Consider the following 124,184-nt stretch of genomic DNA (forward strand, 5'->3'; position numbering starts at 1 on the left):
TGAAAGACATGGTCATGGTGGCTTTATGCTAGCCAGTGACTCTCACATGCCAGGGGACTCCTCAGCTAGGGGCTGAGAGTCTACAGAAGAAACTAGCTGTGAGTGTAGAAAATAAACTGGCCAATGCATATAGAAGGATCTAAACCAAATGTTGGATCCAGGTTTGAAGAAAGCTGAGATTTGGATCTGAATTTTATGCCTCAACTCCACCACTAACTCTACAAAGCAGCTCTCATAGCACAAACCCACAGAAATGATAATTTCAAGAACACACAATTCATTTTAGATTTTGATTCAATTTTTTTAATAATAAATTGTGCCAGTAGAAGCTTTCAAAGGCAATGATATATCAATAAATAACAGTTAAATTGAGTTCCTGAGAAAGAACCTACCACATGAAAGAATGTCAGATGTAAATAACAAACAAACAAAAAAGCAGTAATACTGAATCTTACATGGACTGTCACAACACAAGCACTGCATACCTCATAGCACTCCTTTCATACAAATGTAAACAAATACACAATCATTTTTGTTTCGTCCAAACTGATTAATTTATGTGTGTTGTTGCTTAGATATCTAAACAATGGATAGGATAGGATATGCTAAAAACATTAAGGAATAATATGTGGAGTAATATATGGAAAATTTCTGAAGCTCCAGATTTAAAATAAAATAATAATAATAATAATAATAATAAAGCAAAGACACACTGAAGGAGTGTTTTCCTCAATGTTATTATGTCAATCACTTAAATAGGACTATTACACTAATCTGAATTAAGATTTTTTTTGTTTATCTATTTAGTTATATATAATAAAAGTAAATATGTATGGCTTAATTATCTTTAGTATTCCAATATCACTTTGAATAATTCGCACATCTATATAGAGAAGAAAAATACATATTTTAACAAAGTTAAGATTTCATATTTCAAAGTATGCCTATCATTTGATAGGAATGAGGGACTGTTGTGTTCCATCACGGCAATATTTCCATTGAAGAGACAACAGGACAGAATAACTTTCTAACAGTGCTAACATTTCCAAACCTTAGTGCTAAAGTTAGGTTCCCAAATCCTTAGTCAGACAACAAAATAATAAGTGGCCTGAATTTTTAGAAGTGCTGAGCACCGCCAAATCCCACTGATGTCAATGTGAGTTGTAGGTGCTCAGTACCTTTTATAAAGTGAGTCAATTTTTATTTATGACCCTAAATATGGATTTAGGCACCTAGCTTTAGGCATTTAGGTTTGAAAATGTGCACCTAGATAGCCTGGATACTATGTGTTATGGATAGGGAGTGTTAAATGGTTACGTTTTAACTACTGATCACTGTGCTTTGTGTGCTACATGAATGAGCTAGATTTAGACTGTTGCTGCAAGAAAACTGTAAATAATGGCTTGCAATTTACTCTTCTTAGGGAGATCTGTGTGCAGATGATACGTTTACTAAAATTGACCTCTTACATCAAGACCACAAAAATCACTAATCAGTTTTAGCTTTGCAATTTGTCCAAAATTAATATTGGATACAATCATAAAAGAGAAAATCATCCACACAATACATTATCAACACAGGTTTAAAATGGTCTAATTTTAGACCCTCAGTAAAAATGGATTCACAGGACCTGCCTGTGAATGGCAAGAAACGGCCATTTCATATAGAAAAACACTGCTCATGCAACATTCTTCACACACCAGACACTGAAAATCACACTCAAATTGTCACTTACTCACACTTTCTATTACACCCCAACAAGCGGAAAAAAATAAAGCAGCTTTAAGGTTATGTCACAACTTTGAAATGTGGAAAATACAAATTAAACAAAATTCACGGTGTGAATAAAATGGCATCTGTAAATTTAGAAAATCAGAGAGCAGTTTTTCTTTTAGTTTTTTTAACATTATTGCACAGAGACCTTTCATCACATGTTCTTCAGCTTTATGCATTTTTCCTAAATGTGAAATAAGTGCCATGGATAAAATAAAAAACATAGAAAAGAATAACAGCAGCATGATTTGTCAAAGTTAATCCCTATAATTTAGTAGGAAAAAAAAACTGCTATAAACAAAATAAGTGCTCTTTACTCATTTAAAAAATAACATTGTGTAAGTCTGTAAATGCTGATCGGAGTAGGGGATGTTGACTTCAAACAAAACTAGGCCTGGCAAGGATAGGCTGCTGGCCTTGCAGATTTTGGTAAAGACGGGGAATTCAAGTGTCATTATCAACATAGCTATTTACAATGAAACTGACCTGAACTTAGAATGCTCATCTAGGACCTGGTCCTGCAATTGTTTGACTCCCCGACTCACAATGGCCTCAACTGGTGCTATGCCTGCATAAGAACTGCAAGACCGGGTCCTAAATGGTCAGCTAAAGGCCCTCTTCTACTTGTAAATAAGATTATCTGGAGTACTCAGTACAATAATTTACACATATACAGGTTGACAGGCTCCAGTCTGATCCACCACATCTTTGTTTTCTGCATCTGACATCTCAGACTGGCTAGATTCAATTCCAGAAGGCTTTGGGTATCTAAATGGATATCCATTGTCATCAAAAAACCTTCGGAAAGTAAACTCATAGAAGGCATGCTCTGTGTGTTTACTGTTTGAAGAGGCTAGGGGGTCCCATGTCCTCGTACTGTCCCCACTAGTGTCATTCCAAGGACTTTCTTCTTCAACTGGGTCAAAATTTGAGGTGTCCATTGGATGGCTGATCTTTGGAACATAGGGAGCTGTCTGTCTGCGGATATCAGTGGAGAAGTCTATTGAGTTAAAGAAAGGATGGGCCTTAATATCATCTGCTCCACTTCTTCCAAGTCTCTCCTCAGCAGCACAGCAGAGTTTTGTGATAAGATCACTTGCCTCGGGGCTTAGCTTGATCTGCAAGGGAATGTGCAGTGTGCTCTCCCAGTTTATCACCTGAAGAGGAGAAAGATAGTCAACATCATCTTTTAATCTTTTGAACAAAAGCTCTTCATATGTCAATGCTGTTTGAGCTAAAGGTCAGCTTACACCCACAATTTTTACTTTTGAAAGGCAAGAATCCAGTGGTCTGATGACTTTGCAAATACACTGCTCAGTGTGAGCAGTACAAGAAAAATTGTGAGGAATGGACATGAAAACAATAATAAAGATTTGATCCCGTTTCCTATACAAATATTAGAGAACAGCTGCAAAGCTAAAAGGAAAACAGATTTTAGCTCTGAAATGTGTATGCTGAATACTTCTCATAGGCCAGACTGTAGAGGGAATTCTAAGCAGAAAAAGAAGAGAAAGGGTAAATTTAACTTGTTTTTAAAAATGGCTATTCCTGTTCTGCCCCCCCTTCCCACTCTGTGAAATTGTTTCTGGTTCACTAAAATATTCCCAGAATACAACACGTGCAACCTATGGTATTATTGCAGTCATAGAACTGTGTCTTCTGGGATGTATTTAGTGAACAAGGAAATACCACTGCATTACAGACAGGAGAAAAAAGAAATTTAACCAGTGTAAGTTCGAATTTATTCCTTGCTGAATGCCCCCATGGCCAAGTTTGAATAGATATGCAGCACAGACATTTCTAGGCTAAATTCAATATTAATTTAGTTTTGCAATTTGCCTTTAAAGAAATGGAGGGAGAGATACCTCCTTCTAATAAAAAGAATTGCAACCACTGCTTAACTTTGGAATATTGAAATTGCAAACTGTGACGTTATAATTAACATATGATTTTCAATAGCAAAATCCATGGTGAACAATTTAAGAGAAGGTTGCTGTGTAGTACTTTATGTGTAGTACTTGAAAACAATGTTCCCATGCAGATTACCAGGTTGCTGAATAAAAATCCAGAAACATTCACCCAAGAGTTGTGCAGTCACAATGTAAAGGAAAGTAAATATTTGAATTAGGACCTGTCCCATGGAGAGAGAGGAATCCTCCTCCTTCCCCCACCCCATTTTAAACAGGGAAAATGTAAGCATTTTAGAAAGGAGTTGCTAAAATGTGATATTCAGCCCCTGGGAGGCTGGAAGGATGAACTTATGGTTAAGGTACTGGAATGGTATACAGGGGTTTCATTCCCAGCTCCACAAGTCAGTTACAGCCTGGTGGTTTTTTTTAGCTGCCATTGACTTGGAGGAGATTTGTGATTGCTCAACATCTTTGAAAGTCAGGCCTTTAATCTCTCTTTGCCCTCTCTGTACAATGGGGATAACACTTCCCTATCCCACAGCAGTGGGTCGAGGATAAATGAACATCTGTGACGTGCTCAGATACAGGGGAGCAGATAAATAAAAATAAGGTCTATTTGGAATTCTGCTTTAACTTACCTTTAGTTGGGTTTCTGTGGGAGTGGGGGCCAGAAAGGGAGGCTGCCCCACTAACATCTCAAAGAGAATCACCCCAACGCTCCACCAGTCACAGAGCTGAGTGTATCCTGAAAAGCAGGCAAAAGACAGTGTCCCATGACCAATAAGAATTTGAGTACAGACATTGTTTCCTCTTCCAATTTAAATAATACTGAAAAAAACAGCCTACGTTTTCATCTTCTCTCACACCTTTTCATTCTCAGTAGTCTGATTTGTGACCTAAAATTAAGTTACTCAAAATCCATATTCCTGTGTGCCTTCTTCTGGCTGACCCAAATTCTATTCCTGAAAGCAGAGAAATCCTAATCCTGGCAGCTAGAGATCATTCTCCATATTTTGAAGCATGACACTGGTGACTGAGGGCTGACAGGGAACACGTAACTGGACAGAGCAAGGATTTTGTCATGCATCGTTCTGGCCCTATCCTGCCCCATAGCACATACTGTTCCTCAGAGGAAAATAAAACACTGGATGACTGATCTACTGCCAAGATTATATAGAGGTGAATTTTAAAATACAGCTCAGGGACACAGCAGGGCTCAGGGGATAGATGAAAGGATACAATCTTTTACTGGATTCCATGCAAACAGGAGCAATTTAAATCAGTCATTTCCTGAGACTACACAGTAAGGTACAAGTTTGAGATTTTAAACCTACATCCTCTAGTGCGTGATGTAAAGTCTATTGAAGCTAATGGAAAGGTGCCCATGGACTCCAATGGACATACGATCAGGCCTCCAGTGAACTTGAAAATCTCAGTTCATAACTATTCAATTTAGAGCTCACGTCAGCACTGCATGGGCATCCACAAAGCATTAGCTTAAGTCCCCAAGCCATGACCTGATGTTCAATGTAGAACATGAAAGGTTTTTCTTCTTTGGCTGCCCAAAATCCTGGCCAGGAAGAGATATCCCTAGGACATTATAATTTCCATGCCACAGTCAGCAGTCTGAATTAGTCAGTAGATACTCTGTTGCTGCTCATTGCCCTACGTGAATTAGCTAGTGATTTCAGTCCCATTCCTAGTGCCCAGCTTGGTTATCAGTCTCACAGTAAAACAATATCATTGCTGACACCTTTATTAGCTGCCTCAGTAGAAAAGTCAAGGACTGAATGGCCATGGAGGCAGAAGTGCTATCTCAACCCTCAAGGTGAATAGTACTGAGGCACATTGGTCTGGCACATGAAGAAATTTGCACTCGTCAAACAGGTGACTTAATGTCCAGGGCTGTCAAACTGACACCCTTCCCCAAAATTATATTTAATTAAATGAATGCTGATTTTTTTTTTTAACAGAAAGAAAACGAAATAGAGCTCATCTACCTTTGCGAAGCAGCACTTCAGGAGCTATGTAATTAGGGGTCCCAACCAATGAGTGGGCTAAACATCTCTGATGCTGCTTTTTGGCTCTTTGCTCCAAGGTTTTCAACCTATCGCCACATCTACAGTTGGACACATCATCCCAAAGATCACTGGGCTCCATGCTGTCTTGTCTGCTATGGCTCCCTTTCAAACAGAAAAAGGAGGAAATAAAAAAAAAGTTTATTTTAATAGATTTATAAAACAATTGTCAACTAGAGAGAAAAACAGATTACTAAATGGCTTCTTGTGCCATCCAGTATTTTCCCCTCTCTCTCGAGCAAAGAATAGGTTTAATCTGAAAAATTCTTCATTTTTCGCTAATTTTCCATAATGAGCCCCACTTCTCAGTCCCTTACTAAACCCTTCAGAAACACATCTCCAAGTAAAGACCAGATGGGTGTAATAAGTTTGGGGTATCTGTACACATTGCCCTATGTCCACTGATCAGGAATGAACAATGCCTGAACAATGGCAGATCACTGGGGCCAGGAATACATCAAATGAGATTCTTTTATGATTAGCTCCTTTTGCCACCAGTAGGGATCCCCCCTTGAAGCCAGCAAGAACTGGATATTTATTGTTATCGCAGCAGTTTAAGCGACTGATGGGGACTTAAACTAGCAGTAGTTGAAAGCAAAGGACTGACACACCAAGGGTTATGTCTTCTCATGGCAAAACAAAATAACTGTGGCAGCAAGTCTCAGAATCCTGGTCTACAGATCTGAGCTTGCAGGGCTTGTGCTACGGCACTAAAAAAAAAAGAGTAGTTTAGACACGCAGGCTTGGGCTGGAGCTTAGACTGTGAAGCCCACCCTTTCCCCAGGCTTCAGAGCCTGAGCCTGAATGAATACATGGCTAGTTTTAGCACCGTAGTGTCAGCCCAAACCTGAACATCAGGGTTCTGAAACTTTTGCTGCCATGGGATTGGGGTGTTTTGTTTTGTTTTTTTTTGCTGTGTAGACATCTCCTTAAATACAGCAAATTTAGCATGAGAGTCACCAAGCCACTGGCTTAGGCCTCTTCACCTTTGTCATGTATAAAATGTTCCGTATACTCTAAGCTAGCACATTTGCAGAGACCACTATTTATTTCAAGGTGAAATAATACAACATGCATCACAAATAGTACACATAAGAACACTACCTTTCTGATAGTACTTTGAATTGTGAGTCCATCTGAATCCAGTACAGAGCCCAAAATCAGTCAGTTTGATATGCCCATCAAGGTCTATCAAAATGTTGTCAGGCTTGATATCTCTATGGATAAATCCCATTTTGTGTACGCTCTCTATGGCCAAAGTGAGCTCTGCAATATAAAAACGAGCTAGATGTTCTGGAAAGACCTCCATCCGTATCAGCAGACTCATCATGTCCCCACCAGGGATGTAGTCCATCACAAAGTACAAATTTTCTTTATCTTGAAAAGAGTAATAGAGTTTTACCACCCATTCATTGTCTGCCTCAGCAAGTATATCCCTTTCTGCTTTGACGTGAGCCACCTGGTTACGATTCAGTACATCCTTCTTTCTCAAGGTTTTCATGGCATAGAGGGCATGGGTATCCACTTTGCAGGCAAGGCACACTTCCCCAAAAGCACCAATACCTAGGGTCTTGATTTTTACAAACATAGATTTATCCATTTTGGCCCTCTTCAATCTGTTGTAGTTGGACTCCTTTTGGTAGAGAATTTTCCTCATTTGCTCCTGCTCTGCTTCACAAAGGCCGGCCTTTATAAGAAAAAACAAATCAGAACAGCCAGTATAATTACATTCACAGCCAGAGACTAATCAAACTAGCATTTTGAAAGCATGTGGTTGGGAGAAATTAACCAGGAACTAGAAGAGACACACATGAATTTGTTTGCGCTCAGTCTGTAGATATATTTTTGAAACTCTTGCAATTTCACTGCATCCTGGCCTATCACCTCAATTTTCTGTAAATCTTTGACCATTGCACTGAATCCAGTGTCTCCAGAGTGACTGACAGGAGGAGTTTATTTTAAAAAGACAAGTCTGAACAGGAAATTGTGATTGTTTCTTTCAGACGTGGACCTTGCTACTGTGATCCATGCCTTTGTCATCTTGAGACTGTATTACTACTCTACACGCCACATGGAATTACACCTTAAATCTATCCAGAAACTTAAGCTGGTGCAAGATGCAGCAGTCCACTTATTAAGTGGTGCTTCTCGGTGGTAGCATGTGTTATCAGCGCTCTGTTATCTGCAATGAATTTCTGTTAGTTTCTGAGAGGAGTTTAAGGTGTTGATTCCGACCTAGGACTCTAAATGACCTGCCCGCTGAAGAGACTATCTTTCTCCCTGTGCCATGTTGCCACAGATGAATCAAGCTCAAGGGCCTCTGCTGATCACCTTTATTATACAAGGGAGGGAGCTGCTGGTACAGCATTCTCTATAAAGATCCCTTTATTTTGGAATGCTCTGCCCCCAAGGTCCTGAATTCATTGGCTTTCTGGGCACTCTGCAAAACCCATCTGTTTAATCAGGCATTGGCTGAAGGCTGAGCCAACAGAGTGGGATTTCTGTCTGATGGGAAAGTGCAATGCAGAGGTGCTAAGTTGTAGTGTTCAGAACACTGGAGGTCAAATATGGCATAGAGTGGGAGGAAAGGGTGTTGCTGTCGCTTTGGTTGATATTTATTTTGCATCTTGTGTGCCCTGGTGTTTTTAAAACATATGTCAAAGGCTCGCAAAGCTTTGATGTGGAGTCTGTATAGAAGTGAAATCTACAAATAAATAAAAAGAAGAGAAGGGGAGATTAAGGGAAACCTGCAGGACAGGTAGGATGAATTGCCAGATTCAAGCCAAAAAAACCCTAGTAATAACATTTTTAAAAGTGAGCAGAGGTACATATGTATGTGAAATACAAAGGCAGCATCTACTATTTTCATGTGAAACGATTCTTGCAGTTTTAGAGGTTCCTGGGAGTCTGCACACTGCTGGTGGTTCAATCTAGGGGGAAATCTTTTGATATTCAAGATGGAGAATGTCACAGTACATCACTGTATCTACCAATTTGTTTTAATGGGCAGTTGGTGAAGTTGGGTTGGCTGGTGGTGTGTGTATGTGGTTTTTGTTTTGGTGCAAACTCCTTTTCAATAAAGTGAAGGGAAACACGAGAGATTGAAAAAAGAGAAACTAATGCAACCTGCTTCCTTACAAGACTAGGGCTTTATTAAATACCTATTACAGAAGGCCACACTTAGAATTTTTTTTAACTAAATATAAAAAGATACTAGACATATCAGACTATCACTTGGGGTGTGTATCAGTTTCTACTCTGATCTCCAGTTTTCAGTTGCTGAAATTTTCAAAAGTTTCACTTGGCAGAAATATTTCATGCTTGATTTCTTCCTGAAAGTGATATTTTTTTTAAAGTTTAAGCGAGCAGTTCATCTGTTCTTTAATGCAAGGAGAGTGTGCGTATGCATGTGTGTGTAGGGAGGGGAGGAACACTTCCACAGTTTTTTTTAAACACACACACACACACACACACACACACAAATGTGGCCCGGACTTAAGAGGTGCTGAGCACCTGAAGCTCCCATGGGATCCTAACTTTAGGCACCTTGGTTTTATTTTATTCTTTTCAGTTGATTAATGTTATTCCTATACCAATCTGACCATGATTCATTTGTATTAAAGCAAAAGAAAAAATTACTTTGGCCATTTCTTGCTCCAGCTGTAACCTTCTGTTGATTTTTTGCTGGTAGGTCTTTAGGACATTCTCCACATGTTGTTCCATGTAGAACTTGAAGGCAAATGGTGAGTAACTCTTAATTCGGGATTCTCTTTTTTCCTCATCTTTACCATTTTTTCGCACTGGCACAGGAGATGTCTGGATCTGCTTTTTATCCTTGCTTGTTTTTTCAACTTTAGCATTTTTGCTGCTTTTGTCATTTCTTTCACTATTTTCCTCAGCTTTATTGCACGTTGAATTGGGGACTCCCCGGAGGGTCTGTTCTACACCCAGGCACAAACAGTTTATATCAAATTGCTCAGAGCTACCAGGAAGTAACAGATGCTTAGGATATGGTGGTGGAGGACACCTGGGCTCCTGATTACTGTAATCAACATCTAGTTGGTAGGCATTAGCTCCTCCAACAGGAAGTGGGTGCTGTTCAATGATCTCTAGGCTGTCCACAGGTGGGGCTTGTGCAGGTAGCCAGCCAGGGTGGGAAGGCCCCACAGCTGTTTGAGGCTCAGGTCTCATCACTCTCATGCTCTTCACTGGTTGGAGAATATGAGCAGATGTGACTGCTGTGATGGTATTTGGAGATGTAATTGAAGGATCAGGTTTTCCTGGAGGAACCTGTCTTATAGATACCGGCACTTGCTGCTGCTGCTGGTGGTTGTTAAAGGAGTTAGTTCTGCTTGGCACTGAGGCGTCTGGTCTGAAGGATACATGTTGCCGTGGGGATGTTTCTATCCCTGGGTTTTGTAAAGAATCACGGTGTGATGGTGCTGCCGTTTGCCACTGCTGAACTTGAGGATTATTCATGTCATACAGGTCCATGTTCAAGCTATTTCTAGATGGAGCTATTAGATTCTGTGGTTGGCTGTCTGAAAAGTCATTAGCAAATGCTGGACCTCTGGCTATCACATGCATCTGGTGAGGGGAAGGGCTTGTTTGTTTGTGATGAGTATGTATATACAGACTGGCTGGTGCCTGCTGAAATGCATGACCAGAGTTATTTTGAACGGTCCCTTTATTTGGAAGATTTGCATATCCTCCCTCCTGCTGCATTTTATTTTGGAAAGATGGACTTCGCTGAACACCATACCCCATAGGTTCCCCCTGCACCATCATATGCTGCCTGCTGTAATGCGGGCTGTTTGAGCCATGAGTGGCCTGCAGCTGTAAAGCTTGGCTATTGTGATTAGTCACTGGATAATTAATCACAGGAGAGTCCATATTTGCAGAATATGTTTTTTGTTGATGGCTCCCAGGTGTGCTGTGAGAGCCTACTCCCGAAGGTCTTTGTACTGCAGCATTCATGGCCGCAGACTGCGAAGCAGAGAGTAAATAGTCCATGTATGTCCTCGGAACGTCACTAAGCATATTTGCACCTTCTGTTCCAAAGTTTGTCCCTTCATAGGCTGTATTACTGATCTGATGATAGGACGGAAAAGACTCATTTGATCCTTCAAAGCTTGGCCTGCGGGCTACGTTATTTGGCACAATACCCTTTCCTTTATAAAAAGACAAAAGAATGTTAGGAAACAATTCATCTGAACAAATTATATTAGATAATCCATTCATCTATACACAAACAAATATTTTTGTATTGCATCTGTGTTACCAAAATCAAACCACACTAGATTAAGCTCTCTGACCATCTGAAGTACTAAGTATTATTATTAATAATCAACTGCAGTTCTATAGCACTTTTCACCACATGAATCACCAGTAGTTTTACCAAATCATGAAAATAGAAGCTCAAATATTTTAGTTATGATATCATCAGCTTGGATTTAAAAGCTGAAACAGTATCAGAGTCATGAATCACAAAGAGCTGGGAGCAGCAGATCTGAGGTCTGGAGAACTTCAAATGCTGCTGTCTAGGGGTGCTGCACCAAAGGGAAAAGAGAATAGTAACAGGCAAGCAGAACATCAAACATTACTACCATTACTTATCTGTATTACAACATGGTCCAAATTGTGCTAGGTGCAACACACACGAATGTGTGTGTATAGATGTACATCTATATGCATACAACACATATGAAGAAGCAGCCTCTACCCCATAGCGCTTACATTCAAAACAGTGCACTACCTAATAAAACTGGCCAACATTTCATTATTTTATAAAATTAAGTCTCCTATTACATGCAGCTGGGTTGGGTTTTTTTTGGGGGGGGGGGGGGGGTATTAAAATGCAGGGCCAGATTCATCAAGGATTTACTGTGGCTTATGTCAGTGCCAGTTATTATGCCTGAGAGCATTCTGCGCAAATAAATAAATAAATTCTGCAAACAATATTTTAAAATTCTGCAAATTTTATTTGTCAAATAAATGTGGAGGCTCCAGCCTGGCATTGGGGAGCACAGGCCACCGGCTGCACAGAGGTGGGAGATCACCCTGCAGCCTCCCCACCCTCCACCCCGGGACACAGACTCAGCGATGAGGCTGCACTCAACCCTGACACAGTGCAAGGATAGGACCTGCCCCAGAAACACCCCAGGGACCTGCCCCTCTGTGACAGGTGCACCAGGTGTGGGCAGGCAGGCTCAGCAAGGCAGGATCCAGGCTTAGTGTGGGAGGATCCAGGTGTGGGTTGAGAGGGTTCTGTGTGGGGCAATGTGGGTGCAGGGGGGATCTGGATGCACAGGGGCTTGTTTGGGGGTTCTGTGGGCAACCATAATGGGACTCTGCAGGGGGTCCAGGTGAAGGTGACTGGGGCTCAGTGGTCTGGGTGTGGGGAGGATAGAGCTCGGCAGGGGGTCGGGGGGGGGGGGGGAGACTAAGCAGAGGGGTCCAGATGCTGGGTGAGTGGGGCGGGGATCCAGGTGTGGGTGGCTCATCAGGCCAGTCCAGGTGTAGGGGGAGTGGGGCTCGCCAGGGAGGGTTCTGGGTGGGAGGCTCGGTGGGAGGGTCTGGGTATGAGGGGGTCTGGATGCACAGGGGTTGGGCGGATGGGAGAGTGGTCTCCTGTACAGTGATCCCTCCCCCTGCAGCTGAGGAGTGATGGGTGCAGGAAGCGTGGGGGAGGGACGGGGAGGGAAGAGTTTGCAGAGCTTCCTACAGCCAGGGGAGAAATCTGGGGGTGGGTCTGACATGGCCCTGGATGCAGTGCAGGGGACGAGGAAGTCTGGTCCTCTCCAGCCCAGCAGGGACTAGCTGCTGAGCCCAGCACAGGGTAGGAGCCACTAGCTGGGTCTTCCCCAGTGCCATCCCCTGCCCCACAGTGATTTACCACTCTGCTGGCTGCCCTGGGCACCGGAAACATACTGCTGGGGAGGGTCACATGACCACTCTTGTGGCTTTCCTGTCAGAAAGTCATTTCTCTGAAGGGAGGCAAAGAAATCTGCGGGGTACATAAAATTCTGCACATGCGCAGTGGCACAGAATTCCCTCAGGAGTAAACAATTATCCCTTGGAGAAGGTCCACAGGGATACATATGGATGTGGAAGCAGAAATCTCCCATGTAGAAGTGGGGTCGTGTTGGGGCAGCACAGCCAGAAGAGTGGCTGGCACTGGTCTGGAAGGGGATGTGGCTTGCAGAGGCATTGATGCAGTATATCCACTCAGCATCTCTGCTGGCACGGCACATAGGGAGCATTGGCTGCAAACTGAAGCTGCTTCCCCATCAGGAACCCTGAAGAAAAGTAACAGTGTGAACATTACTGTCGTCCTTTGGAGTTGTGCATGGGGACTTGCTGGTACAGAGATGTAATTTACATTACCTGGGACAGTGAATCTGATCAGACTGAGAAGTGTTTGGATCTGTGGAGGTACATGACTCACCAGAAATTATTTTTGCCCACATCGTCCTATCTAGCAAGGTAAAATTTGAGGCTGCATCTCTTTCATCTGGAAGGGTTTACATCTTAGTGTATTTTGTAGTGTCCACTGACTACGGCCATAGAGAACACTGATTCTTTCAGTCTCATCCACAGCTGATGTCAGATAGGCTCCATTTGGCTCTCAGTTGAATGCTAAAAATGTGCTATCAATTTTAATATTAAAAGGTAAAACCATATGAAGAAAGGAAAAGGATTTGAAAACGTACACGCCATAGATTGTAACTGGAAATCTCTGAAGCAAGGGTTTAAACGCTCACACTGGGAATCTAAATGCTTCCAGCAAAGCTTGTATGCCATCTAATCAATTGCAGGAGGCCTACACAACCTAGCATAAGCACTCTAATACCAAACAAATCAAAATGTTTTTCTGGCATGTCAAACAGACACACGCCAATCACAAGCCACCTGAGTTTGGCTTTTTTGAGGATAACAAAGTGAAGGCTTAAACAGAACTTAAAAGAAAAGGGCTTTAAATAGTTGCAGTAGTGATTTGATCCTGAAATCTTCATAGTCTGGCATTCTGTTTAAATGAGACCAGGATGTGATCAGGAAGTAAAAGCAAAAGAAAATGAAAAACAGCTGGATAACTAGAACCTTTAGGCAGGAAAGACTGCAAGAACTGGGTTTCAAAAATGTGAACTGACCTACCAAAGGGAATATGTGCATTCAGGGGATAAGGATTTTAATATATTTAAAAGAAAAAAACCCACCCTACACATAAGGAAAACATGGTTATTAAATAATTCTGTCAATATTATTTTAAATTCTTCCTAATGCTTATCTGAGGCCCTGTCTACACATGCCTTATGCCCAAGTCCAAAAAAGGAGAGAGGAACCCTGGCAGTTACCATTCTGTTTGCCAGATTATCATCTCCCATACAAAACACCTGGAAGGGGGCCTGGGCTACGAAATCTCTGCAAGTACTCTACTTCCCCGTCACTCCCCTACACTGTCCCACTGAAAGCGCAGGATTTGTAGAAAAGGCAGCATGGCCCATCCCCACACATGGCAGAACCCAGAGCCATATGTCACCACACAAGCAGCTCCTCCTTACTCCACTCCCTCATAGTGGCTACCAGGGACTGCACTCTGTAACCCCAACAGGAGAACTGGCTTTGTCCCCAGCTTTTGCAAGTAACCTCCATGGGCCTTTCCCTTCCTCCAGCTTTCCCTCTTCCCAGCCACTCCTCATTAGACTTGCCAAGGCTTAACTCCCTCCCCAGCACAGACCCTGGACCAGCAGAGTGCCCTTATTGGGATCTGGAGCGGGGAGAGATGGTGAGGGAAGTTACTGCATTAAGCTAACTCAGTTTAAATGCATCTACATTAGGGGGTTGTGCCACCGTAACTAAACTGATTTTAAATTGATTTTGTTAATTAGTTAGGTACAAGTTTTCCAATACAGACAAGACTGTAGAACGTTACCAGTTACCCGTAACATAAAAACCCACCTCTGGCCAGAGGAGTGGCCATCCCAAGGTTGCTATTAAGCCCATCCCACTTCTCTTCCCCCATCCCGGTAATGACAATGCTATCTGATCCCATAGGTCGAGCTACTTAGATCAGTGGTTCTCAATCTTTCCAGACTCCTGTACCCCTGTCGGGAGTCAGATTTGTCTTGAGTACCTCCACGTTTCACCTCACTTAAAAACTACTTGCTTACAAAATCGAACATAAAAACACAAAAGCGTCACAGCACACAATTACTGAACAATTACTTACTTTTCATTTTGTCTGTATGAAATGTTAGTTTGTACTGACTTTGCTAGTGCTTTTTATGTAGCCTGTTGTAAAACTAGGCAACTATCTAGATCAGTTGGTATGCTCCCTGGAAGACCTCTGTGTACCCCCAGGGCTACACGTACCCCTGGTTGAGAACCACTGAACTAGAGGATGGCTATTCATTTTCTACCAGGCTATTGGTTACTCTGGGGTGGGTGGGTCTCTCTCTCTCTGACCAGAAATTCCATCCCGGACCTGAGAAATCCTCCCAATTAAAGTTTTGTTGAAACTAGCACATTACTGCAAAAAAGTTTGTTTCAACGAATTGGAATCTTCCAACAAAAAAATATTTTGTCAAAAAAATTCCCAACCAGCTCCAGCAGAGAGGAAATGGATTTCTTGGTAGTTGGGCCCATTCAAATAAAATGCACTTAAATGAAGCCATCTGCAGCGTTATACATCTAGGAACAAGGAACGCAGGCCATATTCGCAGAATGGGGACTGTGTTCTGCAAAGAAGGGGCTCTGAAAAGAATGTAGGGATCATAGCGGAGAAGCAACTCAGAATGAGCTCCCAATGCGATGCTGTGGCAAAAAGGGCTAATGCAGTCCTTGGAAATGTAAACAGGAGTGAGTAGCCTTGTGGACACTACAGAGTCTTTGCTGGTATAGCTATGCTGGCAGAGCCCGCTAGTGAGCCCATAGGAGTTCTGCTGGCATAGCTACCCTACCTCCCTGAATGACATTAGCTATGCCTACCAAAGCACTCTTCTGGTGGCACAGGTGTTGTTACACCAGGGGTTTGCCAACATAACTACGTGTCTGCTGCAGGGGTGATTTTTTTCACACTGCTAGCCAACATAGCTAGGCCGGCAAAACTCTGTCGAGTAGAGTAAGCCTAGGAGTAGGAGGTGATTTTACCTCTGTAAATTAGGCATAGATTTTTAACAGTGAGAGTGATTAATCACTGGAATAAACTACCAGGAGAGGTGATTCTATCTCTCTTGATGTCTTCAAATTAAGACTGGATGCCTTTCTAGAAGATGTGCTTTAGTCAAACACAAGTTATAATTTAGTCAAACAAGTTACTGTGAAAGTTAATGGCCTGTGATATACAGGTGGTCTGAGCAGATGATCTAATGGTCCCTTCTGGCCTTCAATTCTATTGAATCCATGAAGTTGCTGGGCATTTCCTGTCTGTGAGACCAGACTCCTGTTGAATCTAGGGACCTTGCCACAGAAAGTATGTCCAGTTTGGCCTTGCCCTCTTTCTCCTTAAAGTGGACTACATAGTTGAGGCACACTGGCAGCGCTGAGTGGAGACGCTGGTGTTGCTGTTCCTGTGAACAGAAAACTCCTGCTCACTACTATCAATTCAGCTCTTTTCACCAGCAACATATTCACTTTAAAAATAAATATATTGCAAGAAAGAGGGGTATAATTTAAAGGAAATTATGCTTACCTGGCGAGGTCTGTTTAATCACACGTACTATCTGTTCATTTCTAGGATCCAGATAGCCCATCTTACTAATGTACTCCAAAGCTGCTTCAATGCTTCTGCTGCCTGTCTGCTTCAGAGCTCGTACAGCCATCTCCTAAATAAAATTAAAAGCAGAGTAAGAGGTAAAGCATACAGTCAGACAAAAATCAAGAATGATCTCTTCGTCTAGGGATCAACAGGACTTTTTATATTTAAAACAATATATTATATAATTCATACCAAATCAGGGCTGATTACGACCAATTGGACTTGTATGCTTTAAAAATATTTATGTGAGTTAAGTGACTTTTGTTTTGTTTTTTTAGATACTCAAATTCTGGCAAGGTATTTGATACTCCACTCCCGAAATGGACTGCACTGTTCTGTGGTATGCCAAATGACAGCTAGAAATTCTGGTAGCTACAGTTTTTTAATATTATTTTCTCATTTGCTATAGTTCTACATTAGTGTAAATTTTTAAAAAACAATTCAAATGTTGCTGCTATAAATAAACTCGTATAAACAACATAGACTAAGAAAACAAGAATCATACACATATCCTAGGAAAATTCAAGTAAAACTCATCATACATGTTGGCACAGATACTGTTTCAATGGCAAACCCTGCTAAAAAGCCAGGAGGTTCATTTAGTATAAACATTGTCCAGCCACCATATCCTGTAAGCTTCCCCCCATGTCTCTTCTCCCCCCTGCAAGACAACAAGAAATTAGGTCTCTTTAGAACAGGGGTTCTCAGGACAAATTTTTTGGTGGCCTCAGAGTGTGGCCACCAACTCTTGTGGGGGGTGGGAGTGGGAGGGGGACAGAGCCTGAAGGTCCGTGACTGGGGGATGGGAATGGAGCCCAAAGCTGCGCAGCCAGAGCCCGGGGCCTGCTGCTGTGCAGCCAGAGCCTGAAGCCCTACAGCTGGAACCTGCCACCCCAGGGGTGAAGCCCAAAGCCTGAGCGCAACCTCCTCTGGGAAGGTGGGGAACTCACCGGCTGCCTGCTCCTCCAGCTTTCTGCCCCAGTGGTCTCCAGAGTGGGGACAGGGCCCAACCCTTGCTTGCAGTCCCAGCAGCCAACACCAAGGCAGTGCATCCAGGAACAACAGGGAAGGGGAGGGGCTGCTGCTTTGCACCCCCTGCCTCATATCACAGCCCAGGAGGCTGTGGCCACAAGAAAAGCTGCTTACCTAGGAGGACTGCTGTACATTTGCAGTAGCCAAGAGAGTAGCGTTCGAAGCAAGCAGCTGGGAGTTGGAGTTTAATACTATACGTACTTTGACAAACTCAGGATTCCTGGGTTCTAATCTCAACTCTGCACTTAAATTGGGGCAAATCTGCACCTAAAATGCTGCATCAGCACAGCTGCACTTGCACTGCTGTAGCACTAAAGCAGCGCTAAGACGACAGGAGAGAACTCTCCTGTTGGCACAGTTAATCCACCTTCTCAAGAGGCGGTAGCTATGTCAGTGGGAGAAGCTCTCCCACCAACGTAGCACTGTCTACATGGGAGGTGGTGGGCGTCAATATAACAAATTGGTTCTCGGCCAATGGGAGCTGCAGAGCTGACGCTAGGGGCGGGGGCAGCATGCAGAATCCCCTGGTTGCCCCTATGTGTAGGAGCCGGAGAGGGGACATGCCGCTGCTTCCAGGAACCGCATGGAACCATGGCATACGCAGACTGGGGCAAACCCCAGACCCCACTCCCCAGCGGTAGTTTGAGGGTCGGATTGAAAGGTCGGGTGGGCTGGACACGGCTTGCGGGCTGTAGTTTGCCCACCCCTCATCTATCATGTTGATTCATGAAACTATAGCATGTCTATGCAAATGGAGGCCACATCTCAGGGACTTGCAGCACAGATAATAAAGCTCAATTCTTTTTTGTGGGAGCGATAGATTACATGCTACCATAGAGTAGAGAGGTTCTCGGAAAATAACAGAACAGTTCTTGGAGCTAAACTGATTTACAACTCCTGAGGATCTACTCCCTCTTTTAAAAATCAAAATAACCACTGAGTTATGTGGTCCTCAGGCAAGTATTTTTATAAACAGAAAAGGCAGAAATGAGGCAAAAAAATCTGCCTGGTGCAGTAACCAATGGTAATTTCAGGGCCAAAACATTCTTTTAGAAAGAGGAATCAATCCAGCTCCCGCCGAGGCCAACAAAAAGATTCCCACTGAGTGCAATGGGAGTTGGATCAGGCCCTTAGCTGCTGATTATTTTCTTTTCACTGAGCCAAATACTTTAAGTTGCATTATGGTTTTAGCTTAAAACACAATCATCAGCTAGATGTCTAACATTACAGCCAGCGGCCAGACTTTAATAAGAAACACAAGCTCGGGGCAGTGTGCACAGAAGTCACAAGGGAACAGATCAGTCCCAGCCGCACATCATTCTTTACATTCTATGTATTCTCTTTTGAGAATTCAAACACTCTCAGTGCAGCGCACCTTTTCTTTAGCATTGGCTATGGCTGAAAAAAAAAAAATACAAGGGGCAAAAACCTGCTTTTAAAAATACTGTTACCTGTTAAAACATTGAGCAAGGAGATTTAAGTGGTCAGCTACATACCTGTGACATTCAATGTTTCTAATGTAAAAACTAAGGCAGTCAAGCAGCCACCAGGTCAGCATCTTATGTAAAGTATGGACTCAATATGAGGGGGTGGGGAAGTTGTCTTCCATGTCTGGTGGTGTACAGAGAGGAATAGGTGTTTGTGTACTTTCCAGCCTCCACAGCTACAAGCAGTGACAGTGGATTGCATAACCAGACAATGGTAATCACCAGATCTATTTCTCACTCCCACTATCCAGGGTTGCTGGAACAATTTATATAGCGCGCGTGCTGTAAACCAGGGGTCGGCAACCCTTCAGAAGTGGTGTGCCGAGTCTTCATTTATTCACGCTAATTTAAGGTTCCGCGTTCCAGTAATACATTTTAACATTTTTAGAAGGTCTCTTTCTATAAGTCTTTAATATATAACTAAACTATTGTTGTATGTAAAGTAAATAAAGTTTTTAAAATGTTTAAGAAGCTTCATTTAAAATTAAATTAAAATGCAGAGCCCCCCAGACTGGTGGCCAGGACCCGGGCAGTGTGAGTGCCACTGAAAATCAGCTCATGTGCCGCCTTCGGCACATGTGCCATAGGTTGCCTACCCCTGCTGTAAACCCTATATATAATGGAAACCACTTCAAGTCAGGGAGTGTGACAGCACTCCTAGTTCCATCCCTATGCCATTACCACAAGCCCTGAGCTGGTAGATAGCTGCTCTACAATAAGCAACAAGACTTTGCCACAAGGAAAGCCACCTCTAAGCTCTGATGCCCAACAGGGAATATCTGTGTTTGACAGTAAACAGATAAGTGTATATACTTTATCTTAGTGTATGCAGCGAAGGCTTTCCCCATTTTAGCCTCCTGCCTGGCTGGAGGCCATCATTGGCAGAGCCTAGCATTCTTGCTGTACTACGGGGTTGTCCAGCAACATTTTTCATTCAAAAAGCTCCGAGTCACCAAAACATATTTATCATTGAATTGAAGATTGCTCAAGAGGTAAGTAATACTTTTTCTGAGAATACTGCGTCTGAAGGAGACAATAGGTCCTCCAAGATTTGGCAAGGATAATTAATTGCTAACAACAACAACAACAACAACAAAATGAATTACTTGATTCTCCATTCACAAATAAGGATGGGTGACAGATGCAGGAAATGGATACAAATTCCCTAAGAAAAGGAGATCAAGATTGTGCCAGAACAGATGATCAAGACATGAGAATTAGCCTTTCACGCCTAGCCCATATTATATATAAACATATATAATATACACACACATATATAAATAAAAATAAGCCTGGGGACTAACAAGCTTTAAAGAATGAACAAAAAGAGGCTATTGCCAAGAAACAACTAGAATTTAGAACACTTTTCAAGGCACTAGTAAATACCTAATCAAGAAGATAAAAGTCGTGGAACCGACATGATATTTGCTGCCATCATATTGTTCACTGTGCTTGCGTGTTATAGCCCTTCCCTCACCCTGTGCCTGTCTTGTCTATTTAGATGGTAAGCTCTTTGGGGTGGGATAGTCTACTCCTACCCTGTGTTTGTAGACTGCTTAGCACAATGGGCTCCATTCTTGGATGGTCATTAGGCACTACTGTAAAAAACATGATTAAGATCAGTATGTCCGGTACGGTGACAGGGGGTCAAGCTGTTTGAGTGGATGAAGCACTGGTTTAGATAGCAAAAACAACAGACGGTGCACATTTCATAATAAGATGATCAGTGGTCGGAAATTCATGTCAGAAATGGCTTTACTCAATATTCAAATTAATGACCTGAAAAATAAATAATTTTCTTTTGTCTGGAACATTGAGAGGATTAAAGTTGAGGTGGGAAGGAGAAGATGGGGTGGGGAGGAATGGGACAGGACAGACAGACACTTCAGTCGCTAAAGGATTTCCTCCCTTATTTCTTACAGCAAGGTTGCAATAGCATCATTCAGTACTACCCGTGGAGTGCTCACTACGAGGAAGCATATAATGATTTGGCCCTTAGATAGTAACCTGTCTGCAGGAAGAGTTGATCATCTTTGAATGTCTGTCCATTCCCCAGCACAGTACTAAACTAATAAATAAAAACCTGGTATGGAGGCAATGTTATGCAGTACCAAAGTGCACACCAAAGTTTCATAACCCTATTCTTTTTGTCTTATGACCCAAGCAGGTGGAAGCAGGGAGGACTTGTAGCTGCAATGCTTTCAGCTCCCAGGCCAGAAAGGGGATTACTACTAGCACCATTAACAGAAGTCTAAAGGAAGCTTATTTTAGTCCTCCCAGACAGAGAATAGCCATGGTAACATGTGTATCAGGAGAGAATAGAGTAATGCAAAGTAAAACTAAGACAGAGGCTTGATTTCCATTTCAGATGCCCAGAATCAGAGTTGCCAAAACATTTTAAATGTCAATTTTTTAGCAAAAATTTTCATTCAAAAATTGCTTTTGATAATAAAATAATTTTCAAACTATTTATCAGGTTTTTATAAACTATCTAGCTGGTCAAACTTCTCTGATTTTCAAAAAATTTAATCAATTTCACAAAAGCCAGTAAAAATTTAAAAAAGACTGGCATGAAGTTTATTTTCTGATTCTCTCAGCCAGCTACTACTCAGGATCAGGAATTCATACACCAGGTAAATTTCCCCAGCAGGGAGAAACTCCAGCCTCTGGAGTTGGGAGGCAGGTATATTTATACCTACTCAGAGTGAGCATCATGCCAGCTGCACGGAACTGACATAGAAAGGGGCCGATGAAAATAATCAGAAAATGACAAAATTACCTAGAAAACTTCACAAGTGATACAAACCATTTTAAAATACTTTAATGCAACACATTTGTATTACAGTAATAAACTGCACATAGTGGTTTGTTCTCTATTCGGAGATACTCCAAGCTCATCATTTCCAAACAAATGCTTGTAAGATGCAGTGATGACTTATAACAAGGCATTTCTAGACAGAGATTGTAGATGTAAACATTTCATTCAAGAGATGTTGCATGTTTAAAAAAAAATTACACAAGGCTTTCAAACCCAGGAAGAATTAATTACATAACTCCTGTTAAAGTCAATATCTGAGTGTCTATGTATATATGTATACATACACTTTTGTTGAAATGGGTTTAATTGTAATAGGCCTAGAAATTCCTTGAGGGCAACACATGAAAAAAGCCCCATGCATTCTCTCATGAAACAAACAAACAAAAAACCCCCCCTGTTCCTATATGTATTTTAGGCCAAACATGAAGATGCACTCTCTTGTTAAGATATGCAAGTCTGTAATGTAGACATGCCGTAAGTTGACCTATGGTCAAAGTCGACGTGTAGGAAGGACATGGAGTGGGGGATCGAGTGCCCCCCCCATTGGCCTGCCAGCATGGGGAGGGAGAGGAGTTCTGTCTTCCTTTCCCTGCGCCTCTCCCCTACCTCCTCCGCACGTTTGGCTGTTCTCCCTGCTAGCAAGGTGGGGAGCAGGACGGAGCCGCTTCTGCCTGAGAGTGCCTGGCTGGATCCCCCTCTCACACCCTGGACTCCTCATTTCTGGCTCCCTGCCCGAGCTTGGCTGCCAGGGACAGGGGCTGAGCATTCCGGGGAGGACAGGGGTTCCGACTCGTTCAGCCTCTATCCCCAGCTGCAGGGCCTGGGCGGCTGCCACTCAGTTATTGGGGACAGGAGCCAAGCGAGCCAGAAACATGGCAGGAGGGAGGGGGGTTCCCGCTTGCTCAGCCCCTGTCCCCGGCAGCTGAGCCCAGGCAGGGAGCAGGACACCACTGTCTCTCAGCCAGGCAAACGGCTCCGTCCTGCTTTCCGCCCGGCTGCCAGGGAGAGCGGCCAAAAGTAATAACGTGTCGCAGGGAGAGCGCAGGGGCTCAGGGCGGGGGTCACTGGGCAGAGGACACATGGGACAAATCACATGTTCTCCCCTTTAGATTGCGGGGCCCCCCCTCAGTATAGGGAGACACCGCTTGTCTATGCATATGGTGGTTCATGTGCACACTACCCTCCTTCTGGTGGTGGTGTGTCTCTTTATCAGGAGCGCTTCCACTGACTTGAGAGGGGCAGTGTGGGGGGCTGAGAGTCCACTCTGAGCTCCACACACAGCTCCCTGCTGAGAGCCTGGCCGCCCCACAGGCTCTTGGCTCAGCGCTCCCCCCTGTCTGCTGAGAGCCCGGGTGGCTGCCAGACTCCCAGTGCGGAGCAGGGAACCTTGGCACAGCTTGGCTCCAAGCAAGGCAGGCACAGCCCAGCTGGGAGAAGGGAGCCTGGGGGCAGCCAGGCTCTAGCTGGAGCTCCCCACCCATCCCAGGGTGACAGCCCAAGCTGTGAGCAGTTTTCTTGTTAGTGTCACAGCTCCAGCCATGAAACTGACAAGAATGACAGCCAACAGCTGATGTAAGTAACCTGCAGTGTCTACATGGACATGGCATCACCCTAACTACACTGACATAAGCCCTACGCCTCTCATGGAGATGAAGTTATTATGTCGGTGCAGTAGGGCACTTACATCGGCGGGAGCAAGGTTGTGGTGTGTATGCTGACGTAAGCTGTCTTACGTTGACCTAACTCTGTAGCATAGACTAGGGCTTAATTTACTGTTGTACTACAAGTATCAGAGGGGAGCTGTGTTAGTCTGGATCTGTAAAAGCAGCAAAGAGTCCTGTGGTACCTTATAGACTAACAGACGTATTGGAGCATGAGCTTTCGTGGGTGAATACATGCATCCGACGAAGTGGGTATGCACCCACGAAAGCTCATGCTCCAGTACGTTTGTTAGTCTACAAGGTGCCACAGGACTCTGCTGTTGTACTACAATAGTTCCTGGATGCATATTAGGTATTTATCTCAGAGTGAAATGAACTGCACAGGGCCCTGCCCCGAAGAGCTTACACTCCAAGTTAACAAATGGTGCAGTGAAAGAACAATAAAAATAATGCAACAAGGAAAAGAGTGGCCAGCGCATTCAGAGATGAGGATGCTGACAACCAAAATGGGAATGAGACTTCCCAACTTATAATAAATAATAATTATAGTAATTGGAGATATACCTATCTCCTAGACTGAAAGGTCATTGAGTCCAGCCCCCTGCCTTCACTAGCAGAACTAAGTATGGATTTTTGCCCCAGATCCCTAAGTGGCCCCCTCAAGGGCTGAACTTGCAACCCTGGGTTTAGCAGGCCAATTATCAAACCACTGAGCTATCTCTCCCCCCTGAACTTGCTTGATGAAAAGAAAGAAGAGAGAGAATGGAAAACTCCTCAGCTGGGCTCACTGACAGACAGAAGCTCCCACTCCTCTTACAAGCCAGGAAAACAGAAAGTAGTAGGAGAGAAAAGCAGCAGTGATAGAGCCTATTGTTTCTGGATCAGATGATCCTCAATTCAGGTCCCAGGAAGAAAAGAATCATACTTGACTTACTGCCCCCAGCAATGCTTGTCTGTTATCTTTCTATATCCCCTTCCCTGGCTAATGCTAATCCAGAGGTTAACAAGTTTTCTTTGAATAGCTGTGCATCAATGGATTCTCTCTTTCTCCATAAACATGTAAAACTTCGCTTTCAAAATGACAACAAAACAAAATAATAACCCAAAGAACACAGCACCTACTGGGAGCATGTACAGGATTCCGTTAGTTTAAGCAATGAAATTAGTAGGCCTTTCAAAGTAGTGTAAATATTGCCATCCCAGAACAATAATGGTTCTCATCTAGTCCAGTGTTCTGACTGTGCCAGTGGCATACATATTGTTGACGTAGTTTAAAAATAAATACAAGCTATACAAATATCAATGGTTTGCTATCAAAACTGGGAGGATGTATCTAGTGGGGTCACTCCTGGATCCAGTACTATTCATGGTATTCATTTATGACTTGGATAATGGAGTGGAGAGCATGATTATAAAATCTGCAGATGACAACAAACTAGGAGGGCTTGCAAGCACCTTGGAGGACAGGATTAGAATTCAAGATGATCTTGACAAATTGGAGAGTTGGTCTGAAATTAAACAAGATGAAACTCAGTAAAGATAAATGGAAAGTCCTTCACTTAGGAAGGGAAAAATCAAATGCACCACTACAAAATGGGGAATAACTGGCTAAGGTGGTAGTAGTGCTGAAAAGGATCTGGGGTTATAGTGAATCACAAATTGAATATGAGTCAACAATGTACTGCAGTTGCCAAAAAGACTAATATTCAGGAGGGTATTAACAGGAGTGTCGTATGTAAGACATAGGCTGTAACTGTCCCACTCTACTAAGCACTGGTGAGACCTCAGCTGGAGTACTGTGTCTCAATTCTGTGTGCCATGCTTTAGGAAACATGGTGACAAATTGGAGAGTCCAGAAGAGAGCAACAAAAATGATCACTGGTTTGGAAAACATAACCTATGAGGAAAGGTTAAAAAAAAAAAAAAACCTGGGTAAATTTAGTCTTGAGAAAAGACAACTGAGGGTGGACCTACTAACAGTCTTTGAATAAGTTAAGGGCTGTTATAAGGAGGACTGTGATCAATTGTTCACAGATTGCTTGGGGGATGCAGGAGAAGGGGTACAACAGGGACCAGCAGCAGTGCCACATAAAAGCGAAGGAACTGCATCAGGCATATCAGAAAACCAAGAAGGCCAATAGTCGATCCGGTGCTGAGCTGCAGACCTGCTGCTTTTACAAAGAGCCGCATGCCAACTTTGGTGGAGACTATCGCCACCACGGAACTTTCTGAGGAGCCTGAGCTCCAGGCTCCTGGCGTGAACAGCGAGGACAAGGAGGCAGCAAAGGAGGAAGCAGAGGACAATAGGGGACATGCAACAGAGGGGCGGGGGAAGTCCAGCTATGCCATGAGCCAAGACTTGTTTGAGACTCCCCCACAGTCCAGTCAATCCAAACAACTACAGGACAGAGGATTTTTCCCCTCTGGTTTAATGAAATTGGCAAATGTGTTCTTCAGGGAGGCATTACTGATATCAGTACTGAAGTCCAATTTAAGAAATTAAAATAAACATTGCAGCATTCAACAAGGAACCAATATAAAATTCAAGGAACAATGTTTTTAGTAAATTGCTCTCATGAGTTTATAAATTCCACTAAGCAAAAACCTCCCACTAGAATAAAACCCCCATCACACATAAAATATACATGATGGGTATGTCTATACTGCAATGAGATGCCTGTGGCAGGCTTGTGAGGCTCAGGCTATGGGGCTGTTTAACTGCATTGCAGACATCCAGACTCAAGTGGTAGCCTGGGTTCTAGACCCCGAGAGGTAGGAGAGCTTTAGTCCTAGGACCCTTGCACCAATCAGGGTCCTAGACCCCAGGCTCCTGCTCAAGTCTGGACGTCTACACTACAGTTAAATAGCCCTGCAGCATGAGCCTGGTGAGGGGGAGTCAGCTGAAACAGGCCAGCTGCAGGTTTTTAATCGCAGTGTAGATATACTCAGTGACTAGGTTTCTGGACAAAACACACCCATGATAAGGTCACTGTTGCCTCCTGGCTCAGGGGATAGTACTCCCTGCAGGCTGACAATGTCCTTTTACAAAAGGACTGATAGGATGGCTACATTTTCACAGAGATGTGCCTGAATGACACTCAAAAAAATGCACAGTTGTGCAATATAAAAATATTTTGTCAGTAGGTGTCACTTAAACATGCAAATCCTACTGCATGCCCAAGAGAGCCAAATGATGTGGATTAGGGCTGTAAATTAATCGCAGTTAACTCTCGCAACTAACTCAACAAAATTAATCACACTTATAACAATAGAATACCAATTGAAATGTATTAAATATTTTGGGTGCTTTTCTACATTTTCAATATTGATTTCAATTACAACACAGAATACAAAATGCACAGTGCTCATTTTACATTATTTTTATTACAAATATATGCACTGTAAAAATGATAAACAAAATAGTATTTTTCAATTCACCTCATACAAGTACTGAAGTGCAATATCTTTATTGTGAAAGGGCAACTTACAAATGAAGATTTTTTTTTCTGGTTACATAACTGCACTCAAAAATGAAAGTGTAAAACTTTAGCACCTACAAGTCCACTCAGTCCTATGTCTTATTCTGCCAATTGCTAAGACAAACAAATTTGTTTACATTGATGGGAGATACTGTTGCCTGCTTCTTATTTACAATGTCACCTGAAAGTGAGAACAGGCATTCCCATGGTACTTTTGTAGCTGGCATTGCAAGGTATTTACATGCCAGATATGCTAAAAGTTTGTATACCCCTCCAATGCAGAAGCTACAGAACCCAAACCACCAAAAAAAAGAAAATTAACCTTCTGCTGGTGGCATCTGACTCAGATGATGAAAATGAACATGAGTCCATCCGCACTGTTTTGGATCGTTATCAAGCAGAACCCAACATCAGCAAGGAAGCCTGTTCTCTGGAATGGTGGTTGAAGCATGAAGGAACATATAAATCTTTAGCGCATCTAGCACATAAATATCTTGCGATGCCAGCTACAACAGTGCCATACGAACACCTGATCTCACTTTCAGTTGACATTATAAACAAGAAGCAGACAGCATTATCACCTACAAATTGTAACCAACCTTGTTTGTCTGAGTGACTGGCTGATCAAGAAGTAGGACTGAGTGGACTTGTAGGTTCTAAAATTTTAGATTGTTTTATTTTTGAATGCAGGTTTTTTTGTTACATAATTCTATATTTGTAAGTTCAACTTTCATGATAAAGAGATTGCACTACAGTACTTGTATAAGGTGAATTGAAAAATACTTTTTTTGTTTTTTACAGTGCAAATATTTGTAATAAAAAATATAAAGTGAGCACTGTACACTTTGTATTCTGTGTTGTAATTGAAATTAATATATTTTAAAATGTAGTAAACATCCAAAAATATTTAAAATAAATGGTATTCTATTGTTGTTTAACAGCGCAATTAATTGCGCAATTAATTTTTTTAATCGCTTGACAGCCCTAATGTGGATATAGCTGGGATGTGGCCATCTAAGGGCACAAGTCCAATATCAATATAGCTAAGTAACAGATGTGTGGAAAAAGTATGTGCTAAGTGGTAATTAGATAATTAGGTGTGAACTATTTAGCATTTTTTCCAGAGTGAATGCACTATGCATATCAGATGTTAATTCTAATTTGAACGTGCACATTTTTGTACACTGAAGTCACAACTGTGCTCTGATCATATAGTCTTCAAAAATCTAGCTTTAAATGTACACATCTCAACTGGATTATACATTACAGCAAGGTGGCAACTCCCGGCAAGAGCACTGCCTTTACCTACACAGGTACACAACTATGTAAAAAGCACTGCATGTATGTTTTTGTTAGCTTTGTAATTTAATGGGAATTGCTGGTGCCCAGCCCCTCTTGGATCAGGTCCTAACACCATATTTTTTATTTAAATAAATAAATAAAAATGGTTTCTGGGGCCTTGCTATTTTATATTTTTAACCAGCCATGTACAGTCCATATAGGCAGAGAAAGCCATAGTCATAGCAGGTCATACTAGCTGCCCTCCAGAGCAGCAGAATAGTCAGTGGCCAATTGGAAAAATAACCCCCCTTCCAACTCCCACATCTTGCTGTTAATACTGAAGTACCAATTTCTTGACCTGACTATGAGAGCAAGTAATTAGTCTGGATAGAACAGCAGTTCACTGAAAGTTCCATGAGGAGATTATTCCTCTTCATCAGCCGTAAGTAATGTATTTGCTAATTTTATTACTGAAGTGCTAGCCAAAAATGTTTTTGGCTAACATTATGCGTGAGATTGCTAGCGCAGTACTCCAAGCATTTCTTTACTGCAGACACAGACATTAGAAGTGACTGGCTTCTATTCCTCCCCCATCTACTACTACAAAACAGAGTATATATTAAAAATAGTCATGTTTACAAATGTTCACAGGATTAAAGAATAATGTTTCTGCCAAGCTGGGTGTATGTGAATCATTAACTGGGCATCCAGATTCAATATGGTGAATCACTGGGCTCACTGTCCAGAAATAAAAGCATCAGGATACTATATATATCAAAGACGGAAAGGCCTTCCTTGAGCTGCCAACCTCAAACTTTAACTAATCTGCCTCAAATAAAGACATACAGTCTTGAAGTTCATGGGCACTGTTTGTTTCACACATCTCCATGCTTAATTAATTGTGAATCTACCCAAGGTCATGATGCTCCACTCAGGTTTCTTAATGCTATTTACATAATGCATTACAATTTGTATTCATTTTCCAGGACTTTAGCGTACAAGAGCAATAATGCCACTTCCTTTTACCGTGTAATGTTACACATCTTTATTCAGTTTTAAAGCACTTCATTTTCAAATGTGTTCTTACAACCTCTCCCCCAAGAGAGGAAAAATTATTAACAACTTCCCAGTAATGACAGTTGGTAAGAGCAAGTCACCTAATCAAATTCTAGGTCGGATGCTAACATAATTCTTCAAACAAGGTTAATGTATCTGTTCAAAAAGTGTTTCTGACATGGATTTTAGTACTTTAGGAGGGCTCCCTCCCCCTTAATTTTCCCTTTGGGAATACTTTAATTGAACTGTAAAATCTCCAGGATATCTGTTTGGAATGCATTATAACTGAAGTGTTCTTCTTTGGGGATTCATGGGATCCTAACCTAATGTCAAAGTAGTAATTCACATTCCAATTAAAAAAACTTGAGTTCTATTGCGAGACAAATGAAGGGTACTTCTCAGTAAACCTAAGGAGACTGAATAAACATCTGGATTTTATCTTATGTATCCCCGTGTTTTCTCAATATTAAAAAAAAAAAAAAATCAAGAGAGACTTCTTGGCCCCTTTACTGTTCAAAGACTGGGAAATTCACTAGCGTTATCTTTGTACCTATTTTTAAGACAGGATTATCTCAACTTAAATTCATTAGCACTTCATTCATATGAATTCTACTTCTGTATTTCTCTTTCCAAACTCTGAAAACAAAAGCATGAAAGATAGCATTCAACTGATGTCTCTTCAAAAACCTGGATGATCAAATTTTGCACACTAGGGATCATATTAGAAACTTGCCAGGCTGCACTTAATGTACATTAGCTCTATAAAACACACATGTATCCTGTGAAATGCTGAGTACCATGGACTCCCACTGAGTGGCTTTCACAGAACACTTCGGAAAAACCTCAAAATACCCTTCTGTAGAAAGTCCTATATAGTTAGTACAGCTTTCCACAACTGCATGATAAGACTTCAAGTCACACAGCGCTGGAAGCAAAAAAAACCAGCTGGATAAAATATCCTAAGGTCAGGCTTTTTACATTTAAAGCAGTTGCAGCAAAATTATTCAAATTCTTATCACATAACTGACCAGGAGGAGAGTCCACAGAGAAGCAAACAATTCCTCAAGAGAACAGCTGCAGTCTCTGAATCTCAGGAATCATTGTAACAACAAAAATATTGTGTCCTCTCCATGTTAATCTGGAGCATAAGTGTAAGAAATTAAAGATAGCCAAACATCAACTAACAATTTAATTGGTGATAGAGAAAAACCTTGTAATCGTACACCTGACTTCAGTTACACCAAAAAGTAAAGTGAAGTAAATGACAGAATTCTGGTCAGTCATTCTATTCAATATTATGTACATCTGCCATTAGGTTTTATTACACATTAAATTTCTTTAGCAATGTTTCTGGCAAATAGGAGGCAATTTCTTTCAAGGTGTCTACATCATGGGCTTGTCTACACTTACATTTTATAGCGCTCTAACTTGCTGGCTCAGGGGTGTGAAAAATCACCTTTGAGAGCAGCAAGTCTGAGCGCTTTAAAGCGCTAGTGTAGACAGGCTCCCAGTGCTTGAAGCTAATCCCCTCGTGGAGGTGGATTACCAGGAGCGCTGGGAGAGCTCTCTCCCAGCGCTCGCACGTGACCACACTCGCACTTCAAAGTGCTGCCGTGGGAACGCTCCTGCGGCAGCGCTTTGAAGTTTCCAGTGTAGACATACCCCATGTTTGTTCTTTGTTGCCCTATATTTTCTTAGCTATAGCTTTCTTCAGCTCAATTCAAAATTACTTCTTCTGGATACCAATAAAGTAACTAAAGGCCAAGGCAATAAACACTAGATCAGTGCCCTTCCTGGCCCCCATCCAAAGAATACATGTGTGTTAGGAATGTGTGCTTTGAATTGTTGTGGAAAAGTAAATCCTCTTCTAAGTTTATCCTCAGTGGTATACCTTTTTAGCGCTACTTTCTTACCCCTCCACAAATTACACTATATTATGCCATCAGTGAAACACAGCTCAAAAACTAGATAAGCAAAATAGCAATTTTCCAGCAATCTTAACAGTCGTAACTAAGCTGTCTTTGAGAGTCTCCCTTCCCTCCTCCATGTAAATATATCACCTTTATAACAGAATGGAACACGTACGTTTATGCTTCATCAGACCATAAAGTTTTGGTCCAAAACTTTTCAGTCTTTTTCTCATATTGCCTTGGGAAATTGTTTTAATTGCATTGTCTTGGGTTTTAGTGTCATGGCTAATTTTCCTTCACTAGTAAATTTACCACCTAATATTACAAAGCAACTTTTTTTAAACACACATTTATCTGAAAAATACAGACAAGGGAAAACAGTGTTACATAATAGGCCATAATCAACATATTAAACGAGTATAAAATTTAAACCAGAGGGAAAACCCTCATATATCACAATATTATGCTAATCAAAACCCAGTAACAGCATCAGCAATAAGTATTACACCCATCCACAGCAAGTATATTCCCAATGAAAACATACTTTTGGTTATGAAAAATTCTAAATCAGGTTTGTCTTGATTTTAAATAAATAAATCAGGGTGACATGATTTTAAATTTTTTTCCTCCACAGCTGACATTTGAGAAGGAACCTTAAAGTAGCTCAAGCAGATAAAGAAAAAGCCCCTTTGTATAGAAAGCTTGCTGTCAACATTTTATTTTAGTAGTTTCTCAAATAATCCTGGCAATGAAATAAGGGGACTGTCTTCCTCAGTTTCCTCTTCCATGCCTATTACTCAAAATTTTGAGACACCATCTTGTTTCCTAAGACTATCAGTCTGTGTCACTATACAGGACACCAACCACATCATTTTATTTATGGTACATCAGATATTTACATTACAAGGTATGGTTCTTTGCACGATTACTGCTTGACAAGCATATTTTTAATATGCTTTTTACTAGCCCCTTACTGGATGCAGAACATTAGGTATCAAGAGACAACAGAATGGGTAATCATCTTTCTTAGAGTGAGTGAAATATTCCTAGAACTGGTGCCTATGTTAGCATTTTACTACTGAAAACTTTCACATGTTGGGCTAAAGTCTTCTCAAATATCACAAGCCAAGCAGAGTGAGACCTGATCAGGTCTTTGATAGAACACCAAGTGTAACAAGGGGAACATTGCATGAAGTGGTGGTGGAATTTCATTACATGGCACTCAATGAATTAATGCCCAGCAGGGTATTAGACAGTAATGTATTGGTGATGGTCTCTTTTGGAGGAGACATAAAAATCTAGGTCCTGCCTACTTATGGGTCAATAGAGGTTCCGAGAGTAAGAATAAGAATATTAGCTCTGGTTGGGCAATTAGAAGAATTTAGGAATTTGGAGTATTTCTGCTATTGTTTGGAGACCATCTTCCTTCCTTTTCTGAACTAGTGTGTCGTGTTGCTAAGCACTGCCAAACAGCTGCCATTCCACCACACTGCACTGCACTGCAGCAGCGTGTGAAGCGATTCCTGTCCATTCAAGGGGAAATCCCGACACTAGCCCTCACTTACATGGGAGTATGCCAGGACCAAGTTCCAGACCTACTCTCTTTCTTCACTTTTGTGGGTGGGTGAGTGGGTATGCTGTTTATTGCCCATCTTGATAGGGCTCCCGTCTCTGTGTACGTTGCCCATGCTGTTGTACTGTATGTGCCCCAAGCTGTAGCGAGTCTTACAGACACATTCTTTTGAACTGAAGACAGTCTGCTTCTGAGGTCAGAGTTCAGTTCTTCATTTTGTGGGTGATGTGATAGCCTGCGCTTTTCCCCCTCAGTACTTAATATGCCCCAAAGTGGGGATTAATTAGTTGTCTGCTTGCCTCTCTAAGCAGCTGAAAAAGATCTAAATTGCAATCTACTCACATCCTCCCAGCCCCCACAAGTTTTTCACTATGTGTCTGCAGATATTTGGCAATGACTAAGGCTGTGATTTTGGTGTGAAGGTCATAGTGTTTACAGGAATCATGAACTTTAATGAAGTCAATGACTCTGCAGCAGCAGTTCCTGTGGGCTGGATTCCCAGTTCCGGGCATTGAGAACTGGCCTATGTGATCACAGTGCCACTCATGTTTGGCTCATCCACCCTCCAGAGATGGAGACAGAGAGGCAATTGAGCCAAATTTAATTGGCGTTGTGACTAGCACCAGGGTCGCAATATTTGGAGTGAGGAGCGAGGCCCAGCCCCTGTGGCACAGGAGCTGCAGCTGCGTGGCAAGTACGGCCTGGGCTCTTTCTCCAGCAGCCTCCTACCCTTATGCCCATGGGCCTCCTCTCCTCGCTGCAGGGGCTCTCTCCAACACCTTCCCCATATTACACCCATCCACAGCAAGTATATTCCCAATGAAAACATACTTTTGGTTATGAAAAATTCTAAATCAGGTTTGTCTTGATTTTAAATAAATAAATCAGGGTTTTATGGGTTTTATCCCCATATCTCTGCTACGAAATTGACTAAAAATCTGTGTGATGAAATCATAGCCACATTGACAACTATCATCAGATTTCCCACATACATTGGGGTTTAGAGTCTGCAGCAATAAGCACAATTTAAAACCTAAAACTAGAAAAAAAAATGTCATTATGTACTTGAGAAAGCAAAATCACCAAGTCTAATTGCTATTCTCAAACACCAGAAGGACGATAGAGTCATTCCAAAGGATCTCCTTTATGGAGGACTAGCAGATGCCCCAAGACCAGTGGGCTGACCTAGGCCCAGGTTCAAGGACATCGGCAAGAGGAATTTGAAAACTTTCAGCATCAACACAGCAAGCTGGGAAAATGCAGCTACCAACAGGCTACCCTGGAGGGCTGTGCTGCACCAGGGAGTCTAAAAGGCTGAAGAGAAGTGCAAAGAGGAAAGGGCAGCAGGTCTCAAGCACTAGCTGCACGCCAGCTCCATTTTCTGGCCCTCTGCCTTAGGTTTGCATTATTTGTGGCAAGGACTATGGCTCCAGAATTGGACTTTTTAGCCACCTGCAGCACAACATACAGTAACTGAACTCCTTTAGGGCTTACAAAATCATCTTTCAAGACAGACAGTTGCCATTCACTCATTTAAATGGAGTAACGGATTTACATTGTGTGTCAATACTTGTAATCTTAGTACAAGTAAGGCCATGTCTATACTACACTTTTGTTGGTATATGTCACTCAGGGGTGTGAAAAACAAAAAACAAACAAAAAAAACCACACCCCTGAGCGACCAACAGAAGCACCAGTGTGAACAATGCTATGTCAGTGGGAGAGCTTCTTCCACTGAGGTAGCTACCGCCACTGGCGGAGGTGGTTTTATTCTGTCAATGGGAGTGCTCGTTCCCGTTGACATAGAGCAGCTACACGAGCAATCTTACACCAGCGCAGCTTTATCTGTGGGGCTATAAGCTTGCCAGTGTAGACATGACATAAACAACATACACAACACCATGGTACACAGCCATAATATAGATGTAATGCTTTCATTTTCACATGACTCTCTGTGAAAGTATCTGTACACTATTACTGACTCAATCTTGAGTGACAAGGTGGGTGAGGTAATATCTTTTATTTGACTAACGTCTGTTGGTGAGAGACAAGCTTTCGAGCTTACACAGATCTGAAGAAGAGCTCTGATGTAAGCTCGAAAGCTTGTCTCTCACCAACAAAAGTTGGTCCAATAAAAGATATTACCTCAGCCATATTGTTTCTCTAATATCCTGGGACTGACACATCTACAACACTCAGACTTGAGTGGTCAGTTTTCAGTTCTCTGCCTGGCTCTGCACAGTTCATTCTTGTTCACTCACACTTGCGCGCGCGCACACACACACACACACTTAGCAGTCTCTTATTCTAGACTCCAATATGCTTGAAATCCTTAGTCTTCAAACTGGTTCTGTGCCCTAACTGTCAAATGAGCCTGCAACCGATACTCAAAAACCTATTAGATTTAAAAGATCCTAACCCCCACTTTCATCTTTGCATCCCTTATGTGGAAACTCCCAGCTTGGTCTGGTCTATCATGTACCTATTCAGCTTTCTCCTCCAAGTCTCTCTGGGAAACGCACCCACAATTCTTCAATGAGACCTCTTGTCCTTCCCTTCAAGGAAGCACTAACTAAACAGAGGATGATTAAAGAAACAAACATACATTGTGGAACCCAAAAGATAACATACTAAACTTCACTGCCCCTTTGTATTCTTTATGTTGCATCCCTTCCCCCATTGCTAGACTCTAAATTGTCTAGTTAAATTGTAAACTCTTTAGGTCAGGGGTCTCATCCTCACTTTTTGACAACTCATTGTCTAGCACATATTTGGTGCTATACAAATAAAAATGATAATAACGAAGTTGCATTTTATGAGATGTTCTGCAGAGTTCTCTCTTTACCCTTCTAACTCAACAATGCAAATGCGCAGCTGCTAGTTGAGATAGTGAGGAGATTTGTTGGTTGTACCTGTGCTGTTAACACAATTTACGACCAAACCAAGTTTTTCCTGTTTCTAACAAACAAGGCATATTACTGGCCTGAGTTTTTGTACCTATGTGAAAGGTACCACTACAGTTTATCTTGCACTGCAGAGATTATGCTTGCTGGATAACCTTAAAATAAAGTTTTTAATAGCTTTTGCAGAATATTACACACAACATTCAAATTTTAAAAAGGACCCTGTGTCAAGACTGATTCCCCACTCTGGCACTTCGAGTACAGAATGTGGGGGCCTGCAAGGATTCTAAAAATTAATACTTGCCATTCCAAGCTTGGATTAAACTCCCAAGCTTACAGCTTTTCTCTGACCTTGGCTTGGTAAACACTGCCACTGCCCAAATGCAAAAACACACCCTTGAACCCAGGAAGGAGCACTTGGGAATTCCGCCCCTGTGGGGTGCCCTCAAGCCCTTTCACCCCCACTCCAGGGAAGAGCTATGAAAGAGAAAAAAAAGGAAATTAGCAGTTGCCACCAGCTAATTAAACAACATATGCACAAACCTGTTAGGACACCAAAAATCCAATCCTGTTCTTAAAAAAGAAGAATTTTACTTAAAACAAAAAGAAAATAAATACATTTGGAACTTAGGCTTTTTCTAGATTTTAAGAGAGCAATTCCAAAAATTAAGGACCCAAAATAGCTTCTTGGGGTTCAGCTTAAAGGTTACAAGCAAACAAAAGCATCTGGGGTTAGCACAGAGGAGATCCACAAGCCAAAATAAAGAAATAACCTGATCATGTCTACTTAAACATTCCCTATCCCAATGAGTCCTGCTAGGTATGGAAAATAATTTTTCATACCTGGTTCAAACCTTACACAGCATTCCTGTTTATAGCATTGCTGCTGTGTCCCTGCAGCCCAGAGAGACCAACAGTCAAAGGGAACGTTTCTTTTCCCATTTTAAAAAGTTCTAGCCTTCCCATTGGCTCTTTTGGTCAGGTGCCCCCTTTTTTTCTTTACCTGGGGGACTTTTTAACCCTTTACAGGTAAAACAAGTCTACAACAGCTATCAAGAGGGATTTTACAGCTAACTGGCTGGCTGGGTGTCCATCAAAGGGAGCTACCTTCATTTATTACAAAAGCAAAGTGCTCTTCTACACTTTAAGATATGGGAAGCTCAATTATTGTACATAACTGTGTTCAGTGTTGTCCATTCATTTTGAAATGCAAACCACAAGTGCTAAATGGATCTGTAGAGGCTAGAGATAAGAGGTGAAATCCTGGTCCTACTGAAGTCAATGGGAATTTTGCTATTGGCTTCAATGAGGCCAGTATTTCATCTCTCCAGACCTCCGACATCAATACAGCCCCACTCCTCTTGCACCCCAGCTTGGTGGGGGTGGGGACACTGTCCAGGTGTATCTATACAGCAGTAGATGCATCAGCCAAACGCCATCGCTTCCCTCACCTGCCCCCATATCACACCCCAAATCCTCTGAGCAATGATGCACAGCTCACTTTGTGGAGCTGGATGCCACAGTGCACAGGAGATACAGCTGTGTGGACTCCTCAAATCTTGCCCCCAATCCAGCATATATGGGGCCCTCTGTTGTTGCAGGTGGGTGTGAAGGCAGGACTGATCCCTTATTGTACGGCTATCTGTTAGTTAATGAACTGGAAAAGCCTGGAAAGAACCAACCTCCTCCCCACCCCCACACCAAAAAACACACTTCCTGCAATACCCCATATACTACTCTAAAGTAATTTATCACTACGAACTGGCACAGAGCTCAGTACATTCCATTGTACTTTGTCATGCTTCCCTGACCTATACTATGCCAGAAATGACTAGTTTAACAGTTCTCTGGTGAATAAAAGCTTTTGGAACTCTAAAACAGAGCTGAGTTTTTAAATTCATATTAAGTCTGTATCTGTTCAGTAAGAATGTCTATTTAATAGTATTTGTGGTCACACAGCCACCCCCATTCCATATTTTACCTTTTAAAAGGGGGCAATGCAAGAGGAAGAAAGAGAGAAAATTAATGTAGAAGGTTTTTGTAAAACTAACTTTAAAAATACTTCTAATAACAAAACAGAAGGAGGAAGTTACACTACTGACTATTACAAATACAAGACCAAAAAACCAAAACAAACCCCAAAACACCTTCATATAAATTATACAGTATATAGCACTGAACCAGAAGACAGTTACAAACAGCCACTACAGGGAATAAAATCCAAAAGTACATCCAAATAAGTATAGAGCAATATTGTCCAAAATGTGCCCATATACACGGACGTGTGTGCACGGGCATGCTTTGTTTTTGTGATTCTACTGGTACTATACTTTAATAAGGACCTAATCCTGCAAATCTGGAACAGGATTAGTCAAACTACTCATGATAGTAAGCGCTATGTTCAGCAGTGTTTGCTGGTTTAGCTCTTCACAAAAAACAATTTTTACAATTAAAAAAACCCCACCAAAATAAAACCATGAGAAATCTGTACCACTACAATTAAGCACTAAAACAGCAAATCTTTAATTACATCACAACCTGTCCCATAACTCTAATGTGGACTAACCCAACTGCTGGATCCCATGTGCTTCTAAATCAGGGGTTCTCAAACTGGGGGTTGAGACCCCTCAGGATCACGAGCTGTCAGTCTCCATCCCAAAGCCCGCTTTGCCTCCAGCATTTATAATGGTGTTAAATATATATTAAAAAGTGTTTTTAATTTATAAGGGGGGTCTCACTCAGAAGCTTGAAAGGGGTCACCAGGACAAAAGTTTGAGAACTACTGTTCTAAATCAATCAGGCCTGGGTCATTTTTCTTAGCCCTGAGTCTGCAAGGCACAGTGGCACAAACCCAGGCTTGGACAAGAAGTTTGAGCCTTTCCTTGGGACATGGGCCTCCACAATCCAGGCACCCTAGACCAGGAGTGGGCAAACTACAGCCTGCAGGTTGCATCCGGCCCACCAGTCATTTTAATCTGGCCCTTGAGCTCCCGCTGGGGAGTGGGGTTGGGGGCCGCTCTGTGTAGCTCCTGGAAGCAGCGGCTTGTGCCCCCATCGACTCCTATGCATAGAGCAGTCAGAGAGCTCCACTCCACATGCTGCCCCCACAGCTCCCATTGGCCAGGAACCATGGCCAATGGGAGCTCAGGGGCGGTGCCTGCAGATGGGGCGGTGTCCAAAGCCCTCTGGCAGCATCTCCGCGTAGGAGACGGCGGAGGGGACATGCCACTGCTTCCGGGAGCTGCTTGAGGTATGCACCGCCTGCACCCACTCCCCAACCCCCTGCCCTGATCCCCCTCCCACCCTCTGAACCCCTCAGTCCCAGCCCCAGTCTGAAGCCCCTTCCTGCACCCTAAACTCCTCATTCCCCAGCCCCACACCAGAGCCTGCCTCACCAGATGGAGCCCTCATACACACACCCTGTGCCCCAACCCCCTTGGTCCCAACCCAGAGCCCCCTCCCACTCTCCGAACCCCTCTGCTCCCTCCCACACCCTAGACTCTTCATTTCTGGCCCCATCCTGGAGCCCACACCCCCAGCCAGAGCCCTCCCCCCCTCCACCCCAACCCCAATTTTGTGCACATTCATGGCCCGTCATATAATTTCTATACCCAGATGTGGCCCTCGAGCCAAAAAGTTTGCCAACCCCTGCCCTAGACCCTGGTACCAGTGCCTCAGCCCTCCTCAGCTCCCTAGCTAGTTACATACTCCCTCAGAGTTCCACCTAGGCTGTGGTTACTCTGGGCTTCTAGTTTAACCCCTTCAGGGACAACGTGGCAGAAAGGCAAGGAACACAGGCTTGGCAGAGGAATTTCTTAGCCACAGTCATGGTACTCTTTAAAAAGCACTAGACTAGAGAGCTATAGATCTTTTCAAGGTAACAGAAGTCCTAGATGCACCTCTTACTGAGAGTCCAAAGTATTATCAGCATTTCAGGCTAGGCCAAGTCCCTCTCAACCCAACTCTTCTGGCATGTGGCAGTGTATGGTCCCACTTCTGAGAGAGGACCCCCCACTGCCTTTAAATGCAGTCATTCTCCCTTTAGCTATGTGCTCAAACTGAGAAACCCCTGCCCTGCTCCAGTCAGGTTCTGCTGTAGAGTTCATTGCTCCATGGGGTTGGGCCAGCAGCCAAGAGACAATCAAAGCTGATGGTCTTAAAAAGTTCTGTGATTGCTTCTAAGTCATAGTCATTCAACTTGGTGTCCAGTACGGGCACCTGTCCGGAATGCAACACAATAGACTGACCTTGTCAAGGTCATGCTGGTCTTTCAAACACAGAATACCAAATGTTAGTCAGCACACAAAATGGAAGATAGGGTACAAAAATGGAAGTCATAATTGATAGAGACATGTCCCACTCTGTCAAAAATCATACCCACAGTTCTTTACAATGTTACACCACACAGCAAGGAGCAAACAGGAAGAACATGTTTGAAGAGAATATTTTCCAAGAGTTTAAAATTAACAAAGGTTTCATTAAATTGTGAGCTATTTAGACGAGCGTGGAAGAAAGCAGAGAAAGAGACATTTGTGAAAGTGGGAAAATGGGCATTTAAGGCAGAGCAGAGCAGAGGGCTGTGCAAAACAGCAGGTAAAGAGGGAGGTGCAGAGTTATAAAGAGCCTTGAAGGGAAGTACAGGAAGTACAAGAAACAAAAGTTTGATGCAGTGGAAAACAGGGAGCCAGTGGTAGGATTTAAAGGAGTTGATAAGGATGACATGGTCAGAGCAACAGACAAGGAGGGTGATCTTACAATTTACATTATTTTTTCCTTATTATATACAGATTTGAAATCATTAATACATGGATTAAATTATACAAATGTTGGCCCTGATCCTACCAACAGTTACACATAAGTAACTGCACAGAGTAGTCTCACTTAATGGGACTGAGCACACACAAGTATTTGCAAGATAGAAGCCTAGATACCCATCATCACCTGCAATAAGTAATCTATTGCTTTCTGGCACTCTATGTATGTGGGAGCTAAAGTATTCCAACTTAAGCATGAAAACATGCAACTTTTAAGGTCCAAGGCATCTATCACAGGAATGCAATGATACAAAACCCAAACACAAAAACACACTTAAGTCATTTAAACACTGGAGCTGTAAATGTCTACATTTCCCCATTCATGAAGGAACAGGGGGGTTATTGTATTATTGCAGACACCCCTTGTTCTATAAATATCGTGACACATATTAGGTAGCACAGAAAAAAATACCACCGCAACCCTGCCTCCGCCCCCGCCCCCAACACCAGTTAAAGGCAAAGTGTCATAAAAGCACCCAAGGCATAGTAACTGAGAGAATGGTTATTTTTATTGGCTCTGTTCTGCAGTAGCATAGGCAGCATTGTTGTTATCCTCTCCGCTGGAACTAGAAGTACACAGTACCTAGGCACTCCTTGACTTCTGCCTTCTCAAAAGTAACCCACTTTAAAAGGCTATTTAGAGTGTTTTTGTATTCCAGACCCACTCCCTATATTTACCTTGTATTTTCTTCACAAGGAATATTTGAGTTACTTGGACTCTATTCAAAATGAGGCTCACAGATCTCTCACCTAGGAAGATCCAACTCTTATACTGACTGGAGGGAAGCAAGAGGACCAATAAGTCTTCCTGTTCTGTCTCCTCACTATGGAGCTGGGAGAGGATCACAGTCAGAACAAGAAATGTTCTCCCTGTCTCTGACTACTGAGACTGGAATAGAATCTGGTCTAAAAAGGCACTTCCTTCCCCATAGTTCTCTGCAGTTTGGGAGGAAGGGAGTAGCACAACAGTGATAGGTCAAGACTACCCTCTCACTTTTATTGATGCACTAATGGATTCTTTTTCAGACAATATATATGTTTGCTTGAGGTATGAGCAGGGAGAAAGGAAGGGGGAAAAAAAGAGAAAAACCAAGATATCCCCTTCTGAGCTATCTAGATAGCCAGTAGAAACATACATACACACACACACACACACACACAATCTATATATAAATAAAAAAATATGGCCAATACTTCTTTTTTTACAAAAAGTGTACCAGATAAACACAATGCATGCCCACAACTCACATTCCATATGTTAACTGTTCTAGTATGATGAGGGTTTATTCAGTTTAGGAGTTCAATGAGTTCCAAATATACATGTAATACATTTTATTAAAGAGTTCTTTCTAATCTGCAAAATCTTTGCATCTGGTCCTTCTAATAAAACCTGTCTCAAAGTTAATAAACTTCACTTACCTCTTCACATATGCACATTTTTTCTGACTTAACATAAAACTATTTTGGCTCCTGTCAAATACAAGCTGTCAAGAAGAGTGGAGATTTAATCTGAGAACCATAAAACATGCAAAAGGAACTGCTACACCCTAATATCATTGTGATACAACTTCCTGTAACATTAGTGGCATTCTCAAACTTTTGGTTACAAGTGCGATTTTTTTAAAAGCTTGATGTTAACACTTCTACAGAATTTCCAATGACCTGATGAAGCCATTTGTTCTTTTACTGAAGAAAGACATAGCAAACCTTATGCTGGCCATTAATTTGTATTTATTACTACACAAGAATCTTTAATGTAGACAAGCACAGAGAAGAAAAACATAATAGTATCTTGTTCCTGAAATATATGGTTATAATGCTTTATATAAGCTCCACATTGAATAATTGGGCATAGACTCTCTCCTCTTACTATACATGCAAAACTCTCATTAACATCCATGACAAGTTGTGTGCATGTGCTCACGGAGAAGAGTGGTCTCCATTGGTTCGATAGAAATGACCATTTTGTATATATTTTACGGTTTACATTTGGCATGGAATTCCCATCCTGTTATTTCAAAGATGACATTACAAGGAATTCCCACTCCTGTCCAGTGTCACCCAAGATGGGGGTGGGAAGGAGGACTGATAAGGACAGCAGTAGTAGTTTAAAACTAATGCAATCCTGGTTAGGTTCATTCTGGTGCCTACAGAGAAGTGTGCTATGCAAAAGCAGCATAGGCACCATCCACCACTGCTGGACACACTTGTACAGGGAGAGGATGGAGAGAAAGGAACGAGAAATTCTCTTTGTTCCCTGCCCCAGATTTCCCAGCACAAGAAGACTCCTGGGCAGCTCTTGTGCAGAGCATATCCCAGAATGGATGGACCCCTCGATGTCGCACAGCAGCAGCATAGCAACGCCTACTAGAATCTGGTCATTTTCACTAGCAATGACGCTGCCCCTCTTGCCAGCAATAACATGGGAGGCTGGAGACAAGAATGAGAAGTAGAGTAGGAACAGACACAGGGAGAAATGTCAACACATAAGAGTTCAGGAGTAGGCTTGGCCTCTTCCCTTCAGCCCCCAGGGAAAGCTGTGACTCACTTCATTCTCTAGCAGCCAAATTGACACAACCGAAGGCATTCTCTTCAACCATGGGGGGTGAGAAAGTGCGATATGTGGCCTTGTGGGAGGGCACGGCAGACAGAGGGGGGAGAAATAGGCGATCCTGGAAGGTCCTCAAAAAAGAGAAGAGATTGTAACAAAAAGAAAGGGTAGAAACAAGCACACAATATCAATATCCAAAGGAAGGGAAAGAGAAAGGCTTAATTCCAAACTGGGATGGGAGGTGGGAGCACAGACATGACACTAGTAGCTGAAATCCTCAGATCCAGGTTTTATTTTACCTGCTGGAGTGTGTATCATTCAGCAACACACTCATTTGATAATACATTTGTGATCCTCTCCCTCCCCCCCACATGCCATCGTTTAGGTATTTCCTACAGAGCAATCCAGGCTGGTTTAACAGGTCTCTTTTCAGCTACTCTTCAATTTTCACACTTCTTTTCTACTTCTAGGGAAAAAACTAACGTCTTTCCATCCTCACCACATTGTACTACTCATGTGCTCAGATCCCAAAATTCTGCACCCACTGCCAGAGGGAGGTTTTCAGTGACCACTTAATTTTGTGTGCCCGTCCGATTGTGTTGTTCATATCCATTCCAATCAGGTGTGTGCACACCACATGCACAGTCGGAAAGTTTTTCCCCTAGCAGCACCCAACGGTTTGGCTGTGGAGCCGCCTGGAGTGGTGCTTTCACGGCACTCAATATATGACCCTGCCGACCCGGCGCCCCCTCAGTTCCTTCTTGCTGGTTTCTCCGACAGAGGGGAAGGTGGGTGGGTTTGGAATGGATATGAGCAACTCATCTTGAGGAACAGTTACGAGAAGGCGAGTAACCGTTTTTTCTTCTTCGAGTGATTGCTCATATCAATTCCAATCCGGTGACTCCCCAGCCTTACGTAGGCAGTGGGGAGTTATGGAATCGCAGACTGGAGTACCGCTCTGCCGAAAGCTGCATCATCTCTGGCATGCTGGACGATGTCGTATGAGGTGAACGGATGTACCAAGGACCAAGTTGCTGCCCTGCAGATTTCTTGTATCAGGGCCTGGGCCAGGAATGCTGCCGATGAGGCCTGTGCCCTTGTGGCCATAAGTGCCAGGGCTGGTGTCTTGGCCAGCTCATAGCACGCGTGGATACAGGACGTGATCCAGGAAGACATTCTTTGGGATGAGACCAGTAGGCCTTTCATGCGGTCAGCCACTGCTATGAACAACTGGTTCGATTTCCTGAACAGCTTGGTGCATTCGATATAGAAGGCTAACACTCGCCGAACATCCAAGGAGTGCAGCCTCTGCTCATGGCTACTGGCATGAGGCTTCAGATAAAACACAGGCAGGAATATGTCTTGGCTGGTATGGAAATGTGATACCACTTTGGGAAGAAAAGCCGGGTGAGGTCTGAGCTGCACCTTGTCCTTGTGGAAAACTGTAGAAGGTGGGCTGGAGGTAAGGGCTTTTAACTCAGACACCCTTCTTGCTGATGTGATGGCAATTAGGAAGGCTGCCTTCCACGATAGGTAGAGAAGGGAGCAAGTTGCCAGTGGCTCAAATGGGGGCCCCATTAATTCAGAGAGGACCAAATTAAGGTCCCACGCAGGAACAGGCTGTCTAATCTGGGAATTTAGCTGATCCAGACCATGGGGAACCATCCAATGATGGGGTTGGCGAAGATGGAGCATCCAGAGACTTCGGGGTAGAAAGCCGAGATAGCCGCCAGGTGTACCTTTACAGATGACACTGCCGGGCCTTGCTGTTTCAGGTGCAGAAGGTACTCCAGAATAAGAGGTAATGGTGCCTGAAGTGGGGATGTACGACGCCGGTCACACCAGCAAATGAACCTCTTCCACTTTGTCAAGTATGTAGCCCTCGTGGAGGGCTTTCTGCTGCCGAGTAAGACCTGTGCTTGGAGCAGGTAAGGGAGGAGCTCCATAGGGTTCAGCCATGAAGCTTCCAGGCCATGAGGTGGAGGAACCAGAGGTCTGGGTGATGAAGATGACCATGGTCCTGAGTGATCAAGTTGGGGAGGAGCAGCAATGTGATCGGAGTGTCGACCGACAGATCCAGAAGCATGGTGTACCAGTGTTGTCGAGGCCACCCTGGGGCCACCAGAATTATCTCTGCCCCATCTCTGCGGACCTTGAGTATGACTTTGTGCACGAAAGGGATCGGGGGAAAGGTGTAGAGCAGATGGCCTCCCCAGGGTAACAGGAATGTGTCCGCAATTGAGCTCAGGCTGCTTTTCTGGAAGGAGCAAAACACTGGGCACTTCCTGTTGCTCCGAGTGGCAAACAGGTCGATCTGGGGAAACCCCCGTCTCTGGAAGAAGAGTGAATGATGTCCGGCTGGACGGACCACTTGTGGCTGTGGAAGGATCTGCGGAGGTGGTCCACCAGCACATTCTGGGCTCCTGGCAGATATGATGCTTCCAGGTGACTGGAATAGCCTATACAGAATTCCCAGAGCCTCCTGACAGAGGGGCAAGGACTGGGTTCCACCCTGTTAGTTGATGTAAAACACTGCAGTGGTGTTGTCCGTCAGGACTGCCACGTGCTGGCCTTGCAGATGAGACTGAAAGGTCTGGCATGCAAGTTGCACCACTCTGAGCTCCTTGAAACTGATATGGAGAGAGAGCTCGTCCTGTGACCAGAGGCCCTGCATTCACAGATCTCCCAGATGTGCGCCCCAACCTAGAGCTGATGCATCTGTAACTAGAGACAAGGACGCCGAGGGGGACTCCTTAGCAGACTACTCGAGCATCGAGCCACCATTGGAGTGACTCTAGCACCTGCATTAGCACCACGACCACTAGTCCCAGGCTGTCACGCCCCGAGCGGTATGTCAAAGCAAGCCATGTCTGTAGAGGCCTGAGTCTCAGCCTGGCATGTCAGACCACATACATGCAGGGCGCCATGAGACCGAGGAGACTGAGGCAATTCCTTGCTGTAGTGGTCGTGTACTCTCTCATGCACCGAATGCTGCTTGCCGTGGCTTGGTATCGGGACTCTGGCAGGCTTGCTCTTGCCTGGACCGAGTCCAACACTGCTCCGATAACTCTATCCTTTGGGCCGAAGACAATGTGGACTTGTTCACGTTGAGGAGGAGACCCAGTCTCTCGAACATGGATGTGGTCAGATGGACCTGTGACTCCACCTGTTCTCTGGTGTGCCCCCTGAGCAGCCAATCGTTGAGGTAAGGCTGCTACCACCGACATGCACTTGATGAACACTCGTGGGGCTGAGGAAAGCTCATGCTGCAAAACGTCTGTTAGTCTATAAGGTGCCACAGGATTCTTTGTTGCTTTTACAGATCCAGACTAACACGGCTACCCCTCTGATACTGAACTGATAATGTTTTTGGTCTATCATGAACCTTAAAAAGCGTTTGTGTGCAGGGTGAATTGCTATGTGAAAGTATACATCTTCCATTTTGAGGGCAGCGAACCAGTCTCCTGGATCCAGAGAAGGGGTAATTGTATTGAGGGAAAGAAGTAGAGGAGGCAGTGTGAGATGGCAGCGACCTGGGGTTCTAGGACACAGGGAGCCAGGTCCAGGCGTGAGAGGTGTGAATCCCTTCTGAGGGGCGGTGGCAGAAGTCCCATCCAGTCCCAGTCATTCTGGTTTGGGGAGGGGAATGGAGGAGGAGAAGAGATCCCATCCTGTCTTGGTCTCTCCAAATGAGTGGCTGGGGAGGAGAGAAAAGGACGGCAGGTGGAGGACCCGGTCTCTCTGGTGGGATATGCACTGGTCTCTCTCACCTGGGTCCAGTTCTTGAAGGAGGGCAAGAACTGCTGACTGAACTGCCAGAAACTGGCTGGAGCTGGGGCTCTGGCCGCCAAGACCCACCAAGCCTGGCTCCCCACTTCCCAGAACCCCAGGCTGCCATCTCCTCATTGTCTCCTCCTTCTTTTCCACTTCCAGGCCTGCTCTGGAAGGGGAGATTGCGGCTCAAGGACGTTCATGTGACTTTTTAGTACTTCTATGGCTAGAGAGAGGGGAATGTGGAGGGGGTGGCCTGGGCTCCCTAGATACCCCCTTCCTCCCCGCCCATTGCACTGCTGAGTTAGTGATTCCCCCTCCACCCCCCCAAAAAAAGGCAGCCTCTGCCAAGGGGAGGGGAGAAAGTGGAGAAATAGTACTCTCTTCAAAAAAATGAAATCCATGATAGAAACATCAAAGGATCCTGGAATGCAATTAAAAAAAAAAAAAAAAAACTTTGTAACTGAATTCCAAGACCTCAGTGTAATAAAGATGTCAAGATGGTCAGCTTGATACTATTAGATATATTAGAGTTCCCACAAACATCTTTTATCTTTCCAATTCCTTGAAAGACACCATAATTAGAGTTTGAAGGGGAGAGCCGCCCTTAAGGAATGTTCAGGTATTGGCAAAGCGTAGGAGGTGTGCGTTTTATTTGTAAAGGTAAAGTGAGCTGTCAGAGATTCCATACGTCATGAATCATACTGCTCACCGTAGACCAGGGATCGGCAACCTTTGGCACGCGGCTTGCCTGGGTAAGAGCCCTGGTGGGCTGGGCTGGTTTGTTTACCTGCTGTGTCCGCAGGTTCAGCCGATCGCGGATCCCACTGGCCGCGGTTCACCGGCCTAGGTCAATGGGGGCTGCGGGAAGCAGTGCGGGCCGAGGGATGTGCTGGCTGCCATTTCCCATGCCACCTTTGGCCTGGAGCAGCGAACCGCAGCCAGTGGGAGCCGCAATCGGCCGAACCTGTGCACACGACAGTTAAACAAACCGGCCCATCCCACTAGGGTGCTTACCCTGGCGAGCCACATGCCAAAGGTTACCGATCCCTGCCATAGACCATTGCAATGCGTCATTTTTTAAGTGCAGAGCATAAGAAAAATTCTGAATTACTGTTGTTAAGAATAAACTACATACACAAACTATAGCCAGGGATCTTCACCAAGTGAATCCCAGCCACCACTGAAGTAAAATAAAAGAGTTATTTAACAGTGTGTATTTACATAATTTAGAACAAGAAACAACATTCTTATGTCAGGGGTTTTTTAATTCTGAAGTATGGCAAGAAAAAAAAACCTAGCCCCTTCAGGCTGATGGAATGCATCTGATCATATGCTCAATTGTATCTACTTGCTACAACTGAAAAACAGTAATTGCCTCGGGTGATTCCAAATGGCTTACTGATCTGCAAGACGTCTCTCCACAATCTTTCTCCAGTGTTGCTCAGTGATTGAAAGCTACACTTTCAAGCCCAGCAAGTTTTGTTTAAAAGGGGAATACTATATTAGCAGTGTTTTTGACTACATGCTTTCACACTGAGTAAGGTCATGCCTTTTGCTGTCAAGTTTTACAAGTTTTGAAACTATCTGATCTGAAATAATTGTGATTCCAACTCAGATGCTATTTGTTTAAGTAATGTCTACAACAGTCATTATTTAGCAAGAATGACTCCGTTTAGCTGCCAGGATTGTAATTTGTTAAAAGGGTTATGGTTAATATAAAATAAAGTTAAGATCCAGGATGAAATTCTAGATCCACTGAATTCAATAGCAAAGCTTCCATTGAGTTCAGTGGGACCAGGGTCTCATCCCAATATCTTAAGCACCACCAACTCTGGAAATGGGCATATTATGCAATTCAGAATCTGGAAATCTAAACTTCAATTTACAGTCATAATGATGCACCCAACATCAGTTATTAATCAACTTTAATACTAACTCCATCTGAAAATCTCTTACCAGCTGTTTTTACAAGCAACACCTAAAATTACAGAAACATAAAGACATTTTTTTAAATTTTGCATTTACTTTATATATAGTTATTTTTCTAGTTCTCCAGCAGTCAATTTTTCCTTTTTGTCATTCTTTCACACAGCAACAGTGAAAATAAAGAAAATAAAATGTGATTGTGATCTGAAACTACTTTTAATTTTTTTTAATTGAACAAGTGTCAACTTGATGGTACCCTTTTAAAAATGCATCATTTTGATTACCATCTTCTTTCCTTCCCCCACACATGCTTGAATTCCAATACAATTTTAGCAGTGAGCCTCTCAAGAGCTGAGAGCTAAAAACCCTTGCTTTATGCTATCTGATGGCTTGGAAGCTCAACTTTCAAATGGTATTAAGCATTTCTCTCCATCTCCATAGGTGCTGGAACTTGGTGTACTGGGGATGCTGCAGCATCTCCTGGCTTGAAGTGGTTTCCATCATATACAGGATTTACAGTTTGGTTCAATGGCTCTCAGCACCCCCACTATACACATTGTTCCAGCCCCCAATCCATCTCGATAGGTGTGTTAATAACTGCTGCTAAACTGAAAACATACTACAGAGGTACCTAGTAGTGGACCTTAAAAAATTCCTTTTAGTATGGATAGATTTCTTCCCAACACTGGTCCTGGCCCAGTGACCAGAAAGAATGAAAATGTTGATCTTTGCACCCTCAAGTATAGTCCAATAGAAGTAGGGTTCCTCTGGAACACAACACCAAACCAAATCAGCCCAGATCTATTGTGAGAATGAAGTTCTTCAGACCATTATGATGAACATCACACAGCATTTAAGTGTTTTCAAAAACCGTGTGGACACCTTACATTAGATTTACTTATGGGAAATCACTGATTTCAGCTCCTGATCATTTAGTATTTTATACAGTGAGCAGGAGTAGGCTTGCTGTATGGGAAAGTTAAGAGGGACACCACCCCACGCCCATTGGGCCATTTAAGGCCCAGGATTTTTCTAATTTTTATAAAATCATTTTCTAAATCCTTGTTTCCTGCGTAGCTGTAATATTAGCTCCATCAGTGGTTTGTTTAATTTTTTAACACTCACTCCTGGCATGGATTGGGAAAGTGGCATGGTACATCCTCCTGACTGGGCAAAGACAGGAGAAACCACAACCGTTCTTTTCAGGTGAGAAAAAACCACTGCAAAATATGCATTCACCACCTCCAGATTAGACTCCGTCTGGGCTGAACATGACTGCCACCAAGGAGCAATTTTCATGCCATGCACTTAAAGGCAGGAGTAAAAACACAACCTTCACTGGCTATTTATTTGGTTGAATTTAGGGTCCTCATTTAAAGCAGTTAACAGAGTCCAAGCTACCTCAAGGAACTCCCATCCATTCACAATCTTCCAAGACATCTATGCTTCATCTAGATTGGACCGGTTAAGATTATGGGATGCAGGGACAAAGTATTTTCAGAAACAGGACACCAGCTGTGGAATCCTTAACATGAGATTATATCGACTCTGACCCTGATGATGTTCAGATCTAACTGCCATACTCATTGAATATGGCTGCCATTAGTAATGGCATCTTCTTCACAGGACCAAGCCACAACTGGGGAAATTGAATGGAAAGAAGTGAAACACAAGAAAGGAATCAGGGAGAGGAGGAAAAACCACAAACATGCACTCCAGGATCTAAGGAGCCTATGAGAAGGTGAGCATAGTCAGAGCTGACTTTAATTGTTGTACAGCACTTCAGATACCTTGTGCCAATATCTGAGACCTGGTATATAAAAATAGTTATAAAAAATTATATGTACACAGTACACTACATTGAATTTCATGAAACATTTTTAGCTACAAGTCCCAAAGCATTCTGAAAGATAGGCAAGCATCCCTGTTTATAGATGAGTGAAGTGTGGTTAAAGCAGAACGTTTTTGAAGTCTGCACTCAAAAGCATGTGTGCATGATGTGTCTTTGTAATACACCCAATTTGTATGTGCAAATCAGGGATCCCATTGTGCTCACTTAACCTTCACTCATTTATGTGCATCAAGTGTTTGCATTCAGAAGTGCCATAGGAACTTCTGAGTGCAGACTTTTAAAAATGTAGGCCTTCATGACATACAAGCTCACACAGTAAGTCAGTGTCGCATCCAGGAAGAGAACTCAATTCAGCATCTGATCCACCTGACCAGGTAACATCTAGTTGCTCCCCCTCAATCCTCCCATCACCATCTGGGTCTGCATCCTGTCTTCCTCTACCCAACTTGTAGAACATAAGCTCACTAGTGCAGAGACTGTTTAAATCTCTCTGTCCTGTGCAGCTCCAAGCAAATGCCAATGGTTGTTATTATGAATTATTTGTCAAGCAACCCCCCCCCCACTTCAGGGAATGTTTTAAGAAGTTGATAGTCTTTGAAAGGTGCCTTGAAGGTCAGTAAATACAAGCTTTGATAGACAAGTAAGTGGAAATAAGATTTGGAATCAAGGAACCATGATTGAGAACACATTGCCATTTAAATCAGGGAACTATAAAAACAAGTGTTTCTGCTTGATGCACAAATGCCAGAGCTTTATAAGTCAAAACCAACACCTCAAATTGTACCCGCACACAAATGGGAAGATGATGCCAACTCCAGAGCACATATGTCAAATACTTCCAATGAAAGATACTGTTTAACACAGAAATAGCCACACTGTGTACCCTGCACCCCCATACAACCCCTCTGTAAACCTGGCTATGCAACAGTGGGCATATTTCAGTTAAGGAGCCAGACATAGTCCCTTTCTTCCGTTTGCTTCTGAAAGTCAATGAGACTTAGGGTGTAAGTCACTAAGGGTAAAATTTTCAAAAGCACCTAAGTCTCTGACAGCTAACTCCTATCCAAGTCACAGTATGGCCAAACACTGAGCTAAACCATTGAACTGCACTGTCCAGTTCTGATGAAACAGATGAACAGCTGAGTGTCATGTGTGTCTTTCAGGCACCCCAGCACACATCCTATTGTTACTCCTACTGTGCCCATAGACACACCAACAAGATAAAAGACAGAAGTGACAGAACAGAAACCTCTGAGATCCCATGACAGCCCATGGGACAGATTAATGGTCATCCAATGCTACCCACTGGAATTACTCAAAGGAAGAAACAGATCCACTCAACAATAAGTCATCTACCCTACTAAAGCTTCCAGCAACAGCAACCATACTTAATGGCCAACAGCAGCAAAGGCAGTTGACACAGCTAGAAGAATCAGCAGCGCTTGTCATTTGACAACATTTCCTTGGGTCAACCACCAGCTGATATAATTTCCATAGATTTACATATACGTGCTGTAAACCCAGTGTAACATTCCTTCTCCCCAAATTCATACGTACCTGATCACAGCCTACATTCACCAATTCCTGCAGCATCTGCCTATTTACTTCTGTAGATGCTGGGGTGCCTGACTCATTAGCAAAAGGCAACAAAGAATATCTGATTTCTCGTAGTGCTTTCTGATAAGGTCCAAACTTGGCTGTTGGTCTCATTTGCTGCTGCCTGGCAGCATCTTTCCCTATTAAAATTTTAGGGTCCAGAGAAGTTTCGCTGCCTGGCCCAATAGGTAATCCCTGACCTGACGATTTGGAAGGCTGCTTTAAACCTTCACGAATCTCTTGTAATCTTTGCCTGCTGTTTCCAGAATAAGTTGTAGCAGGAAAAGTCTTTGGCCTCATTGTTAATCCAGTTTTTTTTCAGCATAAATACAATCTTCTTTCTTTTTAGAATAAAGTAGTTTTAAAATAAGTGTTCCTCTCTTGATGATCCTTAAAACATTGAGTGGAAACTATTTGTTTAGTTCAGTTCACAATCTTCATGGCTCCTACAGAGAATGAAAAACCCTGGAATCATCATTGTGCAGACTGTTTGTACCTGAAACAGAAAAGAAAATATGAACTTAGTCTCACACATTTTTCTGCCTGTTTTAAATGGTTTGCCTCTTAAGGGACTTCAACATGACGACAATGGCAGTTTACCCAGTGAAAGCAGTAGAACCTGAAAGCAGTAGAACCTGACTATACCAGTCCTCAAAACTGAACATCATTTAATAAATTTCACTTATCTGTTTTCCATTCAAGGATCTCAAAGTTGATGAGAACTGGTCAACATTTTTCAGGTAAAAATTTTTTTTAATGTAAAATGAACTTTTTTAGAAATTAAATTTTCAAAGAAAAGAGTTATTTCTCTGGAAATTTTTGATTTTCAAAAACCAAAAATATTTTCAGTTTTCAAAAACTGACAACCAACAACCTAAAACTTTAAAAATCTCACTGTATTTAAAAAGCTTGGTGGCAAGTTTCCTGTACAGCTGCATAACTAGAAACAGGCCAAATCTATCTTTTATTTCATAGTTAGCGAAGAGTATATTCATGCTGAGGCTTTGTATGTCAAAATCTTGCCTGAAGAAAAGTTCTTGTTTGTCTTACAATAGCTGAGTTATAAATCCCAGAAAAGGAGATTTATAATGGCAATACTGACAACTCTAACTATAGCATTTCCTACTATTTCAAAACCAAGGTCAGCAGCAACAAGACATTCTGACATTCCTCTTTAACATCTAAATAAATCTTGAAGATGAAGAACTTTACTCTCCTTCAGTAATACCTTGCTCCACTGAGTCAGGTACAACTTAGTGTGAGTAACTAATCTGATTCTTGCAGCATAGGGTTTTTGCATACTAATCTTGAGCAAAGGTGCCGAATCTAAATTAAGATGAGTAGTGACAAATAATAAAAATCCTAATCTGGAAACAAGGAAAGACTGCTAGCTTGTCAATCACAAGTATGCTTACTCTGACACACGAAAGGACACTCAATTCAGTTTCTGAGCTCTTTGGTGGGGTGTTTGTATCATCATATGTCTTTATATAATGCCTAGCACAATGAGGCTCTGACCCTGATGGGGGTCTCCTGCCATTACCATAATAATAAATATTAAATAGAAGATTCAAAAGAAGATTAAAAGATCCACCACACTACTGAAACTGCTTCCACACCTCTGCAGCTGCCACTGTTTGGCTGAAAGTTTTAGCCTCAAAAGGAGAGTTCTTCCATAAAGATTATAATCCATCATTTTCACATGCTTATATCAAAGTGCCCAACGGACCCTTAACTCTAACTTCTGCTATTGTGAAAACTATAGTATTTCTCATCTTTAGCTGGCTGCCAAAAGAGTACTGCCAGGGCTTTAAATCAAATGTATCCTTTAACTTTGCTCACTGTTCTCCAACTTAGGGGCCAATGAAACCATCACAGAGCTTGGAGAACATTTCCAGATTTACACCATACATCCTCATCGCCCATCCTGCTGGCCACTATCGTGAAGGCCACGGGGGTCTGGACAAGTCTATCTTTGAAGCCCAACATCACTCCCTAATTGGAAGAGGGTTCATGGCTGAGTGACATAAACTAGGAGGACTCAGCGCAGAACAGAACACAGTGGCACCATACACCAAGCCACAGCTCACTTTGAGGAGAACAGACGTGCTTATGAGACAGAAAAGCGACAAAGGAGGAAAGAAAGGATACAACAGTCCAGCCAACAACTATGTCTCCTCCAAGATCACACCTGTCACTTCTGTGGGAAAATCTGCAAGGCGCGAATTGGGCTCCTCAACCACCTAAAAACCCACCAATGAACCCCCGTGGCAGACATCATCCTCACATCAAGGGATAGCGAAGATGACATAAAGCCTTTCCTCTTAACCATGGGCTGAACCCTTTTAAAATGGGAAAACAAGATACTGGAATCAAATCCAAGTCTCCAGTAGGATTGTGCATCTCTTTAAACAGTGGCAGCACTAACTAATATGTTAGATTATCATACAGGAGTAACATCCTCACATAATGTGTCACATGACCCTCTGGCGGCTAATACACACAGAAGATAGCCTATTACACTTATCATCTAGAATTACACATTAGTTAAAGTGGTAGACCTCTGTGCTTTGGTGCTAAGATCCTAGGTTCAAACCCCGATGGTGATCCATGGTAGGTCGTCACTATCTAAACATTTTTTGTTAAAATTAAAAAAAAAAAAAAAAAAAAGTGCCTTAGTGGTTAGCCAGATGACCTAGTACCAGACTCAGGGATACACTATATGAGAGCTGCATTCAACCTGAGATCTCCAACTCTTTGTCCCCCAATTCTTGGTGGTGTCCTGCAATCCTTAATAATAAGTTGTTTGTGTCTAAGTCTGCAATTAATGGTGGGAGGAAGTTTGTGATGAGAAAAAGGGTTAAAGCTACTCATCCATACTGTGATATTTCCTCCTAAACAACAATTCAATCATCAGTTAGGAACAAATCCTGCTCAGACACACACAGTGTGGCTGCCAACGCAGTCAGGGGCGTGGGGAAGCGCATGCAGGTTTCTGAGGGTAAGATTTGGTCCCCCTAAGGTGATAATAGCAGCTAAAATGGACTTTAATAAATAAAAGGCACTTAATATTATTGAAGCCATTTTAGGAATACACCATAACTAAATAGCCTTTCATGGATGAAAATTACACGTACAGTCCAATTTATTACCCAGTGTTTTCTTTCCCTTTCCTGACAGCAGCAGACACCGTATGGCTGGGTTTAGGAGAAAGAACAAACAAGGACTTCTCTCAGACCCGGTGCCAATGTTCAGGCATGGGATGTGATAAAGAGGAATGCAATTCCTCCAACTCCTTGTAACCCAAGAATTGGCCTCTTGCTTACACAACATGTCTCACTGAAAGAAGCTTTGTGGCCCATGATCCAAAGCATGATTCTAATAATGCTGGGTCAAGTCAGCTGGCAACTTTTTGAGCTTTCTTTCTGTTTTAGCAGCATTAACTAACTGAGTGATCAGCATTACATTTACAGCATGAATGAGAATAGCAACAGCAGCCACCATATAACTGTAAATGTGTTTTATATTTTCCAGCAGAAAGAAAAGTTAACTTAGTAGGCAAGATATTCCGAGTATTGGAATAGCAGTTAAATATTACAGATCTGCAAAGGAAAACAAATTGTCTGTGACCTTCATAAATGGTAGACTTAGTTGTATTTTTAGGGGAGAAATAGCTGTGCTGTACTTTTTAAAAAAACCACAGAATTAAATATCAAAAATATCAATTTATATTTATAAGCATGTCTGTATAGTTTGTACTATCCCAATTTTGAAAATTCAGTATCCTTCTAACGTTCAATCTGTCTTTGAAATGAGTGTCCACCTCATGCTCCTACAATCACAAATAATCATTTTGCAAAATTATTTGTGTTTTAAATCATTCTGATTAAACACCATTAAGCTTCTCTTCAAATAATTTTTGTCCATTACTAAATTACAATACCCCAAATAAATAAGTTAGAGTTACCTTCATTACAGCAAGTTAGAACAATTTTTGTAGAGTTGATTTTTTTTTTTTTTTTTAGTTGATAAATACCGACAGAGGTTGTGGTAGTAGACAAACAAACAGATACACTGAATTTAAACTGAAAAAAAAACAGGAGTACTTGTGGCACCTTAAAGACTAACAAATTTATTTTAGCATGAGCTTTCGTGAGCTAAAGCTCACTTCTTCGGATGCATAGAATGGAACACACAGACAGGAGATATTTATACATACAGAGAACATGAAAAGGTGGAAGTATGCATACCAACAGGCAGAGTCTAATCAATTGAGATGAGCTATCCTTAGCAAGAGGAAAAAAAAAAACTTTTTGAAGTGATAATTAAGATGGCCCATAGAAGGTGTGAGGAGAACTTAACATAGGAAATAGAAGGTGTGAGGAGAACTTAACATAGGGAAATAGATTCAATTGGTGTAATGACCCAACCATTACACCAATTACATTACATTGGTCATTACACCAATTGAATCTATTTCCCTATGTTAAGTTCTCCTCACACCTTCTATGGGCCATCTTAATTATCACTTCAAAAAGTTTTTTTTTTTTCCCCTCTTGCTAAGGATAGCTCATCTCAATTGATTAGACTCTGCCTGTTGGTATGCATACTTCCACCTTTTCATGTTCTCTGTATGTATAAATATCTCCTGTCTGTGTGTTCCATTCTATGCATCCGAAGAAGTGAGCTTTAGCTCACGAAAGCTCATGCTAAAATAAATTTGTTAGTCTTTAAGGTGCCACAAGTACTCCTGTTTTTTTTGGCGGATACAGACTAACACGGCTGCTACTCTGAAACCTGAATTTAAACTATATTCCCCAGGCAGGTGTTCCGGACAAATGCATGGCATAACAAATTAAAATACAATGAAAAGCTACCGTCATTAATATACAAAATAAAAAAGTAATGATGGTGTCTTAATACGAAAAGGAGGAGGGGAAAAAAGTTCTAAACGTGTCATAATAAGAATGGTCACCAAAAACCTTTTTAAATGGAAAAGTAATGAGGTGTTTTATAGAAGAAATGAACCAAAATAATTTTCAGGGGATAGAGAATTCCATTCTCCAAAGACCCAACAACAAAGATACAATCCCCTAACAATTTAAGGTGAGAAGGCAGAATCCCTAAAAGACAAAAGGTGTGGTCAGAGCACAAGTAGAATAAGCCTCAAGGAGGAGGGCTCACAATACTTTAAAATAATAGTTATTATTAAGCAATAAAAGTCACTTTAAAAATCATCTGTTCCATCTTTAAATTAGTTTGACATGTCAAAGGTGGCAAATGTAGAGAGCAGGACAGGTATAATAGGATTGTGGTTGTTCACGCCAATGAGAAAAAACAACAGACCACACTGCTGCATTCTGAACAAGCTGCAAATGACAGGAATGCTCTTCTGTGAGCCCTCTAAAAAGGCAGCAATAATAACATCTTGCCATCCCAAGGGCACAGAATTAAAACTTTATTAGAAAATGTTTAAAAACAGATGATACAGAGAGTCTGAAACGTCAGTTATTGGTCATCGGGGGTAACATACAGAGTATAGGGGGATGCTAGTATTTTGGTATTGGACAGCACATAACATATAGTCTGCAATGTCCCCAATGCGAGGTATACGGTGGGTGAGATCAAGGTACAGTCAGAAAGCAGTGAGGGTACATCACTCATACAAAAAAGTTACAGACAGCCATGGGTATAAATAAGCGGGCTGGGTAATGGGGATAGGATGACCCTCACATGGTGGAGTTCCGTTTGGTTGGTTCAGGGCTCAGGGGATAAAGTCCAACAGGGGAGGTTTACAGGTCTCTTCCCCCTTGTGGGTGCACGAAGTCACTCCGGCTCACTCTTGGTATTGGCGGTGGCCGGTGATGTGCTCTGTGTAAATGTCTCTAGACCATTGAATAGTGTCCGAGACCATTAGGCGTCTCATGAGCCGCGTGTAGCGATGGCCCACCCCACAGGTCCTAAGTACGCGTTCATTACAGGGTCCCAGGCACCCAGGGCCCCAACGATCAGAGCGTCAGAGTAAACCTCGTAGCCCTTTGTCTGCAGGGTGTCAGCCAAGGGAGCGTACTTTTTGAGTTTGCAGGCTCAGGCTTCACGGAAGGCCGGGGTCCTATTCTTGAACAGGATCGTCACGTCGATGAGGATGATCTTCTGCCGCTCCTCATCTGTGACGACGATGTCCGGGCGCAGCGGGCTGTCGGTGTCGGGGATGGCGCGATTGACGGCGATCTCTCCCAGGTGCAGGGCGATGGCCTTCACTAGGTGGTCCTGGATGGCGCTGTGGCGCAGCTGCCAGGCTCTGGCGTGGGGCTTGCAGCTGCACAGGACTTGGGGCAAGGTCTACTACTGTCATAAACTAAGTCAGATGCAAGCATCACAACTGAAAAATACCTCTTTGTGCCACATGGCTTTTCTGGAAAGGGCGTGATGAAAAGCAACACCAAGATTCTTAACCTCACTTATCGCCTTTCAGTCAATCCCCTCAACCAGCAGGAATAAAAACAGGGAGCAAGAGTAACCAATGACAAGACTTCTGTTTGACCAGGGCTAAGTTCTGGCATATACAGCTGACAATATTGTTCAAGTATTCTTCTAGAGCAGAGATCAAATCTGCATTGTCAACAAATGAGGCAGAGCTGTGTATCATCCTTGGAATTAATTAATCCCCAGAGCCATATAGAAATAGGGGGCTCTAGTGTTGACAAAGGTATTGTTGAATAGCCCCACATCGAAAACACACAAGCTGATGGGTTATCACTTTTGCTGGCCTATATATCGAAGAAAGGCATGTCCACACTACCCTCCTGTCAGTGCTGCGTGTTCTCACCAGGAGTGCTTCCACTGACTTAAGAGAGGCAGTGCTGGAGGCTGAGAGCCTGGGCTCTCAGCCCAACGCACAGCTCCCCACTGCCAGCTGCCCCCCTGCCAGGCTCTTGGCTCCCCACTGCAGCTGAGCTCCCAGTTCTGAGCTCAGCATCAGCATCGGGCAGATCCCGGGAGCAGGAAGCTAAGAGCCCAGCAGGGAGCGGGAAACCAAGAGCCAGGGAGCAGCTGGTCTCCTGGTGCCCAGGAGTGAGGAATCAAGAGCCTGGGGGGGAAAGAGGGGAAGCCGGGCTCCAGGAAACCGAGGGGGCAGGGGGAGGGCAAGAGCTGGGCTCCAGGCAGTGGGGAGCCAAGAGCCAGGGGAAGGGGGACATCTGAGCTCCTGGCAGTGGGGAGCCAGGAGTTTGGGGGAAGGGAGGGGGAAGGAGGGGAGACCTGTGCTTCCAGCAGCAGGGAACCCAGGCAGCAGCTGGGCTAGGAGCTGGGGCAGCTGGATCCCAAGCAGGGCAGACGCAGCCCAGCTGGGAGAGGTGAGCCCGGGGGGCAGCCTTGCTATAACTGGAGCACCCACCTGCCCCAGTGACAGCCCAGTTTTCTTGTAAATTTCACAGCTCCATCATGAAGCCCTGAAATTGACAAGAATGACAGCCAGCAGCTAATGTAAGTAACAGTGTCTACACAGACACTGTGTCACCTTAACTACACGGACATGAGCCCTACGCATCTCGTGGAGATGGAGTTATGATGTTGATGTAACATGGCACTTACATCGGCAGGAGCAAGACTGTAGTGTGTACACTGACATAATCAGATCACCTAATGCTGTAGTGTAGACCAAGCCCAGGTATCTAAACCAGCTCTCTTGGAAGTTTTACTCCATCTTCTGAGTAAAATCCAATAAAAAAAGCCACATGCTGGTTCATCTGAGCTGGATCCATATGTATGTTGATACACACACCTGCCAAGCACAGTGGCTCATGACTTCTTTTTTTGGAGATGAACCGTGGGGGTGGGGTGGGGGGTCATCACCCATATACCAAAATCCCCACGTGTCATGCCCTAGGTACAGGTGCCCTGCCTACTTTCTTATGCCTGTTCTCTCTTTCACTCCTTTGTCTTCGTTCTTTTCCCCCTTCTCTTCTTGTTTTTTCTTGCTATTCTTATTCATTGTTGCTCTGGGTTTTTTTTGCCCCAAAGTCCCCAGATACATGCTTCAAAGAGCTCACTTATTTACCCTAACAAAGAGAAAGTTACGGGGTGGCTGGATTAGTCTTGGAGTACAAATATTTAATAATGGGCTCTTCAATCTAGCAAAGAAAGGTATCAAAATCCAATGGTTGTAAATTTAAGCTTGACTGAAAATAAAGTATAATTTTTTTAACAGTGAGAATATTAACCATTGGAACAATGGTGGAATCTCCATCACTGACTATTTTTAAATCAAGACTGGATGTTTTTCTAAAAGTTCTGTTTTAGGAATTATTTTGGGGAAATTCTATGGCCCGTGTTATACAGGATGTCAGCCTAGATGATCACAATGGTCCCTTCTGGGCTTGGAATCTATGGATCTAACTTTGCCTCCCTGTTCCTCTACTGACACAGGCTAAATGCTACTAAGGGGGAAAGGAGAATCAACTGGTGACTATATGGGGCTGGGACACATGCTCTTGAAGATCAGCTTTATGTTTCAAGAGCAGAGACATCTGCTTGTCTATCTGGTCTCGTCTACTTAGACTGTAAGCTCTTTGAGGAAGGGACTGTCTATTACTAAATATATGTACAGCTTCTAGAACAAGAGGGCATAATCTCAGGATCTCTGGATGCTACCATAATACAAATAATAATACTGTGTTACCCATAGCAGCATATTTGAAGTGAGGAGTAGGAATGAAGGCAGGGTCATGTCACTTCTCCCACTCTCACTCTCCTCTATCCCACTAACAGTACCATACAAAATTACTGTGAAGTCCCCGTGGACTGGGGATTTGCACCCTGCCAAAACCATAAACATAGGTCCCAAAATAGCTAGAAGTTTAAATAAGTTAATTCCCATACTTACCCATTCAACATGTTGTAAGCCAGTGATTATATCTTGCAAAGAGTTTATGCAAGACTTTACATTTTCATAGTGCTGGTCATATAAGATTTCAATGCACTTTCCAAATATGTTATTTTTCATTACACCCATTGTACAGATGAGATACAGAGAGGCTCAATCAGGACTTTTTAAAAGTGGCCTCTGATTTTGGGTGACTGACTTGAAATAGTCAAGATCTGAATTTCAGAGGGACCCAACCCCTTGATTCAGTTGAAGTTCTGGGTGGTCTGAGCGTCTGAAAACTCAAATTCAAGGTGTCTCAAGTTGGGCACTGAAAAACTGAGGTAATAAAAATGTTGGCCTACGTGACCTGCTAAAAGTCACAAAACAAACAAGTCTGTGGAAAACGGGAAGCAGAACCCAGGAGTCCTGATTCCAAAGTCCCTTGTTCAATCTAAATAATCAAACCACACTTTCTCTCAGCAGACAGAAACCCTACGAACAACATTCTCGGGCATTGCACCAGCCCACCCTAAATAGAAAGTGCTCCAAACTGTTGGGTGGCTAAACAGCAGAGGTGACTAAAGTGACCCAATATCCACAGTTAATTTGTACAGAGACCACAACCTCTTTAGGCAAAGTGCTGCGGTGAGAGCCCACCCGAAAGTATAATCAAATCTACCACACATTTTTACTCCACTTTCCTTAGCTGTTAAGCAGGAAATGGAAGGCGCCCAGAGGCCACGGGGACGGGCGCAGACGGAGCCGGGAGAGCTCCGGGATGTAAGAGTTACACTCCGAGCAGGTGGGACGTGTAAAGAGTCTGTTTGGAAACGCAGCCCCCACCCCCGGGAAAAGAGCCAGGCACGTCCTCCCCAGAGCGACAAGCCACCAGGCTGCTGCTATTTGGGGTAGGGGAAAGTCAGCTGGGGGCACTGAGGCCTAAGTGCGTGTCCGAGGCGGCCGGCAGGGGCCTCTCCCGGGCCGGGCTGTCACGTTCATTTCTGCTCCAGAGGCAGCGCTCGGGAAAATGTCGGAAAGCAACTGCGGAGCGCAGCTGCCAAGGGGGGCCACGTTCCCCGGCTGCGCTCGGGCCCGGGACAGAGCGAGCCCCGGGCCCGGCGCTGCAGCTCACACACCCAGGGAGCCCGGCTCCCCCCGGCCGCCCGCTCCGCTCAGACGCTCGCCCCGGCCGGCGCCCAACTTGCTCCAAAGTTTTCTCGTCCCTTTTCTTCGGCGCGGACCGGAGCGCGGGGACGGGCCCGAGTCCGGCTCAGCCCCGGCCACCGGGGAGGGCGCCCGGCGATCCCCGCAAGCAGAGCGCGCACTCGTCGGCGGCCGAGCCACCCGGCGGGCCCCGGAGCCCGTCCCCGGTCACCCCAGGGAGCCGCAAGTCCCCAACCCCTAGAGCCGCCGCCTCCACCCAGGCACTGGCCGCGGCTCTTCCCTTCCGCCCGCCGGGAAGAGCCGACTCCCCCCAGGCCACCTCCGCCGATAACTTCTGCTCCCCGCCTCCGGGTCCGGTTCTTCGCCACCGTCCCGGGGTGTGGAGCCCCCAGCTGCCCCTGCCCACCTCGAAGACACTTGCACTCAGTCCCGCTTGTCGCCCAGCAAGGGCTGACCCGGGTCCTGCTCTTCCTCGCCAGTCCCCCAGGTGACTCCTACCCCCACCCCAGCACAGGCGCGCCCGCCCTCTCCGGGTCCTGCCTTTGCCTCGCTCCAGGGAGCGCGGACTCCCCCTGCCTCGCCCCGCAGCCCGTGCCGCTCCGGGGCGCGCTCTGCTGCGGCCGCCGGGACCCCCGGGGCAAGCACCCCCGCCGCGGGCCCCACTCCCTGCGCGCTGCCCGGAGCGAACCTGAGTAGCCCCTGAGCAGCGGCGAGCTGCGGGCCCGTCCCCGGGGAGTCCCCGCCCCGCCCTGCCCTGCCCTCACCTCCAGTCCGGGGGCAGCCGGGGAACAAAGTGCCGAGCCCCCGCGTCGCCCGCCTCGCTGTGCAGTCGGGGTCAGGGAGCAGCGCCCGGGCCCTCCCCGGCGCGCCTCTGCCGGCGGTGCCGCTCGCTCCCCATCGTCTCCGTCCCCGGCTCCGAGTGCGGCAGCGGCAGGACACAGTTGGGACATTCGCTACATTGTTAGCATGCCATTCGCGTCACGTGACCCGGGCGCGCGTCATTCCAGCCCCCCTCCCTTCACATACCAGCGGGGGGAGGGGCTTCTGCCGCCCCATCAGCAAGCGCGGGGCGGAGCCCTGGCGCCCCGGCCGTCGCCTGACTGAGGCGGGAGCCCGCTGCTGTGTCGCGGAGGCGAGAGGCTTCCCCGGGGCACTGAGGGTGTAGGGGGAGCCAGGGGCTGGTGCCTGTGACACCCCGATTCCCTTTGTCCTCGTCCATACACGGACCATCCCTCCCGGAAACTGGGTGTGCAGCCACCTCAGCGAGTTCTCGCCCTAGCCGGCTTTCCCTTCCAGACTGGGCCCAGCTGCAAAGTGCGGGGCTAGAGCTGAACTTCCCCACAGTTCCTGGCTGTTAGGGTTATGGTTTCTGAGTCTGGCCATCACAGAGAGAGCAGCTGGCACACTCTGTCTGCTGCTTGGCCCTGGCCTTTGGGCTTGAGACTCAGGTTTGATTGGGAATCTTGGGCTCCTTCGGCAGGGGCGGCTCCAGGCCCCAGCACGCCAAGCACGTGCTTGGGGTGGCATGCCGCGGGGGGCGCTTTGCTGGTCGCCGGGAGGGCGGCAGACAGCTCCGGTGGACCTCCCGCAGGCGTCCTTGCAGAGGGTCCGCTGGTCCCGCAGCTCCGGTGGAGCATCCGCAGGCACGTCTGCGGGAGGTCCACCGGAGCCACGGGACCGGTGACTGGCAGAGTGCCCCTCGCAGCATGCCGCTGTGCTTGGGGCGTCGAAATGGCTAGAGCCGCCCCTGTCCCGTGCCAGGGGGTGAAAATGGCATTGGACAGGAGAGAGGTAGAACAAAGGGATAGGTCCAATTTAAGGTGACTGTGAAGAAGAATGAGGGCCTGGCCCACCCCTGGAACTCTGCCTACTGGGAACTTGCTGGAAAACAGTCTAATGTTAACTGGAGACCTATTCTTGTCTGGGGTCACATAGTGGATAATATACAATTCTCCCAGTTTAATAAACAGCAACTTATGTTAAGGTTTAGTTTATTCTCTTGCCATGGCACAGAGAAGCCTTGGAAACAGGTGCTGGGAAGAGACAAAGCAATCTTAGGCTTTACAGTTTTCCCTTTAGGTAGATATGGATCAAACGGTCACAGTTTGAATTCAACCTCATTACAGAGCTAACAGTCAGCCATGAAGTGTGTATCTGAGCATGCTTCCCACAAGTGCTAGAGTTTTTGCATTTGGGATTCCTGTTTAGTTTTAGCCCATTATAGAGACCTGACACCAAGTTCTGATGGAGATCCAAATTCTCCTAACACTAAGATGTTTAACTCTGGAGATTTGGTTCAGGCCCATCAAAACTGTCTTTTTATGGCATTGTGGCAAATGTGGACATTAATAATAATCAAAGTAGTAATAAAAACAGAATTAAATCCTGCAGTGCTGTTGCAAAGTCCATGGGAGACTTCTTCATTCTGGATTCACTTTAAAGGCAGTGTTTTAAAGTCTCTTCTAGGGAGGAAGGATTTTGCTCTGCATGTGTATTTGCATATATAAAGTTAAGTTTGTATGTAGTCAAGAAGAAATATGTGAGTAAAGTCACATTACGTGTTTGCAGGATAAGGCCCTATCTGAGAACATTTTTTAAATCTCACTTGTCTTCTGTATTTTCAGTTTCTCTCCTCCAAATTGTCGCCACAGCTTGCAAATCCCTATTTCTGAGAAGGGAATTAACTTAAAGTGACTACAAACACACTGCCATATCTCATAGGAAAAAGGTGAACAGAAATTGTTCAGTGTTTCATCTGAAGGGCTGCCAGTTACTTTATATGAATTCATATCAGACTTTTAATAGTGTATTGAAATACAGACTGAAATATATTGGGGGGGAAGGAACCCCTAACCTCAAGGGAGATAGAGAAACCCATTAGGATGGTTCATAGCAGATTGCAATATCGACAGAGCACAGCAGGCTGAAGTGGTTCATTTTGCAATCTTCAAATACCTGCAAAACTGAAGCAAACTTTAATTAATATGAGAAATGCAGCATGGCTTCATTTTCTGAATTACTGCTGTGCTTAACCAATGAAGCATAGCAATGTGATTGCCTAAACTAGGGTATTGCTCAATTGCTGGAGACCTTTTCCTGACAAAGCTCAGGCTGGCTTAAAGGGGCACTGTCACAATCAAAATCACATACTATACATCAAAATTTCCTTTACCTGAGACACTAATGTCATCTACATTTGTCATTTGAAAAAAAAAAACCACCTAATTTATTTTTCACCATTAACATGGTTTGCTTTTTGCATTTCAATCAATTTGGACAGTGAAACTAGACTGGACTATTTCACTTTCTGTTTTTAAGCAGTTTCACTTTCTGGGTCTCATGTAATAGCACAAAGCTGTTGTGCTTTGGTTTCCAACAGCAGAGCTGCACATGTGAGAGAGATGGGAATGCGGGTTGGGAGAGAGAAAGGTCACATCTATCTTGTAGAAAATGTCAGGACAACCTGTTACAAACTCATAATCTCCACACACAATTCACTTTTGCAATGACAATGAGACCAAACTACACCTCTACCCCGATAGAACGCGACCTGATATAACACGAATTCAGATATAATGCGGTAAATCAGCGGGGAGCCCCAGGCCCTTTAAAGTGCCACCCGAGCCCCGCTCCTTTTCCACGTTATATCCGAATTCATGTGGAGCCCCGGGCCCTTTAAATCACTGCTTGAGCCCCGCTGCCAGAGCTCCGGCGGTGATTTAAAGGGACTGAGGCTCCCCACAGCAGCCGGGCTCGGGTAGTGATTTAAAGGGCTGGAGCACCAGGCCCTTTAAATCACTGCCAGGGAAGCCGGTCCAGTCTGGACTGAACCCGATATAACACGGTCTCACCTACAAGGCGGTGAGATTTTTTTGGCCCCCGAGGACCGCATTATATCGGGGTAGAGGTGTATGTATTAACCACATGCCTCAATAATACTAGTCTTGGAGTTCAGAACATGGCTAGAACATGTTTTCATCCCAACTATACAGTTACTGAATGTATAAAGACCAAACCATATTTTAACACAGGACTACTGTGTATTACCAAGGTTCCCCCTCCCACTAGTGTTTTCCATAGTAGGACAGTAGAGTTATAGAGTAAAAACAGTATCATTGCACAGAAGAGAAAATTAATTCAAGGGCTAGAGCATAAGAAAGTGATCTGCCCTGAGGAAGGGGTAATATGGTTCTCTGCTGCTCTGGGTAGGATGTAAATTGTGTCAGATCTATAATCAGCACAGCATGCTCCAGTTCCTACTTGATACACTTGTGCAGATCTGCTGCCAAGCGCATGGGTGGAGGGGGATGGCCAAGGCACCACCCATTTCACATTCTGTTTCCTCCCACTCACCTGAACAGGTTTGGAAAGTAGTGGCTCTGTGGAACTCTTCTACTCCTGTAGGCCTGTCCATGATGAAGGGAGCTTTGTGCTCCTTTATGTTCCAGTGCCACCATGCTAGCTGAGTCACAAATTGGGCCTTTTTAAACAACTGTATTGTATTTAAATTTCAAATCTTACTGCCAAAACACACCTAACAGACAAAGAATTTCAAAGGAGGTAGATGAAATTAAACAAACAAAACAAAAAAAACCCACACACAGTAGTGGTGGCCAGGGGGAATTGGATCACATTCAAACAAACAAAAATGATGAAACAGGAATATGACCTGCAACTGCTAGTTCATTTCTGCACATTTTTCCCCAAAGAGGATTCTAAGTACATATGAAATGGTTTTTGTGATGCAGAAACATTATCCGACTTTATGAAGAATTAATGGACTTTTCAGTGTATTGATTGTACATGGAAAATGGAAAGACAAAAATAATGAAGTGAAACGAGATGTTTGCAAGAAAGAGATGTAGGTTAACATGGTTAAACTGTTTTTAAACCATAGAGCTTGTGTTTAGTGATCTGGACAAGATATATGCATTTCCTCTTCCATAGATGTTACCAATCATTTCAATATTAAGCTTGCTTCAATCACTTTACCATATTTTGTTCACTGATTTTTGAGGAAAACCCCAACTCCTTCAGGCAAAATCAGTGGGCTTGATTCTGAATTCTCTGGCAGTGTAAAGGAGCACTAGCGTGTGTGTAAACATAATATCATAACCCTCTAGCAAGGTCAACAGCCTAGAACAAGAGCGATTTGGCATCCATTGTGGTTCTCTTTGTTTTACAGAATATGTAAAGAAATTGCAATGGAAGCAGTGTGATCTAATGGACAGGGCACTGGACTCAGGAGATAAGGGTGCTAGTCCTGGGTTTGCCACTGACTTTTCATTCCTCATATGGTTCTCTTCCATACATTGTTTCATTCTTTTCCATTTCACTTACTGCATCCAGTTTTCTTCCACAATTTAATCTGTTGAGATTCTCTGACTTTATTTTCCCTTTTGAACTCATTTAGTCAGAAATATACATGGGGACAGATCCAAATCCCACTGAAATCAAAGCTTTGGATCAGACCCATTTATTAAGTATCATTGTAGTGCCTATGGCCCCTAGTCATGAACGAGGACTCCACTGTATGAGGTGCTGTACAATCATAGAACAGAAAGACCATTGCATGGTCACTATTATGCTGCTGCTCCCCCATCCATGGCTCGAATAATTTCCAGCTGTGTGTTATGACAGACTAAATCAAGAGTTACCTCCATTCTAGTTTCCTCTTCTATGAGTCCTATATCTAGACCAAAAATGTATATAGTTTGGATATAATTGGAACACACTAAGCAGAACTAACAATCTGCCACCTGTGTGTAGCTTGTTCTTTTTAAAAAACCTTTTGATTTTATCTTTTCTTTCTGTTACTTTCTGGTCAGGCAGTCTATTGAAAATGCTCCCTTTATATTTATGTATAATAATGGTTCTATTTTATCTTTTTCATTTTTCAAGGTGCTGGATTAACAGTCTTAGCTACAGAAAACCTTTGTTAACATAACAGGCAGCAACAGTACAAGTTCCTTCAAGTTTCAGAGAGGATAGGTCCATTAATGTCTATTAACCAGGATGGGCAGGGTTGCAAAATCACACTCTGAAGTGTCCTTAGCCTCTGTTTGCCAGAAGCTGGGAATGGGCAACAGGGGATGGATCACTTAATGATTACGTGTTCTGTTCATTCCTTCTGAAGCATCTGGCATTGGTCACTGTCAGAAGACAAGATACTGGACTAGATGGACCATTGGTCTGACCCTTATGTTGTTCTCCCCTGCAATGGCCCTTAACCTTGTCCAGGGGCAAGTTTTTTTCTGTCTCTATGGCTTTAATCTACACTGAGGTTTTTCTGAAAGTCTTGAATTCTTGCTTTGAGAAGGATTAGACAACCCAGACCAGTGATAAAATGCCTGTGGCTGGACTACAGTTTGTGTTCCCACTGGTGCTGTGACTGGTGGAGCTGCACCTGGGTTATAGTGATGGTAGGAGATTTTCAGAAAATCCTCAATGTAGCCTATGGCAACTCTATCCTGAGCCTCTTTGTTGAGACTGCTAATAAGTGCAATTATGATGGTGTGTTTTTTTGATGTGAACACTTCATTTTAGGAACTGGACTGAGATCATAGGCAGGTAATACAGAATAACAATTTTCCAGAAATGTTTGGGTTACTACTACTTTGGGCTTCATTCAAACACATAACAGTCCCTGTACCATATTACCAGTCTCCTGAGCCATTCAGTCTGACTCACCAAGGTCTTGTTATCTCAAATGATTCTCAAGAGTTCCTCTGCATACAATAGTGATGTGAGTTACGTAGTGGTTACCTTGTGACAGATTATACTGATGTTCTGAGCTCTTGGGAGGTAACTCAGAACTAAGTTAAACTCATGTCACCATTATACACCATTAGACTCACCAGACTGTACATAATAATGCATAGCATTTTACACTGTTGCTGTCAGAGCAGTTTACACACAAACTAGGTAAACCAAACACCACCACTGGGAGTGAAGTAAAACTGAAAAATAGGAGGGTAAGTGGTGTGTCCAAGGGCATACAATGAGTTAGCCAATATTAGAATTCAGGAGTCTAGGTTCCCAAACCGGTTCATTCTTGCTGCCTCTGCTTAAACTGAGACACCCTTTCCCCACTACCCCTGCCCACTTACCTGATCTGAGACATCCCAGATACCTATTAGATCACTGGAAGTGGGAAACTTCTTATCCTGAAGACCATTGCCAGTAATGAGACACAAGCTAACTAGTGAGCCAATGGGTTAATAATTCAAAACATGTTAAAAATTTCCTCAAACGAAAGCCCAAGTTATCAGTTTGTTGTTGAGTCCTTAGTGTAGTTTAAATGCATTAGATGCACAGTGTTAAATTGAGAAGTCAGTGTAATGTGGAATGTTTGCAGATTTACCAAATCTAAATTTAGTTCTTAGATGTGCAGGGCTACATGGCACTTAGATACCCAAGTGAGAGGAGCCTTAAACATGCCTAAATAGATTGCTGTAGATGTCTACACAACTTTCTTCAAAATAGACTGTGCTACTGGGCTTGAAAACATTAACCTCCTTTTATAATAATCATACTTGTCACTTACATAGTGCTCTTCACCCCATGATTTCATAGAGCTTCACAAAGATGGGTTTCATGATCCCTTCTTCACAGATAGGGAAACTGAGGGTCAAGAAAATTAAATTACTTGCATAAGCTCCTACAGTGAGACAGTGAAAGGGGAAAGGCTCAGTTCCAATATAGTTAGATCAACAGTGCAGGCCACACAAAAAGAAGTCAGCAGTGTGAAGTCTTTTAGCAGAATGTCACTGTACCCTACCAACTCAAAGCTATCTCTTCTCTAAGAAACTTCCAGGAGTGACTTCTGTAATTCACTGTTGTGTCCTCAGAAAAGCAGAACTGAAAACATTGGCTGACTATGGATGAACTGAAGTCCTAGTACTGAGGAACATTCCATTCACACATTCTCACAGCACCATGTCTCTGAGTAGTTGCAAAATTATTTGAAATCTTTAAGAAGGCTAAAGACTAGGGTGTGGTAGAATTCATAGCTTCTATAGCAGTGATTTCCCTACACCACCCCTGGATTTCCCCAACACCCTCCCGCCCCCAGTTTTGTGAACTAGTTACATGCCAATTTAGTGACTGTTTGGAAATTTGAATTGAAATTGAAACATTAATACACACTTTAAAAGCATATACAGTGTATGATAAAATACGTGTATCTGAAAAAGTATAATATATTTGAAAAGTATGAACATAGACTAGCTTCCTTATACAGCTGTTGTTTTTTATGACAATATCAGTGCACTCATTTCAGTGATGTTGGCCACTTCCCTCTTATCCCATGATGGCTTACTTTTCAAAAGTCAATTTAAATTAAATACATTTTTTAAAAAAATATATTTTTTTTAGAAATCTAGACCTGTTATGTGTTTTGGTGTAACTTGCATTATCCTTACGTTAAATTTGCATTATCCTAACAAAACATTTACTTTATTCGTATCTCTTTTATATGTTGCAGGTCAAAGTGAAAATGAAAAGACAAAAAACAATACAACAATTTTTCCACTCAAAGGCCTCAAAAACTAACCAAGGTGAAGAACATATCAAGAACCAAGAATATATCAACATGTCATCTGAAGGTTCAAGTGCTATATCTACATCCAACCAGCCCGAAGCACAAATACAGCTACCTACTGAAGAAACAGTGTCTCCAAAACCTAAAAGCAGTTCCCGATGTTTGTCAGTCAAAGTGTTCCCATTTATTGAAGTTACAAAAGATGGCTACAGGTGCACCTCTTGCAAAAAAGCTTACAAAGAAGGAAAGCTTCCCAATGCTATAATTGGTAAAAGTGGAGGAGCTTGGTATGTCAAACCGATCAGCAAAGCCAATGCTGACAAACTACATGAAAAGGCTGCAAAACACCAGGCCTCTGGAGTCCATCAACATGTAGAAAGCCTTATAAGCCCACTTTCAAAGCCAATTTTAGAAGTACTTAATGAGGCTGTTAAGAATGCTGGAGACACAACACAGTTCATGCAAACAAACATGGCTGTGGCATCCTACTTTCTATTTAAGCAAGAGATATCACACACTATAAACTGGAGGCCAATGTTGAGTGCATTGTCACTTGTTCATCCTGAAGTTGAACACTGGTTCTGAACAAGACCAGCAAATGCTCACTATCTTTCTGCAAGAAACTCAACTAACTGGCTAGAAGCATGCAGTGCAACAGTGAAAGACTCAACAGTTGAAAAAGTGAAGAACTCTCTCACCACATTCAAAAAATTTGCATACATGGCTGATGAATGCACCAATGCAAATGGACATCAAGTATTAAGTCATTGTGTATGTTATCTTGATGTCGGGGTAGGCCAGTAGATGCATTTCTAGATTTCAAGTTATAGAAGACACATCGGCTGCATCTGTGACAACCCACATCTTAGAAGAGTTAAATGCTTGTCAATTGGACCCCAAACAGATGGCTGCTTGTGCATTTGATGGAGCTGCAAACTTCTCTGGAAGATATGGTGAAGTAAAAGCATAACCCTAATCTCTCCTATACACACTGCAGAAGCCATCTACTCCAACTAGCACTAGTACGAGCTGCAGAATCTTCAAAAGACATTTAAAAAGCTATAAATTTAATGTTTTCATTATATTCTTTTTTCAGGAAGAGTCCAAAAAGACTGAATATCTTGGAAAATATAGAAGATACACTGGGACTGAAGTTCAAGTTAGTCCAACCTGGGAAAACCCACTGGCTTTCTCATGAGTGATCCTTGGCTGTTGTCTTAAAATTACTCCAGCCGTTATTACTGGCTTTGGAAAGTATCTACCAAGATGGGATGGATCTAAGTAGTGAGGCTGGTGGATTACATTTGCTACTACGTTCAGAGAAGACTACTGCCATTCTCTCTCTCGTAAGTCTACTGCTGAAACCATTTGGGTCATTAAACAATGCCATCCAGGCATCTGCTACAACTGTAGTAGAACTTTGTCCAGCAATAGAAGCTACATTTGGATCAATCAGAGAGCTATCCATTGAAAAAGTACTGGAAGAAGCAAAGACTTCAGACCAGAAGTTGACTAATGAAGGCATTTATATTGAATCCTTAAGTGAAGAAGACAAGAAGTGTTTGTTAAGACAACGGGAAAAAGTACACAGATTTGATTCTTAAAAATCTACAACAGTGACTTCTAGATTCTACTCAACCTCTACGTAGCTTTTACAGATGCCTGTCCTATAAAACACCGACAGGTGAGTGGAGTGAGGCACCACCAGCAATGGGGCTGCCATGTGATCAGGACAGAATAGAGTATTTGAACACAGAGTGGAATATCATACGATGAATGAATGAAGATTTGACTTCAACTTCTTTTTTATCATCACTAGTGGCTCGACCCAATCTTTGTGTTCTGTTTCCTGATATGAAAGAAGTAGGAATTCATCTCTTGCTACTCCCAGTTACAACAGCAACAGCTGAGCGTTCTTTTTCATCATTGAATAGAATTTTGTGTTCTGAAAGAAGTCGACTTCTGCCTGATCATGTGAATGAACTAATGAGCATATCAATTGAAGGAATGGAAGTACCGAACACATGAGAAGCCACCAAAGATTAAAATATTGCATTCAAGAAATTCATTAACAAAGTTGTGCAAAATTATAACAAGAAACCAAGAAGGATGTAGACATAGTGCTTCATAGAAGGCTTGAGTAGCCAACTTTAATTTGTGTGATGATTTTAAAACATGAGTTAAATCTAATAAAATGGTCATGAAACATTTTTTAGTTTTTACTATGGTGCCATACAGCCCAACTTCACCCTCACAGTCTCACCCCTCATCGGCCCTGACACACACCCCTGTAAATTCGAACACCCCTCCTAATTTCAATTCCTGGGGAAACCACTGAAATCTTGTTCCTCCATTCCCCCACACAAGCTCTCTCCTATCCCCCTGCGGTTTCAAGGATTCATTGCCCACCTCATGCCAAGGACTCTATGTGCCCCTCCTTTCCTCTTTCCCACAAACTTCCCCATTCTCCATTTCCTCCCCATGCAAGGTACCATTTGTCTATCCCTCCCCCCATACTGGTTGTCCACCATTATCCCCTATGTCAGGGTCTTGTGCGCCCCCCCCCCATTTCTCCATTCACCACATTCCCTCTTCTCCACATACTTCTTCATTTCCCCCCCCCCCCCAACCACATGTCAGGGACTCTGTTCCTCCATTTCAACCTCCACCATACCAGGGTTCCCCATTCTCCCCGCTCCACAATAGGGGGCTGTGTGTGTGTGCACACTCATGCCTTCCTCCCCCCTGCCATTATTATTATTATTTTTTCTGTCAGGGAGATAAATCATTCAGGGTGTCAACCCATTAAACTCTACTGAGAGGTTAGGCAGAGCTATAGTGGGTGGGGCTTGTTATTAACTGGATCTTTGATCAATAGACAATTACAGAGAAATGCCATCAAGTTAATTAAGAAGCTGGCTAGCCAGCATAGAATACAACTACCTAGCATTAGTGAAATTCCACACAAAGTCATGACATTCTTTCAGTCCTAGCCACATAGGCTCTGATCTTGCTCCTATTGAAGTCACCGATGTATGTGGGTGGGGGATTGAGTGCCTGGACAACTACATATCTCATTATGAAGTTCAAGATTGTGTGGACCTCACAAACTATTTCTGAAGTTTGCAAAAATAGTCTGAGTTTGTGTTACTTTCTTTAGTTATTTGCAAAAATAGTCTGCGTTATTTTCCAGTAATATAAACCCATGTTGATGTTTTCCATAACGGGGAGTCAGTTTAAAAATAATATCTATTTGTTCCATCCTCTTTGTGCTGAAATCTAAGGTATTTTTGATAGAAAGTATCTGGGCAAATCAGCTGTTACCTGCACCAAGACTTTCCCCCAAAATCTGATAAGATGGTGATAGATACTACTGGATTAGGTGTGATAGACTAATATAATCTAGGTATGCTTTTTATATTTATTTTGGTTTTTACTAAACCATTCCAGAAATGTTGGCCCTGATTTTCATTTACACTGAGGCCACTTTACACGACTGTGGTGAGACCTTAGCTCTTCTGGACAATTTGTCTGATTTCAGATTCCCACCAGCTAACCTCGCTTTGTTGCTCAGTAATAGCCCAGTTGCACTGTAAAGTCTAATTCCTTTACTGTAATTCCTAAGTACAACATTTTAAAACCCAGGCTGCTTTTTTTTTTAATCAATATACCAGTTGATATGACTTACTGGGTTAAGAGAAGTAGTTCCCACCTGAAGTGATTATAAAAGGTAAGAAGGAACTGAGTAGAAACCAAATGTAAGTCAGTCCGCTTCTCCTAGGTACAATCAACAACAGCATAATTGTAAATCCGCACTCACATGTACAAAGTATCATTCTAATACAGCATGGTCTCTCTGGACAGGTGTGTGTACCACTCACAGGCACTGGCTTCTAATTTTCCCTGGGGGTACTCAACTCCTGCTCAGCCCCAGTCCCCACTCCAACTGCACCCCTTCTCCCAAACCCCCACTCCACCCCTTCCCCCAAACCCCCACACCTGCCCCGCCTCTTCCCACCCCGAGCACACCCTGTCTCTGCTCCTCCCCATCCCTCCCAGTGCCTCTTGGTGGAACAGCTGTGGAGGCACTGGGAGGGAGGGAGGGTGGGGGAGCTGATCAACAAGACCGCCGGGAGGCGCTGAGGGGAGGGAGGCAGTTTGGCTGCCAAGCACACGCTATTTTTTTCCCATGGGTGCTCCAGGGCAGGAGCACCCACGGAGTCAGTGCCTATGGTACCACCTTGCATTTAGCTTGGAAACCCTGGTTACCTTCTCCAGACCCAAAGAAGAGCTCTGTTAAGCTCAAAAGACTTGTCCCTTTCACCAACAGAAGTTGGGCCAATAAAATATATTACTTCACCTACCTTGTCTCTCTCAATGTACAACCTGTCATACAGAACACTGCCTCACAGTGTCTCATAACAGCATATGAAACTCTAGCAAACATATCTCAGACCTCATTTGGAAGGCGGAAAGGTAATGAGTGGGGGAAAAAGCTTCAGTAAAACCTCTTGTTTATTAAGTGAGCTAACCAAGATCCTCAAAGCTTCACATTTGTTTACTTACCTCTATTAGCAAAGAAGACACTAGAAAGACTAATTAGCTACAGAAAATATATACTATTGTCTACAGAGTGAGTAACTTGAATGAATACAAAACTTGGCTTGGATACTGAAAATCAATTTGGTACATGTAAATTCAAGATGGGGGGTTGTGACTGGAAGGAGCACTAGCTAGATCTCTCCAATCAAAACTGAGCATTGCGTGGTGGGATTTGGCATCCCAGCAGGCCACACTTTCCTCATAAAATTGAGATTTTATGGAAATTAGGTTGAGCCTTAGAATTCTCATAAAGTTGCCAGTGAAGCCCATGAGCAAAAGTTGACTGTCCCAGCCCTAGGAGAGTGTGAAAAGTCCTGAGCTGCTTACCACACTCTACTTGAATATAATCACAGAACAATATAAATATGCAAACAGTACCCCAACTGTGAGATTTTTTCAGTCTAAAAATGTTTCACAACCATTTGTTCCCAATCCGTTGACTTGATTATTATCACTGCTTGTCTCCTAGTCTTCCACACAATCTTCCAACCTACATCTATTCTGAACTTTCTTCCCATGCCAGTCACTGTTTTTAGCTCACTTTAGGAATACTTGCTTGCTTATCTGAAAAGCTCTGCAGCAGTCCCAGCAATATTTTCAATTTTTAGCCTTTTCCTTTCAGTCTCCACTGTATGTTACCATCACATACTGTGCAGGATCTCAGGAAATTTAAAATCCAGGATTAAAGAAAATAGACTTTGAATGTCACAGGTGGCATTTATTCATCGTCAGTCACTAAAACTGCAGGGAGGATAATAAGTAGTTTGCAAAATAACAAATAAAAGACAGAATGAGGCTATAATAAGGATTGCCAATTATCTGATTCAGTGACTAAATGAGGAAGGCTTATTATAAATCTTAGAATATCATAAGCACATAAGGAGCAATATTAATATATTATACATCAAAATGAATACAGAAAAACACACACAACATTATTTTAAAGCAAACAGAACATGACAGCATGAAAACACAGGACTGTGTTGCCTAACTGGTCTCTCTCTATATTTCCCCCTCTCCAAAATATACACACACATTTTTGGGTGACCCAAGTTTATTGTGTTTCCAACATTCACATCTGTATGAGCAAGAAGGGCAGGTAGGACTCAGAAATGTGAATGTTAAATTTTGAAACAAGCATGTGAAATGCTCTCTATTTTCCCCAAGCAAAGTGTGCATGTTTGTGTGGGTTTGCAATGTATATCTCCTTCACCACGGGAACCTCACATTTATCACCATGCTGCGCTTCGAGCCCATTAGAAACATCATTATAAAGCCTCATTCTACAGGTCCCTAGTAGAAGCATGTATGGAATGAATGACACACTAAAGTAGCTTATATTGAGCCTGTCTGAGTCATTTACCTGTTTAATAGTTACCGAACCCTTTATTGCTAATAGCTCTGTAATCTCTCCTATTCAAGGGGCTTTGCAGTTGGCCAGCTCTCGGCCTGGACTTGGCCACCATCTCTTTATGTCTCTTGTCCCAGGGTTCCCTCTGGAACACCCACTCCTGATTAATATCACATCCTCCACAGCAGCTGAGCTCATTCCCAGCGTCCTTTCTGAGTCCTATTACCTTCAGTCCCTGGAACTGCTCCTCAGGTCCAGCTGCAAGGAACTGATGTCGAGCAGATGCCTAGAGCCCTCTCAGTGTTGCAGTGTCTGTCTACCCTAGACAAGGGGGCTGGGGAAAGAGGCAGCTAGTCACTGCCTCAGGTTGAGCTCCCTGGCTACTGGGCTCCCTAGCAGCCTGCTCTGTGGCCAGCTTCACCTTTTTAATATCTCCTTCTCCAGGTAGAGCATGCTGCACAGGTGTTCCTAATTGGCACTGTCTGAGTGTAGGGACTCACATTAGGCTTCGTGTCAGTGGGATTGGGGCATGTGCCACCACACAGCACATCAATTCTACCACCACCTCTGTGGCGCTAACCTCCAAAACTACTTTTATATTCTAATCTCCACCAATGTCCAGTTTCATATCCCCATCTCTCAGACATATAGCTGTCTGTTGTAGCTGATGATGATGTCATGGCATCTTGTGTGTTGTCTTGTGGCTGCATAGTCTGAGCTGCAAGGACACAAACAGTTGTCATATAGGAATGTGTAGGCTTCCACTGAAGTCTTGACATGATACCTGTGGCTCTTTTTTTGATCAGTTTCTTGCATTTGTCTTGTTCAAAATGTTTACAACCTCTGTTGATAGCTGCTCTCCATTCAGTTCTGTCTTTGGCTGCGTCTTCGAACTACTTTTCTACTCTAACCGCATCCCTGTCCATTTACATATCCCCATCTCGGAGATATCTGCTCCCGGAATCCCTGCTACCATTGCAACCTCATTCAGCCCCAAACTAAAATTCTCATGATAAAGCATCATTCCTCTCCACAGCCTTGATTTATCTCCTCTAATGATTGCACTGTTCTCCTATTCTCACCATCTTGGTGTCATCTGTGACTCCTCTCTCTCTCTTCTTCTCCCTCATATATTCAGTCTCTCACTAAAGACCTATTGTAGCCCATTTAAGCCAATGAGAGTCTTTCCATTGACTCCAATGCAATTTGGATTTGGCCCCAAATCCTGTCTTCAGCTCTATATCTCTAAAATCCGCGCAGGCCTCTCTGTCTCCACAACCTAAAACTTGTCCAGGCCCTGGTCATTTCTCACTTTGAGTATTGTCACTCCCTTCAAACTAGCTGCTGGCTAGTCTCTAACCTCTCTCACCACTTCAATCACATTGCCCCCTTTCTTGCACCCTTTTTCTGGCTTCCTGTCTTTGGCTGCTTCAAATTCAAATTCCTTATTCTCACTCATAAGCAACTCACTTGTTCGCACCTACATATTTGCTCTAATTTTCTCCTACTTCCTCACTTGTTTCCAATGTTTCCAATTCTCTCTTAACTGCTCTTTCTGTCTCCTCCCATCCTGTTTTGCAGCTTAACAATGTTTCTGTAGGTATTTATACAGACCCTAGCACACAGATTTTAAGAGATCACTGTGATCTAGTCTGATCTCCTCCATATAGGCCATAGATCTTCATGCAGTAATTCCTGCCTCATATCCACTAATTTGTGGTTGAACAACTAGACCATCTCATTTAGACAAGCATCCAACCTTGATTTGATGATTTCAAGTGATGAGAGAATCTGTACCATCTTAACAGATGAGCACCTCCCAAGAATTTATAGCTTTTATCCTCATAACACTCCAACTGTGTTGTGAAGTACATTTTACAGATGGGCAACTCAGGCACAGAGTGATTAAATGATTTGCACAAGGTCAAACAGCAAGTCTGTAGCAGAGCTGTACATTGATTCCAGAACTCTGGAGTCCCAGCCCAGTGCTTTAAACAGTTTCACAATTCTCTCTCTCCTTCAAATTCCTCCTTAGCCACCCTCCCCCCCTCTTTGTTTTTCTTGAATCCTTTTTTCACAGGTCTCCTTGGGAATAATTTCTTTGAATCATCTGTAACCTGAACTGTTGCCCCATGTTTTGTCTTGTCTACATTTGAGTATAAAGTCTTCAGGGACAAGATTAAATCTTTTCATTTGTAAAGCAAATTTACAGCACCATATAAATGCTTAACACTATAATAATGATAATAGCTATGATTTAACTGTACTGCACTCATGGGGGAAGCAGATAGGTTTCTGTGCGTCACAGAGAGGAAAGTGACAGACTGTGTTTGCACTCTAATTAAAACATTTCAATGACTTTAGCTTGAGCAATGTAAAAACTGCCTTGGATAACTTAAATGCAGCTCAGTTAAGATATCAGATAAGATCTCTTGCCAGAACACAAAAGATGTCCTGGTATCAATGACGATCTGGGAACACTGCTGGCTCACAAATACGGGAGCAGAATGCCAGTGCCCAGGCCTCCGCTGATTCTCTTAAACTTGGTGTGACAAATCCTCCAGTGAAATTCTTTGTGGTTTGAACTGAGAAACCTTCAGGGTCTTACTAGGTTTATTGCTGTGGGAGGTACAAAGGACTTTTGTGCCCCATCCCTTTTACCCAACACAGAACAGCACTGAGATCTATAGGGACAAACTTGCACCTGGTTTAGGTCAGTGGAGTTATAGCAGGGAGGAATTAGGCTCAATTTTTTTTTAAAATCAATACACCAGCTGACCCTCTTGTTGCCTAACTTTCTTCTCACTTGTACACATTTCCTTACCCAGTGTGCAATGTCCTGTATCTGAAACAAAACATTATTCTATAATAAAAGTTCAGTTAGAGACTTGTTCTTACTAACCTAATTTTCCTATTCACATTTCTGACTCACTAATGCTTGGGAACTAAGAGTACAAGAAGCTGAATTTATTCATAATTCAAGCATTATGAAAGCAACTTCTGAGCCAGTTTCCGTTCTCACTGCCACACCATTGAACACAACCCTGACCTACAGGGACCACCCTCTCCAGGAATGGAGGTTTATTCAGCCTGCATCCTGTTTCAGAGTCACAGGCCTCTTGAGCAGCAGGCACTCTATTGTGGCGGAACCTTGACAATTTGTTTCAGAGAATTTCTCCTGTGGATCATGATCAGTCACTAAGAACTCAGCTGTCTGAGTAAATACGTCTAATGCTGGTCTTGAACAGGGCTCTATGTGTGTAACAAGTCAAAGCAATATTAATTTGATGGAACATAAGGCAGCGGTGTTTAGCAACATGGCATCAGTGAATCCTTCATATATAGATTTGCATGTTATTTAACCTCATCTGACTATCTGTAGGAAGTGTTAAACCCCACTGAAGTCAAAGGCTGCTCCAAGCAGGGCCAGGCCTGGCATTTTTTGTCAAGTCAAACATTGTAACACCATTCCATTTACTGTCCCTACAAAACGACTGATTCTTGTTCCACCACATGAAAAACCATGATTCTGCCTTAATGTGAAGGAACACCACCACCTCATTTTTATAGACAAATACAAGAGGTAACCACATTTCTCTGAAAACTGTGAATGCCCCGGGCCCTGTCAGTTTCACAAAAATTAGTCCTGGTTTTCGCCCTGGCCCCAGAAGAGGGGCCATCCCAAGGAAGGAGCTACCGGCCAGCTGAGCTGGTGAAACTGACAACATGCTGCTGTGGCACCTGGACAACCCCAGATCTGTCACACAACAATATTGCCACCTTCTCCTCGAGGGAAGCTTTTACTGAGCATCCCCCTCAAACCACCAATCCTTCAAACAGAACAGACCCACAGTCAACTCAGCTGCACTTATTCCATATACAGACAGCTAATGATTAGCGACCGGCACCCACATTTCCACCCACTTCCCTTGCTCCAGGAGTGAGACTCAATTGTGACAGAGTATTGGGATGGGACGGGGCAAAAGATAGCAATGGGGTTGACAAGAGAGAGAGAAAAAAATGAATCACTGTAGTGATTTTCTTCATGCCTAATCAAATTCTTACATTTTGATTCTTTCCGTGTAAGAATTCTTGACATAAATCTTTCATTTCAAGGGGGGCTGTTTTCATTTTATTTTATTTGAAATCTCACATAGTTTTTGTAGAGAATAATCTGTTATAATTTTATTAAACTAATTTTGGACACAATGTCCCACATTTCTGCTAATTCTGTTTTCTTCTCCGCTGGCTCTTTCCCCTCTTGTTTTTCTCCTTGCAGGATTATTCTCTTAATTTAGTCTAGCCACTCTTTTAACAGTAAGTTAGTCACTTGCTTTGGGCAAAACAATTTGTACACTAGATTTATTGTCTTCCTGCTTGGATATCCATCTTGTAATGTCTTCTGCATAGAGGCGCATCCAAATTTCTCTTTTTTTTTCCTCTTTACTTTGAGCTTAGTATTCTGAAGGAAGTTGATCAAACTGAACATTCTTGTGAATTTAAGCTGGACTGCCAAGAATGCAAGTGATTCATCCCCCTGTAAGGAAAAGGGCTGGCAATAAAGCTCCCCATTCCCCTTTTAAACATGCAAAATACTGTTACTGCTCAAAACAAGTAAATCTTTTTACTCAGAACAAAGTGTGCTATTAATTGCATGACAACCAGAATTCTTAAAATACTATCTTCTATTTTTAGAACAAGGAAATGTTATCACCAGAGGCCTTGCAGTTGATTTGATGTAAATTGTGAGCACTAGTAAAGCACACTGAAATAGTAAGGTTGCCTCTTATCTCTGACATTGTTACCTTGTCAGCAGCAGGCCAAAATTATAGCACTTTCCCCTTTATTCTGTATGTAATGGAGAACTGACGAACCAGTCAGAGAGATACAGCATAATTTCACAGAGAAAACATTCTGTAATTAGGATAGCGCAGGAGCTAAAGAGTTTGTTTAGTGCAACAATTTCTAACCAACAACTAAGTTGGCATTGTAAACATTCATATTAGTATGGCAGTACTTAAGTATGCTTTAGCGCCATCTAGCTGACTCCCAAGGGAACTCACGTCTCCACAAAGTGTTTTCCTCCTCACGATTTCAGTAATAAATTATGAACCAACAATGTAACACTCTTGCAAAAAAAGCAATCATCATTCTGGGATGTATTAGCAGGAGTGAGGTAAGCAAGACATGAGAAGTAATTCTTCTGCTCTACTCCGCGCTGACTAGAAGAGCAACAAAATTGATTAAAGGTCTAGAAAATATGACCTCTGAGGAAAGATTGAAAAAATTGGGTTTGTTTAGTCTGGAGAAGAGAAGACAGAGGGAACGTGATAACAGTTTTCAAGTACATAAAAGTTTTTTACAAGGAGGATGGAGAAAAATTGTTCTTCTTAACCTCTGAGGATAGGACAAGAAGCAATGGGCTTAAATTGCAGCAAGGGTAGTTAAGGTTGGACATTTGGAAAAACTTCCTGTCAAGGTAGTTAACCACTACAATAAACTGCCTAGGGAGGTTATGGAATCTCCATCATTGGCGATTTTTAAGAGCAGGTTAGACAAACACCTGTCAGGGATGGTCTAGATAATACTTAATCCTGCCATGAGTGCAGAAGACTGGACTAAATGACCTCTTGAGGTCCCTTCCAGTCCTATGATTCTCTGATTCTAATATATTCAGTCTGTCCAGCATACTGAACTGCTTGTCCAGTCAATGTCCAGTAATATATATCTGGCATTTCTAATATCCCAGTCCCATAGGCGCCCACTTTCCCTGGCACTGGTGGGTGCTCGTGCTGCCCCACCCCTGGCCCTGCCCAACCCCTCCCTGACTCCACCCTTTCCCCACCCTTGCCCTGCCCCCATTCCAACCCCTTCCCCAAAGTCTCCGCCCCAACTCCGTCCCCTCCCTCCCCCTATTGGACCCCTTCCCCAAATCCCCGCCCCCTGCCCCGCCTCTTCCCTGAGTGCACCACATTCCCCCTCCTCCCCCCACCCAGCGCTTGCCATGCAAATCAGCTGTTTTGCAGTGCAAGTGCTCGGAGCCAGGGGGAAAAAGTGGGCATGCAGTGTGCCCAAGGGAGGAGGCAGAGGTGAGCTGGGACGGGGGGGCGGGGCAGAGAGCTGCCAGTGGATGCTAAGCACCCACCAATTTTTCCCTGTGGGTGCTCCAGCCCTGGAGCACCCATGGAGTCAGAGCCTATGCCCGGTCCTTTGAATGAAAAGTTTTTAGGTGTCTATCAGTCAGACATGTTTGCATTCGGATACCTAGTCCCTGCAAAACCAGAGAAATTGTTCACTGTTTGACGGAGCCCACAACCCAAAGCAGTTCGGTACTAAATTCACATTTCTGGTGGTTGTGCAGACAGGACTTATTTATGATTTTCATATTTTATAAGTTAAGGTATTGAAAAAAACCCATCATTATGTATTACACCCTTGCCTCTAATGAAAATGCTTTCTTCTGATCTCCTGTTCCCTGAAAATTACCTACACATTAGTTGGACTTCAACAAAATCACTAGGGCAGACATTCTGGCTCATGGATGCAAATATCCATTTCACATCCCTGTGGAGCCATTGGGGGGATTGTGAAACAGCATGAACTAAAATATTAATCCCTACACAGCAGCACCGCTACCCTCGCCACCCCTCACCTGCACTCCCACAGTCCACAACATTCAGCAGCACATAACCCCAACCAGGGCCATCACTACGCCTACCCAGCAACACCAACCCCCTCAACCATGTCAGCATCCCCCCAATGCCACCATTCCTATTATGGCACACCCCAGCACCCTGTCTCCAGCATCAGAGCTAGCCCCCTCTGAGAACTTGCCCCATCTAGCAATATCCACCTCACTCTACCAGCATGTCCCTGCACTAGCCCCTACCCAGAAGAACTCAGCATCAGAACTCACCATCATTCATTTCCACCCACCCTAGTCTTCCCTTCTTAAAACCAGCCACAGTTCCTTGCCATGATCCCAAAGGAGTATGGAATCTGATCAAAGAATTATGGGACTGAGGTCCCAAGAAGAAACAATGACTAATTTCAGAATCCTGCCTGGAGAAAATTTGAGGCGCCTCCCCGGAGAAATTGTCAACTTCAATTGTGAGACTTGTGTGTAGAGGAAAAAAAATTCTCAGTAACTGGCCCATGAGTGTGGCACTCATATCCAAACGAGACCATAAAGACTTCAAATTTCACTATCTTAACTTACTTCTAAGCCCTAGCCTTCCATCCCTTAACCCAGGGCTGAGCAAACGATGGTCCAGGAATTGCATCCATCCCTTCAGACATTTTAATCTGGCCCTCAAGCTCCCACCAGGGAGCAGGTACTGGGGCTTGCCCCCTTCCATTGCTCCAGCCGTGGAGCGGGGTTTGGGTCTTGCCCCGCTCTGTGCGTGCTGTGGCTTCATGAAGCTCATGGAAGCAGCAGCATGTCCCACCTCTGGCTCCTATGTGTAGGGGTAGCCAAGGGGCTCCACATGCTGCCCCTGCCCCAAGCACCGCCCCCGCAGCCGCCATCGGCTAGGAACCGCGGCCAATAGGAGCTGCAGGGGCGACGCCTGCGGATGGGGCAGTGTGCAGAGCTGCCTGGCCATGTCACTGCATAGGAGCTGCTTGAGGTAAGCACTGCCAGAAGCCTGCATCCCTGACCCCCTGCCGTGTTCCAATCCCCTGCTCCAGCCCAGATCCCCCTCCCACCCTCTGAACCCCTTGGTCCCAGCCCAGAGTACCCTCCTGCACCCCAACCCCTCATCCCCAATCCCACCCCAGAGCCAACACCCCCAGTCGGAGCCCTCACCCTACCCTGCATCTCAACCACTTACCCCAGCCCAGAGACCCCTCCCATACCCCCTGAACTCCTCATTTCTGGCCCCACTCCACAGCCCTTACCCCCAGCCTGAGCCTGTACCCCAATCCCCAATTTCATGAGCATTCATGGCCCACCATACAATTTCCATACCCAGATGTGGCCCTCAGTCCAAAAAGTTTGCCCACCCATTTTAACCCCACCAAAAATCACATAGCTAAGAAAAAGTTCCTACAGAATGTGGGAAGGACAGAAAAAGACACAGACTTCTGTAGATCTTCTTGTGTTCACTCTAAGGAACTTGCAAGGTACAGTATAAGAATCTGGGTCGATGGTGATTAGATAGGCTATCCTCAACTACAAATTTAATCAGAATTTATCAGCAACAAGATTAATTTGACTCTCCACCTGGCTTCAGCCAGGAACTACTAGCGAACCATCCAGGAGGAGTAGGCTACTCCATGCTACTTCGCCAGCTTAGTAACGCCGGCACTCTGGACTGCAACTCCATCGGCCGCGGTGGGACCACAGTAGCAGCTTGACGAAATGGGGACACAGCAAATCAGCTGAAGCGCGGAAATTTGCCACACTGTCTGATGTCGTTGAATCTATTTCGCTCTTCAGAGCTTGTCGAGCCTGCTTTTGCAATCTAGCCAGCAGCAGATTCTTCAACTCTTTTCCCAGAATAGAACCCAGCAGCTGGCTCTGCTGTCCTCAGGAGCAATCCATCTCTGGTCTGAGGGTCCAGCATGGGCTGAGGAGCAAGCCCAGCTGAGATCGCTGTGTGGGGCGAGGCTGTCTCCCCCAGTCTGAGCTCCAACAGGAAAGAGCTGGGAAACGAGAAGGAAGACAAAGAGGGGAAAGGACAAAAGCAAAGCACAATGCGCGGCGCAAGGCGACCAGCGAGGGACCCAACTAAAGCCAGGAAAGAGAAGAGCTAAAGTGGGGGAGCCAGCCGTGCGGTCCAGACCAGGTGCCACAGCAGCCACAGCCCAGGAGAGGGAGGACGTCCCGGTCTAGTGCCCAAAGCCAGACAGAGGCCTCTCCTGTTGCATGTGGGAGTGGAGAGGGAGTGCTAGACAGGCCCCCCTCCCGGACAGCGAGCCGGACCCCCTGGAAGGGACCTCTAGGGATCCCTCCTCACCCCACACAGAACCCAGAGGCCTCAAGGAAGGATCAGGCCAGGACACATTCAGGATCCCCCACACAGACTTCCCGAAACATTAATTTCCTTTAACACCCCAAGAAAAAAAGGAAATATAAATATAAAAAAAAAATAAGATATTTTTTATTAAAACAATATATATATAAACAGGAAAATGGAATATAAAAAATTTTAAAAAGAAAATAAAAAATATAGGAAAAAAAAAGCAGAGAAATTAAGAAAATTCAAAACCTAGGTGCACTGGAGGGAAAAGCTCAGAGAGGAGCCTCAGCACACTCTTCCGCGCCATGCCATCCTGGAGGTACAGGGGAAGCACCGCTCCTGGTGCATGCTCAGGGCGGTTCATGCCATCAGCAGGCTTCTGTCGCGCCATCCTCTCTCTCAGGTCAGCTCTCTCTGTCTGTGAGTCAGCCTCTCTCTGTGGAGTCTCTCTCTGTGTCTGTGCTGACTGTGGAATCTGTGTCTTGCTTGGTAGAATTAATTTTTGACTAGAAGTTGTATACGTGAAAGACTTGTGCTTTTTGTTTACTTCGCTTAGAGCCTCAGCCATTTGTTTTTGACTTTGTTTTACTGACCTTAAGAAATGGTCTTTGCCACAGGGTGGTCTTCTCAGAGGCCTGCAGTGCCTCTTCTTTTTTGCACCTGCTAAGCAGCTGGAGCAGCTTCTTCTTTAGCTAACTGCAGAGCTAACTGATAGCAGAGCTGTGCAGCACTGAGTGCAAGAGCACTTGTAAGCACAATAAGCACTGACTGATGTGCTGAAGTGTTGGACTTTGTGCAACTCTAGTCTTGATTGGCGGACTGGCGCTCTCGCTCTGATCTTCTCTCTACCTGTGCACTTGAGTTGCTGAACTTGTTCTGAGTTTGTGTCTACTTTGTGTTGGCAAACCAAACTGTCACTTGTGTTGAAACACATCTTTCATGACCATCACCGCCGTGTGTTTGTTGTTTTGTTCACATCACAGAAGCAAAGCCCACACGAAAGCGATTTCAGCTCAGAATGGCCCTGGCCAGACATGGAACAGGCTGAGAGCCCCAGGGAGGAGCTGGGCAAGTCATGAGACACGCACAGAGAGAGAGCCAGGCAGCAGCGACACACACCTGGAACAGAGGATAGGTGCAGGGAGGAACAGCAGCAGGTGACGAGAGCGGCTGCTTGGTCTAAAGAGAGGGAGCAAGAGGGCTCCAGGCGGCAGACAGGCTTGTTCGAGCGGACTGAGCAAGAGAGAGCCCCCAGCACTGCAGCAACCCCCCCTGCCCCGCCAGTGGAGAGAGCCTGCCCCTCACCCTGCCCCGCTCCACCAGGGGCCAAAGGGCCGTGGGGCACACAACTAGGGCACAAAGCCAACGGGGAGACAGTGAGCGCAATCGTAGAGCACTTTGTGTAAATCTGTACAGCACCTTCATCAGCAAACTCCCTAACACCCCACCCCTCTGTAAATTTATTTATTAGTTTGTACATTGGTTTATACTCTTTGTTGTTCTACACACTGTGTTTTTCTGTTGTTCTGTTCAGGTGACTTGTGGGTCTCTGTGGGTCACTGTCATGTCACACACACAGCCTCATGAACTGCAGGGCACAGACAACTGACACAGTCAACACAGACAGGGCACCAGCTCCTGGGGACAGTGGTGCAGGTGTGTACTCTGGGTGGAGGGTCTTCCTGGTGGTGTATGCTGTGTGTGGGGTGTCTGCCCCAGGCTTGTAAAGGTGGTCCTGGTGCCTGACATCCCTGAATGTAACCTCAGCTCCTCCACACATCTCCCCCTCATCCCGACCTCCACCTCACACCTCCCCCCACCACACCCTCACCTCACCCCCCACCCCCACCTTCCCCAACCCGTACCCACCCCACCCCCGTAACCCCCATCCCTTCCTGGCAACCCCGCATGCTTCACCCACCCATCCCCCAACACCCACCCAAGCACAGAATGCTTCCACAGAAATGCAGAAAATCAGAAATGCAAAGTCAAAGAAAGATTTATTATTAATTTAAAAAAAAATTCCTTAGTTTTAAATGTCCTTTTGGGTGAAAATCCTTTAAAATTGGTTCTCAAGCTCCAAAAAATCTGGACAGTCACAGGTTGCCTTAAAGGCTGCTGGCTTTCAAAGCCTATTCAAGCCTCCTCTGCGCGCTGGGATATTCTCAGGACTGGTGTCTGGCTGATGTCGAACAGCTCAGGCAGGCGCCAGGCAACCTCAAAAGCAGCGGCCAAAGGTCGCACTCTTGCTCCACAGCAAGGAGAGAGCAAGCACACAGCAGGATATTCTTGGAGGATATTCTGAGCAGAGTCAGTCGAGTCGAGCATCTCCCATCTCCCTTCCGCCGTCCCCCACCACCCACCACCACCATTCTGCACTTGCTGCACTTCACTTTGAAGAGTCCAAGACACTCTCCAGGCGGCTGTAAGGGGCTTCATGAGCCAGGGCAGGCAGGTCGCAGGCCGGGGCCGAGGATCACTGCATCCCCAACCAGCCAATCCCAAATGCCTGTTTTGTCTGTGAAGTGCCTGCTCGCCTGGCGTGACACACCTGAACACAGAGAACCGCCGAAACGCACCCGCCCCCACCGCGTTGCCCGCGCACCATGCGTGACAGCCCGTCCCATGCCCAAGCAAGCCAGTGCCTATGGAAAGTCAAAGCTTCGGGTTAATGTGAATGCTGGGCTGTGGGGGCTGGTGCCTGACATGATGTGAGTCCATCTATAGCCCCGCCGTGGCCATGGGAATCCCGCGAGCCATTGGGACATGGCTGGACATTGGCGACATGATGGCCTTTGAGAGCAGAGCAGTTGCGATTGCAGTGGACAGGAATCTTGACAATCCCCACGCGCCCACGCAACCCACGCGTAATGAGTTTCGATACTGACTGTGTGCTGTCTTCTGGCGCTCAGAGCTGGAGGGCACTGGGCTCAAGCTGCTGCGGGCTGCTCAGTCCTGCTCGCATCCTTGTCCAGGGCGGCTTCAGGGCAGGGGACAGCAAGTCACACAGTTCAAGGAAAGTGCCACTACCGCTTTCCAGCCCACGCAGTGTCATCCCAGACCTGCAGCACTGCAGCACTACCCACCAGTGTCCCACCTCGCCCAGAATCGCTGGCCCCACCATGAACCACACCCCCCCACCCACCCCCGCCCTTCCACTGCCCGGTGCTCCTGCTTCCTGAGAGTCTGCCCACTCTCCTCACTGTGCTGCTGCCGCCGCCTCTCTTCTCAGCATCTGACTGTGGAAGAGGTGGAAGAGGGACGCGATGGATAATGCGAGTGCCATGCAATGGCCGATGCAGCAGCGATGCCCAGCTCGGAGTGCGCAGTGCTGTACGCTGTAACCGAGCAGAGAAAGAGAAGAGAGATTGGCGCAGATTTCCGCAAGGAAGGAAGGGAGGGAGGGGGGGGGGGTGGCGGTTCAATGATTTTTTTCCCCTTTCCCACATTGGGGGAAAATCCCAAATCAAAAGGGCGGGAGGGCGGGGGGAACTGGATGGATAGGTTTCACAGTGCACAGTTCAAAAGTCGAAGCTGGCTGTGTGAATGTGAAGTAAGATTTTTTTGTGTATTTAGTATGGATACACAAATTGACTTATTTAATCGAATCCCACAAATTCGACTTAAGTAGATTCGAAATAGTCCTGTAGTGTAGACAAGCCCATAGAAACATATGCATCTGAAGCAGCATCAATGTATGCATAGATTTTGGCTTACAATACTGCAGATATTTCCAAGTGTTCAAGGTGCGGTGGGAACTTCTCCACAGATTAACAAAGGACCACATTCATCATTTCCACATGAAATTGTGCAGAAGATGAGGGAATGTAATATCTTTGTATCCCTAATCACTTGTATCCTATTGCACCAACAGCGATGAAAGATTAACTGTAAAGAGTGTTGCTATAAGTGCACACATAGCCCCTGTCTATTTTATTCCATTTCCAAAGTGGAATAACACAGACCAGGTACTGTGCATGTAAGACTACATGGTTTGTTAGGCAGAGGTTGGGTAATAGTTGCTACCGTGCCACCCGCAGTTTGGCTTTGACCACACCCATTTTTGAACCTATTTCTAGTCATTCATTGAAGGCTTGTGGATCAGTATCTCCATATGTTTTTGTACGAAGCCAGTATTGGGGCTCAAATATTTCATTGTCAGCAGGCAACTACTGCATTTTTTACTGGGGTTTTAACGTGTGCATGCAAGTCAGAATTTGGGCCTAATCTTAATAGTAATAATCCTGTGCACTGTGTATGGCACTTTAATATTTTCAAAACATTGCGCAAACATTAACTAACTGATCCTCATTACCAAACAATCTATTGTTACTTTAACTCTTGTGCGTTTGTATGTAAAGCCCTTCTGTGGGTTTTAGCTGCTTTAATACACTATATCTATTTCCAGTATTCATTTTAATTAAAATTCTGAAACATCCTTTTCTCTGAAGGATCACAAGAATACATTGGGTGATAATGGTCTTGATGAAATCCTCATGAACACATCCCCTTTCAAGTTGGGGAGATGTGAATTTTTGTTTTAAACCTGAGTAAAACATCCAAGCAGATTTTAGCTTGTGATGGCAAATTTAAAATAAAAGTTAGAAATGAGCCATGTGTCTTGCTTCCCTGCAGCCTGAAACTTTTGAGGGTTTGCATAACATGAGATCTAAATTACCCTTAATTTTGGAATTGGGGGGGAGGAGGTTGCAAAATCTACACCTCACCCAATCAATTTTTATAAGGCCAAACCATCCCCACTAGAAACATCTGTAATAGCAATAGCATTCAACATCCCTGTGGTGGGAAGAACATCTCAACAGCCCAACACTGTGGCATTTAATTTCAAAAAGGGGAACTATGCAAAAATGAGGGGGTTAGTTAAACAGAAGTTAAAAGGTACAGTGACTAAAGTGAAATACCTGCAAGCTGCATGGACACTTTTTAAAGACACCATAAAAGAGGCCCAACTTCAATGTATACCCCAAATTAAGAAACACAGTAAAAGAACTAAAAAAGAGCCACCGTGGCTTAACAACCATGTAAAAGAAGCAGTGAGAGAGAAAAAGACTTCCTTTAAAAAGTGGAAGTCAAATCCTAGTAAGGCAAATAGAAAGGAGCATAAACACTGCCAAATTAAGTGCAAGAGTATAATAAGAAAAACCAAAGAGGAGTTTGAAGAACGGCTAGCCAAAAACTCCAAAGGCAATAACAAAATGTTTTTTAAGTACATCAGAAGCAGGAAGCCTGCTAAACAACCAGTGGGGCCCCTTGATGATCGAGATACAAAAGGTGCACTTAAAGATGATAAAGTTATTGCAGAGAAACTAAATGGATTCTTTGCTTCAGTCTTCACGGCTGAGGATGTTAGGGAGATTCCCAAACTTGAGCTGGCTTTTGTAGGTGACAAATCTGAGGAACTGTCACAGATTGAAGTGTCACTAGAGAAGGTTTTAGAGTTAACTGATAAACTCAACATTAACAAGTCACCGGGACCAGATGGCATTCACCCAAGAGTTCTGAAAGAACTCAAATGTGAAGTTGCGGAACTAACAACTAAGATTTGTAACTTGTCCTTTAAATCGGCTTCGGTACCCAATGACTGGAAGTTAGCTAATGTAACGCCAATATTTAAAAAGGGCTCCAGAGGTGATCCCGGCAATTACAGACTGGTAAGTCTAACATCAGTACCGGGCAAATTAGTCGAAACAATAGTAAAGAATAAAATTGTCAGACACACAGAAAAACAAACTGTTGAGCAATAGTCAACATGGTTTCTGTAAAGGGAAATCGTGTCTTACTAATCTATTAGAGTTCTTTGAAGGGGTCAACAAACATGTGGACAAGGGGGATCCAGTGGACATAGTGTACTTAGATTTCCAGAAAGCCTTTGACAAAGTCCCTCACCAAAGGCTCTTACGTAAATTTACAAGCTGTCATGGGATAAAAGGGAAGGTCCTTTCATGGATTGAGAACTGGTTAAAAGACAGGGAACAAAGGGTAGGAATTAATGGTAAATTCTCAGAATGGAGAGGGGTAACTAGTGGTGTTCCCCAAGGGTCAGTCCTCGGACCAATCCTATACAATTTATTCATCAATGATCTGGAGAAAGGGGTAAACAGTGAGGTGGCAAAGTTTGCAGATGATACTAAACTGCTCAAGATAGTTAAGACCAAAGCAGACTGTGAAGAACTTCAAAAAGATCTCACAAAACTAAGTGATTGGGCAACAAAACGGAAAATGAAATTTAATGTGGATAAATGTAAAGTAATGCACATTGGAAAAAATAACCCCAACTATACATACAATATGATGGGAGCTAATTTAGCTACAACGAGTCAGGAAAAAGGTCTTGGAGTCATCGTGGACAGTTCTCTGAAGATGTCCACACAGTGTGCAGAGGCGGTCAAAAAAGCAAACAAGATGTTAGGAATCATTAAAAAGGGGATAGAGAATAAGACTGAATATATTATTGCCCTTATATAAATCCATGGTACGCCCACATCTCGAATACTGTGTACAGATGTGGTCTCTTCACCTCAAAAAAGATATACTGGCACTAGAAAAGGTTCAGAAAAGGCCAACTAAAATGATTAGGGGTTTGGAGAGGGTCCCATATGAGGAGAGATTAAAGAGGCTAGGACTCTTCAGCTTGGAAAAGAGGAGACTAAGGGGGGATATGACAGAGGTATATAAAATCATGAGTGATGTTGAGAAAGTGGATAAGGAAAAGTTATTTACTTATTCCCATAATACAAGAACTAGGGGTCACCAAATGAAATTAATAGGCAGCAGGTTTAAAACAAATAAAAGGAAGTTCTTCTTCACGCAGCGCACAGTCAACTTGTGGAACTCCTTACCTGAGGAGATTGTGAAGGCTAGGACTATAACAGCGTTTAAAAGAGAACTGGATAAATTCATGGTGGTTAAGTCCATAAATGGCTATTAGCCAGGATGGGTAAGGAATGGTGTCCCTAGCCTCTGTTTGTCAGAGGATGGAGATGTATGGCAGGAGAGAGATCACTTGATCATTGCCTGTTAGGTTTACTCCCTCTAGGGCACCTGGCATTGGCCACTGTCGGTAGACAGATACTGGGCTAGATGGACCTTTGGTCTGACCCAGTATGGCCATTCTTATGTTCTTAATAAAAAAGTTTTCTTTTTAATTTGTTTACAACTATTCCTCTCAGATACTTCTGTGACCTGTGTATTTATTTTTGAGGTGTGTTGTCTATTACTTACTGACATCATGTGAAAGAAAGAGAACAGTACACTCTTAAGGCAAACTGAAATGTCTTTATTGGGTGTAATGCCATCATGGCTACTGCAGTGCAGGGAAAATGTGCATCCATGTTCAGACTTTCCATATGGGATTTATATTTGGGTGCTATTCCCCTCGATCCACATGAACAACAGGTCAATTGTTTTAGAGAGAAAGAACTTGCCTTAGATTTTTTTGTTTGAGAGTTGTATATTTGTTCATGAATGACCTGTATAATATTTATACTGCATATAAAGGGGACACTGGGTGAAATACTGGGCCCATTGAAGTGAATGGCAAAACTCCCTTTGACTTCAACAGGACCAGGATTTCACCATGAGCCTTTGCTGTACGTAAAACCCAGTTTCATATGTATAATGAGACTAGTTAACAGTATAGAAAATAAAAAGTTCCTTTTCAGGGAACATTTCCTAAAAGAAGATGCACATTACATCTACTAACTTCTTTTTCAAAGAAATTGACACCCTGGTTCCCAACCTAGCCTGTCCTGCATTATATACCTACAGGACATTGTATTATCTTAGAACAGTGGTTTTCAATCTTTTTGCATTTGTGGACCCCTACAACATTTCAAACGGGGGTCTCTGGAAATCTTAGACATAGTCTGCAGATCCCCAGGGGTCTGTGGACCACAGGTTGCAAACCAATGTCTTACAGGGACGTGCACAAGGGGAGGCAAGCAGGGGCACAGGCCTCCCAATAATCACTGGGGGCACAGAACTCCACCTGGCCCAGGGCCACAGTGGCAGAAGGGCGCGGAAGTGAGCTCCTCCCAGTTTCAGGGCCACGGTGGGAGCTCTCTGCTCGGACACAGAACATGCCCCTCCAAAAGGTGTCAAATTAAATTCTTACACATGCCCCTTCTGTCTTAGAACCATTCCTGTCACTATAGTTAAGGTTATGTCAACATTTCAACTATAGTAGAACCTCTGTGTTACAAACACCAGAGTTATGAACTGATCCGTTAACCACACATCTCATTTCGAACCAGAAGTACACCATCAGGCCGCAGCAGAGACCCCCCAAAAAACCAAAACAACCCCCCCCCCCCGAAACACAAATATGGTACTGTGTTAAACATAAACTACTAAAAAACTAAAAGGGAAAGTTAAAAAAAAGATGACAAATTTCTGTGCTTGTTTCATTTAAATTATGATTAAAAGCAGCATTTTTTTCAAGTTTCAAACCTGTATTAAGTTGACATTCAGTTGTAAACTTTTGAAAGAACAATCATAATGTTTTGTTCAGAGTTACGAACATTTCACAGTTATGAACAACCTCCATTTCCATGGTGTTTGTAATTCTGAGGTTCTACTATATATACTCTATCTCAGGGAGGTGGGTGGGTATTATTGTAACACAGCTATTACAATTCATTTTGAGTTCAAATTTTACATACTAAAAAATTTTCAGCAAAGGACATTTTCTTTTTTTTTTTTTTTAAATAAACAAGTAATTTGGTATTGCAACATATATAATGGATAGAATTTGGTTTTACACAGTACTTTTCACAGTATCCAGATATTTTACAATAGTGAGTTCACTATGGTCCTGTAACACCTCTGCAGGCAAAGTATGGTTATAGAACCACAAAGGTTATTTATGTAGCATAGGCAGGGCTTTACCAGACTCCAGAAGCTTTGCCTTGTTGCGCCCTACAGTGCTCGCCATATGAAACTACTTCATTTTAGGAACAGAGTTTTGCAGGTTCCTTGTTACAATGTTTTAGAAGCAGGACATGTCACGCGAGCCATTACACATCAGCCTTTGTTAGGCATAACCATTCTCTCAGATTTTGCGAATAACAGAATCAAAATGTAAAATTAAATAAAGCTGTGTATATCACTATTATTATGACTGAAGCTTGACAGGAGGGGATATTTTTATCAGCAATGTTTGTTGTAATAAAAAAAAATCAATGTGAAATGCCATAAATGAGTAGATTAATTCTTTGCCTAAAACCCTGCTGTCCTAGGACAGCAAGGAAAACAAAGGAGAACTGTGTGTTGTGGTGGTGTGTGGGATTAACCATGAATCCTCCATTATTTTCAATAGGAATTGCTGAAAATGTCCAGTAATATATTTGAAGTTGATCCACAGCATGTCCAGGAAGGTGGCTATGAGTGTTATCATGAGCAGGAGCATATTCAGTCCAATCTGTTGGAATCTGTCTGGTAAGGTGTTGGGAGAAAGGGCCTCCTCTTTCTTAGAATATCATGGCGGAGGGGGGAGGGGGGAAGCCAAGGGCAGAGGGAAGCAAGGGAGAACAGACATTTTCAGGGAGATGATGGAGTAACCAAACATCTGATCCTATAACATTATTAATGTAAGCAGTCCCCCTGCAGTGTGAATAAGGACTTGTGTGAATAAAGCTGTGTCTACTCAGGAGGTAAGATCTTTACCTCTGCTCAGACCTCTTCGTGCCAGGTAAAAGGGCAGAGGGGTAGAGTAAACGGGCTCTAAAACTCCAGGCCAGGATCCATCCAGGAGAATTTGCCAGTGAAGCACGGACACACAGCCTTAAGGTTGTCTTCTGAGAACTCCTTGCAAACCTTGGCATAGTGGTGTGAGTAAGAACAGGAGGGACATATCAAGGGTGGCGCCTCAGCCTGGAGCACTCTGGAGCCAACACTGCAGCTCATCAGACACCAGGGTAGGATTCCTTAAATTATACAGAGCCCCTATCCCCCTCCCAGGGTTGTCCAGGGCCTTGTTTACATGGAGATATTCTGGAAAATTAATCCAATTTCAGTGAATTAGTTAAACTGCATTAAACCCTTGCAGTAATTTTCTTTTTCAAAATTAATGTGACTTCAATAGGATTTATCTTAATTCAAAGTGAATTAGGATAAACCAAATTAAGGGCACTTTAATTCTGAATCAGAGCGTCCACACAAGGGTTTCATGCAGTTTAAAACTAATCCTATTTAAATTCACACCTTTAGTTAATTTGGATTAATTTTCCTGAATGTACCCATATAGACAAGTCCTAAATTATACCAGGAGCTCCAGAACAGCCCAGGATCCAGTCAGGGGTTCAGGAACAATTCATATAGTGGGGGTGTTGAAAGCCATTGAACCAAGCCCTGTATATGATGGAAATCTCTTCAGGACAGGGGGTTCAGCAGCACCTATGGATCTGGTTAACTTATAGGCAGCAACAACTCTAGGCATGTTAGTGTAGATAAAGATCCCTTAATTACTAGCAATTTTAACACAATGGGTGAAATCCTGGCCCTCTTGAAGTCAATGGGAGTTTTCTATTTTCAACTGGCCTGGATTTCACTCTGTCTGTGGTGGGTTAGCGGCAGTCCCTCCCCCTCTGGGTCAATGGGAGGCCACTCTCTGCTTCACTACAGTCCTTGCCTACAGTCAGGGAATTAGCAGGGCATGGCACAGATGATGGCTCCGCCTGTAATCAAGCAGAGTTACAAATAATTAGAGACTCTGGGCCCGGGGCCTCAATCTGGGCGGGGCAACAAATAGTTTAAATCCAAGGCATATAGTCAGGGCCGGGCTGCCAGGGTCCATGGGCCCAGGCCCCCGGTCAGGGCACGGCTGCAAACAGTTTCAAGAGCTGGGCCTACAGCCAGGGCAGAGCTGCACAAGTCTCTAAGGCCTGGCGCTCAGTCAGTGCGGGGCAGCAAACAGTTTTAAGGCTCTGGCCTATAGCCAGGCCAGAGCAGCACAGAGGTCGGGCATCCTAGCTCAGGCGGACAGCCGACAAATGCAGGCCTCTTGTCCTGGAGAGGGGAGGCTGCCACTGCAGGGGAGGGTGACTGGGGGGGGAGGGGGCGGCTCAGGCCCACCCGGCCCGACCCCTAACATAGTGGAGTATTCTGCCACTGAGTCACCAACACGCTGATCGGGTCTCCAGCAGCAATGCATCCAGATTAGGGCTGGTTGCCCCTGGGACGCTTCCTCCCCTCCCCTCGGGGTATACCCTCCATTTCCTCAGAGTAGAAGGCAAGCAGCAGTCCCAGACACTCCTCCATGGCTTAGTCAGCGAGTGGCTCCAGTGGCTCTGGCCAGTCCTCAGCTCCGCAGGGGTCCTGTACAGTCTCCCAGCTAGGAGTGGGCGGGAGGCATCTGGCTCCTTCAGCGGCTGCAGCCCAACTGAGCTCTAGGACCCGCCCTTTATACTTGTTCTGCCCCCTGACTTCCAGTGGGAGAGGTCAGCATGGCCTGGCTCTGCCCACCAGGGTTCAGAGAGTGGTCCCTCCCCCGCTGGCTCAGTGGGAGGCCACTCTGCCTCATACACCACCCCCCACCCCTTAAATCCAGCTCCTGGTCTTCAGGGCTGGCATCTTGACTCTCCCCTGGTGAGACAAGTCCTCGTTAGCATTATCCTTACCTGCCCTGGTGTTGGATGGTAAAGGCATATTGCTAGAGGGTGAGATATCATCTCATCAATCTGGCATTGGTATTTTTCATGGTATTTAGCCATTTTAAGGGTGCATGGTTGGTGATCAGTATGAAAGGAGCCCCGAGAAGATAGTATCTGAGGGTACTGATAACCTATTTAACAGCGAGTGCCTCCTTCCTGATAACTGAATAGTTACATTCTGGAGGGGAAGAGCTTCCGACTGATATAGAAAATGGGACGCTCTTCTCCATCCACCTCTTGGAAGAGGACTGCCACGAGCCCCACATCTGAAGCATCCGTTTGGACCAGGAACTCACGGTTGAAGTCAGGGCTGAAGAACACGGGTTACTGGCACAGGATTTCCTTGAGGACTTGGAATGTGTCTTCACGCTCCAGCGACCAGTGTACCCGGTGCGGGCTGTCCTTGGTGCCTAAAAGTGCCATGAAGGGTGCTGCAATGGACAAAAACTGGGGCGCAAAGCATCAGTAATACCCAGCTAAGCCTAGAAACTGTCGTACCTGTCACTTCGTAGTAGGTGCCAGGCAGGCCTTCAGAGCCTGGACCTTCCCTATGAGGCGGCACATGAGGCCTCGTCCCAGAGTCTATCCCAGGTACAAAGTCTCCTACCACCCAATCTGGCATTTTTTTGGATTGGCAGCAAACCCAGCATCCTGCAGGGTCCGAAGGATGGCAGCCACCTGGTTTAAATGATCTTCCCAGAGGTGGCTGTAGATCACTACATCATCTAAGTAGGCCACAGAATACTCCATATGGGGACTTAGAAGACGGTCCATCAGGCAGTGAAAGGTTGCCAGGGCTCCATGGAGGCCGAAGGGCATCCTTGTGAAGTGATATAACTTGGTCGGAGTGGCAAATGCTGTCTTCTCCCTGGAACTCAGATCCAAGGGGATTTGCCAGTACCCTTTCATGAGGTCGAGCGTCATGAAGTACCTGGCTATTCCGAGGCGGTCGAGAAGCTCATCGACCCAGGGCATTGGGTAAGCGTCGAACTTTGAGATTGCATTTATCTTCCAGAAGTCTATACAGAATCGGAGAGTCCCATTGGGCTCTGCGACCAACATGATGAGACTGCGCCACTGACTCTGTGACTACTCTATGACCCCCAACTCCACCATCGGACCTCTTTCTCAATGACCTCCTGCATCTGTCGCAGGAGTGGGCACGTGGTCACCCAGACTATCTGCCCGGGGGTCGTCTGGATAGTGTGCCACATGACTGAGGTGTGGCCTGGAGCGTGGTGAAAGTTGTGTTGCTCGGCCAATAGGTTGTCACTCAGTTGTAGCTCCTCAGTCTCAACCATATCAGGAACCTGGGAATCTAGGGCCAGCTCAGGAGGATACAGGGCAATCAACAGTCCCTCATGTGTAAACCAAAGCTTCATGAGGTTTGCATGGTAGATCTGCTGCTTCTTTTTCCAGTCCATCTGGTAGACCTCATATGTGACTGGTCCCACCCGACGGACTACTTCTTAAGGGTGTTACCAACTAGTGAGGAGCTTCGACTCTTCTGAGGTAAGAAGCAGGAGCACCCTGTCTCTGGGCTCAAATGTTCGGGCCCAGGCCCCCTGATTGTAGTTTCGTTCCTGGGATACTTGGGATGCCTGCCGATTCTCTTTCGCAAGGGCACCTGCACGAGCAAGGTGTACCTGAAATTGCAAGCCATACTACAAGAGTTCCTGGGTGGCTAATGGCCTAGCTCCCAGGCCTCTCTCATTAGATCCTGCAGCCCATGGGGCTGCTGGCTGTACAGAAGCTCAAAGGTGGAGAATTTGGTGGATGATTGGGGCATTTCCTTGACAACGAGCAATAGTGGTAGGATCAGCTGGTCCCACTGGTGTAATTCTTGCAGGGGAAACTTTTGCAGCGTGTCTTTTAGGGTACTGTTAAAATGCTCAACCAGCCAAATCAGTCTGGGGGTGATACACCAAGGTCTGTAATTTCTGAATGCCCAATATTGTGCATACCTGGCAGAGCAGCCGGGAAGTAAAGTAGGTTCCCTGATCAGTTAGGATCTCCTGGGGCAGTTCAACTCGGGCAAATATCTTTACCAGCTCCACCACAATGGTACGGGTGGTGGTGTTCCATAGTGGGACGGCCTCGGGGTATATAGGATATAACAAAGCCTAGCATTACTCTTCAGGAGGGGCCCCACCAGGTTCAGCGTGACCTGCTCAAAGAAGACCCCTCCACTATCGCCAGTGGGACCAAGGGAGCTTGATACTCCCCGTGGGACGGCAAGCTGGCACTCGGGGCATGAACTACAATAACCTCTAACCTCACGATGGACTCCCAGCCAGAAGAAGTGAGATAGGATTTGGGCCAGTGTCTTCTCTTGTCCCAAATAGCCAGCCATGGGAACGTTGTGGGCAAGCTTCAAGATGGCCTTCCTATGAGAGTGAGGATGGCCAATTGGGTCGGAATTTCCTGAATTTGAGGGTCCCAATCAATGCGGTAGAAGCAATCACTTGTCAGCTCGAATTGGGGTCAGTGTGCAGCCCTCAGGGGATCAGTCAGGTCTCTCTCAACCTGGGCTACCTGTTCATAGGCCCAGCTGAGGGTGGGGTCATCCTTCTGGTCGCAACAAAAATCTGAAAGGGGGGGTCATTGCAGGAGCCTCCTCCAGGAGATCTAGAGGTGGCATTGGGACCATGGGTTTATCAGGGAGTCCCCCTTGGGGTTCCTCAGCCTCATTCCTTCTGCCATGGGGTCTCCCCAGGTTTGCCCACAGCCTGAGTCTATGAGCGCTGTGACTCGTTTTCGCTCAACTTCCACGGTGGTTGTTAGCTTTGGGGTGGACTGTCTGTGGACATGAGACTCTCCGGTATAGACTCGGCCAAAGCTGCAGTCCATCTCAGGGCATTCTCATTGTAAGTGCCTAACCTGGCCGCAGGAGAAGCAGGGTCCCACTTCCAATTGGCCTGGTCCCTTCACGTTGAGAGACTTGGTTTGTGGTCTCGACTCTTCTTATCAGAGCCATCGAAACGTATGTGCCATGCAGGCTCAGGTCACCAAGGGGCGTCACTGACCCCAGCATCATGGGTTTGGACTCCAGGGTGTCATTTGGCCTTGGGCTTGGGCTTCCCTGCTGTGCCGGGGAGCATTGAACCAGGCACTGAGGCTGGGGCTCAGGCTCCTGGCCCAATAGTGGTCTCAGCAGCCAAGAAGTCCTCCATTAAGGTGACAGCCGCACTAAGTGTTGTGGGTCAGTGCTGGAGTAACCAAATCCTCCCCAGGGTGGGAGGACATGGACGAGCTGCTCTATGGCAATCTCGCTGGCCGACCGTCGCTCAGGGTGCAGCCATCACCAGTGGAGGTCTTTTATCTCCTGGGCTATGACCCGTGGCTGGGACCCCGGTGGGTAGGTCTTAGCCGGAAATTGCTGGCAGAAGGTCTCCAGCATGATGTCCAAGCATCTAAAATGGCCACTTTCACACATCCATAATCCCACTGCAGGGGTCAGGTTGCTGCTCACATTTTCCATCAAGTGTAGTGGGTTAACAGCAGTCCCTCCCACTCTGAGTCAGTGGGAGGCTGCTCCACCTCACTACAGCTGTAATTTAGGCAGAGTTGCAAAGAGTTAAGAGTCTCTGGGCCCAGAGCCTCAGTCAGGACGGGACAACAAATAGTTTAAAGCCCAGGCATATAGTAAGGACAGGACTTCCACGGTCCGTGGGCCCAGGCCCTCTGTCAGGGCAGGGCCACAAACAGTTTCAAGGCTCTGATCTACAGTCAGGACAGAGCAGCACAGAGGTCAGGCGTACTAACTCTGGCAGACAGCCAACAAACACAGGCCTCATGACTTGGAGAGGGGAGGCTGCCCCTGCAGGGGTTGGTTGGCTCATGGGGGGGCGCTGACCCAGGGCCCTAACACTAGTGTAGTATTCCACCACTGGGTTAGCAGGGCATCCAGCAGCAGCACAGCCAGACTAAGGTCAGTTGCCCCAGACCACGTCCTCCCCTCCCCTCACAGTGTACCTGGATCCGGGGGGGAGGCCTCTGTTTCCTCAGGGTAGAAGATATGAGGCAGTCCCAGCAACTCCTCTGTGGCTTGGTCAGCAGGTGGCTCCAGCGGCTCTGGCCAGTCCTCAGCTCGGCAGGGTGCAGTCTCCCAGCTTGGAAGTGGGCAGGAGGCATCTGTTTCCTTCAGCAGCTACAGCCCAACGGAGCTTCAGGACCCGCCCTTTATACTTCCTGTTTTGCCCCTTAACTTCTGGTGTGAGGGGTGATCACAACCTGGCTCCACCCACCAGGGTTCAGAGGGTGGGCCCACCCCCTGGGGCTCAGTGGGAGGCCACTCTGCCTCACTACAATGTCATTAGACCTCTTTGGAGGAGGGTTGGATGACAGTGTAAAAATATGCCAATGACAAAAGACAACTTCTTTACACTAGGGTCCCCATTACTGCTGTCACTAGTGGAGCTGGACTGGTGGGCAGAAAAATGCAGACAAAGACATAGGATAGTACCAAAAAAAGTTCAAAGTGACAACCTTACTAGCTATACTAAATTTTGGTGAGATATTCGTAGGATTTTGGATGCTCTCTCTACAACATATGATCTCATATGCTGCTTTTCAATTTTCCATTTACTGCAGTGACAACCCCGTTTATTCCTTACCTACAGTATATCACAATTTCACTACCTAGTTGACTCAATACAAGCAGTGAGGGAAATAAGATTCTATTGGTAGAGTATTACCCAAGTTATAAAATCACTTTATTACTCTATTGTGTGCCTAACATTTCTGGAGCACTGAAACAGATGTATTTTTATAGTGAAATGACAGCATATATTAATGAAATCCAGATTCAGATTCTGGCAAAAATTCTTCCTTAATTTTATATTTTTGTAGCTTTAAATCTACTGCCCCACTGGGAAAAAATCAACTGAATATTTAATATGCCTGTCCATCAGAACTTAATGTATAGCACTATGACTACATTTTATTCAATATACATAGGAGGAGGTTATTGTATGTGACACTGGAGATAAAACTTACTTTGTTCAATTTAATTTTCAAACAAATTCCATCTACTCTTTCTAGTATGCATTTTAGAACCTGGTCTTTATGGCAGACGGTTGGAAGACTAGGGCCCAAATTCATCATTGCATTACTCCAGTTTTATGGAAGCGTAACTCCACTGTGTTACTCGAGTGGAATTACAATGATGTAAAACTGAATAGCATCAAGAAAAGACTCCATCTTTTTACCTATAAACTTAGCAAATTTGATATGGAGTCACTGAGACACAACAAACACGGAGCATGTTAATACCATTTTACAGTGTCTTTTTAGAATATAATCACATTTAAATACAAGCACACAACTAAGATCATACCTATCATCCTCATGAAGTTTTCATGGAAGCAAACCAGGGTGGATAAAATCAATGATTTAAAAAAAAAAAAAAAAAAAAAGATTTTTATTTAAATTGGATTTTTTGATAAAATGCTTTTTGAGGAAAAAACCCATCTAAAGGTAGTTTTAATTAAGATACATTATAGCTCAAAGATATCTCATCATGGAATAGGGATTATAAATTCTAATTCTATAGTATGAGACAATATATTCATGTAATGTTTAAGAAAAGTTTTGTAAATGAGTTCTAATAGTTCATGGATTAGGGACCCAATTTTATGGGGCCCCAGGGGCTTCTGTATAGATTATTTAGGTTAATCTTTCTATCTACCCAATGGGACTCAGTGCTCAGTCTAGAGAAGATACAATCAGAGATGATTAGTTTTCCACAGTTTGAGAACTGCCTTTGTGTCTCCAGAGATAACATGCTTGTTAACAGCAAAAATGTTTGTAAATAAATAAACATATAGAGGTGAGAAACAACAGACCTCAACCCTATTGTCCCTCTGCAAATTTGTGTACACAGAGTCAATCCCTTATTTCTCTCTATAAGTGCAAAGTTTCAAAAAGTTCAATGAATAGAAGATTGTTGGGGGTGGAATAGATCTGGACACGGAGAAGTCTGGAGATAAATGTGAAAAGGGAGGGGCAGGCAGAAGAAACAAAAGTTAAACTGTTGGAGCAGCATATTCCAGAAGTCTTGAGGTCTTTCTGAGTGTAGCCTTCATTGATTTGAGATCTTCTGTACCATTCTCTCACTAGAAGGGAAAACCTATAATGGCAGCAGGCCATAAAAGAGACCCAGTTTGGGAATATTTTAATGAAGTTCCTCTACCTGTGAGTAGAACAGGCATGCATGCAAAATGCAAACAGTGCTACAGAGAAATGCAAGGCCTGGCTGCCTGAATGAAAACATCATGAGAAGTGTTCCTTCTCAGGAGGAAGCTGCGTTGAAGATGATGAAAGGAACATGTCTGAACATGCAGGATCTTCAGATTGGTAAACTTTTTATTTCATACTTCTTTCTTAAGGACTGCCTGTCTTCCTTCTGGACTACTCTTGAATTCTCATGTTTGAGCAAAAAAGATAGTTGTTACTCTATGGTACTATCATTTTAGATGCAGTTGTGATAAAAATAAATAGCTGAAATAGGCAGATCTCCCTTTTACAATTTCACCTTTAAAGTAGTAGTGAGTGTCAGTGAATGCAATGAGTAATACCAAATGAGCAGTATGGTAATAATAATTAAATAACTGCATTGACTTATTTTGTTTAGGAGAATCAATCCTCAACATACAGGATTCTGAAGACCATCCACTTCAAGGTCACCTTCATTTTCTATAGTTTCAGAGTTATCTGCCAACGATAGTGTTTCAGTCACATCATGTATGTCACATAGCCACAGTATATCACCTGTAGCAAAAAGAAAAAAAACCCTCCATCATCCAGAAATAACCATAGATAAGTTTGTGATAAGAACCAGCAGATTACAAAAAAGAGGTAATTGATGAAAAGATTGCTCAGTTTGTTTATGCAACAAACTATCCTTTCCATATGTTTGAGAACCCACACTTCATTAACATGGGTCAGTTATTAAGAACAGGTTACAGTCCACCCAACAGAGCAGATGTCGCAGGCAAATTGCTGGATAAAGTGTATGAAAGAGAAATTGAGCAGTGTGCTAAAGGTCTAGAAGGTAAAATTGTTAACCTGAGTCTTGATGGGTGGAGCAATGTCCACAATGATCCTGTTATATGTGCTTGTGTGACAACAGAAGAAGGGAATGTCTTCCTTACAGAAACAATTGATACATCAGGAAATGCACACACAGCAGAATACTTACAAGAAGTAGCAGTAAAAGCTGTAACAAACTGTGAAAAAAAATTCAAATGTCTAATATGCAGCTTGGTCACAGACAATGCTGCAAATGTATCCAAGATGAGAAGAAATTATTTAGAAGAGAATCCCAAGCTAATAACATACAGTTGCAGTGTTCATTTGATGCACCTCCTAGCCAAAGGGCATGGCAACACTTGCAGATGTAGAGTGCTTTGAGTTAAACCAGCCTTCGTAGAGCGCAGTAGGGAAAGCGCTGCAGTCTGTCCACACTGACAGCTTCAAGTGCACTGGCGTGGCCACATTTGCAGCACTTGCAGCGGCACTGGGACCGGCGCTTTATGGGCAGCTATCCCAGCATGCAAGTGACTGCAATGTGCTTTTAAAATGGGAGGGGTGGGGTGGAGTGTGACAGGGAGTGTGTTGTGTGTATGTGGGGGGAGAGAGAATGGGTTGGGGGGGGGGCTGAGAGCATGTCAGAATGCTGTCTTGTAAGTTCAGACAGCAGCAGACCCCTTCTCTCCCCCCGCCTCTCTCTCTCACACCCAGCATTCCACAGTAACGGCTTGCATACCGGATGTCAGAAATGGAGCTTTAAAAGGGCATTTCCACATTCCTAACGGAGTTCAAAACAATGACAAGAGTGACCACTTGACTTAAGGGGATTATGGGACATTTCCAGAGGCGGATCAGAGCGCAGTAATGCAACACCTCATTCACACTGACACCCGGGCATTGTAGCCAAGGCTGAGGTGGAGTACCAGCAGCGCTGTAGCCGCAGAGTCAGAGCGCTCTACGTGCCTTGCCAGTGTGGACGGGGAGTGAGCTAGTGCACCCGAGGGTCCTTTACTGCGCTGTAACTTGCAAGCGTAGCCAAGCCCAAAGACTTCAGTGTTCCAGAAATAAAGGCTAACGTTATTGAAACTGCAAAATACTTCCATAACAACCACTTTGTAGCAGCTGCTCTGAAAAAAGTGGGAGGAACCAAGCTAACTCTCCCACAAGACGTGCGATGGAACTCAGTAGTGGACTGTTTTGAGCACTATATGTCAAGAACTGGCCTAAGCTGATGACAGTTTGTGAACAAAATTGTGAAAAAAAAATAGACGGCACTGTCACAGCTAAAGTTCTCAACATTAGGCTTAAGAGAAATGTTGAACACATGCTGTGTACCCTGAAGCCTATTTCTATAGCCTTGAACAAAATGCAGAGAAATAGCTGTTTTATTGCTGATGCTGCTGAAATTTGGAAGGAACTGAGTGAGATCTAAAAAAAGAGAAATATGCAATGACGGAGTTAAATTAGAAGCATTAAAAAAACAAATGGGACAAGCACTATCTCCAGCTCATTTTCTTGCAAATATTCTCAATACTCAATACTATGGTCAAACCTTAACTGCTGAAGAAGAGGAGTTGGCTATGACATGGACATCCAGCAATCATCCCTCCATAATGCCAACTATAATAAACTTCAGAGCTAAGGGTGAACCATTCAAGAAATATATGTTTGCTGATGATGTTTTAAAGAAAGCCACACCAGTGAATTGGTGGAAGTCACTTAAGCACTTGGATTCAGAGACTGTTGAAGTGATAATCTCACTTTTAACAGCAGTAGCTTCTTCTGCCGGTCTAGAAAGAATATTTTCTTTCTTTGGACTAATTCATTCCAAACTGAGAAATCGTTTGGGACCTGAAAAAGCAGGAAAGCTTGTTTTTCTTTTCCAGATTATGAACAAACAGGAAAATTAAGGTGAAGATGACCGAGTTAGCTGCAGAAGCCAATATTTTAAGTTTCTCGTGTTGACCTGGCTGATATTGTCAATTTAATTTTGGGGTTGTTTTTTTTTTTTAACATTTCATTTAACTATTTTAGTTAAAAACAATTTTAACAAAAACAAACCTGATTTTAAAAAACTTGAATGTTTAACTAAATTCAAAAATTCATATGCTTGTTTTGTTAAAATAGTATATGTTTGCTGTTGAAGACAAAAATCCAGAATTCACAACATTGTTGTTTTAGTTAAATAAAACAATTTAAATGTCTGTCTGGTGATGTTCTTCTCCTAATACAGCTTGGCAAGAAAATCCTCCAAATATTAATGATTAACCTGTTCAATTGGAGATATTTATGAAGTCATTGGGGGGTGAACTATCTGCTTCAATTACCTTTGGTAAATGAAATAACCAATCATTCATTTTCTGATATAGCTGTAAAACTAATCTGAAAAGTTTTCAAAATAAATCACTTAAAAATGTATAGGGTGTACCTTCTAAAAACGAAACCTACATCTATCTGAGTTGTGAAGAATATGTATTAAGGTTATAACAACCAACAAGAATGCACTTTTATGTAGAAATCCAGGATTAAATCGAGTCTTCCTGACTAGTGATTTAAATCATGATTTAAACCAATTTGATTTAAACCAAATCCACCCTGCAAGAAACTGGTCTTTTCCAACAAAAGGCTTTTAACACTAACAATTTCCCTCCATGGTCTAAACATAGAGGCCTTTGTAATGAGAGCAAACATTACGTAGAACACACTAATATTTTGCACTTAAATAGTGGAAGGAATGGTTATTATTGGTACTTCTTTGGGTGTCTGCACTAGAGAACTGAGCCTTTTGCCTTTCATCTGATTTCTCTCCTCTACTGGTAGAGCCCTGCAAATCTACAGATATCTGCTTTATATCTACTCTGTGGACCATTTTTGTAGATCACAGATGGATGCAGACCCAAATTTTATATGTAAAGCCCTGCAAATCTGTGGATATCCATGGATCATTTTTGAAGATCATGGAATCAGATGCAGATACAAATTTCGTATCTGTGCAGGGTTCTAATCCATTGGGATTGGGGCCTGTTTAACTAAAACTGGCAGAACTGCCTCGTGATCAGTGCACAAGATGGATAGGGTTTATTGAATAAGCAGCTATTCAGTATTTTGTTTTTATCTTAATTGCTCAGTGAGTGGCCCCATGCTTTATTTACTGCACACTATTAAAACCTTGTTCTGAAGACTGAATTATTAATTTCCTCCTGGTCTTTTCCATGGTGCTCATCACTATAGTTATGGATTATAGAAATTAAATTAATTTCATAATGCTGTGAAGTGGAATTACACAGAGATTAATCAGAAGTGTACACTAATTTTAAGTACCCAAGTTGAGATGCCCATGGGCTGATTCTTCAGAGTACTTTATATAGCACTTCATATGTTCAAATCCCTGTGTATTTTTAAAAAGTAATTTGTGATCACACACCACTGAAGAGTAGCATCTAATTAACTGTACATATCAACGCAGAGCAGTGTCTATTCTATACTATTGTGCTTATCACATAGTATCTGAGCACCTTCCAGTAGTCCATTAAATAACATGACTACTATCTGTCAGATGTTTGTTCTCTCACCCTCTTCCCAAGGAGAAAATGTGTGCAATGGGGTATCTTATTTAAAAAAAAAATAAAAATAAAAAAAAACACAATACACACACAGAGCTCTCTATTTTAAAGAAGGTGCAGTAAGGAAATGGGGCTTCCACTTAGACCAAAAGATGGTGAGGTTTGTGATGGTCTCTACTTTCTGTGGGAGCTTATTCCACACTCTCACGCACAGATAAGCTTTGCCCTTATTGGAGCGAGTTCCATTGTTCCAGGGGAACAAAGTTGTTGACTGCAGTCTTCATTCTGGAGGTTTAGTTATCTTTTAGATATCTTCAATGCCCTCCATCACCTGGCCCCAGGATGAGGACTGAGATCTTGAACTTGACTTGATATTCTATGGTAAACCAATTTAGGGAACAGAGGATAGGTTTGATGTGTTTGCAGTAGCCTGATGTGTTACTGAGATGTGCTGTAGCATTCTGTACCATTTGGTGTTCTCTAAGGACCAAAGTCTTCATGCCCAGGTATATCACATTTCGGTAGTCCAGCTAAGGGGTGATGAAGGCATGAATTACTGAGGCTAATTCATTGTTCATCAGAATGGGATGGAATCTCCTAATCAACCAGAGATGGTAGAAAACATTGCTCATGGATGGCACTATGCAAAAGCTTGGTGTCAGTGAGAAATTCAGGAGCACTCCTAAGTTACAGACTAAATTGTCCAATTGTGGGTGTGTCCCTGCAACCAGTGAGGACTGCATCATGGCTGCCTGATCACTGCTCTACAAAATGCTTTCCTCTGCCCACCAACATCTTCTCTCTCTTGCTCGGGTTCAACTTCAACCAGCTGGTCACCATCCACGAACTGATCGCATCTGAGCACTGGACCATCTTGGCCCTAATAGCGTGATCAATGTGATGAAGGATAGATAGAGCTGAAGGTCATGTGTGTATTGTTGGCACTTGAGTCCTTGTCATCTGACCAGTTCACTAGTGGCTGCACATAGATGTTGAATAGGACAGAGGAGAGAATTGATATTTGTGGTACTCCACAAGGGAGAGGTCTAGCTGTGGAGGTGCAGTTTCCAATCACTGATCATTGGACGCATTCCTCCAGGAAAGACTAAAACCATTTTAGGTCACGGTAGGATAGGAAGTGAAGAATACTATATATCAATCAGACAAGAGCCATGAGAATGATGAAAGGATTGGAAAATATGTCTTATAATGATGGACTCATGGAGCTCAATTTATTTAACAAAAAGGGGTGACTTGATCACAGTTTTAAGTATCTAACGGGTAACACAAAATGGTAATGGGTTCTTCAGTCCAGCAGACAATGTATAACAAGATGCAACATCTGGAAGTAAAAGCTATAAAAATTTAGACCAGAAAAAAGGTGTACATTTTTAACAATGAGGGTAATTAACCACTGGAACAATTTACCAAGAACTGTGGTGGATTCTCCATCACTGACAATTTTTGAATCAAGATTTCTTAAAAGATATGTTCTAATTCAAACAGGAATTAATTCAGGGAAGTCCCATGGGCTGTATTATACAACAGGTCAGACCAGATGATCCCTTCTGGCCTTTTAATTTATTTATCTATTTACTTAAACTACAGGGGAATGTAGTTTTAATACTGTACTTTCGCAGCAGTGCAAACACTGTATATGTTTCACTGTTTGTAATCGGCACTGAATTTGTTGCAATAAATTAAGAAAAAAATGTAAAAAAACGTTGCACATATATAGCACTTTTCAGCCCACAATGGTGTGTCAGTAAATGTTACCATTATTTTACAAATGGGGAAAAGCAGGGGTCAAATTGAAAATAAAAGGTAGTGGTACTCTTCCAAGCTCCTCCCACAAACCAATTCCTGTCCACAAAATAAGCTCCACACACTTGAAACAGAAAAATATGTTGTCCGGAAGTAGATTGTTGAGATGTTTAAAACATGATCATGCTAGGTGGGCTCCCTTGGATAACCTGAGCTTGTTTCCTTCTTGGGGAAAAAATAAATGATGGAACTTGAGAGAGTTCCACCCACTCACAACACTAAAACAACATATCGCTCACACACTCCTTTGTTACATGCTTTGATCGGTAGTGAAATTGTTAAATTAGTTGATGTTTAAATAATCCATTGCTGAGAACCTGAGTTAACACCACTGAGGTTCAACTCAGATTCCTCAGACTTATTTTTTTATGTTCTCACAAACTCAAACAGACATTGCTGCATCAGATACATTCAATTCACATTCTAAAGGTTTCCTGCGCAACACTGAAGGCTCGAGTTTTACTTTTTTTAAAACAAAAGCTTCTATTCTAAAGCACAAGGTTGCAGCTCGGGAGAGTAACACAGTACCACTGCACACCTTCAAATCTGAACACTGAGGAAAACTGTAAATGGAAGTTAACTGGCTGGCTTAAGACCACATAGCAAGTGGTGGGACAGGACAGAACAGAACACACAACTCCTGAGTCCCACTCCTCTATTCTGTTTACTAGATTACAGTATTTCTATTTATATTTTCATGCTTAAAAGTTGCATGGTTATATTTTAATTCAAAATATTCCTAACTTTATTTTGCAAATATGAGAATAAATGCATTTTAAAAGAATGTAAAATTTCAGATTCAAAATCAATTAATTTTGATTGAGAGTGTATTTCATGAACAATTAAAAAAACCCATATTTGAGCCTTCTTAAAACTCAGACATGTTGGTTCATTTTTCACATAAGTAAAGTGTTCAAAATCTAATAGCAGGAACTACTTAGATTCATAAAGCAGAGCTTTATTTGTTACAGCTGTTCTTTTATGATATCTGAACCCAGACATAAATTTCTTAGTTTTGCACAGGGGTCTGGCATAACAGGCAGATATAATTAATTTTAGCAATATGAAAAGCTTCATCATCTTGGAATTCATTCTTACAAATTGTGGTGATGCTGAGTCACTTCCTTTGATAATTTAGGCAATGATAATTATCTACCCCAAAAGAAAGGAGATGGAGGTGCACAAAGACAGGTTGTGTTGGTTCTTGTCTCATATTAAATGTACTATAACTCAAAATTTAAAAAAAATCAGTTTACATTAGTTTAATTAAATGTGACCTACAAAGGTTTTTGTTTATTCGTTTGGCAATTGGACTCATGCTTTATGTTTTCAAAAAAGTCTGAAAGGTGTATGGATTTTTTTCCTGCATATTTTTTAAACGTTGAAATATTGGAAATGTCAATCTACTGAGGCCAAATGTGAAAGCATAAACTGTAACTCTACCCCTTTATGCATATGTATTACAATTTAAGTGCGCACATACTCCTTTTTAAACAACACACAATGTATCATATATATTTCTATAATATTAGGGCATGATTCAGAAAAGCATTTAAGCATATCAAGAAAGTACTTTGCTGAATCAGGCCTTGGATACGCAGGTGTGGCAGTTTTTAGTATGGTGTTCTACTCTGTGTATGCAAGACAGAGTCCATGGAAGTTATTTCTACATACTTAAAGAACAAACATGCTACAAATCAATTATAACAGTTTTAATAACCAGCATTATATAAATACTTACAATTAGAACATTAACTCTTTCAATAACTACATTACTATTAATATTTCACAAATAAATCAATGAAAATATATTAAATATAATTAAATACTGTAAATCAGCAAACATACATATATTTCTATGTCAGTTTACAGCAGAATTCCATGTTCTTGTGCTTGTGAAGTCAGAAATATATTAACATTTTTCAAAGTAGTGTGGACGTGAAGGTTCCAAAAAAATTCTGACATGAATGTAAAGAAACATTTTCTTTAAAAGAATCCTAAACTAAGTCCAGTACTTAGTGAAAGTAACATTTTAACTTTATTGATCAAGAATAGGCCATATGAAAAATACTCTCTAAAGCCCCAATCCTGCAAAGATGAACTTTCTGTCTTGAGAGCAGTCCCACTGATTTCTCACAATGTATAATTCTCCATAAGGTTAGAGCATGAATGTGCAGTACACGGGGTTGGCAACCTTTCAGTAGTGGGGTGCCAAGTCTTCATTTATTCACTCTAATTTAAGGTTTCGTGTGCCAATAATACATTTTAATGTTTTTAGAAGGGCTCTTTCTATAAATCTATAATATATAACTAAACTATTGTTGTATGTAAAGTAAATAAGGTTTTAAAAAGGTTTAAGAAGCTTAATTTAAAATTAAATTAAAATGCAGAGCCCCCCGGACCGGTGGTCAGGACCCGGGCAGTGTGAGTACCACTGAAAATCAGCTCGTGTGCCATAGGTTGCCTATCCCAGTATAGTACATAGGTGGGCACAAATTAAAATGCATAAAAATACAGAAATGCCAATAAATCATAAAACATACTGGACCAGCATGATAATTAAATTAGTACATAGAAAAGAATGAAACTATCCATAAATGTGACATTTAACCATTCATCTTAATCCCTTGGGCCTATTATCAGGACTGTTTTATTGCTGACCCTCATATCAGAAACATACATTTATCTTTCTCCCTCCTATCTGGCAGCACACGATAGTTGAGCCAAGAGTGACATAACATAATATTCAGTTCTTGGAAAAACAAAAGCATAAAATGGAGAGCACAAGTATTTGTGTTCCAGCCTAGACGTTAAGGGAAACTAAACTCTAGTTATGATTTACCCCATTCTAATTTATTTTTTCAACTACTTGAAGTTACAGCAGGTTATTACTACACATTGATCTGCAGCAGACATCTCTGTAAATCTTTCTCCCTTAGAGAAATATATGTCGTTCTGTAGAAGATGTAAATAATATTAGCCTATTATAAGCTTTTCAAAGTATTAGAAGATGCTGGGATGATTTATCCTGTAAATCTTGAGACTCAATTTGTGAATTTGAAACTGAGCAGAACACGCAGTTATTTTGGAACATTAGCAACACTTCATCTTCACGTGACAGATATGATATGCCACTCAACACGTAAGTGATTCTGCACTTACCTTTGAAACAATTCTCTTTAGGTCCTGTGAAGTCCTGCTAGCCAGCTACTAATAACTGAGATGCCCCAGAATGCAGCTACCACAACAGTAACTTGGCTGGAGCAACACAGCCTATCGGTTCGGACATGTATTATAAATATGCAAAAATATTACATAGTGTTGAAAAAACAGCATCTAACTGCTTGGGATAGAAATAATAAAATAACTCTCAAAACAGCATGTTGCTTGATCTTAGGTGCAGGTTCAAATACCCAACTACAATAATGCAGGTCACCGGTGTTAACTGTGCCATTGCCGATCCGCGACCAGGGCACGGAAGAAAGGGGAGCTCATTCAGTGACAACGTGTACAAGGTACCGCAAGCGTGAGGCGTGTCGGAGCGCGGGGGGGCGGCCCCAGCAGAGCGGGGTAACCCCTAGGCCAGGGTAGGGCGCAGCTGAGCTGCAGCAAAGCCCCGCACGGGGGCTCCCTGGCGCGCGCTCTGCCGGGGCCGGGGCCGGGGCCGGGGCGCGAGCTCAGAGCTCCCCGCACTGGCTACGCTGCGGCCACCCGGGGTTCCTGCTGCTGCTGGGGGACGCGCTCACGTCACTCCGGCAGCTCCAGCGCTGCCTTTGCCTCCCCGCGCGCGGCACTCGGGGGCAGAGCCCGGCCGGGGGGGACGCGGGCGCCGGGGGAGCCGCTCTGCCCTACCTCTAACTTCGTGCGCGCGCGCGCGGGTCCTGGCTCCTCCCCGCGTATCCCGGCGGGGCGGCCGCGCTCCTCTCGCGAGAGTTTAGCAGAGTGCGTCCCCGGGACATCCGGGTTCCTCCCCGCGCTGCTTGGCCCGCCGGAGCCCGGAGGGAAGATGGCGGTGGAGTCGCGGGTCACGCAGGAGGAGATTAAGAAGGAGCCTGAGAAGCCCATCGACAGGGAGAAGGTACCGCGGGGCAGGGCCGCCCGGGGGCTGCGGCGGGGGCCGCGCCTGGGCGGTGCTGACGGTCTGTGTTTCCCCCTTGCAGACGTGCCCGCTGCTGCTGCGGGTCTTCACCACCAACAACGGGCGGCACCACCGCATGGACGAGTTCTCCCGCGGCAACGTGCCCTCCAGCGAGCTGCAGATCTACACCTGGTGAGCGCGGCCCTCCCGGGCCGGCCTGGCCCGGCCCTGAGCTGCAGCCCCCGCCCGTGTAGACCCGGCCGCCCGGGCTGTGTTCAGTCTCGCCGCTGGGCCGCAGCACACCCGGGCTCCAAAACTGCATAGCATCTGCCACGCCCTCATCTCCCGTAGAGGGCCCTGCACTGTAGGTGTAGGTGTAGGCATAGGCATAGGCATGTGTATTTTTATTAAAAACAGCCCGTGGCCGTAATAGCTAAACTTAGAAGGAAGAAGGCTGCTTTTGTCCTGCTATGATACTGCATCGTTTGCAGTCATAATGACTGGGAATCGCATTCCTAAGATTGGAACAAAGAATTTCATATGTAACTTAACTTTATAGGTCATTGCTAGAGATTCTGTATTTGACGTATCAACTGACTGCCTCAGACTTTCAAAGACCTATATGTTGGAATACTCTTCATTAATTTGATGTAAATACATAATACTTCTTACTTTAACACCCTTGTACATTTGAAATTCTTTAGTCCAAAGTGGGCCTAAGTAGGAGGGAGGGATAGCTCAGTGGTTTGAGCATTGGCCTGCTAAACCCAGGGTTGTGAGTTCAATCCTTGAGGGGGCCACTTTGGGATCTGGGGCAAAAATTGGTCCTGCTAGTGAAGGCAGGGGGCTGGACTCAATGACCTTTCAAGGTCCCTTCCAGTTCTAGGAGATTGGTATATCTCCAATTATTACCTTTATTACTTTGTCTTAAAAACTGGTTGTTTTGGCTGCCTGTAGTAACTAAGGCCATGTCTGCACTAGCACTTACCTTGGCAAAACTTTTGTTGACATACGTTTTGCCATCACGTGCGCAGCACTATGTTGGTGGGAGACACTCTGCTGCTTTTATTATGTCAACAGGTGAGCTCGCTCTCGTCTGCACAGAGCAGCTACGTGAGCAATCTTACAGCGGCGCAGCTGCATTGGTACAGCTATGCCGCTGTAAGCTTGTAAATGTAGAAATGGCCTAAGTTCCATGTCTCTTGAAGATACCAAAAAAGTTATCCCAAAATGTAGAGTATTGTATAGAAAGTGTGGTAGTAATTTTTGTGCTATGTTTTGCATACATTTCATGTGTCCAGTTTGCATGTGGTATTTTGTGTATTGTGGAGGTGTTATCTCTGGTGGCAACCAGTGTTCTTTATGAACTCTTTTTAGTTCCTTAAGTTTAGTTTGGAAAACTAGTTTGGCCCCAAAGTTGCCAGTTACTCTTGAAAAACATTATTTGTCTTCAACATTTGAAGAATGTCAAACTTAGTTATGTGTTGCTGATGCTGACTTGTGAATGAACTTTGTCTAAAACATCTTTGTCTCCAAACTTCTCATATAGCAAAATTTCCTTGAAACTTGTGACCTAGTTGAATAAACTAACTTTTGTTGTGAATAGGTTGGAGGCCCAGTCCTGCTGTATTCATTTTAATGGGAATTATTGACCCAAACCTGGTCATTGATGTCTGGGAAACTTTTGCCTTCAGCAGAAGCCAGATCAGGCTCAGTCATCACAGTGCCCTCTATTGACTGGTTGGAGCTAGAATGAACCCAAAAAAAAAATTTTTTTTTTTAGGTTTTAGTCCTGACTGTAACGGTAATTCTGTCTCCTGTCGGGGTAGTAAGCCTGATCTTCTTATAAGGTTGACTTTGACTTCCTCTATCATGTGTATGTATATTAAAAAAGCTTTCAAATGACAATTTATTACTTTATATTAGAAGCTTCAACTGAGATCAGGGCCCCTCTGCAGTAGATACCTTGCAACTACATAGTGATGATGGGTCCCCATTGTGAAGAATTTACAATCAAAATAGACTAGACAAAGGGTGGAGGGGAAACAGGTACGGTGAGGTGACTTGCCCAATGTCATAGTAGGTTAGTAGCAGAACCAGGATTAGAACTGAAATCAGTCCCAGTCCAGTGCCTTATCTACTTGACCATTTTGCCTCAAGTATTTAATTGGTGTCTTATGTCTTCAGATGTTTAGAGTAAGTCCTTGCTGTCAACAATAAAGCATGCTCAGAATGTTTTGAATAACTGGATTTTTTAGATTAAATACTTTAAAAATGGATCCTCATTGAAGCTTGTGAAGTGACTAACATGAAATGCATGGTACACGGAACTACAGAAGTATATAAAAAGCGTACACTGCCCAAATGTGAACTATATATTTCCTTGGTTTTACATGCTGTTTTTGTAAGTGATAGTACATAGTTAACAAACAATTGTCACTTATCTTAAACGGGGTTTGAAATTTTTATATATGAACCATCCTGATGAGTTGTCTTGTGTCTTCCTTTTTTTAAATCTAGGATGGATGCAACTTTAAAAGAGCTGACCAGTTTAGTGAAAGAGGTCTACCCAGAAGCACGGAAGAAGGGCACACACTTCAATTTTGCAATAGTTTTTACAGAACTCAAGAGACCCGGTTATAGGTAAATGACATTTCTTCTCCAGATTCATAGAATATTTCAGTCAGCAGAGCTGTAAACTGTTTTTATCAACACTTTTATTTAAAGTCTGATACAATCTAAAATCTAGTCCTAATAAAGAGAGAACTGCATGGTGGCTGCAATGCTTCCAAAGTTTCTTTTGTTTTTCCCAAAACAACGAACATGTGTTTGCCTAATCTGCTGGTCACCTCATAGGCAACCACTCAGGATATGTACCTGTAGCTTAGAGTGGAAATGGAAGGCTTGTTGTCTCAGGTGGTATGGGGAGTGACTAGATCCTCTATCTAATAAGTGCTTATGATTAGGGCCCACCACATTCACGGTCAAGTTCACGGTATAGGATTTTAAAAATAGTAAATTTCACGATTTCAGCAATTTAAATCTGAAATTTTGTAGTGTTGTAATTGTGGGGGTCCTGACCCAAAAAGAAGTTTGCGGGGAGGAAGGTCGCAAGGTTATTGTGTGTGGGGAGTGTGTGTTGCAGAACTGCTACCCTTACTTCTGCGCTGCTGCCTGCAGAGCTGGGCTGTGAGTGAGCAGCTGCCACTCTCCGGCTGTTGAGCTCTGAAGGCGGTGCAGAAGTAAGGATTTGCAATACTGTGACACCCCCTCCCTCCTTTAAAATAACTGTGAACCCCATGCAACTCCCTTTGGGGTCAGGGCCCCCAATTTGAGAACCCTGGTCTCTCCTGTGAAATCTGTATAGTGTAGGGTAAAAGCACACACAAGACCAGATTTCACAGTCCATGACACGTTTTTCATGCCTGTGAATTTGGAAGGGTCCTATTTATGATCTTAGGGCTGATATTTCTGTCATAATGGTCCTCTGTCAACCAGTGATGTAGGCATTCATTCATCAGTGACCAGTTAAAAGCCAGTGAATGTGTCCTGCTATGTCAGCTACAGTGTTTTCTTTACTAGTTTTGTTCCCTTTAACTTGACAGTTTTTTCTGAGCTAAAATTTAATGTAAGTTTACATAATTGTTCTATCCCCAGTTGTAGTGTTTCTCTAGTGAAGACAGAGCATGTGGAGTGTGCGGGGGTGCCACCTTTGTATTCAACTAGTTGAAAACAGCATGAGGGGAAAAATACTAAAACCATTCACTAGAAGATCGTATTTGGGCCTTAAATGAGTTTTCAGTTTAAAGAGAGGTGGACCCTTTGCCTCTAATTATTAATTTGCATTTCACTTCCTCCCTGCAGGGTGAAGGAGATTGGCAGCACAATGTCAGGCAGAAAGGGCACAGATGATTCCATGACTCTGCAGTCTCAGAAGTTCCAGATTGGAGACTACTTGGATATAGCAATTACTCCTCCAAATCGTGCACCGCCCCCATCAGGACGCATGAGACCATACTAAGTGACAAAGTGTTACTTTGTTTAAAACTGATCACGTATATTTCCCTTTGATAGTACTTGCTGCTTGAAACAGGCTCTTTTTTGTTTTTATTGCTAAGCAAGAACATCTGAGAACACACTTAAGCCTTGGAAACACTTTTAAATCTTTATTTTACTCTGTTTAGAAGAAAATATCTTTCAGCAGCTTCATAATCCTTTTCATAGTAGTTATGGTTTGAAAAGTAGGAATGTTCAGTGTTTCACAATCTCTAAAATATGAGCAGCATAACATAGAAGTGTTCTTTTTGTTCTGTTAGAAAGTGTCATGTTTGGAACAAATATATTGCTATGTCATCCAAAATTTAGTGTCTGTTTTTAAAGATTAAATCAGGTCTGCGTAATAAGTGCTTAATTAAACCGTTAATGTCAGGAGTTGTTTCAATAAATTGTGGCCTCTAAAATGAGGAGTGAAGCTTTCCTGGAATGACCCTGTAACTGACTCCTTTGTGGGATTAATAGAGTTAATGCCATGTTAACTCTGTGCAAAGTCATAAGAAAATTGGGCTTTAAGTCTATAATTTCATCTTTAGTGGTAAGTCTCTCTCAGCTGAGTGAGATTCAGGGAAAAGACATGGTATCTTCTAAAGTTATGTAGCTGTTTTTCAGATTGTAGAGAAACTGGCAAAACTGGTTAGCTAATTGATCTAAGACGTAAATACACCACATTGTAAAATGTCAGTTGGCAAGAGATCTAAAAATCTTAAATTCCAAATGCTAAATTTACATTAAGAGTATTTCTTAGGGATGTTACTATACTACGAAACTTCACTATTCAACGTATTTGTCATGCTCCTTGGTTAACCTTTTGAAGAAGTAAACAATCCCTTTCTTGCTCATTTCACTTTGAATTCCTGTAAACTGCTGCTTTTGCCTTTTGAATAACAAAATTTCAGTTGGAAAGAACTTCAGTGTCATAAATAGTCCCCTTTAAAACTCAGCCACACAGCTGTAATCTCTGCAAAGACAGCTCCAAAACACTTCCTATATTAAAAAATGAGATTCCCCCTTTCGCTGTCATTTCTTCCTTTGTCTACAGTTTACAGCAAAAGCAGTTAGTGGCAAGGGTTCCTGGGCTAGAGTCTGCTTTTCTTTACTCTTCAAATATATCCACTTTACTCAGTATGGTATGTTAGCAACTTGCCTTTTCAGTGCCTGAAGGCTAAAGTATTTAATAAAATTTAAAACAAGTATTTCTAAGGTCACAGGTGTGACTTCACTGGAAAGTGATAATGTAATTACTGAAAATTGAGCAGGTTCTAAATTAACTTATTTCTTATCATATATGTAAAGTAGCAGACGTCTTTGAAAATCCTGATGGTGGCTTATACTGAACTGAATGTTTTTAAATAATGTAACAATTTTTTCTTTTCAACAAGACAGGTGCCTGGAAACATCATAGTTCCTTAGCCACTGCCCCCCTTTCCTGTTCCTTGATTCTTAGAACGGTGTGGGAGTTAAAAAGGAGTCCCGAAAGCAAAGACTGACTTTAAGGGTCTGATCATATTAATGGGAGGCTAATGAGCACAACAGTGATTGCCAAGCTCAGAAAAAGCTACACCTGACATGGCTTGTGAGATTCTGCATTAGTAATTCTTTGATAACACTTCAGCCATACCTCCCATACCAGTGCTCCCATGACTGACTCCCTCTGTGAAAAGTGCCTAGCCCATATCCAGCCAGAGTGCTATGCTGCCTCACTGGTTTCTGATTCTTCTAGGGAAGGAATGGACATAAGTTTTATGAGTATGTATTTTATTTTTAGGGCCCTACCAAACTTATGGCCAAGAACAATGCATCATAGACTGGGAAATCTGGCTATGTAGGGAGGGGCAGGGATCCCCATCCCAGAGTCCTTGCTCCTAGATGCTCATTGGGGGAGGGATAGCTCAGTGGTTTGAGCACTGGCCTGCTAAACCTAGGGTTGTGAGTTCAATCCTTGAGGGGACCACTTAAGAATCTGGGGCAAAAATCAGTACTTGGTCCTGCTAGTGAAGGCAGGGGGCTGGACTCAATGACCTTTCAAGGTCCCTTCCAGTTCTAGGAGATTGGTATATCTCCAATTATTATCTGCTCTGCCCTTCCCCCCACCCCATTTCCTCCTGTCTCTACTTGCTCCCAGTTCTCCTTCTTGCTCAATCTTAGTGTCTCCCCGTCCTAGTCTTTTGCCAGGCAGTCCCATAGCTCCTTGTCAGATGTCTCCATCCTTCACCAGTGGTTGCCAGTTTGTCATGCCCTCCTCTTGTTCCAAGCTTGTGTTTGATTCAGGCACCTTACTCCTTCATGCTGCCTGGGAGTCAGGGCCGGGGTGAGTGGTCATTGACAGCACAGGAGAGAATCTCCCTACTTTCAGTCCTGGTGCTCAGACCTGGCATAGCCCACAGCAGCTCAGCATAGCTAATGCTGGTGGAATCTTTGGGGAAATGAAGCCCTAGCCAGTGAGAGCATGCACACTGTAGGTTTTTAGATACTTGGCCAAATTTGAAGGGGAAGAGCAAAAAGCACATCCCTGACCCAGGCTACCTCCTCCAGGCCACATTTTAAGTCCCTGGTTCAAGGCATTGGTCCTGCCTCAGCAGAGTCCTGGAATTGATGACTTCTCAAGGTCCCTTTCAGCCCTACATTTCTGAGGGTGCTAGAGCAAAAAATAATTCAGCCTGAGGCAGACAGCTGGTCTAGAAAATGTCACCCCAAAGGGTTAGTTTGGCAAAGTTCTAAGCAACTGAAAACGGGGTCTTATAACAACAAATGTCAGGCACCTTTAATGCTGGGTGGTGCTACTGCCCTCACCTATAGCATTTACTTCCATATCATGTACTTTTTGCTTGTTTAAATTAAAATAAATAGGACCCTATCAAATTCATGGTCCAGTTTGGTCAATTTTTGGTCATAGGATTTAAAAAATGGTTAGTGTCACTGTTTCAGATTTTTACATCTGAAATTTCACAGAGTTGTAACCATGGGGGTCTGGACCCAAAAGGAGGTGGTGGGAGGGGGGTAGTCATAAGGCTTTTGTAGGGGAGTCTTGGGATTGCTACCCTTACTGCTGTGCTGCTGCTGGTAGGAGCACTGCCTTTAGATAGGGCAGCCAGAGAGCAGTGTAGAAGGGAGGGTCACAGAGTATTAGGGTGATCAGACAGCAAGTGTGAAAAATTGGGACAGGAGGTGGGGGGTAATAGGCTTCTATATAAGAAAAAGCCTCAAATATCAGGACTGTCCCTATTCTCAGTGGTACCTGATGACAGAACAAGGAGTAATGGTCTCAAGTTGCACTGGGGGATGTTTAGGTTGGATATTAGGAAAAACTTGTTCACTAGGAGGGTGGTGAAGCACTGCAATGGGTTACCTAGGGTGGTGGTGGAATCTCCTGCCTTAGAGGTTTTCACGGTCAGGCTTGACAAAGCCCTGGCTGGAATGATTTAGTTGGGAATTGGTCCTGCTTTGTGCAGGTGGTTGGACTAGATGACCTCCTGAGGTCCCTTCCAACCCTGATATTCTATGATGTTCACCCTACAGGGTATAGATGGTGGGTTACCATATGTCTGGGTTTTTTAGGCAGCCTCCGAGCCGGGTTTGGGACTGACAACTTGAGCTGCAGCCTCTCTGCCCCCGAGGGGGAGGCGAGGCTGACAGCCTTATCAAAAGAACTCAGCTTGTCCCAAGTCGGAGTAGGACTTTTCATACAATTGCTCATTCCAGCCACGAGGTGTCACTGTGGCACCAGGTGCTAGATTAAGGAAGCTGAGAGAGAGAGAGCACATGCCTCTACTGAAGCCCAGGCAGTGACAGGGAAGAAAGACAGAACTTGATTCCTGTGGAGAGGTATGAGAAACAGGGGGACTGGGACCGAGAAAAGAGGGGAATATGCGCAGAGGGCACATGGGGGACAGAAGGGTCTGGAACTACTAGAGAACACTCCTCTCCAGACATTGGTATTGACGCTATGGAGCCTGACTGCAACTGTGTGTGTCATTCCACTCTGGTCTACAAGGGGAATAATCACTTGAACCCTCAAGCTTTGTGCTGCCGATCCATAGGTCCCAAATCTGGTAGTGATCCATCTGGGGGCCAATATGGTTCCACATGATGGAATTTCTAGTTTTCCAGGTTGGTTTTTTAAAAATTTAGGAAGATAAATACAGAAAAATTAAAAACATTTAGTCTGCAAAGTCAAGTCCTCAAAAGGCCTGTATTTGCCCCCCTATGTGCATATGTATTATGATACAGTCTTTAATTACATGATCATATCCTATTTTCTTCCATAAGACCTCTGCCTCACTCAGTGCATGGGTGTGCTGTGCCTTGGGAATGAATATGTATAGATAGTGAGGCAGTTATCTGTAGTACATCATTTGTTTTGGAAAGGGCAAGGTATGTAGTAAATGAAACAGGACGGGGTAGGAAGAGACAGGATGGACTCACGCTTAAGGCTGTTGAATGCTGCCCTTGAGAATTGGATTCTCTCCCTGGCATAGAATTCCTATGGGCAAGTCATTAAACCAAACTTGTCACACATGGTCACTAGGTGAGTTTCTGCTTTTTCTGGGCTCCTGACTGGAGACACCTGGGGCCCAGATTTACATAAGTGCTGAGCACTCACAATGCATGTGAAGTCAGTGTTAGCTGTGCTTTGAATATACGAAGTGCTATAAAATGTGACCAACTTTTGAAATTAGTCCCACAGTGGGCCCTGTAATTTAGTGGACACTTTTGAACATTTGGGCCTTAAATCTCTCTGTGCCTCAGTTCCTCAACTGTAAAATGGAAACAATACCACTGCCCCTCATCGAGGTATTAGCTAAACACTTAGTTACTGCAATGAGAGCACCACAGAAAAAGCCTATGAGGAAATTAATAATTTTATATTTAGTGCAATGTTTGCATGTTGTGTGGTAAATAAGGATGGAAGACACACCTTAAATAAGGATTAAAAAAATCAAATAGCTGGTCATTCACCAAACAGTGTCCTCCTGTGCACTGAATGAGGCTGGGGCCTTGTAGAAACACTAGCATAATGCATATACACACACACAAAGGGTGGGAATTAAGGTTGCCTGGCACTTCTAACATTTGAATGCTTGACTTTGCAAACTTAATATTTAAAAAACAATACAATTCCGATATTAGGTCACTGAGGATACACTCCCTGCCTGACGCATAAGTGCACGGAAGGAACTGCCTGTACACACAGAGCTAGCAGTAGGTTATAGAGAGGCCAGGCTCTCAGAGAGCTTCCCCAAAGAGTATATCCAAAGCAACTCTCAGGTCTAGTCTACACTCAAAAAGGTTTGCCTATGTGGTTGTACCAGCAATCCCCCAGTGGGGAGACAGCTTCTACTGGCAAAAATGTGCTTTTGCTGCCTGTGACACACAGGCCACTTGGTACCAGCTGCAAAGGGTTCACTGTTCTTTACAAGCAATTTCTGCCTCAGACCTGACAAGCTCACTACACCTAATAAAGCCCTGTCATGGTATTTATTTATGAGGGTAGCATGTGGCATCTCTACTGAGAGCTTGTAATTTATCAGTACTCACTGTGAGAAGTGTAATATTTAAAGAATAACACAACTATATTAAAATATGTCCTTATGGTTTTGGAGTGAGTGATTTGCCAGGGAATCATGTGTCTTGGTGGTGGCCCGTTCAAGCAGGAGGTAGTTGTCACCCCTTACTAGTTAGCCAATTACGTAATATATTGCTCAATTTTCCACAGCTGCACCAACTCAGAAAAGTCAATGCAAAACCATCAAACACCAGCAATAACCACCTGGCAGTGAAAAGGAATAATATGACAGTGAAGGGCTCACCCTGTCTGTGGAGAGTCACAACAACATTCAGTATATCACAAGGTAGAGAAAGACACTCTGGATCCATTCACTGAGGAAGTACCTTGACGAGCAGGACTGTTTCATGAAAGACTGGGTCCTAGCTCCTTGTGGCTAGCAACCTCCGCAAAAGAAGGAACTTTGGGGATGGGAATCTATTTATTAGCTAGGAAATGTAACTATTAATAAATGTAGGCCCTAATTTGTGTTTTGTGAATTTGTTTTATATGTAACCATTTGTTTTAACTATTCCAACTTGTCTGGATTTGAATCTCTGTTCTTTCTTAGATCAAATTTTCTTTTATTCTAGGACAGGGGTTGACAATCTCTGGCATGCAGCTCGCCAGGGTAAGCACCCTGGTAGGCTGCGCCAGTTTGTTTACCTGCCGCGTCCGCAGGTTCGGCTGAATGTTTCCACA

General features: G+C 43.6%; 2 protein-coding genes across 2 annotated transcripts; one reads left to right on the plus strand and one right to left on the minus strand.

Annotated features, from left to right (window-relative positions):
- Positions 1–287: 287 nt before the first annotated feature.
- LATS2 (large tumor suppressor kinase 2) lies at positions 288–63,236 on the minus strand. The gene is made up of 8 exons (XM_039503883.1): positions 63,025–63,236; positions 52,192–52,726; positions 16,452–16,584; positions 9,401–10,932; positions 6,866–7,448; positions 5,684–5,866; positions 4,322–4,428; positions 288–2,930 (listed from the first exon to the last, which is right to left on the minus strand). The coding sequence occupies exons 2-8, from the start codon at positions 52,528–52,530 to the stop codon at positions 2,436–2,438; spliced, it is 3,372 nt and encodes a 1,123-aa protein (XP_039359817.1). The 5' UTR covers positions 52,531–52,726; positions 63,025–63,236; the 3' UTR covers positions 288–2,435.
- A 50,542-nt stretch (positions 63,237–113,778) lies between these two features.
- Positions 113,779–118,367, plus strand: SAP18 (Sin3A associated protein 18). Its single transcript, XM_039519673.1, has 4 exons — positions 113,779–113,884; positions 113,967–114,076; positions 116,405–116,527; positions 117,749–118,367. The coding sequence occupies exons 1-4, from the start codon at positions 113,813–113,815 to the stop codon at positions 117,903–117,905; spliced, it is 462 nt and encodes a 153-aa protein (XP_039375607.1). The 5' UTR covers positions 113,779–113,812; the 3' UTR covers positions 117,906–118,367.
- The last annotated feature ends 5,817 nt before the right edge of the window (positions 118,368–124,184 follow it).

Source organism: Mauremys reevesii, linkage group 1 (genome assembly GCF_016161935.1).
Source record: "Mauremys reevesii isolate NIE-2019 linkage group 1, ASM1616193v1, whole genome shotgun sequence".
Lineage (NCBI taxonomy): Eukaryota > Metazoa > Chordata > Testudines > Geoemydidae > Mauremys > Mauremys reevesii.

What these genes read in the sequence shown, in the direction of transcription:
- LATS2 (XM_039503883.1), bottom strand. Translation starts at nt 52,530, where the DNA reads ATGAGGCCAAAGACTTTTCCTGCTACAACTTATTCTGGAAACAGCAGG. An exon ending in TGAATGTAGGCTGTGATCAG is followed by an intron (nt 16,585 to 52,191) that starts GTACGTATGAAT and finishes AATTTTATTTAG; the next exon opens with GAGATGGCTGTACGAGCTCT. An exon ending in TGAAGTGCTGCTTCGCAAAG is followed by an intron (nt 4,429 to 5,683) that starts GTAGATGAGCTC and finishes CCTGCTTTTCAG; the next exon opens with GATACACTCAGCTCTGTGAC.
- SAP18 (XM_039519673.1), top strand. Translation starts at nt 113,813, where the DNA reads ATGGCGGTGGAGTCGCGGGTCACGCAGGAGGAGATTAAGAAGGAGCCT. An exon ending in AGCCCATCGACAGGGAGAAG is followed by an intron (nt 113,885 to 113,966) that starts GTACCGCGGGGC and finishes TCCCCCTTGCAG; the next exon opens with ACGTGCCCGCTGCTGCTGCG. An exon ending in CTCAAGAGACCCGGTTATAG is followed by an intron (nt 116,528 to 117,748) that starts GTAAATGACATT and finishes TCCTCCCTGCAG; the next exon opens with GGTGAAGGAGATTGGCAGCA.